We start from the raw sequence: 107208 nt of genomic DNA, 5'->3' as shown, positions 1-107208 counted from the left end.
AGCTTATGTTCAAGTTAGTATGTTGATACATATCTGTCCGACATACCATGTTTCGTAAAATATGTAAAAAAAGGTTTGAGGATGTACTTAGGTGAGGTTTAGGAAATTTGTGTCAGATTTTCGTACTACTTTTTTTTTACGATGCAGGGTAAAATATTTTTTTCCATAACACCAATTTTTCTTTTCGTAAATGTCATTTTCCAAAATTTGAGCAGATTCTTATTTTTTTTATTCGATTTAAGACCAAAGTAATACCAATGCAAATTTAAGGTAAAAGTCAGAGTCAGCCTTTTCCCACCATTTTTTAAAACTGAAAAATATAAAAAAAAGAGCTCCATAATATCCATATTTTAGCTTAATTTGTTCCTTTAAAACTGATGGAAGCTCTTTCGACTTCTGGTATCAATTTTAATTTCTTGATTTTTAAAATTTCATCTAAGCACATCCTCAAAGATATCTTAATCAATGACTTTTAATAGTGTATAAAATGTAATGGACCTTATCTATCCTTAAAAGATCGAAAACAATGTGCATCAAAAAAAGTAAAATCACAAAAATACTGAATTATGAGGAAATTTCAAAAAAATGAAAAGTCCCTACTCCATATCAAAAGATCAAATAAAGGCAACAGTAGTATACCGCTGTTCAAAACTCATAAATCCATGGACAAAAAACAAAATCGGGATAACAAACTAAAACCGAGGGAAACGCATTAAATATAAGAGGAGAACAACGACATAACACTAAAATGTAACACACATAGACAAAATCCCACGAGAATAATATATATAACATCAAAACCAAATACATGAATTTGGGATAGACAAATACCGTGACACGTCACACACACCAAACTAATGGATAACAACTGTCATATTCCTGAGTTGCTACAGGCATTTTTTTTTATGGAAAACGATGGCTTAAACCTGATTTTTAAGCTAGTTAAACTTCTCACTTGTATGACAGTCGCATCAAATTCCATAATATTGACAAAAAGAGATTAAATATCGTTCATAGGATTCCAAAACCTTATGGAGTCTTAATGTCGATTCAAAATACAACCAAAACAATAGTAGTTAAGTAAATAAAATATGTCAATTTAATACGCCAGATGCGCGTTTCGTATAATATTTTATTGCATAGCAATTATATCTTTTCATCAATGCACTGGTTTTCTTTGATGTAATGAAAAAATGTGAAAATACAGGTACCTATAAATATTAGATACATTAGAAATAATATGTTCACATGTCTGCACCAGTATCAAAATGTATCATTGATTGTACTCGTAATAAAATGATAAAAAGGGTGTCAGATCAACATTTTCCAAATTGTACAATAATAAAGTTTTAACAATTATTCCTGTACCTGTAGTTTTAAACAATTCGACACTTTCAAATAATATTTTTCAACGTGCACAGTTGCATCGCTTATCAGATATGACATCTGCATTTGCAAACAAACATCTGCTGTGAACGTATGTTGCCGCAATGATAGCCGATAATAGGACCGTAACCTTCGAAAGTATGTATGCATCATTTGTCAAATTTTAAAGCTGAGATTATATGTGTTTTGACAGTTCTGATGCTATTGTACGCAGCAATGAAAATAATACTCCAAACAACACTTAGTGTGAACATAACAATTATTTACTTTTAAATAAAGTAAACATTGTTTGTCTTGTTCCTTAGATAAACACATTCATGAAATTGAAATAAGAATTTATATAAAAGATAGATGTAATTTATTGATTTGTTTTCTTTAAATGGTTTCCGCTCTCATATGATTGAGGTATAAAGTAACCAATACATTTTGTAAACGGATTTTAAGATTACATGCAATTTGTATTCTATTACATATTAAAGACTGATTTTCATCGAGGCTGCATCAAAGCTATATGAGAACCCGTAAAAAATACAATTTCTCACGAAGTTTTGATTTAAAGTTTACTTCCAAATTTAAAAAAAAGTTGTATCATGCATCTTTTATTACACAAATGCGTAAATATAAGAATTGAAAACAGCACTTTGTGAAAAGTGTACGAAATAAATGCAACTGCCAGCCAGTCACATGGCTTTCATTTCAATTTAACAATACATTTACATATTATAGGTTGCATTTCTGGAAATGTAGACAATGCAATTTTCCATAGAAACTCCCTTTCAAGGTAAAATTGTGAATTGTGACAATTTTACTACGAAATTTTGTGAAAGATCATATCCTAGAATAAAAAGTTGATATGCACCACTATTTTATTCAAAGGTGAAAACATAGGGCTGTGCGGCATATTTCCAACATTAATATGCCCTGAAGAGACATTATTTGTCAAAATCCGGATATGGTGTACTAAATTTTGCACCTTTTTTGCGGAATACCTACGTTTCAGACAGTTTTATGTTTTCTATTTACTATTAAATTAATAATTAAGATCCATTTTTTTTACATCTGGTGGTCTGTTAAATTGGTAATCCCCAATGGCAGTCAGCAGGGTTTACAAACATCAGTTATATGCTAAATAAACTCATCATAGATACCAGGATTGAAATTTTGTATAATTGTTTATTAACTCGAATTGAATTTAAAGAAATTACAAAATAGACAGTTCATCACTTAAAGATGTATTATAGATTACAAATACGAATAAAAAAAAACCCATATTGAAAGAAAAAAATCTATTAAAATAACCTTTTATAGACCAACTTTAAGTTGGCAATATCCTTTAACTCTATTTCCGCTATGTATGATGTTCTTTCACTAACTAATTCAAAATTTGGTGACTATGTTGAACGCATCTATCCCATCGAAGTAGAGATAAAGGATACTACAGATACAGTTAAGTCGGCCTTATATCTAGCCTGTAATTCAGTGGTTGTTGTTTGTTTATATGTTACATATTTGTTTTTCGTTCATTTTTGTACAAAAATAAGGCCGTTAGTTTTCTCGTTTGAATTGTTTTACACTGTCTTATCGGGGCCTTTTATAGCTGACTATGCGGTATGGGCTTTGCTCATTGTTAAAGGCCGTACGGTGACCTATAGTTGTTAATGTCTGTGTCATTTTGGTCTTTTGTGGATAGTTGTCTCATTGGCAATCATACCACATCTTCTTTTTTATATTACATCTTTAAATTGACAATGAGGGTCGTTTGAAAACAAAACGTTACGACAAAAGAGATGATTTCAGCTTTCCAATTGTGAACTTTCCATTTCTAAACATTTCAGCAGCACCTGCATACGGGGTATATATCTCCCAAATGATACGATATTCCCGTGCTTGCATTTCCTATCATGATTTTCTTGATAGAGGGTTGCTGCTCACATGGAAGCTATTAAACCAAGAGTTCCAAATGGTGAAGTTGAAATCATCCCTTCGTAAATTTTACGGACGCCATCACGAGTTGGTTGACCTTTATGGAATAACCGTTTCACAAATGATATCGGATATGTTCCTTACGTCGTAACTATAATCCCCTTCCCTTTCATGAATGTGACCTACCGAATTAGACTATTTACCGGATTTGTTTTCACATAAACATCACGACGGGTGCCACATGTAAAGCAGGATCTGCTTACCCTGCCGGAGCACCTGAGATCACGCCTAGTTTTTGGCGGGGTTCGTGTTGCTTATTCTTTAGTTTTCTATGTTGTGTCATGTGTACTATTGTTTGTCTGTTTGTCTTTTTCATTTTTAGCCATGGTGTTGTCAGTTTATTTTCGATTTATATGTTTGACTGTCCCTCTGGAATTTTTCGTCCCTCTTTTATGAGAGTATAATAGAAAAATTAAACACCGACAAGTACAAGGAAAAACAAATATAAAAAGGCGCTGCTCAATCCATTATTATTTTCAATAATTTAAACAAACTTCACTTGTAGGCCGAACGGTTACATATAGTTATTAATTTTTGTGTCATTTGGTGTCTTATGGAGAGTTGTCGCATTGGCAATCATACCACATCTTCTTTTTATATTCACTGTGGTCATTTATAGAAAATATTTCAGTCCAAAAGCCTTTTCTCTAAATGCCCTTGCTGTTTAGTCTTACCGTATCAACTTTTAAATAAGTTGTTCTTCCAATAAAGTACATTGTAGGTCAGGCGAAAAGCTCATATGACGATTTGTGTGAATTTCTTTTTTATATTCATCACAGACAGATGAAAATTGTAACATAACTCTTCAATTAGCATAATGTGTTTATAAAATGAAGATGTGGTATGTTTTAAATGAGGCAACCCTCCACAAGAGACCACATGATACAGAAATAGGTCACTGTACGGCCCCACATATTAGTTGTTTGACAAACAGAGTTATAATATTTGCTGTTTACAGCAATATTTCTACAATCTAGTTATCATAACCTTCAAAATCACTTGCTGTATATGTAAGCTTGGTTAATCAAATTATGTCGGAGTGACAGAAACGTGAAAATACACATGTTTGCGACGTAACAGCACATCATAGGGGCAAAGAACAAACATCAGTGGAAAAGGCTTGACTTAAACTATTTCAAAGACGAAACGCGCGTACAAAATTATAATCCTCGTACCTTTGATAACTATTTACACCACTGGGTCGATGCCACTGCTGGTGGACGTTTCGTCCCCGAGGGTATCACCAGCCCAGTAGTCAACATTTCGGTGTTGACATGAATATCAATAATGTGGTCATTTTTTTTTATAAATTTCCTGTTTACAAAACTTTGAATTTTACGAAAACTAAGGATTTTCTTATCCCAGGCATAATTTCCTTAGCTGTATTTGGCACAACTTTTTGGAATTTTGGATCCTCAATGCTCTTCAACTTTGTACTTGTTTGGCCTTATAAATATTTGGATATGAGCGTCACTGATGAGTCTTATGTAGACGAAACGCGCGTCTGGCGTACAAAATTATAATCCTCGTACCTTTGATAACTATCAAAGCATATATACTAATATATATAAAAAAAATATTCATTTGCGACCAGAAAATCGTGAATGTTTGCTTCAAAATCATCAGTTATTACAGTGTATAAGTATTAAGATGAAATCATAATAAAAACTGTATCTTCGACACGGCATCATTTGCTATAATATATTTAAATGATGATAGTGATGATGGATTACCCAAAGAAAAATAAAACGATTCTATTATCAAAACAGCATAAAACAGTATATGTTTATAAAACACCATCTTTGTTTACACCAGATCAGATAAAAAGCAAATGCAACCTGCAGAAAATGAACGGAAACGAACTTTTATGAATAAACACATCGAAATAAGGAGTAAAGCAGACCCTGTTTATTTCACTTTACTGTAATAAAACATACAATCAAACACATATCAACGTTATTCAGATGAACACTTTATATTTATTTTTATATCATGTCTGGTAATGATGTGATAGAAATACTAGGAGTTTCAACAGGGTATGATTTTTTTGTGTTTTCATTTCCACTCAATACACTGATTTTTTTTAATTTATACAGGGTGAATTGATTATGTAAACCTTTTTTTTTATCTAAATATGCAGCGATGAAGAAAAGATTTTTTTTTCAACTCCTACTTTTCCGATCAATAAATTTGACAAAATCTTAATCTTAATTTGCTAAAAATCAATAGATTAAGGCAAATTGAAATAACCAGTTGTTGAATTACAGTTAGTACTTGAATTGATTTTCAAATTAGTGCTTCTTAGATACTACCGTCTGTATTTTACACTAGATATAATTTAAAAGCCATCTTTAAGACTTCAAATATGTATTTTTATTGCTTCTAAGATTTTTCATGTTCAATGATTGTCAAACCTTTCACAATTTGCTGTTGATGGTGTTAATTATCATTCCATCAACATATTTCAGGAATCCTTCCGATGTGTATTCATTGTAAATATATTCCGCTTTCACTTTTCAACTATTGAATAAGATACATGGTTGCCTTTTTTATTCTGTTGCCAAATCAATTACAAGTAACAAATCTATCGTGTTCAATACTTTTCCTTATTCGGTTATATTTATTTATAATAAGACCGATAGTTGAAGTATGTATGTTGTGTTAATATTGTTCATTGTGGCTTCTTTAGTCAAACTTTTACTAACGTAATGATCAGAATAGTTATCAAAGGTTCCAGGCTTATAATTTAATACGCCAGACGCGCGTTTCGTCTTCATAGACTCATCAGTGACGCTCAGATCAAAATAATTAGAAAGCCAAAACAAGTACATAGTTGTAGAGCATTGAGGACCCAACATTCCAAAATCATAAAGTATCAAAAGCTCGTTAAATAGTATGCATATCTAATGAGACAATTATCATTTATTCATTTCAACTGCATTTAAATGTTGGTCAGATACGTCAAATGACATTGCATTGGAAAAAAATATTTTCAATCCCTACACACTTTATGGGTTCTAATAGGCATCTGAATCGCGCAAATGACAAACATGACCCATTCGTATATCAACATTTATTATAAAATACTGATGTTTTATTGTAAATATTCATCTTATAGAGCGCTTAAATCAAATTGTAAATTAATATTTTACTATCGACGACTGAATCACATTTTTCATTTTTAGAATATTCAAGGTGGTTTGGTTTAATTTCAGTCATTGTAAGCATTATAAGCAATATGACAAAATTAAAAAGCTAGTTGCAATGCAAACTTATTTCCACTAATAGTTTCGTACATCACTGTTAGTAATGAAAATATCTAAAATGTAAGGATTCTCTGCAAACATCAACAAACTGAGTAATTAAAGTGATGAAAGTTCCTTTACCAAGTCAGGAATATGACAGTTGATATCCGTACGGTTGATTTGTGATGAATTGTTGGTTATGTCATTGTTTATGGACTTTCCAGGTTTTTTTTGTGAATTTTCTTTGCAGACGAAACGCACATCTGGCGAACACAATCTTTATACTTGTTTCTATGATGAGTTTATTCAGTATCGAACTGAACACCATAGTCATGGAAATGGATAGCAGGAAAGGAAATGACGCAATGAACATTAACATGAAAAACTCTTTTAGTGCTGCAAAAGTTTAACACATCAATGTACCATCTCCCTAAACAGTCAGTTTAGTACTGTTTGCTTAACGTCAAATAATATATGGACCAGAAATACTACCATGCGCCCATTACATGTATACTATTTATATGGTATGTACTATTACAAAACCTTCTCATCTACGTCCTTGTCAAACTATATACCTATTTAGGTGGCGACTGTGTAAGTTTTGTTTGTTTTAATTTTAGAGGCAATAGGGTCGTACAATGTGATTAAATAAATTCATCAGAGATACCAGGATAAAAAAAAATATACTTATACGCCAGACGCGCGTTTCGTCTACAAAAGACTCATCAGTGACGCTCGAAAAAAAGGTTTAAAAGGCCAAATAAAATACGAAGTTAAAGAGCATTGAGGACCAAAATTTTCATTACGTTTTGCCAAATAAAGCTAAGGTAATCTATATTTAATGTTCTACTTGTTTTGGCTGCTGAATCCCAATTATTGCCACATTAACCTTTGATGTCTTTTTGTGGTGCTAATCCACAAAACAAATGTCTAAAAGTGAGATGTTTAACTAGCTAAACAACTAGGTTTAGTCCACCATTTTCGTCGGAAAATGCTAATGCCAAGTCTGTAATATGATAGTTGCTTTCCACTTATTCCATAGTTTAAGCCTCGGTCACACCTTAGCAGATAGCTCGAACGGATGCCTAACAAATAACTTTTTTCAATCCGTTCATGTCCGTTCGACGTCCGTTCTTATCCGTTAGACGTCCATCCATATCCGTTACATGTCCGTTAAGCGTACGTACGTTTTATCCGTGGACGTCCTTTCTGTCCGATGGAAATTTTTGAGTATGTTCAAAACTTTGAACATACGTCCAACGGATGAAATATCCGTTGAACGTCCGGTAGTCGTCCGTTTTGTACGGTACTCGTCCGTTTCGTACGGTACTCGTCCGTTTTGTTTCCGTTTTGTATCCGTTTCGTGTCCGTTATACATCCGTTGGAGGCCTGGAAGATAAATTCACCAACGGACTTCTATCGAACGTTTAACGGATAAAACGGATGTTGAACGAATGGGAAACAGTCTTCTACCGGACGTATAACAGACAAAACGGATGATGAACGGATTTGTAACAGATAAATGCCAAATGAAAATTTCGCGTCAAAAATGCCAATTATTGGTATGTCAGATTTCTTAAGGTTCATGAATTCTTATTATTCATGATCGATCTTAGAGTAAGGGCACGTCTTTACAATCAAGCAGCTCTTATTCAGGCCAGACACTGACCTTTGGTGGCATTTTGAAGAACAAATCAAAACCAGTTACACAGAAACATTTTGAATATTTATGCAATTTACATGTATTATTACTGCCGCCTTTAATTTTTCCGTATATCTTGTTCCTCCGTTTTATCCGGTACGCTTCCGTTAGTTATTCGTTTTATGCGGTACTCGTCCGTTGGATGTACGTTCGACATCCGTTCTGTCTGGTACGTTTCGGTTTCTCGTACGTTGCATATCCGATGTGTGTCCGTTATGCATTCGTTACACGTCCGTTTCATTCCGTCAGTACATCAACGGATAACAATTTTGTCAACGGACAACTTTTATTTTCATCCGTTAGGCGCCCGTTCGTGCTATCCGATAAGGTATGACCGAGGCTTTAGTTTAAATAAAGGCAACAGTAGTATACCGCTGTTCAAAACTCATAAATCCATGGACAAAAAACAAAATCGGGGTAACAAACCAAAACCGAGCGAAACGCATTAAATATAAGAGGAGAACAACGACACAACATCGAAACGCAACACACACAGAAACAGACCAATCATCAGACAAAACACCACGAGAATAACAAATGTAACATGAAAACCAAATACATGAATTTGGGATAGACAAGTACCGTGCCACGTCTTATCTCAATATCTCAAAAATAAGAGAAAACACAAACGACTCAACGTTAAAATGCAACACAAAGAGAAACGAACAATATATAACAATGACCATCTTCCTGACTTGGTACAGGACACTTTTAAAGGGGAATAAAAGTGGTGGGTTGAACCTGGTTTTAAGGCATGCCAAACCTCGCACTTTAATGGCAAAGTTAAATATAACATTGAAATGACAACATAATATTACAGGACTACAATACAAATAAATAGGAGAACATATTAGACACAGAAAAACATGATTAATAGATAACAAAAAGCATCAGGTTTAAAATTCAATACGTCAAAAACGCGCCTTGCCCACACACAACATATTTATTTATAGTGGATTGGGAAACAAGTTATTGCAACTTTTATTAATCCATTTCCACTTCGTGGGTGCGAGTGCTGCCTTGTAGCGGCATTAGCCTGCTCTTTTTCGAAATCTACAATGATGTCTTTTACTAGCAAGAGATATGGATCTCTCTTTAACACGGGTCAGTCATTTATCGTCCCCTTCCGACGGACTATCATCGTTTCCTCAAGACTATACTCGCAAATGGTGTCAAGAGAGAGCCGAAAATTCAGTCCCTGCAATTTTCATCCCGAAAGGGAATCGAACCAGGAACCTTAACGTTAGTAGTCCGATGCACTAACCACTAAACCTTGACTCCCTTATTCCAAAAGTTGATAACGTTTGACTTTTTCAGTTTTGATTGACTTCTCAGTATTGAATTCATCTCTCAGCGCTGTGTTAAAAAATCCCCTTATTAATTAAAACACTCCAACAAATGAAAACACATAGAATATAAACATTAAAACGTAAACAAGGTCGGTCATGTTTTATTTGAATGATTTCAACCATACGTTCAGAAAAATAAATATTGGAAACTTGGAATAGACGATTGTCAAATATCATCAACGTTGAAACATTCTAAATTTTAAAAAAGATTACAAATGTATTCAAAAGGCCCCGATGTTTATGCCTCTCGATGCTGGAGTATCGTAGGTCAACCACATAAGAAAATAAAGATTGTTTAACAATTTCACCAAAAATAGGGATTAACAAAGTAGCTGGAGACAGGCCACACTTTGTTCGAAGTATCCCAACCATTATAGTACATGTAATTATATATAGCAATCGGATAATGAAAATAATGGGAAATGGGAATATGCACGTACATGTATTTAAGTGCAGATCACACGACGCTTAATGTTCGCTAGGTCGTTAGTTCGGAGGTCACCAACGAGCGGGTAATGCCTTCGCTTATAACGATTCATCAATAGTAGTTGTTACACATGATTAGAACTGCAAAAAAACATGATGTATACTACTTTAGCAAGCCCTTCCTTTGATTAATTATTAATCATACATTGTAACAAGACACATCCCTATTGTTGAAGGCCATACGTTGATCTGTAAATGTCATAATGTAATTAGTATTTGTCTCATTATTAATGTTACACTGACGCCACTTTGATACATACTCATTGCAGCTTTTACCCTTTTTTTATGATTTGGTTTGTAGTAACAATTACGCAAAATGATAACACATATGCGATAACATTGTAGTTATTAAATGGCTGTTTATACATTAGCCCTCTTATGGATCCTATGTAAGCTATATTCAGCCAAATTCAACGAGTCGAAAGCCCGTTCCTCTTATCGATATATTGAAACAATGTTAATACATAAAGAGCCGATTCATAACACTTTCATTGAATAATGCGTATTTTCGATTCAACTTAGAACATATTGTGAAGAAGTAACGTGATTTTATATTTAAAATTGCCTGTTCACAGTCACAATAAACATGATAACTTTTTGGAAATATTGATTATATTTCTGATTTCTTGTCCAAGTACTTAATCCATGATATCTATCAACCTATATTTACCATTCTTACTCTGTAATCGTCTGTGTTATGAAAATTAATAGAGTGATTGATTAGTGTTCAATGCCACTTTCAACACAACATTATGCTATTTTGTGGCGGTCTGTTTTTATAGGTGGCGAAAGCTGGAGGGCTAGCAGAGAGCCACCGACTTTTGGAAGATAAACCATAAAATCTGGACAATTCAGATTTTGAATGACCACACCTGCCACGTACACAACCTGAGTGTTGAGAGGCTAGTTGTACAGTAATTTGATTACTTCCCCTACTCGGCGGTCAACGTCCGTGTTATGATGATTGATTAATGAGAATGAAACATTATTTGTCAGAACAATATATAAATCGTTACTTACCATGAATCATCACTTCCGTTTAGGACTGTTTAAAATCACAGAGAACCATTAATTCCTAATTTTATTGCATTCAATGTTTTGGGTACCTGATCTACAAGAATTGGCATCAAACATCCCTTCTGTCCCTGGAAGCGATACAAATACGATTTCGTAGGTCCCATGGAACCGGTATGTAACCATGTTTTATTTTGCTCAATGCTGAAGGCCGTACTGAGACCTATAGTTATTAATTTCTGTGTCATTTTGATCTCTTGTGGACTGTTGTCTCATTGGCAATCATACCACATCCTGTTTTTTATATTTTTTAAGTAACAACTCATGCAAGCCATAGATTTTATGAAGTTTTTTCTCTAAAAAAAAGTTACGTAAAAATAAATGAATGAATTTTGTTGGGCTTTTATACAAGTATATTTCATAACTTCGTTTTAATTTAAAAATACATTCGACAAAAAATACTGTAGTGGTGTTCTCGAAAGTAGCCCAAAATTTGTTCTAAGACACATCCCAAAAACATTTTCACTGTAGGACACTCTTCAGTTGTGTCTCGAAGCTATCTCAGACGCATTTTATGTTAGGACGTCATACATATATCCTAATTGCGAAATTTAAATCGTTAAAAGTAATTCCTTGATAAAACATTTATTTATGACGATACCAATTAACAAAATGATTCTTTACGAACTTTATAATAACATGTATAGAATTTAATGCATGATGTCAAACTTCAAACTTTCTTAAGTTAGGTTGAACATGTTGAAGATAGGATAAGCGTACGACACTTAATAACTTGTCCTAAAGTTGTGATATATCCTATATTTGTTTGTTTTTATAGATATTAAGATAAAAACAAAATTCCAATTTTTGTCATTTTTACCTTTTATGTCTGTTTGTTTTGTTCACACATTGTTGTCAATATAATAGAATTTGATGCGGATGTCAATCCAAGGGGAGGTTTGGTTAGCTATAAAACCAAGTTTAATCTACCATTTTTTTTACATAAGGAAATATCTGTATCAAGTCAGGAATATGACAGTTGTTATTCATTTGTTTGATGTGTTTCAGCTTTTGATTTTACCATTTGATTAGAGACTTTTTTGGGGTTTTTCCCTAGGCGTTCTGTTTTATGTTATTTTACTTTTTGTCAATGATAATTTTACGCATTTATATCGGAAATTACAGTGATTGTACAATAACATTAAAACTATGCCAGATGATCATACCAGTGCCAGAACTAATTCGTGAAACAGTTTTTAAACATAATTATATTCCTTGCATTTGTGAATTTGCAAATAAGAATCCCTGTAATTAGTTTTACAGTGATACATGTACACAAATATGTACTTTCAACAGCCTTGGGAACTTTATTACATGCGGGCATAATTTTTCAATTTCAAATCTGTGAACATGTGTGTTTTGACAGTTTGTTTAAATATTAATGAAGAAAGCACTGCAAATAACACTTAAAACCTCTTAAAACTTTAGTCCTTTGTATGCTATTTGAAATTACCTCTCATTGTGTTATGTAAACATCGTTTATTTTTAAATCTCAAAATTAAATGATAAATGACTTTCGACTTATTTTGAAATAAGTATACCTGTGGTATATCCTCTGAGGATATTTCTGACTCTCTCTTTATTTGATGTTAAAATGGACACAATTTTTCACTGTGTCTAATTGTTAACTAGGCAATTAAGATATACGATATTGACGAAGAAATAGTGACTTATGTTATTACATCGGTTGAAATGAAATAAAGTGATAAAGCAATCCAATTGAACCGAAAAAAAATAGAACAGCACATTTATAATCCCATGCGCCCGAAGCGCTTTTCTGGATTGATTTTCAGTAGAACACTCATTGCGAAAATTAAATATTTAGATGAATGCATAAGATCCGAAATAATGAAAGAACTTTATGACAAAAACAAGTACGAAACAGTAATAGCCAAGTCCTTTTACACCTAAGATCACCAAAGTTTTTGGTGGGGATCGTGTTGCTTAGTCTTTAATTTTCTATGTTGTGTCCTGTGTACTATTGAATTTCTGTTTGTCTTTTTCTTTTTCAGTCATTGCGTTGTAAGTTAATTTTCGATCTATGAGTTTGACTGTCCTTCTGGTATCTTTCGCCCCTCTTTTACAGACAACTTTTCCTAGGGGAATTGAAACTTTATAGCTGTCAAATGACATAGTATTACATCAACTTCCTATAAATTTTGGTAGATAGTTGACCCATTCGCAATATTATTATATATATGACTGTGACAAAAAGTAACAAAAATCATTTATTCTTCAATTATGCAGCGATATGTATCGCCAAGACGTAATCAACGACGCGTCATCAAACCGAAACGAAAACGTGTATACAGAAATGAAGGTTCTGTGGGTTTTGTAACTAGATATATTTCGTAAAAATAATTTATTAACACATAAAGTATCGAAAATGATTGAACGAAAAAACCGAGAATTCACTCATGTGACATGCACATTTGTAAATCAATGAGTATGTTGATTATTATCAACCTATGAGTTCTTGAATTAGCTTTAATTATGTGCATAATAATTGATTCCGTGTCCTACAGTCGATCATAAAAAAAAAATATAATAGGCTTACCAAGGTTAAATTATGTGTGCTTTAGTTTCATTTTGTTATAATTAACTTGTATGACGTAACATATTTTACATTTCTTTGTATAATCAATTTACTGCATACAACGTTTATTTTCTATTTGAAACATATGAGATCAATTTGAATGTATTTTAAGTTACCAATTGCATAATTGGTTTAAACAGCTGTGTTTTATCTTATTTTTCTTTGAAAGTGTTCATTATATTAAGAGCGATATCGAAATCATAATCTTAGTTAGGTTTATTCATTAAACATAACTATTGCGATATCACACATTGTTAAAGTGATATACTTTTCACTTTGGTTTTATATATGGCAATATGAATGCTAAAGATACAGTTCAATGTAATTAGCAATTGTTTCATCGTTCGTAAAACTCCAGTTACCAAAGACATATGTATAACCTTAAAGCCGTTGTGAACGGATAATTTTGTTCATAAGATTATTTCTCTTCCGAACATAATAATGTATCGTATTTTTCTATTTTCATCATAACATGTTAAAGATTGACAAACTCCTCTTAGTGAATTAGTTATATTAAGTAAACTCGTCTCATTTTTATCGATTTTAATGCGACATTTTGACTGAATGTAACTTCGCATGGTAGGTGATACCATCAGTTGAAATGCCATTCCTGTCAATGTACACCTGGCTCGCTTTGGAGTTCTAACGTTTTTGGTTTTTCTTTGTATTTTAATTTTTCTCTCGCATATTGTAGCATATATTTTTACTTCGCTTCAATTTCAAATATTTATAAAAGTTCATTCATACAAAATGAAAGGGCGTCGTGTTGAAAGAAATTAAACGACAACTTAAGATCAACATAATTAATACCAACAAGAAAAAGAGGGACGAAAGATACCAAAGGGACAGTCAAATTCACAAATCGAGAATAAACTGACATTGTCATGGCTAAAAATTAAAAAGACAAACAGACAAACAATAGTACATATGACACAACATAGAAAACTAAAGAATAAACAACACGAACTCCACCAAAAACTAGGGGTGATCTCAGGTGCTCCGGAAGGGTAAGCAGATCCTGCTCCACATGTGGCATCCGTCGTGTTGCTTATGTGTACACATACCAAAATCATTACAGATTTTTCTTAGGTAAATATCTTATTAATTTTTCTGTGTCTAGTTCTAGAGTTTTACTTTTTTCATATTTCTGAAAAAAAAAAACACCTTTTACTTAAAATAAACAAACTAGGTAATTGAACGGAGAAAGGTAAGTATTGACAAAATCCATTTGTGGTCACAAATATGCCTACCTGTAACAGTAGAAATATGATTAACATGACTGATCATCATCGTTGGCTGCAGCAAATCCAATATAATTGTTAATTTGAAGAAATGGGATATGAGCACTAAGTTTCAGTACAATTATTATACCCCCGCTTTAAAAAAGGGGGGGTATACTGTTTTACCTCTGTCTGTCCGTCAGTCCGTCCGTCAGTCCGTCCATCAGTCCGTCAGTCCGTCCGTCAGTCAGTCCGTCCCATGAAACTTTCGTCACATTTTTCTCAGGAACTACACATCCACCCTTTCTGTAATTTGGTATCAACATTTATATATGTCAGCCATACCGTGTGATGCGTTTTCAGATTCATCACTTGACAACTTCCTGTTTACCGAACACTTGTCTGATTTTACACATTATAGCCAAGTTGAAAATTTTCGTCACATTTTTCTCAGGAACTACAATACAAGGATTTCTGAAATTTGGTTTCAGGATTTATATAAGTCAGCTATACCGTGTGATGCGTTTTCAGATTCATCACTCGACAACTTCCTGTTTACCGAACACTTGTATGATTTTACACATGATAGCCAAGTTGAAAATTTTCGTCACATTTTTCTCAGGAACTACAATACAAGGATTTCTGAAATTTGGTTTCAGGATTTATATAAGTCAGCTATGCCGTGTGATGCGTTTTCAGATTCATCACTCGACAACTTCCTGTTTACCGAACACTTGCATATTTTTACACTATTAATATTATCCACTTGCGGCGGGGGTATCATCAGTGAGCAGTAGCTCGCAGTTTCACTTGTTTTGGACGTTTGACAAACGCCATCACGAGTTTTGGTCAAAATATACATTTGGTTTGTGCAAATCTGATATTGCACTTTGAATAGTCTTATCATTTCAACTTGAAATTTCTTATGACAATGTGGAAATATGACACATTTAATGTACGTTTGAATTTACAAATCAAGTGTTCTTATGTTTGTTTTTGGTCTAACTGAAAATTATTTCAATTTCAATCATACCACATCTTCTATTTTACATTTATATAAAACATAATTTATATCAATTAATTATACTGTATGTTAACAGGACATACATTTTAAAGCTGTATCATTCACTTCCTGTGTTTTTGTTTTTTCGTTTTTTCCTCTTGTTGTTGATGTGTGTCCTTTGATTTTAGTTGTAATCAGGATTTGTTTTCTCTCAATCCAAACATGACTTTTGAACAGCGGTATACTTCTGTTGCCTTTATTTACAGATAGATTATATTTGTTTAGTTTGATATTTATTATTATTATATTCTTTGTTCACTTGAATCGGGATTTACTTTTTATTGCTTCTTATTTGAAGTTCAAATGCCAGATTGTTAACATTTCACATAAAAACCCTTCGCCCTTCAAAGTTAGAATTTTTCACATATTTACATAACGTGTTAACAACACAGGATATACAATGCTGACAACACAGCTAATAACTTATTCGTCTTTGCAGGAGAACATTATCATATCTTAAAGTCGTAAACAAAGATGAGAGAATGCATGACATTACTTAGTAGCATTTCAATTTTTCATATTGTACGTGTTAATGTATCTCCTTTAAACTTGGCATTGTACGATACTTTAGAATATTTTTATGTTTATTTGCTGAAAGGTTTATCAGTGCCACGTATTTCGCCTACAAATATGATTTTAAGAGTCATAGACTGCAGCATTGTTAAAGATATGCTGTCGTTTCAAGTATGTCATGGCAAAATTAGGAAATATCCTGTTTCTTGTGTTTGCGTTTGTGATTTCGATTCATGTTTATGTTAGTAAAAGTTTTGGACGTGTAGAAAGATGAACAATGAATTTTTAACCAATGTATTATGATATTTTAGCGTTAATGTATTTATAAGACATTTAAAGCCTTTTGCAAGTATCTTGTACCATTTTTACTACAATCATATAATGTTGTTTGTAAATACTATGATGTGCCTTTTTGATGACGCAGGTGTCAGTACCCCGCTGGCGCTTGCCCCCGTTGTAAAGGGATATATATATATATATATTTATATTTAAAAGCTGTCTTTACTAATATCTATTGATTTTTTTGAATTTTTTTTGACATTTGATTAAAAAGAAAAAAGCACCAACACTAATAAGAATGCAGTTAAAACGGTTTGCGTCATTAAACAACGTTGGAAGATGACCAGATTTAAAGCAAATGTTTACAATTTGGTAAAGGGCCAGCTGAAGTCCAACTCCAGGTGCGGAAATTTTTCTATTTGTTGAAGACCCATTAATTGCTCGGGCTGTTTTCTCCTCTTTGGTCGAGCTGTTATTTCTTTGAAACACTGATAACGGAAGTAAGCACTATTATCTTTATATTATTTTCATGAAGTTCATAAGTCACAGCTAGGAATAATGTGCTACTTTTGCATTAGCGAGACAATTTTTGTGTCATAAATGTTTTACACCTTTATTTTAAGTTTAAATATAAAATACAAATTAAGTAATATACACCAGATCTACATTGTGGAAGTCCGACTCCGCCATTTCATCTCAGCCAAATTCTTCAAAGATTGTCTTATTTGTAACTTAGCTAAAACGCTAGGATTATGCATTAGTTTATTGAGTTTTTCTCTCTTTTTATTGTTTAACTTAATCTCCCGAATTATTGTATTGAACGCATTTGATACGTCCGTATAACTGTCACTTGCAGATGTGTCAAAAGACAAACAATTGTATTCGGCACAAAATTGGGTCGCTTCTGTATCAGATACTTGTTTCCGGTGAATAAGATCGCTTTTATTTCCAATGACGGCAATAACCTTTTCTTCTCCTTTTTTGGCAAATATCCACTCCACTATTTCACGTAATTTATCAAAACTTGATTTGTCAACCATTGAATACACTAAAATTACACCATCTGCCCACAGAAGATATTCGTCCTTCATGCAAGCTCCGGCCTGTAAAAGAAAATGAATATGAATGTTATTTAAGTTTTCTATGATGACAAATTCATTGTAAATTATTGTTAACGTTAACCACAATTGACACGACCAATTTCCTATAAATCGTTAATCACTATTTGATTTTTAATGTAGGTTGATTTAAAAAAAAATAATTGTTGTTACTGAAATGAGTGAGTATATGTACATATGATTTGTATCGTGGAATCATATTATATTTTGCAATTTTTATTTAGTGTTTACATCTGACCAAAAAAGCTATACAGACCTCTTTAGTTTGTAATTGGACCCACAGTTGTAAATGGAGGTTCAGAAACAAGAGTAACACCCTAAGAATCTTTATGTATTTGTCCTGAGTAGAAAGCCTTATCTTCAGTGGCTGGTGTTGGTGTTTTCTGTCTATTATAGTTTCGTTTATTAATTTTAGCACAAATCAGTACATTGAATTTGTCTTATGAATTCTTTAAAAGTTGTGTTCGTATCAGGGCCGCTAATGGCTTCTATTTTTTTTCGAAGGCGGTGTATTGTTTTATTTTTGTCAACATGCTCGTTGTTGGGTCTGAAATGGAAAATTGTTTCATTGAAAAGGATCTCTTAATTTTTATACGAAGGTCTTAATTGAGCTTCTTTGTTTGTTTTGCATATAAGATAATTAGACTACAGTCCTTTACCTTCCATGCCGTGTCAAGTATGTGAATACTCAGTGGTTTACCATCAATCATTATAACATGTGAACAAAGAGATTCTGAAAAAGAGAAAGATTTTAAAAAGTTATATAAAGATTTTAAATCATTATCACATGCGAACAAAGTGATTCGGAAAAAGAGAAAGATTAAATGTTATGTAAGTTCATATACATTATGCCGAATTGACCCAAGAAAAACATGAAAAAGTGTACCATTTTATAAAGCTGACAGTAAAATTCATATAAGTAGTAGGTTACCTAATTTCTTAAAGGGGTTTATTTTCTGATGATGGAGATTAAGTTAGTATTTATATATTGAGATGAAAGAATTAGTGTCGGTGACTTGGGAACTGCTATTTTGCATGTTGCGTGTTGCATGTTGCGTGTTGCATGTTGCGTGTTGCATGTTGCGTGTTGCATGTTGCATGTTGTATAAAAAATAAAGTTAAATGACATTTTTTGTACACTTAGGAAGTCTTTTCTTTCTTTTTAGTTTGTTGTTGTGCGATTGCTGTTTCAATGAAGTCATTCAAAATTATACTACGATACCTTCGATAGATGAATGGTGGTTTAATTTTTAAGGGTGGTTAATTAATCATCACGAGAACAAACTTATGTATGTTATGTTTTTACCAGTGTCTGTAAATTTAACTTTTTTTATGTTGAAGTGACAGAATCTGAAAAATAAAGGCTATAAATTTTCAATATTCATTTTTTTAGTTTACTTGAGGTTCAATATTGAGATTTATGTCATAACTGAATGAATGAGTCAAATTTATTCTGCAGTATATTAATATGCTTGTAGATATTCTTCAATTCATTTTAAATTTATAATTAACCTTTCAACACAAGTCATTTCAGATTGGATTCTGGAGACTGATAGTATTAATTAGATGATATGGGTAATTTGAAAGAACTGTATGACCTGTTAATTATTTTCAATGACAGAGATTTCCTCTCAACATACAGATTTTTTATATTCGGCTAAAATAAATAAACAATTTATCAAGCTAAAGGTGAAGTGATCTCTAATAGTGACCCCATACAACAATTAACAAGAGGCTGTCACAACGACAGCAAACCGGATTTATTAATATTTATTTGTGTCCTGGCAATATCACAAGAACCATTACTGATGAATGGTGAAAGTGAAAATCGTCAATATCAAATTTGACTTCCATTTTGTCATCAGTATCAACATCTTAAAATTTGAAAAGCTTAGATTGAATGGTTCATGAGTAAATGCAACAACGTGAATGGAAACGCCATTTCACAATCTTTCAAGAACCATAACTCCTGAACGGTAAAAGTCAAAATCGCCATTATTGAACTTGACCTTCATTTAGTTGTTAGTAACAACATATTAAAATTTTAAAAGCTTTGGTTGAACGGTTCATGAGTTAATGAACGGACAACATTTGATTGCCGCCCACCCGCCAGCCTGCCGTACATCCCCAAATCAATAACCGACATTTTGTCACAAAAATCCGGTTAAAAACAGTTAAAATTAAGGAACGCCCATGTGAAACGGTTTATTTATCCAACCCCCACCCCCTTTTCGGAAAGTCATCACTAAACATACTCAACTTTTTCACATTTCAACATTTATTACTTTTTACTGTTTTGCAAAAAAGTGTTTTCTAAATAATCAGATAAAATGAATTGTGACTTTCTGTCCTTCATTCTTAATTTTGACCAGGACTTGGATACTTTCTAATATGAGGCATTTAGTTCCAGTTCACACATCTTTAGGAACAAACAGGATATAAAAAAAAATATATATAGAGGTAGTAATGAGAGATGATTAGAGTTGAAACAAAGTCATACATTAAATTTAACAGTCAATGATCAGTCTGCTTAAGTACAGAAAAACAATTAATTAGTAATCTCAACACTCCTGAAAATAGCAAATTATTGTCAACAATTAAAAACTGCTTAAAGATAAGATATAGTTTACAAACTTAAGCTCAATGACAATATTTTAAACTTTAATTAAAAGACAGATATTGAAAAAAGTGCAAACTACATGATGTATGTCAAAGAAATATGGTTAAAATTCATTGAATGATAATAAATTTCACAAAAAGTATATGTATATCATAGGTTGTGTCGTTTGTTTTCTCCTATTTTTGAGTGTGAATTCACATTACTATAAGACGTGTCATGGTAATTTTCTATCCCAAATTCATGTATTTGGTTTTGATGTTATATTTGTTATTCTCATCGGATTTTGTCTAATGCTTAGTCCGTTGCTGTGTGTGTTACATTTTAATGTTGTGTCGTTGTTCTCCTCTAATATTTAATGCGTTTCCCTCAGTTTTAGTTTGTTACCCCGATTTTGTTTTTTGTCCATAGATTTATGAGTTTTGAACAGCGGTATACTACTGTTGCCTTTATATATAACCTCCTTGGTATATCATAATTAAAAATTCTTCCAATTTTACAAAAACTGTAAAAGAAATAATGCAACATGCAACACGCAATATGCAACATGCAACATGCAACACGCAACATGCAACATGCAACATGCAACACGCAACATGCAACACGCAACACGCAACACGCAACACGCAACATGCATAATAGTCGATTTCCGGTGACTTATTAATCCAGCAACATCATTTTTTTTGAGTGGTTTTATAGCTTCACATGTTAAGATATCGTAAAGTGAAGTTAATTTATAATGATAGCTTCTTTTTTTCCTTCATAAGAGTATTCAGTATTCAGTGTAACCCAATATGAAGAAAGGTACAGTAAATGATAAGTAGAGTACACAGTTGTACAATTGTTTTTATATGTACCATGTTTTTTTTGGTAGGCTTAACATTTTTGAAGAGGAGTGGAGATGTAAATGTGATTCTTCTTGATCTATCTAAAGGACAGAACTTCTTTGTAACGATTTCTACAAATATACTTAATCCATTACTTGACACTTGCGGGATTTTTTTCCATCATTGAATACCCTTTGTTGGCCTTCGGCTATTATCCTCTCCTTATTCGGGTTGTTGTCTCCTTGACACATTCACCATTTCCATTCTCAATTTTACTTGTTTTGAAATAACCACTCCCTTTCATTATAGACTGATCATTATCATAGAAGATACCAGAGTACGTGTGGTGAATGGAATCTCTTTTATTTATAATTTTTCTTTATATCAAATATGTTATGAGAAAAGTTAATCATTTCATCACAACACAGAATGGCTTTCTAATTGCAATTTCAATTAGCATAATATTCTGTCTGACACACAGGAATAGAATATCTCTTGTCTACAGCAATGTTTGAACCACCTAGTTATCATAACAATCACAAGAACCGACTGTTTGTGTCAGCTCGACTCAACAAAACAAAGTAAACATGACAGAAGACACAAGAGCGAATATTTTGTGCGTCATTACTTGCAATTACTTTGCAAAGAGTGCATATATAAAACGTCGCTAGAAAATCACTGCAGTTAATAGCGATAATCAAATATTTAATTGCTGTCCGAAAATCTCTGCATAAAATACAGTTATTCTATCTGAATCTCATTTTCGACAATGCATCATATGTTTTACATTTTTAGGGCAAATACAGTTTCCTACGAAACCATTCGTTTATCACAAGTACATAAAAACAGAATATGTTTATAAAATCAACATCTGTATAGATCAAATCAGATGAAAAAACAAAAGCAAGCTGCAGAACAATAAATGGAAACAGCATTTTATAAATAAATACACTTAAGTAACGGTAAATCAGAAATGGTAAATTACATCATTATGTAATAAAACGCCCATGCATATGAACGTCATATATTTTTTCTTCCTTTATCTTGTCGTGTATGATGTTGCATAGATAGTAGGTTTTCGAAGGGCAGTTTGCTTCATATTTTGATTTCCACATCTGCTAACGACGGTTGCTTGTACAGCTTGTTCTGAATATTTTGACGATGGACCGGTCATTATTCAATGTAAAGGACAAATAAATTTAATCTATATAAGTGCCTCGTAGACGAACAATCGATCCGCGGTTTCTTTGCGACTCAAGTATGTTTAAACTTTGCAAGAGTCAGACAGATTGAAGGCTTTTCTTCAGGTGAAGGAAATCAATCTAAATGATTTTAATACTATAAAACTTAGATCAACTGAAAACATTACAATCACGATAACAGAAGACCTGCAATCCTTACAATTTTAAAAAATGATCTCAAATTTCTAATCCTTAGTATCCAAAATATTAGAAATTGTGATATTAGAATTTGAAATGATGCAAATTTACATAAACTGTTTTTTTTTATATATATATATATATATACATATATATTAGTTTCAATCGAATTTGAACTTATTTTCAGTACATTCAAATATTCCTCAATCGGAATCTGGTTTATTTGTGTCGATCTGACAAGTCCACCCTTTCAATCTGACTTAAACATGTTTTTTATTGATGGTTGGCTGATACATTATTGTCCAATTAGGGTGCGAGTTGGGCGTTCATAAACATATTTAAACATACAACATTATGTATGTGCCTGTTAATGTTCAAAGGCATGTACTTGTTATTCAGTTGTTTTCTTTTATTTTATTAAAGTTTTTTGTTTTGAAAATAAATCAGGAACATGGTTTATTCATTATATATATATATTTTTAAATGTTGTTATATGCGGTTCATACATATATTGCTACGTGGTTTGGGGGTATTGTTCATTATTGTAGGCTGTACAGTGACCTATTATGATGGCTCACAGGTATGGTATTTGGTCTCTGTTGGATGTCTGTCTCATTAGCCTTTATACCACATCGCCATTGTTATAAAAAGAGATGGAAACAATTATGTTTAACCGGCAAACCTTGCTAGTGATTTGACATACTATGGATGCTGAGAATATCACCACGAGCTTTGTGCAATTTCTAAAGATTTCGTCAGATAAATGGACAAGGGTACGGCACATTTCACCATATAGTGTTATATATATGTTGGAAATTGTCGATTACAAAAGTCATCATAAACTTGTCATATTGTTCACAGGTATGAAGGATGGCAATGTGTCCGAGATACTAGACTTAATTTATTCGTGAATGATACCTGCAGTTAATATGGTGATACGTGTTATCGTATAGACATGATCTAAGAAATTCATAATATAGCAAAGTTGTGGTTCCTGCAGATGAACCACTGAGACTACTCGGACATCGAGGTCCTTTGTTTATTTGGTATCTACCGTATATATTTGTCATTACTTTTATCTCCCTCCTAATATAAGACCTACAGTGCATTTTTTGCTACACTGTTAAATGGCGTTTTCCAAATTAACAACGCAATAAACATAACGTAATTTTACAACATTTCTAAGTAAATGGTAACTACGTCTAACGTAAAAAATATCTATTAACTCATTACAAATGCATTATATGTCAATAAGATTAGTCAAATAACATTAGGTTTTGTTTCAGAAATCTCTATTTAATCACTACAAATTAAACAAGTGTGTATGTATATGATATGATAGTCTTCTGTGGTTTGTGAACATCTCAGTGTAACAGAGTCAATAAAATATGTCTTGATGAAAGCCTGAATGGCTTACTAGGCAAACATTATGCAAACATTATGTTATTTTGAAATTTGTTACTCTTATGGCCAAAATGGTGTATATTCTTCGAAACACCATGTAGATTGTTCCGTATGTATTTGCTTTCTTTTTAATTTAGTGATTTAATCTGAATATTGAATGATATATTGAAATACCAATGTAGCCACACTTCTGTTAATTTACAGTAGTGCCATATATTTCAATTGATAACTGATTGATTGATTGCCGTTTCATTTTAACCAAGTTGAAATGCCTTGCATATTCAAAAACCAGAATAAATTAAACAATGAAAAGTAAAATAGAAAACTCCGAGGAAAACTCTAAACTGACTGTCCATAAACAAATGCAAACTCATTAGCTCAAACACAACAAACGAATGAATAATAACTGTTAAATTCCGGACATAGTACAGGCTATTTTGTACGTAGAAATAATGGATTAAACCTGGTTTAATAGGTAACTTAACCTCTCATTTGTATGAGAATAAAACAACAAAGTGTAAGTTGGATCCGCAAAGCGAGTCAATCGAGATAACGGATGAAAACAAAGGTCAGCAACAAGAAAAATGCACATGCAGTCTCTGAAATAAATTTCAATGCTTTATTATGTGTGTTTAGAATCACCATTGACACTGAACGTGGTTCGTATTTGTAAACATATAGATCCAAACGACTAACGATAATGCCGTGAAAAAGATTAAGTGACCATACTATTAAACTTAAGATTCTATGGTATTGACATCAGTTCAAATTTAGAATAAATGTATGCATTGTTTGTCTTTTAATGTCATGTTTGCTCTTCACAATTATGATTTACAATAAAATTTATACATATATTAATTCAACCCTTAAAAAAACCTTTCGCATATTTTAGTTAGGCATATCATTTTAAAAAGAGTATTTATACAAATAAGTAAGACAAAAATTACAGTGGTACCCTGAAACTGTCCTTTATGTCTGTGAAAATTTAAAAAGAAATTGTGACGGTTTTCTTCCAAAACGATTTTGATTTTTCAATTGATACATTGTAAATTTAGTTTAGTAGAGAACTCGTATGCAGGCTTGTACCATAATATAATAATGAGCTGGTTTATGAATTATATCCTTTACTTACCGTGTTCAGTTTCATAATCACCAATAAATCTTTTCGTTAAGTATCGAACGGTTAGAGCTGCAAAATAAACAAAGAATACGATGTTAATGGAGCGTAAAGTGAATCACGTAACGACAGACTATTTTTATTAATTTTTATTTTTACAACTGTTTTCACTTTTTACCAGCCAGGATATTTACTATAAGTCAAATACGAAAGATTCCACAAAAGAACATGAGATCACCTCCAGTATAACACCTTAGTTTTGAATGCCCCCTTGATATAATTAGTAGCTTTCAGACTGACTGGAGAACGGAGAAAAAATAATTTATCGATTAACAAATAAATTCATATATATTCTGAGAAAAATTAACAAGATCTTTCAGTATGGTACAGGGATTTTATTTTCATTGATTTGAATTCATTGCTAAACTGCTATCTCTTTTGAATATCATCATTATAATAACACTCGCAGAACTTTAAATGAGACGACCACACTCAAACATAAAATACCCCGGAAATAAGAAGTTAAAGAATAAGAAATTACTAAAACAACAAATCGTTTTGTACTTTGATCATACTGATGATGTACACTGTATCAGTATGCTAACTCGCATGCAAATCTCTCGGCGATTACAGCTGGAAGTAATGATGATGACCATACCAAAAACATTTTGGTCGGCGGTCACGACACTGCGAACAATGCCCTCGATTACAACGATGCATCAACAGTAGGATTATCTCATTATTATTTTTGTTATCATATACAATGTGCTTTTATTGATTGATTGTTAAACTAAAATTATTAAAGACCCAATGTTGACACATATACGTCTTTTACAAGTATATAGTTTTTTATGTGTCTTCTTGAATTTGACATATATTCCACGTTCACCACGTCCTCATAAATTAGATAAAAAGATGATTTTATGGAGACTGTCAAAATGTTTGTAAGTAAAAATATTTTTGTTATAACAATTTTCATCAGTTTATTTGCCAAAAAAATGGTCAAAAAGTACAATTTTTATAAATATTCAAAAATAACCAGAATTAATAACCGGGAAGATGTTCGGATAAAGAAAACAGAAAGAGTTAACTTGATGCCGTGATTGTATGTTGCAGATATCCTCATAAATGTACTCGTTAACAAATATAGTTACTATAGAAAAGTAGAGGAATGTATGGCTTTGCAACATCTGGGATCTCAGTAGTGAAGTTTCCTGCTTTGTTGTAAAAGTTGAAGTAGCTATACTATATGTAGACCTCCAACAGCGATATTGTTGTATGCTGAAATAACTGGCGTTAAAGAGAATACTTATATGCATTCACCGGTAATCTGTTCAACAGAGATTCGGAAATGTAATTTGTATAATAGCGAGTTAGACAAAATAAAACAGAGGTCAATCAAGCCTAAGGTCTAAATAGCTGAGCTTTTGGATTGCTAACTTTAATTTTGTCATTGGTGATAACACTACATGTAGCCTTTTCAGGATACAGATTTTAAAAAGATGATTTTAAAAACTAAACTTAGTAGAAATCAAGTACAATAACTAAGACAGTATTTTTCAGTCCAAAATACACAAAAACCAAAAGAACAGCAACACATAGTAATTATTAATTTACAGTTGTCAAAACAAGTTTCTAGCATGTATATCCCTTCGGAAACCAAGAGCATGACACTTGACGTGTGTGGAACACTGTTTTTTTATGTTACTTTTTCTTTAATTAGTTCATATTAAAAAAAGTTTTGTAATAGTTTCTAAACCAAAAATAGTGGTTCTAGTAATTACTTGGATAGCTGTTTGTCTGACCTTGTACAGGTAATACATCTGGTTTAAACAATAAGGTTGCAAATTATAAAGATGTGCAATGTTTATTTTGAATAAAAATTGGAATTGTATATGTCTAATAGCATTCACTACAGGTAATATTTTTTTTCTTCTAGACCACAGCATATATCTACATTTTCGTCTTATCTTGAGATCATGGGTCTTCCGTAAATCAAAAGCAAATTAATTCTTAAATTCTATAACTTAATGTATGTGGAAGATTCGTTACGTAACATTGTCTGTTTATTAGTTAAATTAGTTTTAGATGCCGCAGCTGTCCTTTGTCAAAAATAAAAGAAGGATAAACAAAGGTATACAGAAAAGCTTTTGATCAAACACATTTCTCTATGATTTTGCTAATAATTTCCACATTTATTTGATAATGATATGATTTTATGCTAATTAGGGTAAAATAACCAGTAATAATGTTATTCATGTGACGTTGATAAGATAAGTTAGTTCAATAAATAAATGACTCAAAGACCTTGATAAATAAATATTAAGAGTGTGCTACATCATTAAACTAACACTTTTTGCCATGTTAATGTTTCTGCTTAATGCACAATTGTATGAAAGAATCCAACAAACTGAACATTTCTATGAACTATAATTAAAAGCTTCTAAATACAAAATACATGTAAATTAGTTATCAAGAAAGTGAAAATTGTTGTCTTGTTAGATGTTAGGTTTTAATTTAAAGGTAAACGTGCTAAAAGTGTTCTCACAAAAGATATGCAAATATAATGTACAAAACGTTTTAACTTGAAAAAAACAACAAATCCCAGTCTATAAGCGAATTTCTTTTTTGCAGTTTTAGTGGTGACAAGCTGAAAATGAACGCGTTATCGATCGCTTTGTAAAATCCCCGTTAGAATATTGCTTGCTGTCTGATAGGTCAATGAAGCTTTAGTTTATTACATATACCTTTATCAAACATATTACTTGGTTATTAACCATTTTTTATATTTAATTTACCAGTGTAGTAAGTAATTTATGTACAATTATTTATTAATCTGTATTTTATTGAAAATTACCGGTACAGCATATATGAATTAGTTGATTGTTTTTAAATTAGTTTATCTTCAAATGTGGTTGGAACGCCAAATCTACTTGTCAACAACCAGTTTGAACCAGGTTTAACTGTGGTCCGTTATATGTTATATCATGGTTCAAATCTTAGATTACTATTTTAAATTGTATTGATACTTATTACGTTATTAGAAAGTGGCGAGAGAAATGGTTTGAATTAAAACAAACATGTTAAAAGTGTAACATTTTTTTTAAATAGATTTTATGGCATCATGCTCACAAATTAGTTCGGTTACATAATTTCATGAAGCCTGTCAAAATTTAAGCAAGTAAAAATCCATGTTTAAAAAAGCAGGTGCACTTAATTCAAAACATGCATGTGTCTGAAAATGATTCATATTTCGTAAGAACCTAGCTATACAATTTATCAATTTTGCCATTTTTTGAATGGCTCCGTGTATGTATTGGTATTACCAACAGCTAGCCTTCAGTCAACAAAATGCTCTGAATCCCCTTACATTATTATTTCGTTTTAGTTCAATTTTATTATTGATATACTGCTGTTTAATAAGTTTTAATCTAAATTTGAATCCTGTTTGATAACAGTCAATCACGTTAGTCTCTCTGTGCTCTGATAAGAGCTTGCATTAAGTCATTTGTAATTGAAATCAAAACACTGGTATTATGCAAAACTTTATCAAGATTATATAATTCTATATTTAAAAGTTTAAGATATTGTTTAGTAGAATGGTTGTAAGTTTGTATAAAGGGCTAACGTCTGTAGTTTGACCAAGAAAATTTCACAATGGACCACATTTAATTACTAAAACGTGTAAAATTGTGTCCCTTTTATTATTGGCACACTCGCTTCTGTAAACATTAAGATAATGGGTTGTAAAGAGTCCAGCCAAATGAGTTTCAAATTTTGTTCTAACAATATTAATGTTATGTAACTATCCACGATTAAGCGACCACAAACATGTTCATTCTTGTTTCATCCTTTGTGTGCCTATTCGACGTTAATATAATGTAAACCAGTGTTAGGCGTAAGTAGGTTTTGTTTTTGAATATAGTTTTAAGCCTCAATTAGTTTTTCTGTGTTGTATCAACTCAAATAGTGCTGTCCGGTTCTGAAACAAAATCTTTGTTTCTATATTTTAATTGATATCGTTTTTATTGGTTCATTTGTTTTCATTTCCCTGCAACTTCAATAAAGAATAATGTTTTAAAATATCCTTGCATTTTCTGAAAATTTGCAACTTGATGTTAAGCCTCAAAGGGCCAACCGATTAATGTCAAAACAAATCTAATCTGTTTCTTTATTGGAATTAAATGTCCTGGCACCAACAGGAAAATTAAACCGGTTGCTTTAGGATTTTGTACCTCCGGCAGTAGTCTGTTTGTCTTATGGATGACTAGTTTCATATTACTTTAGATGGAATCTGCAATTTTAATGAAAAACAAAAAACCCTATACGATATCAGAATATACAATGAAAGGGCGGCTGAAATATGGTTAATTTTATACTGTTCAATGTAAAGTTTGACCGTTGATTCTAAGTTTGATTCCACTCGAAAATATTTTGAGATATATTATGGTATATTACCTCATATCAGAGTTGATAGTGCATAGTATCTACTTTTGCCCTTTATATGCATGAATATGACCTTTGTGAAGGCAAAGACTCGACATCATAGATATGACGCATAAGAAATTGACAAATATATCATTATATCGCTATTTTACGAAATTTTTCTTTGAACTTGCTGACTGATACTTTACTTTCTCAATAGAGTCGAGTGATATAAAAATTATCGATAGAAACAAGGGAACAGGCGCCCGTTAATAAGTTTGACTCTCCCTCCGGTATCTTCGTCCCTTTTTTGTCAATGAAATAAACAACGTTGTCATAGGTTACATAGCGATAAACAGATTATCAGTGGTCATCTAATCTGGATCAAGAAAACCGCAATCACTCCAGATCGTCTTATTTCCATAACACTACACGATCAAAACAAATAAAAAGGTCCAGAGCCAGGTGATCACACAAACAAGTACAATGATAACATCAATAAGTAATAAAATGGAGTATAAAATCAGATTTAAAAAAACAACACAATTTTGAAAAGAGGGAAAACTCTTAGAATACCGCTTTTAGCGAAATGCATTTTCATAAAATACACAAGAAATAACTCATTCTGAGAGAAAAAAAAACATACGACCTCCGCTTTGATTTTCTATGGCCAAATGCTCATTCCAATCAACATATAAAGCACTTGGTATCCTTTTCAATATTACATTGATTTTGCATAACTTAATTAAAAGTATAAAACTATGAAAATGTGGTGTCATTACCATTGAGACAACTCTCAATACAACCAAAATGACATAGAAGTATTTATTCTATTATTCAACTATCAACTATTAGTCAACATTTTGCCTTCTACGATGCGCAAAACCCATACTGCATAGTCAGCTTTAAAAGACCTCAAAGTGACAAATATTAAACAATTCAAACAGGAAAAACTAACGGCCTGATTTATGTAAAAAAAAAAAATGAACGAAAAACGAATATAGTATACTGCAACATAAGACAACCATTGAATCAGGTATTGAATTTTCGTCTCTCCCTTGACACAATTTACGAGTGTGGTCTTTAGAAACGATGATAGTCCATCGGAAGGGGACGATAAATGGCTGACCCATATTAAGAGAGAGAGAGAGAGCAATATATCTTGCTAGTACATTGTAAAAGACACCCTTGTAGATTTAAAAAAAGAGCAGGCTTATGCCGCTACAAGGAGCAATCGATCTAGGAAAGTGGATAGTGATTAATGTAAGTTACGTGTTTCTCAATCCACGATAAACCAAAAATATTTAAACGAAGACAACTATTGAATAACGTAAGATTAGTTTATTTGTATTATTATGGGTGCTGCCTAGATTGCCTGTGTTTTGTGTCTAAAATCGACTTAAGAAAGAGTATACCAAACTAATAAGCACACTTTCCCCCAAACAATGTCAGGCAAACATTTATATTTGAGATCAAGATCTATCACTTAAGGTGGTACCCAACACTTTCACTAAAATTAATTTGGCTCGTTTTTCAAAAAATTTTGTCAAAGTAATTACTTTGACCCTTAACAAAAATATAAAAATTTCAAAAATTTTGAACCAACCGTTTTGTCAGAAAAAATACACTGGTTATATATCAGTTTGACAACCACCAATTTTGATCATTGAGAAGCTTAATATTCCTTTTACAACACAACGTAATTAAAACGTTTAGCTGACTTTACAGAGTTATCTCCCTGTAGTGTTAGGTACCACCTTAAAGTTTTAATAATTGAAATTTCCTACCTGACTTTCCGACACCTTGTATTCCAAGAATAAGAATATTTACTTCCTTATGACTGTGTTTTTGAATTTTTTCCTCAGTTGCAGGTTTTGAATCTTTATGAAACGGCATATCAGAAATTATTTTTTTAATTATTCCTTTGTTTTATGAATATAAACACAATAATTATTCATAACTGAACTACCACAATAAATTTATAAACAAGATAATCAGATTGCGTCATGCAATAAATCGAGTTCTGCTTATTTGATGGAATAAATGACTTGTTCAATCAATTTGGTGGCTATACAAACAGAACGGCTGATGTATCTGATTATAACAGTACCGATATTATATTAGAAGATCACAAAGGCTGTATGTTATGCACATGCTAACATTACACAGAAGCATTACTTATATACTAAACGTTTTGCTGAACCTCAAGATGTCTAATTAGAAAACTGTTTTCTCGAGGAAGGAAAGATATGCTTGTTTTATATATATCATCTTCTCTGGTATAATATTGTGATACCGATACATTTCCAACATTACGAAAAAATATATTTATGTAAAAGTAAACAAAATATTTACTAAAGTGTTTCCTTCCTGAAATTTTTCTAATTGCAATTAATAATAACTAATAAAAGTATTAATGAATGTTATTATACTCCATTTGAAAAATGTTCAAATTAATCACAACTACAGTTGCTTCACGTTTATGAGTAGTTTGGTTCAAGTGTACATCGATAAAGCATATGAAGTTTCTTTACATCAATGACTTTTTCAAATGCGCAATTTAAACTGCTACATCTAACCAATTGCGCTAATTAAACAGAGAAACGCTCTGTGAGCTTTTTCCATTAATGCTTCCTATAAAGATTAAAGCATATGATACATCAATTAAAAGTATATAAAGGTAAAATATCACAAGAGCAACGTAAATAAATGTACTGATAGATAGTAAATTTATTAAACTCTGCGTGAACCTTAGTTTTCTCTCGTCTTTATACCTATTATAAGTTGTTTACTACTTTTATTGCTAATGTTTAATACGAACACCCTTTAAACGATCACAATTTCCTGCGGTTTCGTTGTCGCGTTACTGATATTCATACAAAACAATTTATACTTATTGAATCCAATTTTATAAATGTTAAACGATGAAACATACGTTTAGCTCTTCTACTGTGTCGGTTCTTTTACATCCTTTGGTTTTTGAAGTTCAGCTTGGAGCATATCCGATGAAAGAAAATTGTAGATCTTGGACAGCACTCCGGACGTATAACATTTATATATACTGTTATTTTCAATTTTTTAAGTACATGCATTACATTTTTTCTTATTATTTGTACCTATTAATTACTTTCATATATGTTTCATCTATTTTCTCAAACTGTGCAAGCTATATCTGTATAGATTTCGTGTTGTCTTATGAGGTTAAGATATAGGGTACAACAATTGAAAGATGCAAAAACTAATTTAATAGACAATAAACAACTTTTGAACATACATATTTTAAGAATAACAGCAATGTATTTAGAGACGTGACTGCTTCAAATATGGACCTGACTGTTTCAAATGAAGATCAGTGAACAAAAGAGTCAGTAAAATACTACAAATAGCATTGACGTCGGCAATGTTGAAATATGATAATGTCCTATTCTACAACAATATTCGCAAAATACTCAGGATAACACATTTGAAATAGAACAGAAAAGTCAACTTTAATAGCACAACGTTGAACCGTTCATCCTTAACACGAAGACGTAATCGAATGAAAAGTGGATTTTATGTCCATAATGTATTATTATCTTTTTTAATTATTGCAATAGGGAGATTTCTTGTATCAATGGTTATTTTTCGTTTAAGGGGTATGAGTCACAAAAAATATCAACCATTTTTTTCTTTGTCAAACGTATATAAAAGGATTTGAATTTTCAGCAATGCATACCGTTTTACAAATCATTTCATATACAATTTATATATTTATTGTAAGACAGCGATATTAATACACTCGAATTAATCATAATAACAATGGATTGATTTAAACACCCGAAAACAGTATTTGAATCTTTTTTTTTTACTTCAAAACCACTTGTTTGGATATATCTTTTATATGCACAAATCGTTGCTATACAATGTATGTTAATATGTATTACTACATCTTTTGATTGAGTTTAGCCATTCAAATTGATATTTTTACTATGTCTTTCTATGTTTGATGTTACACTATTGTTTTAGATCAGGGTGAAGGTTTGGTACCATATAAACGTTTAAACCCGCTACAATTGTTTGTACCTGTCCTAAGTCAGGAACTTTATGTTTCATAGTTGTCGTTTGTTGATGTGGTTCATGATTGTTTCTCGTTTCTCGTTTTTTATATAGATTAGACTGTAGATTTTCTTTGAATGGTTTTACACTAGTATGTTTTGGGGACCATTGCTGTTCGGCTTGAGCCAAGGTTCCGTGTTGAAGACCGTACCATGACCTATAATGATTTACTTTTATAAATTGTGACTTGGATGGAGAGTTGTTTTATTGGCACTCATACCACATCTTCCTATATCTATATAAAATGAAGGATTGGCAAAGATTTGTATATTTGAATTTCAGAACTAATTTCTGTTTTCAATCTTTTGAGGTACCGTCACTCAACTTGTGATTTTTTTCTCTCGCTAACATTTAAATATACATGTCAATATACGTTTTACTCTTCGACTTTACTATTCATTCTGCTTTGCAACAGGTTAGTTTTATGTATGAATTTATGTTACAATATTTCGGCAAATTGAAACAAACGTACTTGTTAATAAAACATATGAATGGCAGGTAAAGGGCTAATCAATGTACGATTAATTTGCTTGCTAGACAAATAGAAGGACTGGTGTATTTAATTATATCAGCAACAGTATTATATAAGATAATAGAAGTAAACAAAGGTTAAATGTTGTATATAATTGACGCAATTACGTCACAAAAACGCCTGTATTACTAGTACGTTTATTAAATGTCAGTAGAATAAAAAAAAATGATACGCTTTATTCAATTTTTCCACCTGTCAAGTATTGTAAACCTAAACGGAATAACGTTTAATTAGATTTTATACTAACATCATCAGAGAAAAAACTGTATATCTAATAATTTGAATAATAATGGCAATGAGTGAGAAAAAAGTAATGAAATAATATTTGAAGATTTAATTATTTGAAATTATTGCATATGTATTTAAGTTGGATCACAATTGTTCTGAAAACATAATTAATTGCTATAAGTAGAATGACTATACTTTATTTATATTTATAAGTAGGATATGACTAAGTAACCTGCTATAAGTCACATACGAAAGATCCATCAAAAGAACTTGAGATAACCTCCAGTATAACCTCTTAGTTTTGAATGTACCCTTGATATTGCTTCTAGCTTTCGTACTGTCTAGACAATGAAGAATAAATTGAAATTGAATTAATCAATTAACAAATTATTCATAAAGATGTAGAAAATAATGAACAAGATCTTTCAATAAGGTACAGGGATTTTCTTTTCATTCATTTGAAATCATAAGTAAACAGATATCTTATTCTAGAATTATCTCCACACTCACAGAACTTTATATTAGACTACAATGAAACATAAAATAACGAAAGGTAGAAGTTAAAGAATAAAAAAAGAAAAATGACTAAAACAAACAAATCGTTTTGGATATTAATCATACTGATGATGTGCACTATGCCAGTGCGCTAACACACATGCTAATCTCTCGGCGATCACAGCTTCAAGTAATGATGATGACCTTACCAAAAATATTTTGTTCGGCGGTCACGACACTGCGGACAATATCCTCGATTACAACGTTGCATCAACAATAGAGTTAACTCATGATAAAAGAACATCATATATAATGTGCTTTTATTGATTGATCGTTAATCACCAATTATTGCACGATATCTGACTGTCGTTAAAGACCGCATGTTGACCCCTAGATGTCTTTAACTAATGTATGTGTTTTATTGAATTTGACGTAGAATTCATGTCCATTTTTTGTTACCATGCCTGCTTCGTCGGTCATAAATATCCAGTTGTCATAATAGAACCTCATTCTAGAATCGAATCTCTATTGCATGACGAGGTCGCAAAAAGAAATGATACATTTATTTTAAATATAAAATGTGTACCCTTTCAAAGTTGTGGATATTTATGTAATTATGGTATTATTCTGTATAAAGTATCACTATAGGAAAGTTAATACTTAGTCTAGTACATTTTGTTTTTTTGCTAGCTAAAGGCCGTCGTCGAGCACCTGATTTTTCTATAATTTTTAGAACCAATTGGGGGCATTGGGCTGTTTAATGATCTTTGGTCGGGTTGCAGTCTCTATGACACATTACCCGTTACAATCTTAATTTTAAATATAAAATTCCAAAAAAGATTTTAAAAAAATGAATGCAACTAGAATAAGATAGTGCTCATTGTCTGTTTTGCCTATCTGGAATGCTGGTTTTCGGCTCCCAACTACTGTGAACCACTACGCTCTTATATGCAAGCAAAAGTACTCAGTCTTTTGTTTTTAAACTCAAGTAGATATAAGATATTGTTTTGACATGATGTGACTCACGTTATTTGAATTCAAAACATGTACGTGAGAGCTCTAATAAATGCTTCAGCGGAAGAATTAAACATAGAACAGCAAGGTTTCGTAAAATACGCCCTTCTCTGTCAGGGACTTTTCATTCGTCGATGAAAAGAAAATCGAGTAACAGACACGACAAAAGACACATAAACATTCATTTACGTTTGTCATAAGTTGTGACTGCTATGAAAATATGACGAGAGCCCATACAAGAAAAAAAAAAAGATGGACTGACATATTATGTAATTATGTTAAAGAATGATGAGAATATTTCAAAGTAATGATATTTTCGTTATATCAAATTTAGTCAGTCTATTTACAAAAATAATGTTCTGAAAGTACTGTTTTTATAAATGGAAAAACAGATGTGCTTACACCAATATTTAAAAATAATCAGAAATAATAGCCGGGAAGATGTTCGGATAAAGAAAACAGAAACTGTTAACTGACTGCTGTGAGTATACAATAATCAAAAAAATATTTTTATTTTAATATTTTAATGGTTTTGGGTCAGGGATGTTACAGATATCCTAATTAACTTACACATTTACTAATATAACTACTCAAGAAAAGAAGAGGATTGTATTGTTTTTGCAACATCTGGGATTTCAGTAGTGAAGTTTCCTGTTTTGTTGTAAAAGTTGAAGTAGCTACACTATATGTAGACCTCCAACAGCGATACTGTTGTATGCTGAAATAACTGGCGTTAAAGAGAATACTTATATGCATTCACCGTAAAACGGTTCAACAGAAATTCGGAAATGTAATTTGTATAATAGCTAGTTAGAAAGTTAGTCAAAATAACACAGAGCTCAATCAAGACTAGGATCTAAATGGCTTTTTTTAGCTTTTGGATTGCTAACTACAATTTCTCATTGGCGACAACACGGCATATCAGAAATTATTTTTTTTAATTATTCCTTTGTTTTATAAATATAAATACAATAAGTATTCGTAACTGAACTACCACAATAAAATTATAAACAAGATAATTACATTCATCATGTAATAACTCGAGTTCTGCAAATTTGATGGAATAAATAACTAGATTTATGTTGTTCAATCAATTTGATGGCTATACAAACAGAACAACGGCTGATGTATCTGATTATAACAGTACCAATATTATATTAGCAGATCACAAAGGCTGTATGTTATCCACATGGTAACATTACACAGAAGCATTACTTATATACTAAACGTTTTGCTGAACCTCAAGATGTCTAATTAGACAACTGTTTTCTCGAGGAAGGAAAGATCTGCTTGTTTTATATATATCATCTTCTCTTGTATAATATTGTGATACCGATAACTTTCAATCATGCTCATTACAAAAAAATATATCTATTCAAAAATAAACAAAATATTTACTAAAGTGTTTCCTTCCTGAAATTTTTCTAATTGCAATTAATAATAACCAATAAAAGTATTAATAAATGTTATTATACTCCATTTGAAAAATGTTCAAACTAATTACAACAGTTACTACAGTTGCTTCACGTTTATGAGTAGTTTGGGTCAAGTGTTTATCCATAAAGCATATGAAGTTTCATTACATCAATGACTTTTTCAAATGCGTAATTTAAACTGCTTCATCTAACCAATTGCGCTAATTAAACAGAGAAACGCTCTGTGAGCTTTTTCCATTGATGCTTCCTATAAAGATTAAAGCATATGATACATCAACTAAAAAGTATATAAAGGTAAAATATCACAAGAACAACGTATATAAATGTACTGATAGATAAGAAATTTATTAAACTCTGCATGAACCTTAGTTTTCTCTCGTCTTTATACCTATTATAAGTTGTTTACTACTTTTTTTGCGAATGTTTAATATGAAAACCCTTTAAACGATCACAACTTTCTGTGGTATTGATCGTTACTGATATTCATACAAAACAACGATGAAACATACTTTTAGCTCTTCGACTATGTCGGTTCTTTTACATCCTTTGGCTTTTGAAATTGAGCTTGGAGCATATTCGATGATAGAAAATTGTAGATCTTGAACAGCACTCCAGACGCATAACATTTATAAACTGTTATTTTCATTTTTTTAAGTACATGCATTACAATTTTTCTTATTCTTTGTACTTATTAATTACTTTCATATATCTTTCATCTATTTTCTCAATCTGTGCAAGCTATATCTGTATAGTTTTCGTGTTGTCTTATGAAGGTAAGATATAGGGTACAACAATTGAAAGATACAAAAACTAATTTAATAGACAATTAGCAACTTTTGGACATACGTATTTTAAATTTTGAATAATAGTAATATATTTAGAGACTTGACTGCTTCAAATATGGACCTGATTGTTTCAAATGAAGATCAGTGAACAAAAGAGTCAGTAAAATACTACAAATAGCATTGACGTTGGCAATGTTGAATTTATAAGTTATGTACATTCATATCCGTTGATATGGATATTTTAACACCCTGAAGTACCCCACTACACCATGAGGCATAGCCGAAGGTTGTACAGGGTAGTGAAGGGTGTTAAAATATCCATATCTACGGATATGAACGTAGATAACGAATTTATCCCCGGTCTTAGTCCGAATCGGGCGAGTTTTATGAAAATTTGTGTACAAAGTGTAACGTGAAAACAACGTTTTTTTCATTTTCTAAAAAAGTGTTATTGAAATTTGAAATTTTACATATTTTTATGGGGTGTAGGGTTCTACCTTTTGTACTTTTTGGTAGAACCTTACAGATAGTCAAATATACTTACGTTTTTAATACGGAGACAGAGAAACTAGATTGAGTCAAATTTGGCGCTCAATGTTGTGAGAGTCACGTCATAGATGGTATGACGTCAACGTGGGTCATTTGCATAGCTAGGTCAGTAGTCCCATAGTTTGTTTTCCGGTAGTTATTGAAATTCTCGTTAATATTTGTATATTCCGAAGGCATACTGAATGTTTTACGGAGGGGACCAACCTAGTACATGTAGTTCCATTCCTTGAAACTGTGGCAGTCAAGTGATGCATTTAATGAAATTAGTTTAAATGATCGGCGTAATAGGACAAAATCGTTAATGAATTAAATATTTAATTACAAACATCATGGATAATCTACAGAATTCAATATTTCACAAGGAGCAATCATGGAACACTTGCGTGAAGTTCCCCGATATAATGGTTAGCAACGTCCGGGGATATGGGTTAGCAACAGCCAGGGGCTATAGGTTTTGTAACGACGTGCGTTAACCAATCAAAATCCTAGATATATACTAAGCTGGGGATAAATGATAATGTCCTATTCCACAACAATATTCGCAAAATACTCAGGATAACACATTTGAAATAGAACAGAAAAGTCAACTTTAATAGCACAACGTTGAACCGTGCATCCTTAACATAAAGACGTAATCGAATGAAAAGTGGATTTTTTTGTCCATAATGTATTAGAATTGTTTTAATTATTGCAATAGGGGGATTTCTAGTATCAATGGTTATTTTTCGTTTAAAGGGTATGAGCCACAAAAAATATCAACCATTTTGTTTCTGTGTCAAACGTATATGTAAGGATTGGAATTTTCAGCAATGCATACCGTTTTACAAATCATTTCATATACAATTTATATATGCATTGTAAAACAGCGATATTAATACACTCGAATTAATCATAATTACAATGGATTGATTTAAACACCCGAAAACAGTATTTGATTTCTTTTTACTTCAAAAGCACTTGTTTGGGTATATCTGTTATATACACAAATCGTTGCTATACAATGTATGTTAATTTGTATTTCTACTCTTTTGATTGAGTTAAGCCATTCAAATTGATATTTTTAGTATGTCTTTCCATGTTTGATGTTACACTATTGTTTTAGATCAGGATGAAGGTTTGGTACCATATAAACGTTTAAACCCACTACAATTGTTTGTAGCTATCCTAAGTCAGGAATTTTATGTTTCATAGTTGTCGTTTGTTGATGGCTTTTTTGTGGTTCATGATTGTTTCTCGTTTTTTATATAGATTAGATTGTTGGTTTTCTCCTTTGAATGGTTTTACACTAGTATGTTTTGGGGACCCTTTATAGCTTCCCAAAATATCTTCCGTGTAGAAGACCGTACCATGACCTATAATGATTTACTTTTATAAATTGTGACTTGGATGGAGAGTTGTTTTATTGACACTCATACCAGATCTTCCTATATCTATATAAAATGAAGAATTGGTAAAGATTTGTTTATTTGAATTTCATAACTAATTTCTGTTTTTAATCTTTTGAGGTACCGTCACTCAACTTGTGATTTTTTCTCTCTCGCTAACATTTAAATATACAGGTCAATATACGTTTTACTTCTCGACTTTACTATTCATTCTGCTAAGCAACTGGTTAGTTTTATGTATGAATCTATTACAATATTTCGGTAAATTGAAACACACGTACTTGTTAAATAAATATATGAATGGCAGGTGGAGAGCTTATCAATGTACGATCAATTTGCCTCCTAGAAAAATAGAAGGGCTGGTTGATCTAATTATAACAGTATTATATAAGATAAAAGTAGTAAACAAAGGTTAAATGTTGTATATTATTCACGCAATTACGTAAGAAAACACCTGTATAACTAGTACGATAAACGTTTATTAAATGTCAGTAGAATAAAAGATAAGATGCGTTTTATATTTTTTCCCACTTGTTAAATATTATAACACAAAACGGAATAACGTTTAATTAGATTTTATTCTAACATCATCAGAGAAAAAAATTGTATATCTAATAATTTGAATAATAATGGTAATGAATAACAAAAAAGTAATGAAATAATACTTGAAGATTTAATTATTTGAAATTTTGGCATATGTATTTAAGTTGGATCACAATTGTTCTGAAAACATAATTAATTGCTGTAAGTAGAATGGCTATACTTTATTTATATTTATAAGTTTTGAATGTCCCCTTGATATCGCTTGTAGCTTTCGTACTGTATAGAAAATGGAGAATAAATTGAAAATGAATTAATCAATTAACAAACTATTCATAAATATGTAGAAAATAATGAACAAGATCTTTTAATAAGGTACAAGGATTTTCTTTTCATGTATTTGAACTCATAAGTAAACGGATATCTCATTTTAGAATTATCTCCACACTCACAGAACTTTATATGAGACTACAATGAAACATAAAAAAAACAAAAGCTAGAAGTTAAAGAATAAACAAAGAAAAATGACTAAAACAAAAAAATCGTTTTGTATATTAATCATACTGATGATGTGCACTATGTCAGTGCGCTAACACACATGCTAATCTCTCGGTGATCACAGCTTCAAGTAATGATGATGACCTTACCAAAAATATTTTCTTCGGCGGTCACGACACTGCGGACAATATCCTCGATTACAACGTTGCATAAACAATAGAATTAACTCATGATAAAAGAATATCATATATATAATGTACTTTTATTGATTGATTGTTAATCACCAATTGTTGCACGATATCTGACTGTCGTTAAAGATTGCATGTTGACCCCCAGATGTCTTAAACTTGTATATGTGTTTTATTGAATTTGACGTAAAATTCATGTCCATTTTTTGTTACCATGTCTGCTTCGTCGGTCAAAACTATCCAGTTGTCATAATAGAACCTCAGTCTAGAATCGAATCATTATTGCATGAAGAGGTCGCAAAAAGAAATGATACATTTATTTTAAATATAAAATGTGTACCCTTTCAAAGTTGTGGATATTAATGTAATTATGTTATTATTCTGAATAAGGTATCACTATAGGAAAGTTTATACTAAGTGAAGTACATTTTTTTTGCTAGCTAAAGGTCGTCGTCGAGCACTTGATTTTCTCTAATTTTTAGAACCAATTGGGGGCATTGGGCTGTTTAATGCTCTTTGGTCGGGTTGCCGTCTCTATTACACATTACCCGTTACAATCTCAATTTTAAATATAAAATTACAAAAAAGATTTATAAAAAATGAATGCAACTAGAATAAGATAGTGCTTATTGCCTGTTTTTCCAATCTGGAATGCTGGTTTTCGGCTCCCAACTCATGCAAATCACTACGCTCTTATATGCAAGCAAAAGTATTCAGTCCTTTTGTTTTTAAACTCAAATAGATATAAGATATTATTTTGACATGATGTGACTCACGTTATTTGAATTTAAAATATGTTCGTGAGAGCTCTCATAAATGCTTGAGCGGAAGAATTAAACATAAAACAGCAAGGGTTCGTAAAATACGCCCTTCTCTGACAGGGATTTTTCATTCGTGGATGAAATGAAGATAGAGTAACAGACACGAAAAGCGACTCATGAACATTCATTTACGGTCGTCATAAGTTGTGACTGCTATGAAAATATGACGACAGCCCATACAAGAAAAAAAAAGATGGACTGACATATTATGTAATTATGTTAAAGAATGATGAGAATATTTCAAAGTAACGATATTTTCGTTATATCAAATTTAGTCGGTCTATTTACAAAAATAATGTAATACTGTTTTTATAAATGGAAAAACAGATGTGCTTACACCAATATTTAAAAATAATTAATTAATAGCCGAGAAGATGTTCGGATAAAGAAAACAGAAACAGTTAACTGACTGCTGTGAGTGTACAATAATCTAAAAACTATTGTTATCTTAATATTTTAATGGTTTTGAGTCAGGGATGTTACAGATATTCTAATTAACTTACACATTTACTAATATAATTACTCAAGAAAAGTAGAGGATTGTATTGTTTTTGCAACATTTGGGATTTCAGTATTGAAGTTTCCTGTTTTGTTGTAAAAGTTGAAGTAGCTACACTATATGTAGACCTCCAACAGCGATATGGTTGTATGCTGAAATAACTTGCGTTAAAGAGAATACTATTATGCATTCACCGTTAAACTGTTGAACAGAAATTCTGAAATGTAATTTATATAATAGCTAGTTAGAAAGTTATTCAAATTAACACAGAGCTCAATCAAGACTAGGATCTAAATAGCTTTTTTTAGCTTTTGGATTGCTAACTATAATTTCACGTTGGCGACAACACTACATGTAGCCTTTTCAAAATACAGACTTTAGAAACTTTTAAGATGATTTTAAAAACAAAACCTTAGTAGAAATCAAATACAATTATTAAGACAAAATTTTCCAGTCTAAAATACACAAAAACTAAAAGAACAGCAACACATAGTTTTATTAATATGCAGTTGTCAAAACATATTTCTACCATTTATATCCATACGAAAATCAAGAGCATGACACTTGACGTGTGTGGAACACTGTTTTTAAGGTAACCCTTTTTTAACTAGCTTATATTAAAACAAGTCGCATCAATTTCTAAACCAAAACAAGAATGTGTCCCCAGTACACAGATTTTTCATTTGCACTATCATTTTTTATGTTCAGTGGACCGTGAAAATGGGGTAAGAACTCTATTTTGGCATATAAATTAAAAAGACCATATCATAAGGAACATGTGTTTTAAGTTTCAAGTTAATTGGACTTCAACTTCATTAAAAACAACCAACAATCAATCAATCAATCATTAAAAACTAACTCGACAAAAAATCGTTAACCTGAAGCGGGACAGACAGACGAATGGACGAACGAACGAACGAATGGACGGACGGACGGACGCACAGATCAGAAAACATAATGTCCATTAATGAGACATAAATAGGTTACGTTTTATTGTAATTACTTTTAAAAAAAGCTGTTTGGCTGTCTTTGTACAGATAATTCATCTTGTTTAAACAATAAAATTGCAAATTATAAAGATGGACAATGTTTATTTTGAATAAGAATTGGAGTTTATATGTCTAATAGCTGCGTTTGAGGTAATCATTTTTTTTTCTAAACAACATCATGTATCGCTTGTAAAATGCTGTACATTTTGTTTTCATCTATCATTGAGATCATGGGTCTTCCTTAAATTAGAAGCAAATTAGTTCAGAAATTCTATTAATTAATGCACGTGAAAGATTTGTTACGTAATAATGTCTGTTTATTAGTTAAATTAGCTTTAAATGCCGCAGCTGTTCTTTGTCAAAAATAAAAGTAGGATAAATAAAGTATACAGGAGAGCTTTTAATCAATCATATTTCTCAATGTTTCCACATTCAATTGTGGAAATGAAGATAACCAGTTATAATGTAATTCATGTGACGTTGATAAGCAGGTTCAATAAATAAATGCCTCAAAGACCTTGATGAATAAATATTACGAGTGCTACACAATTAAACTAACACTTTTGCCATGTGAATATTTCTGCTAAATGCACAATTATATGAAACAAGGCAACACACTGAACATTTCTATGAGCCATAATTAAAAGTTTCTAAATCCAATGAATTAGTTATCAAGGAAGTCACTCTGTCAAAAGTATTGCCTTGTTAGACTTTTATGTAGAACAGAGTATTCAATTTAAAGTAAAAGTGCATAAAACAAGTTTACACAAAAGATATGCGAATATACTGTACAAAACGTGTTTACTTTAATAAAAACCAGCCCAAGTTCTCAATCACGTTAACATATTGCTTGATGTCTGATGGGTCACCGAAGGTTTTTTTTTTTTTTTTTTTTTTTTTATTAAATATGCATTTTTATTATATGACTATGAATTTTCTGTTTTCTCGTTGGCTAAAAGCATAGGAAATCCTCTTTGATAAAACATTATATTCACCGCGTCAAAAATCACGAGAGGTTAATATAAGATTTGGAACAGCGTCCGTGTACCTAAATATAGAAACGGGGAATTCTTGTTAGCTATTTAAGGGATGTATAAATAAAATGGTTTTTAATTGGACGACCGAATAAATATCAACCAATCAGCGCTCTCGACATAAAATCGTTTCGATCTAACAGACGACAGTTACATGTTTCCGGCAGCAAAGTATGGCTGGAGCAGCAGAAGTAGCTACTGAAAAACGCTTTCCATCGTTAAATAATGAGGAAATTAAGAAGATTTTGATAGAAAAGGATTCTAAAAATACTCGCCGATCAACAGATTAAAATTTTAAGTGAAAATTTACTATATACATGTACATGTATCTAGTTTTTTATTCTGTTGTATTCAATATTGTTCATGTTTTGTTCTTTAAAAATTGAAATGATACAATATTCTTCTAGTTTTAATTATGCAGAATTAAATATGCCTAAAAATCAAACCCAAGCATAAAATAAAAACAGTCTAGGCAAAATACCATCTAACTAAGGATATATTTCACAATCTAAAAATATGAAAATGACACTGAGAACTAAAGAGTCATATAATAAAGCAATTGTTGACTTTTGATATCAGTTGATACAATGATTTATCAAAACCAGATGTGATATTCACCTCGGCCGTTGGCCTTGGTGAATATCACATCTCTGGGGTTGATAAATCATTGTATCAACCTCATCAAAAGTCAATAATTGTATAATAAAGCATGCTACTTTGTTATTTACCTTTTATATATATATATATTATTTACCAGTGTAGTAAGTTATTATTTTATGTACAATTATTTATTAAACTGTATTTTCCTTGACAATAACCGGTGCAGCATATATGTTTAAGTTGGTTGTGTTTAAATTACTTTATCTTCAAATGCGGTTGAAAGGCTAGACTTGCTTCTCAACAAGCAGTTTGAACCAGGTTTAAGGGCATATACGATACAGTTACAGAGGAGGTAATGACACTGCTGACGAGCATTGTTATTTTCGCGACGTCAAACAGAGACTTATCGGGAAAAGATGCAGTTTTCGACTGATCTTTATCATTCAAACTAATCTAACTTGAAAACGAGTTAAGTGCTAGTAGTCTGTTGTTATTTATGTATTATTGTTATTTTGTTTATTTTCTTTGGTTACATCTTCTGATATCAGACTCGGACATCTCTTGGACTGAATTTTAATGTGCGTATTGTTATGCGTTTACTTTTCTACATTGGCTAGAGGTATAGGGGGAGGGTTGAGATCTCACAAACATGTTTAACCCCGCTGCATTTTTGCGCCTGTCCCAAGTCAGGAGCCTCTGGCCTTTGTTAGTCTTGTATTATTTTAATTTCAGTTTCTTGTGTACAATTTGGAAATTAGTATGGCGTTCATTATCACTGAACTAGTATATATTTGTTTAGGGGCCAGCTGAAGGACGCCTCCGGGTGCGGGAATTTCTCATTACATTGAAGACCTGTTGGTAACCTTCTGCTGTTGTTTTTTTCTATGGTCGGGTTGTTGTCTCTTTGGCACATTCCCCATTTCCATTCTCAATTTTACATGAGCACCTGTTTTAAATGACATGTGGTTTGATAATGTATAGAGACTATGTGTACCAATTTTCTTGAAAAAATCAAAAGTGCCTTTTTTTAAATTTGATAAATATTCAGCAAAAAGTGACGGTTTTTTTTCTACATTCATGAACAATTGATAAATATGAGTATTTTGTAGACATAGAATAAACAAACTTATAGATCATTTATATAAAACAGATTTTACAAATGATTTAACAAAAACAGCTTGTGTTTATCTTTTAAAACAAAAAAAAAAGGTTATGCATTTCGGTCAAAAGAAAGTTTTGAGGAAATATCTGAAAATTTCAACCTCAATTTACTCAAAAAGTTGCACATGATGGTTGATTTTTAATTACATATTTGGTTAAACCATGTAAAAAATAGCCTAAATACAAATTCCATCACATTTTCAATACGAGATCTAAACTGTATCGTATGCCCTTAAATGTGACCAGTTATATCATGGTTAAAATCTTAGATTAATGTTTTATATTGTATTCATATATAATCAGGTGTCGAGAGAAATGATTTGAATTAAGTTAAACTTTATTTAAACAGTTGAACAATTTTTTAATAGATGTAATGGCAATATGCTCACAAATTAGCTTGGTTACATAATTTCATGAATGCTGTCAAAACTTATGCAAATAAACATTCATTAATAAAAAAGCTGGTGTATTTAATTCAAAACATGCATGTGCATCTGAAAATGATTCATATTTCGCCTGAATCTGGTTATTGGTTAAGATTATTTTTTGTGATCTTACTGATGGAGTACCTCATAAGCCATACGAAAACCAAAATGAAACAACAAAACCATTTTACTAAATTTACCTTTTTGATTTAATATTCTTTCTTATAAACAAATTATTATATGAATTAAAAAAAAGTAATGGATAACTTAAATGCTATACAGTTTCGCATGCAAACTCATCTTCCTGTGATCTCTTTAAAAAGGAAGTTAATTTTTTGTATGTGTAAAATGTAGAAGGATTTTCAAGAACCAAATACTTACTAAACTGGGGTTATAATTTGTTAAAAATAGGAGACATATTATATATATATTCGAATCACAATTGTGTTGCTATTGCTCCTAATGCCGATTATTTTGTAGTTTTCCTGCTCGACTAGTAGCACCTGTCAAACTATTATATGTATTGGTATTGACGAAGAAAATATTCTCAAAAGAAAGAATAATTTAATTTCTGCGTAAGTGACCATCGGGAGAAATACAAAGTTTCTGAAAATAAGCATGTATCAATACGAATAAAAGAGCGGCGAAAGATACCAGAGTAATAGTCAAACGCATAGATCGAAAATTAAACTGACAATGCCATGGCGAAAAAATAAAAAGATAAATAGACAAATAAAAGTAAACAAGACACAACATAGATAACTAAAGACTAAGAAACACGAAAACCACAAAAAACTGGGGGTAATCTCAGATGCTCCAAAGTGGAGATTTAGGTTACAATTCAACGATCAGCTACCAAACAACGTACGTCCTTTAAAATCGGAAATAAACCATAGGGCATAGCAAACTATAGAAGTATCCCAACATAGCAAAGCATGAACTAATCCAAATGAGAAGACACTACCTCGATTTTCTGTTCAAACTAATAAACAAAAAACAATAATTAGAATATTCAATAAAGAAAAGCTACCACTGAACTACACGTGTTTGGCTATACTTCTCAAGTGCAGCGACAAATATAGCAAATGCTATTTCAAATGATGACAGAATTGGAAATGCTAAACTCATGCAATGCCTTGTTTTTATTATAAACTAGTAAAGTATATAGCTTCTTTACATTCATTATGATATAATTTACCGATTGAATTGATATTTTTAATTAACGGAATAATAATTTCGAAGGAAATGTGTGTATAATTTCGTTGTCGTAACAAACCCGTTAACGGCACTAGGCTAAAGGTGTGGTACCTCAGTCTCACTTTACGTCGTCATGTATATAATATTCATCAATGGACTAAAAGAGTGCCTTGCAAACTAAAACAATTTGTTTAAAACCCGGGGAAAATGGGTTTACCTACTTTGTATTATTCAATTTATTAGTTTACCAATTTTTATTGGGTCGACTCCGTAGATGTATTAGTATAAACAATAGCTTCAGTCAACAAGATACACTAAATGTTTTTAACATGTAAGAATTTTGTTTTAGTTCAAATTTTATTGTTGATATACTGCTGTTGAATAAGTTGTAATTTAAGTTTGAATCCGGTTTGATAACAGTCAATTACGTAGGTCTATCTGTTTTCTGATAAGATTTTTTTTTGTAATTGAAATCAAAACACTTGCATTATGTAAAATGTTATCAAGATTATATAAATTCTATATTTTATAGTTTAATTTATTTTTTGGTAGACTTGATTGCATGTCTCTAGAAAGAGTTAAAATCTAGGTAGATGCATATGCCAAGACTGTCTGTGTCTTGTTCATTTTTTTAGTGTCCAAAATCGACTTATTAAAGAGAACACCAAATTGATAAACACACTTTTCCCAAAACGATCTAACGTATACATTTATATATGAGATTGAGTAAAAGTTTGAATTATTGAAATTTCCTACCTGACTTTCCGACACCTTGTATTCCAAGAATAAGAATATTAACATCCTTATGACTGTGCTTTTGAATTTTTTCCTCAGTTGCAGGTTTTGGATCTTTATGAAACGGCAAAGGCATATCAGAAAATATTTTTAAAACTTTTTCCTTTGGTTTATGACTATAAACACAATAGGTATTCGTAACTGAACTACCACAAATTAAAAACAAGCAAATTACATTGCGTCATGTTATGAATCGAGTTCTGGTAGTTTTGGTGGCTGTACAAACAGAACAGCCAATGTATCTTAATATAATATTATAGTAACAATATATTATATAAGAAGATCGCAAAGGTTGTATGTTATGCACATGCTTACAGATACTTATATACTTAACGTTTTGCTGAACCGCAAGATCTCTAATTAGAAAACTGTTTTCTTAAGGAAGGAAAGATATGCTGTTTTATATATATAAATATCATCTCCTCTTGTTTATTATTATGATACTGATAACTTTCAAGCATGACCATTACAAAAATAACTATAAATGTGTTTAGATAAACAAATATTCACTAAAGTATTTCTCTCTCAGTTCTTTCTAAGTGTATTCAATATTCAATAAAAGTATTGATAAAATGTAATATGAAAATATGTTCAAATTTATTACAACGACGGTTGAAGCAAACAGTTGCTTCGCGTTCATGAGTAGTTTGGGATCAATTGTACAACCATAAAGTATATGAAGTTTCTCTTCATCAATGTCTTTTTCGAATGCGTAATTTGAACTACTTCTTCAAACAAATTGCGCTACTTAAAAGAGAATCGCTCTGTGGGCATATTTTATTGATGTTTCCTATAAAGATTAAAGCATAAGATATATCAATTAAAAAGTATATAAAAGTAAAATATCACAAGAACCACGTTCATAAATATACTGATAAAAAATAAATTTATCAAACTCTGCATGAACCTTAGTTTTCTCTCGTCTTTATACTTATTAGAAGTTGTTTACTACTTTTTGCGAAATGTATATACGAAAACCGTTGAAATAATAACGACTTCCTGTTGTATCATAGGTGCGTCAATAATTTTCATACAAACCAATATGTATAGTATCGAATTTTATAGATTTTCATCGAGGAAACATTAAGTTCTTCAACTTTGTCTGTTCTTATAATCCCTGCCTTTAAAAAACTGACTTTGAGCTCTCCCGATGAAGGTTCATTGTAGATTCTGAAAAGCGCACCTGACTCATAATATTTACAAAGTTTTATGATTTTTATTTTCTTAAGAAGTTCAATCTATAATTTGCGTGCTGTATTATGATGTTTAATATCTAGTCTTACAATTTGTCAATTATAAGATACAAAAACTATTTTAATGAACAGTATATGAGCGCTCATAATTTTAGATATATGTTTATATACGTTTTATACTTCAGCTTTGCCATTAATTGTGTTGATACGCCTGCCACTGATCAGTAGTATGCAGTAGTATACTAATCATGGCAGCTACTAAAGAAAGATTCCCATTTTTTCCTAATGTGTCCATGTGAATACATCAAATACATAATGAATTTAGTGTATTCAAATGCGGTAAATTGAAAGAAAACCACCTGTTAATAAAATTTTGGAATGACAGGTGATTACCCTAATCGTGAACGATCAATTTGATTGCTAGACAAATAGAAGAGCTGGCGTATCTAATTATATCGGCAACAGTATTATATAAGATAAAAGAAGTAAACAAAGGTTAAATGTTGTATATAATTCACGCAATTACGTCACAAAAATGTATTACTTTTACTATAAATTACGTTTGTTTCATGTAAGAATTACTATAATTTCAAATCAAATAATCGTTTTCTTATGCAATAAAAGAAACGATGCGCTTTATGGTATTTTCCCACCTGACAAATTTTGTAAAACAAAACGGATTATCGTTTGATGAGATCTATTCTCACACCATCAGAGCCAAAAATATATATACATTAATTTGAGTAATCATGGTAAACCACAATAGTAAGTATCTAAGGTTTAATGTCATTATTGCATATATAATTGTGTGGGATCACAATTTTTTACCAGAACCTTCATGTCTTTGAATTGAAAAATACATTGAAAAAACGCTGAAAAAAAGTGATACAAATCTTTTATCATATCCTCATTTCCCCCCATAATACTACTTAATTATCATACTCAAGTGATACTTGTACAGTTAAACACCGTGTTGTCATCTATTGGCAAATGATGCCACTCATATTGATAAAACTTGTGAAAAATCACTTACAGGCGTCACTTATAATTCATAAATATGTATCAGTAGAATATGATTATGATCAGGATATGACAGGAAAACGTCAACATTTTAGTAATTTCCGCGGTAACCAGGTACGTGACTTTCAGTTCGTCAGTCCTTCTTTTACAACCAGACTAACCCAATCGTTATATTTTGATCCCCTGTTGACCGCTACATTGAGGTAATGATGACACTGACCGTTCAGGGGCGCAAAATCAATTCATTGATCCCTTTGCTGAACATTTATTAACAGTTATTTCAAATATACCCCCCCCCCCCCCCACCACCACCACCACCACACACATGTTTTTTTAAATCGTTAAATACTGATTTCGAAATGTTTTGTTATACATTTAACTTAATGCAAGCCATTGATATTTTTATTTCAGAAAATTTGTTTTTTTTTAACTTTTCTGTGATGTGCATCTGGTATTCCGTGATAAGTAGAATGACAAAGCAAAATATGACAATCGAGATACAAATAAAACTAGAAGTTGGATACTGAAATTGCAATAGTAGTAAACATAATCCAGCCTTTCAAAGTAATGGAAATACTTATGATATTTAACTAGTTGCTTTAATGTCAAAAGTTGAGTGCAGACCTTTTACTTGTAAGGTCATTATACTTTATGGTCTTTAACATGACGAAATGTACATATTCGACATTACACGGAATTATCAAGCGAAAAATGTTGTGGGTTCTTTCAGTAATTTGAAAAAATAGCGAATACTATGACTGATTCGGTTGTTGCTGGTGTACTGCTGGTTTTATATACTAAGCAGGCATTTTGATTATGTCAATTCAACTACTACTTATTCAATTAGAACTCCAGAATATGCCATTTTTAGGAGCATGACACTAGATAATGATGATGGTAGATTTTTCAGTTGGTTAATAGACTTTGTATCAATCTGTCTCTATATTTAACTGCGTCATGTTTTTATATATATAATGGTTCTTCCATATAAAAGAGGGACGAAAGATACCAGAGGGACAGTTAAACTCATAAATCGAAAATATACTGACAACGTCATGGCTAAAAATGAAAAAGACAAACAGACAAACTATAGTACACATGAAACAACATAGAAAACTAAAGAATAAGCAACAGGAACCCCACCAAAAACTAGGGGTGATCTCAGGCGCTCCTGAAGGGTAAGCAGATCCTGCTCCACATGTGCTACCCGTCTTGTTGATTATGAGATAACAAAAAACCGGTAAATAGTCCAATTCGGTAGGTCACATTTATGAAGGGGATTGTAGTTACAAGGTAAAGAATTTATCCGATATCATTTGTGAAACGGTTATTCCATAATGGTCAACCAACTCGTGATGTCGTCCGTAAAATTTACGAAGGGATGATTTCAACTTCACCATTTGGAACTCTTGGTTTAATAGCTTACTTGTGAGCAGCAACCCTCTATCAAGAAAATCATGATAGGAAATGCAAGCACGGGAATATCCTAGCAATTGGGAGATATATACCCCGTATCCAGGTGTTGCTGGAATGTTGCTACGTAGAAATGAAAAGTTCACAATGGAAAGCTGAAATCATCTCTTTTGTCGTAAAGTTTTGTTTTCAACCGACCCTCATTGTCAATTTCTAGATGTAAGTCAAGATATGAGGCCGAATTAACAGTATTTGTAGTATCCTTTATCTCTAGTTCGATGGGATAGAGGTGTTCAACATGGTTTATCTGTATCTACAAGGAATAATACTTGAAAGAAAGTGTTAGCTGTTCGAAGTTGTTTCTTTTCTTGGATAATGTACACAGCAACCTTCAGCTCTCATAAACTATCTTTAAAATAAAAAGTGTTTTTCCAAGGAATATCTTTTTTCTTACTCTTTTATTTATTTCTGTGAACAGTATAAGGCTTATGAACAAGGAATGCCGAAATAATATGAAATTGTGCCACTTATCGTTAAATTAGTGAACAAAAATACAATATAGCAACCAGTTCGAACCAGGTTGGACAGTATTAATTCTGTAAGGGTTAAAACCTTCAATTAGTATATATGTATTGCATTTATATATAAAACGTTATCCGAAGGTGGCGAGACAATTGGTTCAATTACATCAAACATGTAAACAGTTTAACAATTATTTCGTTGACGTAATGGTAACATACTCATAAATTAGTTTGGTTAGATAATTTCATGAAGGCTGTCAAATTGTATGCAAATAAACATCCATGTATAAAAAATCAATTGTATTTAATTATAACAATTTAAATCAAAACTTGCATTTGAATTTATAAAGTAATCATATTTTGCGAGAATCTGGTTACGGATTAAGATTATTTATTTTAATTGTATGTATGGTGTGATAGGCTAATGATCGATTCAAAACCAAAACGAACAAAACAACGAGTTTACTAAATTTACCATCTTGTTTTTATTTATAAACAAAGTGTTATATGAAATAAAACAAGTAATAGATGACTTAGATGCTGTACATTATCGGATACCATGTCATCTCCTGTTGTGTCAGATTTTTCTAAATGGATTTTTTTTTAAAAGGAAGTCTATGTCTTTAATGTGGAATAATTATTCAAGAACCAAAGACTTCCAAAGCTGGCTTTTTAATTAAGTTCTGCAAGAAATATTCTATATTCGAGTCACTTTATTGTTTTATTTTACTCCTAATGCCAGTTATTTGCCGATATTCCTGCTCAACTAGTACTACTTGTAAAACGTGTTATCTTTCAGTATTGATGAACAAAAGTATTCCCGAAACTTTTACTAATAGTCATTTTCTGTTATCATTAAGAATTCTCAAAATAATGTTAAAACAGATACTGCATATGGCTTCGATAGACGTTGTATTCGAGTTTGAACAGGCATATGAATGTGTGCAGTGGATAATAATTATGTTAAGATCTCATGTCTTAGTCATATTGTTTGTTGTATTGATTTTAATGGATGTTTGTTTATCCTCCGTTTAATTCAAACAATTACGATAAAGTGCTTAAATATATATAGACTGTACATAAAGTGATACACTAAATACACTTTTGCTTAAAGAAGTTTTTGACCTGTTTCAAGCTAAAAAAAAAGTCTGGTAATGATACACATTTTATGATAAACTAAAAAGTTTCTTTACATCCATTGGTGTTTTCATTATAATTTTTACCAAGAATGAATTGGTCTTTATTACAAAAATACCCATTTTGAAGCATATAAAAAGTGCATGTCTTTTTGTGGTTGTGATAAAACTCATTAACAATACAAGGGCTATGATTTGGTACACCAGACTACTGTTTTATATATACCACACTCATCAGCGATGGTCTTTTGAAAAGATCTGAAAGAGCGCATTGGAGATTAACAGAGCCGGATAAGAGTGTTTTTTTTTTAAAGTTAATATATTATCAATTTTGCAATTTAGTATTGAATCAACTCCGTTTGTGCAATGGTTTATCCCAAACTAGTCTTCATGTCAGCAATGCACTGAATAGTACTTTTCATGTAGGTACTTCGTTATAGTTCTTATTCTATTCTACTTTTATCAGATAAGTTTAATTTAAAAGTTTAAATCCTTTTTGATAACAGTCAATTACGAAGGTCTTTCTGTATTCTATTTAAATCATTCGTAATTGAATTCGAAACACTGGTATGATGTAATTTTGTTTTATCAAGATTATATAATTCTATATTTAATATTTGAAGTTTAGTATTTGTAGAAAATATTGTACGCCTGTAGTATGGCCACAACTGTTTCATATAGAAACACTTCATGTATTTATACCCCAAACTATGTCACTTTTAATGATAAGCACAATTACCTTTGCCCAGATAAAACTGTTTGGCTGTAATAAGTCCGATTTTATTTTTACTAATTGTTATAATAGGGTGCTATTGCAGCTACCCTTAATTCTGATCTGTGGTTGACGTGCCAGATTTGTTTTTGTTTGTTATTGTTCTAAATGGGTTCGCTCTATTTTATTGATTGATATACTGTTATCCGGGACGATACGGAGTGGGCTTTAGTGATTGTTAAACGCCTTGCGATGACTGTTACTTATCGCCTTTTGTGTTTTGGTGGATATGATTGTTTTGTACGAATGCGGCAACAGGAAAATAATACAAACTGTATGATTATTTTGTACCTACTAAATATTTAAGAATATTTATTCCGCTTATTTGCTTTTGAAAGTACTACCATTAATTTGAATAGAATATGCAATTTTGAAGAAGAAAACATATGATATTCGAAAAAAATACATCTGATTTGAATTTTCCTGTTTATGATTGATTTATTTGGTCACGTTTTTTCCAATATCCATTTAAATTGTGTTTTATGTTATTTTGACATGTTGACGATATGTAACTTTTTTTTCGAAATAATTGATACTAAAGACAGCTACATGCATTTAATATTAATTACAAACATAGAAACCGAGTAAATATCATTTTCATACCTACACAATAAACATATGTAGCTGATAAATTAAGGACTTTCAACTAGATGATACGTTATATATGGACCTGTTAGATAATATTTAACCTCGAACTTCGTCCTCGGTAAATATATTCTGAGCAGGTCCATATATGACGCATTGACTTCGTAAAAATTCCATAATTGATAAATACTAGTATTGGAAAATTATGATTAGTACTGGCCATGGGTAATTTCATGCAAACTAATGTTTAACGACTTGGATTTGACTCGGAAATATTATAGTACCATGTCTCTAACTGTGCACCGAAATCTGCGTCAATGAGACCTTTGTCAAGGACAGATATGTACATCCAAGATATAATACGTAAGAGATTGACAAACTATATCATTTTATCACCTGATATACAAGCGTTTTACTGTCTCTGCATAGCCATCAATTTAGAGAACACACGTGCGTGATTTCTCTCACCTCCAAATGCAATGAGTTAAAACAGTTTGTTTTATCAACAGAGCAAAATTATGCAGAGTGTTTCATGACAAATGTTTGTCCCTATATTGATCCAAATGTCAAAAGCTTCCAATTGTCCAAGTGTAAATTTCCTAAAAAATGTTTTTTATATTCTCATTTCACATTTGATTAAAGTCTTTTTTTTTCGTTTTTTTTTAAGTTTTCTATTTTATGACAAAGAGATATAGTTACTATAAAAACTGTTCAGCTATCACGCATATAATTCGCACTCAACAAATGTAGATAAAACCACATAAAAAATTCAAATTTGGAAAACAAATTAAAAATTCAGAAAATTCAGAAAACCTCGTGTGAGTATATGTCCTATCATACCGTATCTTCTTATTTTTTTACTACAATACACGACCTAAAGTTTTAAAAAGAAGAGAACCCGGAGTTCACACAAACCACGAAATCAATAAGGAACAAAAGTGATAATGAATTGACCAATAAAATAGGAATAAATAAAATAACAATAAAGTAAAAAGGATAAAACTTTTAAGAATAACGCTTTGGCGAGACACATTCCTATGACATCAACGAGTTATAACATATTCTGATAGAACGATAGAACTTAGCAACACGAAATTATTTTATTTTGGTCAAATATTAATTTGGATCAATACATTGCATATGATGAATTTAGAATCCCTTCCAGAATTACATAAATTTTGCAATACTCAAATTGAAGATTTTCTTGTATTTTTTAGATATTACCTAAATTATCAGTGTACTTTCGGTTTGTTTCGATCTAAAATCGACATATTAAAGATAAAACAAAAATTGTATAATAAACACATGTCATCCCAAAACAATGTTAACCATAAATTTGTATCAGGACAAAGATCAATCATCAAACAGTTTAAACAATTGGAATTCCCTACCTGACTTTCCGACACCTTGGATTCCTAGAATGAGAATATTAACATCCTTATGACTGTGCTTTTGAATTTTTTCCTCAATTGCTGATTTTGGATCTTTATGGAACGGCATTTCAGAACTTATTATTTAAACTTATCCTTTGATTTGTCAATATAAACACAATAAGTTTACGTCACTGAACCACCAAAATTAAAAAGCAACCTGAATGTAAACATTACGTTGCGTCATGAATCGAGTTTTGCTAACTTGTTTGACTAAGGAATTAGCTTTATCTTGTTCAATCAATTTGCTAGCTGTACAAACAGAACGGCTGATGTCTTATTATAACAGTTACAATATCATATGATGCTATAAGAACGCAAATACTGAATACTGTATGTTACTCACCTGCTTACATTACACAGACGTATTAGTTATACTTTAGGCGTTTAGCTGAACGTAAAGATGTCTAATTAGACAACTGTTTTTTTGAGGACGGAAATATACGATAATGTGTTAAAGTTTTATATATGTAATAGTTATTCCATGAGGACGCGGTGTGTCAGTGGAAGATCACCCCAATGGCCGGAGGCCAGAGGGTGATCTAACACTGACAAGCCAAGTCCGAATGGGATAACTATTTTACATTCCAGCTGTTTAAGATTTAACATTTACAATTCATAAAATCTAGTTTAGAATGCCACACAACCATTATAATATATTTTATATATCATTATATAATGTATACCCGTTATGACCCCCGAACATGATGATTAAATATGAAACCGTGTCAACTCGCCCAACTGGCCAATCGGCCCACACTAAATCGCCACGCTCTAAAATATCGCCCTACCCTGATTTACGAATTCGCCCAACTTTTGAAAAGGGGTAAAATCCCATTGAACAATCAGTCTGACTTATTTACGAAACGGGTTAAAAGCCCACTGAATAAAGGTCTGCCAACTCGCCCCACTTATATATAAATATATAAATATCTTGCTTCCTTTAAGTATGCATTACTGATAGTTGGTAATCAGTCGTCCTGGTGTAGTGGTATGTGTCGAGGGTTGATATGCTAAAGGTCTTGAGTTCGAATCCCAGCATGGATGATGGGTTTTTCTACATAAATTTTGATAGTCTTTTCCGTATGAATAATTCTTAGTTTTATAGTAGATTTGCCATTCCCGTCAAAATGTTACAGAACAAAGGAAAGCATGCAAAACAAAGTAACTCAAGCTGGGGTGATCTGGTCGGGGTGATCCGGCTCAGATCACCCCTGGTAGAACAAAGAAACTGGGATGTAACATCTCTTCTTGTTGATTATTGTGATAATGATAACATTCATATTACGAATTATCATTAGTCTATTACAAAACTTATATTTCGATATATAAACAAATACATTATTCACTAAAGTGTGTCTTCCCTCAATCCTGTCAAATTGTATTCAATTACTATCAATAAAAGCATAAATGAAATCTAATTATATTCCGTTTGAACTGTGTTCAAACTAATTACAACTTCGTTTGAAGCAAACTTTTTCACCACCTTTAGAAGAACTCAAGAGAAGTGGTTCAAGTATACAACCATAAAGTATATGAAATTTCTTTATATCTTTCTCTTTTTCAAATGTGTTATACTTCATTACACCAAGTGCTACTTAAGCAGAGAAGCATTATGTAGCATTTCGCACATTTAAACTTCCTTACAGATGATAGATCAATCCAAAAAAAAAATAAAAAAAATTTAAAAAAAATACGCAAGTCAAATATCACAAAAAAAAAAAATATATAAAATACTGATAAGTAATAAATTTAGTAGACTGCATGAACCTTAATTCTCCCTCGTTATAAACTTATTGGAAGTTCTTTACTACATTTTGCAGAATGTTTATACGAACCGTTAAAATAATCCCGACTTCCTGTTTTTTCTTTGTTGCGTTAACGTTTTTATTTAGAAGAATATGATTGCACAGCATCCAATTTTATAAATTTGAAACTAAAAAACATAATCTAAATGTACCTTTTTTTAAAAAATATTCTTTTTGAACTTTCCCAATGAAGGTGCTTTGAAGATCAAGATAAGCGCTAAGGATTTGTTTTCATCAACTAAACTATTAATTTTGTATTCGATTACCAATGCTTAGTATTATGTAGAGTAATTGTGGAATGTCCTAAAAAATTGTTGTCTAATGTGTACATACAGAACAAATTTATGATACATTATTTCGGCAAATTGAAACAAAAACACTTGTTAATCAAATCAATGAGTGGCAAGTAATTAGCTTAATCGTGAACGACCAATTTGATTGCTATACAAACAGGAGGACTGGCGTATCTAATTATATCAGTAACAGTATTACATAAGATATAAGTAGTAAACAAAGGTTAAATGATCTATATAATTCACGTAATTACGTCATAAAAAACGTAATACTTGTACTATAAACGTTTGTTAGATGTCAGAATTACTATAATTTCAAATCAAATGATCGTTTTCTTATGCAATAAAAGTAATCACACGCTTTATGTTATTTTTCCACCTGTTAAATATTGTAACACAAAACGGATTATCCTTTGAATATTTTTATTCTCACATCATCAGCGAAAAAATGTTTATCCATTTACTTTAGTAATAATGACAATGAATAACAAAAAAGTTATTATATAATATTTGAAGAATCAATTATTTGAAATTATTGCATATGTATTTCAATGGGATCACAATTGTTTGAAAAAATGCTTAATTGTTGTAAATAGAATTAAGAAAAAGGAAGTTGAATTAAGAAAAAGTAATAAGAAATAAGAAAGAAGTCATAAAAAAGGAGATAAGTGATGCACAACAAAACAGGGGAGACTTTTATATTCTCATTCCTTTTTTCCCACAATGTTTCATTCGAAGTAATGATCAATCAAGTAATACTTGTACATGTAAACACCTTGTAGTCACCTTTTGGCAAATGATGGCACCTGTACCTGCACCTGCACCATGATAAAACATGTGAAAAATCACTTACAGCAATCAACTATTATTTATTTATATGTATCAGTAGAATATGATGATGATCAGCATATGAAAGGAAAACGTCAACATTTTAGTATTTCACGCGGTAAGCAGATACGTGACTTTCTTTTACAACCCGACTAATCCAGTTGTTATATTTCAAATCGTTATCGAACGCTACATTGAAGTAATGATGACACTGACCGTTCAGGGGCGCAGAATCAATCCATTTATCCGTTTGCAGAACATTTATAAACAGTTATTTCAAATATACACAAGAAAACAAAAGAAGAAAAAAATCGTTAAATACTGACTTTGAAATGTTTTGTTATACATTTAACTAAATGCAATGCATTGGTATTTTTATTTCAGATTTTTAAAAATTTTTCTGTGATGTGCATCTGGTATTCCGTGATAAGTAGAATGACTAAACAAAAAATGACAATCGAGATACAAATAGAACTAGACGTTGGATACTGAAATTGCAATAGTAGTAAACATAATCCAGCCTTTCAAACTAATGGGAATACTTATGATATTTAACTAATTGCTTTAATGTCAAAAGTTGCGTGCAGACCTTTTACTTGCAATGTCATTATACTTTATCGTCTTTAACATGACGAAATGTACATATTCGACATTACACGGACATATCAAGCGAAAAATGGTGTGGGTTCTTTCAGTCATTTGAAAAAATGACGTATTCTATGGCTGATTCGGTTGTTGCTGGTGTACTGTAGGTTTTACATACTAAGCAGGCATTTTGATTATGTCATTTCAACTATTACTTATTCAATGATAACTACGGAATATGTCTTTTTTAGGAGTATGACACTAGATAATGATGATGGCAGATTTTTCAGTTGGTTAATAGACTTTGTATCAATCTGTCTCTATGACAATAATATTTAAATCTATATTTAACCGCTACATTGTGTTTTATATAGAATGATTCTTCTATATAAATTGTATCTAGAAAGAATAATACTTGAAAGAGAGTGTACTAAGCTTGTTCGAAGTTGTTCTTTTCTTGGCTAATGTACACAGCAACATTCAGTAATAAACTATCTTTTTTAGTAATAAAAAGTGTTTTTCCAAGGATAATCTTTTTTTTCTTACTCTTTGATTTATTTCTGTTTACAGTATAAAGTTGATGAACAAGGAGTACCGATATGATACGAAATTTTGCCACTGTTCGTTTAAGTTTATGAATTGAAAAACAATTCACCAACCAGTTCGAACCAGGTTTAACTGTGATCAATTATATATGGGTTGCATTTATATATAAAACGTTATCGGAAGGTGGCGAGAGAAATGGTTTCAATTACATCGAACATGTAAACAGTTTAACAATTATTTCGTTGACGTAATTGTAACATACTCATCAATTAGTTTGGTTAGATAATTTCATGAAGGCTGTCAAATTGTATGCAAATAAACCTCCATGTATAAAAAATCAGGTGTATTCAATGATAACAGTTTAATTCAAAACTTGCATATGCAACTGCAAATGAATCATATTTTGCACAAATCTGGTTATAGCTTAAGATTATTTTTTTGCAATTGTATGTATGGTGTTGATATGCTAATGATCTATTCAAAACCAAAACGAACAAAATATTTTTCAAATACCAAAAACTTATAAGCTTCCTAAGATGGCTTTTTCGTTTGCTAATTTCGAGTCACTATATTGTTTTATTTTGCTCCTAATGCCGGTTATTTGGCGGTATTCCTGCTCAACTAGCACTATAAGTAAAAACGTGTTATGCTTTTAGTATTGACAAATAAAATATTTCAGAAATAGTTACTAATAGTCATTTTCTGTTATCATAAGAATTCTCAAAATAACTTTAAAGCATTACGCGTGTAAGATACTGCATACGACAACCATAGACGAAGTATTCGAGTTTGAACAGGCATAGGTATGCATGTAGTGGGTAATAATTTTGTTAAGACTGTTTGTTGTATTGATTTTTATGGATGTTTGTTTGTCCTCCGTTGAATTCTAACCAACACGACAAAGTGCCTAAAATATAAATACGCTGTGCATATAGTGATACACTATAAAATAAATACACTTTTTTTCTTTTTTTCAAAAAGATGTTTTAACCTGATTCAAGCTAAAAAAAAAGAAGACTTGCAAAGGTTCAATTAGCGCATTGGAAACAAACAGAGCCGGAAAAAGAGTGACTTTGAATAAAAGTTTGTATGATCAAAAATGCAATTTAACGTATTGAATCAACTCCGTTTGTGTATTGGTTTTCCTAAACTAGTCTTCATGTCAACACCATGAACTGAATAGTACTTTACATGTGGGTACTTCGTTTTAGTTCATATTTTAATGTTGATATACTTTTATAAAATAAACTAAATTTAAAGTTTGAATCCCTTTTTATAACAGTCAATTACGTAGGTCCTTCTGCATTCTATGTTGTGATAAGAATTTGTATTAAATCATTTGTAATAGAATTCGAAACACTTGTGTGATGTAAAAATTTTATCACGATTTTATCAGGATTATATATATGAAAACTGCATGTATTTCTACCCAAAACTGCGTAAATTGTTGTTATTAGACAATTGCCTTTAGCACAGATTATTTTTTTGGCTGTAGTAAGTCTGATTTTAACATATTGTTAGTATACTGTGCTGTTGCAGCTATCCTTAGTGGTTGTCCTACCTGATTTGTTTTAATTGCTATTATTCTAAACTAGTTCTCTCTGTTTGATTGATTTCTATACTGTTATTCGAGTCCTTATGTACGATACGGCGTGGGCTTTGTTAGTGGTAAAACTCCTTGCGATAACTGGTACTTCAACCTCATTGTCCGTTTGTCTTTCTTTTGGTATTATTATTTTGAACCAATGCACCAACAGGAAAATAAAGCATGCATATTTTGTACATTAAAAAAACTTAGGAATATTTTGTCCCGCGTATAAAGTTTTTGAGCATTATATCATGATATTGATTTGATGGGAGTATGCAATTTGGAAGAAGAAAACATACGATATTCGAATATATCTGATATAGTTAGATTTTTCGTAGTTGCATTTTTTTTACTACTTTTACATATTGACGTTACTATTTTTAGAAATAGTATTGACTCTATGTTACTAAAGACAGTAACACCGATTTAATAACTTAATAACACCAAGTGAATTTCATTTCTAACTTTCAGTATCAACATAATAATATGTATCAACTAGTCAATAGATGATATATGGACCTGTTAGATTATAATGAACTGCGGACTTCGTCCTCGGTAAATATATTCTGAGCAGGTTCATATATCACGTATTGACTTCGTCAAAAATCCATAATTGATTAATTCTAGTATTGGAAAACAGTGATAAGTACTTGGTAAATTTTATACTGATCATCAATGCAAAGTTGGCTCATATTTCAAGGTTGGATTTGACTCGAAAATACTCTAGTACCATATCTCATAATTGTGCATCAAGATCTGCGTAAATGTGACCTTTGTCAAGGATAGAAATGTACATCCTAAACATAATATGTAAGAGATTGACAATACTTAATCATTTTACCTGATATACAGTTGGTTTAATGTCTCTGCATAGCCATCAACCTGGAGAACACACATGCCTAATTTTTCTCACTCAACTATAAAATACAAATTGGCAATGCTTTGACTCCAAGCAGTTTCTGTTATCAACAGAACATAAATATGCAAACAGTTTCTGGACAAATATCTGTTCCAATATTGTACCAAATGTTCAAAACTTCCAATTGTTTAAGGGTCAATTTAAATTTACTTTTCAGGTTACTATAAAGTTAACCCATTTCTTCCAAAAAGATGTTATCATATTCTCTTTTCTTATTTTTATTATAGTTGTAGTTTGTTTTAGTATTCTATTATATGACAAAGAGATATTGACACGACAAATACTTTTTACACATGTAGATAAAATCACATCAAATATGCAAATTTGGAAAACGAATTTAAAAAAAATTCAGAAAACGTCTTGAGGTTAGTTGTCCTATCAAACCGTAACTTCTTATTTTTATAACAATACAACTCATGAAAAAGAAAACAGAACCCAAGGTTCACTCAAACTATAAAATCCATAAGGAACAATAGTGATAAAGAATTGACCACTGAAATAAGATGAAAAAAAGATAAAAATAAAGCTTTGTCGAGACGTATTTCAATGAAATTAACGAGTTATAACATATACTGAGGTAGAACACCCTGCTTTACAAGCAACACGATTTATCTTATTATAGTTAAATATTTTTTATCATGCATATGTTGAATTCAGAATACCTTCCAAAATTCCATAAATTTTGCATTATTCAAATAAAAGGTTTGTTTGTTATAGGTGTTACCTACATTGTCGGTATCTGTTTCGGTTTGTTTCGATCTAAAATCGACATATTAAAGATCAAAGAAAATTAAGCACGTCACGTTTTATTGGAAAATAAACACACGTCATCCCGAAAACGATGTTAACCATTAATTCATATTGGGGCAAAGATCTATCACAAAACAGTGTGAACAATTTGAACTCCTTACTTGACTTACCGACACCTTGGATTCCAGGAATGATAATATTAACATCCTTATGACTGTGCTTTCGAATTTTTACCTCAGTTGCTGGTTTGCGATCTTTATGGAACGGCATTTCAGAACTTATCATTCAAACTTGTCCTTTGATTTGTCAAGATAATCACAATAGGTGTACGTCAATTAACCACCAAAAATTAAAAAAAACAACCTGAATGTAAAAATTACGTTGCGTCATGAATCGAGCTCTGCTAACTTTTTTGACTTAAAATATAGCTTTATCTTGTTCAATCAATTTACTTACTGTACAAACAGAATGGCTGATGTGTCTTATTGTAACAGTTACAATATGGTATGATGTTTATTATTATATTGATGTTTCGGGAGGCGACTTTCCTGATAAGGACGGTATGTCAGAAGAACGCAAAGGCTAAATACTGTATATTATTCACATGCTTACATTACACAGACGTATTACTTATACTTTAGACGTTTAGGGAAAACGGTACTATTGCATTTTCCCAGCATTAGGTTGGCCTTTTGTGTACCCAAGACAGGTGAAGGAAGTCAACTTAGGAGCGCCGTGATTGGATGTAAGGGTACAATATTTTTTTATTATATCTATGAATAACTGCAGTGTTTATATATATTTACAATATAAGTTTTAGAAAACCTATTGAAACATTTTCTAGAGAATTATTCGAAAAGGCTTTCAAAATTTTATAAATTTGCTTCAAAATGACGGTGGGCATGGATAACATAAACAAGCTCCGTTGGAAATTGGTCATGATACTATTTGGCTTCAATTTTTAAAAAGGAGTAATAAAGTACTAACACCACACATAACTGTTTTATCCAGGTTTTTATTATAAAAAGTGGTAAAATTAGAAAATGTTAGTATTGTCGCCTATGGCAGAATAAATAGTACCGTTTCCCTTTAGCTGAACGTCAAGATGCAATGCTGTGTTAAAGGTTTATATGTCATCTCTTCTTGTTGATTATTGTGATACTGATAATTTTCAATTACGAATTATTATATCGATATTTCAAAAAAAGTATGTTTCAACCCTGTCTAATTGTATTCAATAATTATCAATAAAAAATAAATGACATCTAATCATATTCCGTTTGAAATGTGTGCAAACTAATCACAACTACGTTTTGAAGCAAACAGTTTCACCACCTTTAGAAATATTCATAGGTTCAAGTGTACAACCATGAAGTATATGAAGTTTCTTTATATCATTATTTTTTTCAAATACGTTCAAATACGTTATACGTCACTTAACCAAGTGCCCCTTAAGCAGAGAAACACTATGTGAGCATTTCGCACATTTAAGCTTCCTTACATATGATAGATCTATCCAAAAACAAATATATCAGTCAAATATCACAAAAATAATAAATACAAAAATACTGATAAGTAATACATTTAGTTAACTGCTTGAACCTTAATTCTCTCTCGTTTGAAACTTATTGGAAGTTGTTTACTACATTTTGCAGAATGTTTATACGAAAACCGTTTAAATATTCCCCACTTTCCGTTTTTGCTTTGATGCGTTAACGTTTTTATACAGAACAATATGATTGTATAGAATCCAATTATATCAATTTAAAACTAAAAAATATAAGTTTGGCCTTCTAAATGTATTTTGGCTTTACAAATATTCTTTTTGAGTTTTCCCAATGAAGTTGCATTGTAGATCAAGAAAGCGCTAAGGATGTTTTTTCATCAACTGTACTATTTATTTTGTGTTCGAACTGTGTCGATTCGATAACCAATGCTTAGTATCATGTAGACTAATCGTGGAATGTCCTAAACAATTTTAAAAGTTTGTTGTCTAATGTATACATACAAATACTTAATGAATTGATGTTACATTATTTCAGCAAATTGAAACAAAAACACTTGTTTAGCAAATTCAGGAATAGCAGGTGATTAGCTTAATCGTGAACGATCAATTTGATTGCTATACAAATAGGAGGACTGGTGTATCTAATTATATCAGCAACAGTATTATATAAGATAAAAGTAGTAAACAAAGGTTAAATGTTATATAATTACGCAATTACGTTACAAAAACGTATTATTGTACTATAAACGCTTGTTTCATGTCCGAATTACTTTAATTTCCAAACAAATGATCGTTTTGTTACGCAATAAAACTAACAATACTCTTAAATGTTATTTTTCCATCTGTTAAATAGTGTACCACAAAACGGAAAAAAATATTTAATAATGTGTCATTATTGCATATATAATTATGTGGGATCACAATTGTTTACTAGAAAAAAAAAACCTTCATGTCTTTAAATTGAAAAATACATTGAAAAAACGCTGAAGATAAGTGGTACAAATGTTTTATCATACCCTCAGTGTCCCCTATAATGCTCAATTGGAAGTAATTATCATACTCAAGTGATACTTGTACAGTTAAACACCCTGTTGTCATCTATTGGCAAATGATGCCAGTCACATTGATAAAACATGTAAAAAATCACTTATGAATCATTTATATGTATAAGTAGTATATGATTATAATCAACAAACGAAAGGAACACGTCAACATTTTAGTAATTTCCGCGCTAACCAGGTACGTCACTTTCAGTTCAGTCCTTCTTTTACAACCAGACTAACCCAATCGTTATATTTTTATTTTGAACGCTACATTGAGGTAATGATGACACTGACCGTTCAGGGGCGCAAAATCAATTCATTGATCCGTTTGCCGAACATTTATTAACAGTAATTTCAAAAATACCCCCCTCATTTTTAGGAGCATGACACTAGATAATGATGATGGTAGATTTTTCAGTTGATTAATAGACTTTGTATCAATCTGTTTCTATGACAATAATATTTAAATCTATATTAAATTGCTACATTTTTTTTATATAGAATGGTTCTTCTATATAAACTGTATCTAGAAAGAATAATACTTAAAAAAAGAGTGTACTAGGCTTGTTCGAAGTTGTTCTTTTCTTGGCTAATGTATACAGCAACATTTAGTTATAAACTATCTTTTTAGAAATAAAAAGTGTTTTTCCAAGGAATATTTTTTTTTCTTACTCTTTGATTTTTTTCTGTGTACAGTATAAAGTTAATGAACAAGGAGTACCGAAATGATACGAAATTTTGCCACTGTTCGTTTAAGTTTATGAATTGTAAACAATTTACCAACCAGTTCGAACCAGGTTTAACTGTGATCAATTATATATGGGTTGAATTCTAAAGTTAGTATTTATATTGCATTTAGATATAAAACGTTATCCGAAGGTGGCGAGAGAAATGGTTTCAATTGCATCGAACATGTAAACAGTTTAACAATTATTTCGGTGATGTAATGGTAAAATGCACATACATTAGTTTGGTTAGATAATTTTATGAAGGCTGTCAAATTGTATGCAAATAAACATCCATGTATAAAAAATCAGGTGTATTCAATGATAACAGTTTAATTCAAAACTTGCATACGCAATTGGAAATTAATCTTATTTTGCACAAATCTGGTTATACTAAACAGCTTTAGATTTTTTTTTGTAATTGTATGTATGGTGTTGATATGCTAATGATCTATTCAAAGCCAAAACGAACAAAATAACGATTTTACGAAATTGACCTCTTGTTGTTATTCATAAACAAAGTGGTATATGAAATAAAACAAGTAATGGATGACTTAAATGCTATACAGTATCGCATGCAATGTCATCTCCTCTTGTGTCAGATTTTTCTTAATGGATTTTTTTGGGGGGGGGGGGGGGGAAGTCTTATGTTTAGTACGTCTTTAACGTGGAATGGTTTTTCAAATACCAAAAACTTCTAAGCTTTCTAAGATGGCTTTTTCGTTTGCTATTTTCGAGTCACTATATTGTTTTATTTTGCTCCTAATACCGCTAATTTGGCGGTACTCCTGCTCAACTAGCACTACAAGTAAAAATGTGATGTTCTTTCACTTTCAGTATTGACAAATAAAATATCCCAGAAACATTTACTAGTAGTCATTTTCTGAAGAATTCTCAAAATAACTTTAAAGCATTACACGTGTAAGATACTGCATACGGCAACCATAGACGAAGTATTCGAGTTTGAACAGGTATATGTATGCGTGTAGTGGGTAATAATTTTGTTAAGATTGTTTGCTGTATTGATTTTTATGGATGTTTGTTTGTCCTCTGTTAAATTCTAACCAACACGACAAAGTGCCTAAAATATAAATACACTGTGCATATAGTGATACACTATAAAATAAATACATTTTTTTCTTTTTTACAAATAGATGCTTTAACCTGTTTCAAGCTAAAAAATCAAAAGACTTGCAAAGGTTCGAAACAGCGCATTGGAAACAAACAGGGCCGGAAAAAGAGTTTGTTTATTGGTTTTCCCAAACTAGTCTTCATGTCAACACAATGAACTGAATAGTATTTTACACGTGGGTATTTCGTTTTAGTTCATATTTTAATGTTGATATACTTTTATACGATAAACTAAATTTAAAGTTTGAATCCTTTTTGATAAAAGTCAATTACGTAAGTCCTTCTGCATTCTATTTTGTGATAAGAATTTGTATTAAATCATTTGTTATAGAATTCGTGTGATGTAAAAATTTTATAAGGATTTTATCAGGATTATATCATTCTATATTTAATAGTTGAAGTTGAATATTTAGTAGAATAGATTGTACGTCTTTAGAAAGGGCTAACGTCTAAAGTGTGGCCAATACTATTTTAAGAAAACTGCATGTATTTCTACCAAAAACTGCGTACATTCTAATTATTAGCATAATTGCCTTTGCAAAAAGTTCGATTTTAACTAGTGTTATTTTTGTGTGCTATTGCAGCTATTCTTATTGGTTGTCGTACCTGATTTGTTTTAATTGCTATTATTCTGAATTAGTTCTGTCTTTTGAATTGATTTATATACTGTTATTTGAGTTATATACGATACGGCGTGGGTTTGTTCTTTGTAAAACGCCTTGCGATAACTAGTACTTCAAACTCATTGTCCGTTTGTCTTTCCTTTGGTATTAGTATTTTGAACCAATGCACCAACAGGAAAATAAAGTATACGGCATGAATATTTTGGTCCTCAATGCTCTTCAACTTCGTACTTTATTTGGCCTTTTTAACTTTTTTGGATTCGAGCGTCACTGATGAGTTTGTTGTAGACGAAACGCGCGTCTGGCGTATATACAAAATTTAGTCCTGGTATCTATGATGAGTTTAATGTATCGCCAAAAAAACTTAGGAAATATTGTCCCGCATATATGTTTTTTTAGCATTACACCATGATATTGATTTGAAGGGAGTATGCAATTTTGAAGAAGAAAACATACGATATACGACTATATCTGATATAGTTTGACTTTTCTTAGTTCCATTTAAATTATTTTCACTACTTTTACATATTGACGTTACTATTTTTAGAAATAGTATTGACTCAATGGTACTTAAGACGGTAACACCGATTTAATACCATTTCCAAACATAAAAAACACCAAGTGAATTTCGTTTCACTATTAAAATACATAACATAAGTTACATACTTTCAACGAATCAATATGTGATATATGGACCTGTTAAATTATAATGAACTGCGGACCTCGTTCTCGGTAAATTTATTCAAAGCAGGTCCTTATATCACGTATTGACTTCGTCAAAAGTCCATTATTGATTAATACTAGTATTGGAAAATAGTGATAAGTACTTTGTAGATCTTATACTGATCATTAATGCAGAGTTGACTTATATTTTACGTCTTGATTTGACTCTAACATACTCTAGTACCATGTCTCATAATTGTGCATCAAGATCTGCGTAAATGTGACCTTTGCCAAGGACAGAAATGTGCATCCTAGATATAATATGTAACAGATTGACACCCAGGATTGACAAAATATATAATTCTTTCACCTGATATAATTGGTTTAATATCTCTGCATAGCCATCAATTTAGAGAACACACATGCCTGATCTGTCCTACTTAACTATAAACTACAAATTGCCAATGCAATGACTCAAAGCAGTTTCTCTTGTCAATAGATCATATATGCAGAGTATTTCAAGAATAATGTGTCCCACTATTGAACATAATATATGAAGCTTCCAATTGTTCAAAAATAAATTTACTTGCTGGGTGAACCCATTTCTTCCAAATAATTGTTTTCAATTCTCATTTCATACCCTATAAAAGCTCTAGTTTGTTTTTAAGCATTCTTGTTTTGACAAACAAATATTGAAACGATTAAATCTGTTGAGCTAAAATTTATATAATCAAGAATCAACGAATTTGTTTTATCATATGTTTAGTAGTAAATACAGTAGTTTTGCATATTTGATAAATAGCCTGCAAATTGTAGGTAACCTAGGTGCTTTTGATAAGTAATTGAGCAGTTCTTTTAAGGCCTTTGAAACAAGACAAAAGTAAAACTGAAGGTAACCCAGTGCTATGGATCAGAAAACAGTTCATATAATATAATAGTCTTCTGTTGAAATATATGATAAAGCGTATAAAACATGGCGAAATCCGTATCACATGCCGTATCACCCAATATTGGTGTCTCGGGATGATACGACATATGATACGGATTTTGCCATGTATTTTTCTCTATTTATCACAGCTTCTTGCTTTTATATCGAAACCTGAATGCAACAAATAAAATGCACTTATCCAGGTGTTCATACAAACAAGCAAGTGAATAACAATCATGATAATGAAATGAAAAAAAATGAAATGAGAATAATAAAATAACAATAATGTTAAAGCGGTGAAAAGCTTTCGGCGAAACGCATTCTCCTGAAATCAATCGAAAGAGATTGAATATCCTACTTTACTAGCAACAAAAGCTTTAATTCACTATGGTAAAATGTTAATTTGCATCAATATAATGCATATGTTGAAATCCTGAATCTCTTCCACAATTCCATAAATTTCAAATTAATCAAATACAAGTTTTACAAGTATCAGCATAGATGAATACCTAAGTTTTGGATGTCTGTTACGGTTTGTTTGATTCTACAATCGACAAGTTGAAGATATAAAAAAAATAGGTAAACCACGTTTTTATTGTTAAATAAACAAACGATATTCCAAAACGATGGTAACCATACATATATATTGAAGAGATCAATCACGAAACAGTTTGAAAAATTGAAATTTCTTACCTGACTTTCCGACACCTTGAATTCCAAGAATAAGAAAATTAACATCCTTATGACTGTGTTTTTGATTTTTTTCCTCAGTTGCAGGTTTTGGATCTTTATGGAACGGCATTTCATAAATAAATTCAAAACTTCCTGTCCTTTATTAATGTAAACACAAACAGTTTTTCTAACTGAAACACCACAATTTAAAAAAAGAAACCTGTATGTGAAGATTATATTACTTCATGAATCGAATTCTGCTTGGTTGACTAAGTAACTAGCTTTATCTTGTTCGATCAATTTGGTTAGTGTATCATATAATATATAACAGTAACACTATTATATGATATGAAAATAACACAAAGGCTAAGTACTGATGATGTTCATATGCTAACATTACACAGACATATAAGTTATACTTTAAACGTTTAGCGGAACGTAACGATGTCTAATTAGATAACTGTTTTCTTGAAGAAGGAAAGATACAACTATGTCTGAAAAGATTTATATATCATCTCTTCGGATGCAAGAAATTATCTAACGTGTTGTTTTCATCTTTTTACATCACTGGGTCGATACCTCTGATGGTGGACTATCAGTCCCCGAGGGTATCATCAGTTCAGTAGTCAGTACTTCGGTACTGACATGATTTAACAAACTTTGATAAAATTGTCCGTTTATAAATTTTGAAATGATTAAGAAACTAAGGTTTCAACTCCCTCAGGCAAAGTTGGCTTGAGATGAATTTGGCTATTTATTTTAGGTAATTTTGACATATATAGCTCTTCAACGGTTTCGGTAGTTATACATCTTCGCATTTCAAATGTTTGGCTTTGAGCGTTCCTGATGAAGATAATCTCGAAAAGCGCTTCGGACGCAAAAAATTATTATACGTGTGGTTTTCAATTTTTTCTTGTTAATTATTATGAAGCTGAGAACATTCATTTTACGAATTATAAAACGTAAGATTGTTTGACGTTGTTCCTTTTCTTTGCTAATGTAAACAGAGAACTCATAAACTATATTTCTTAAAAAAAGTCCAAGGATGTTTTTCTTACTCTATGATTTATTTCTTTTTATGTGTACAGTATGAGTTTAATGAACCAGGAATGACGAAATGATACAACAAATTTTGCAACTGATCGTAAAGTTTGCGAATATAAAAGATTCAGCAGCCAGTTGGAATCAGGTTTAACTGTGATCAATTGTAAAAGGGTTGAGTTCTTAAATTAGTATTTATATTGTAAAATTGAGAATGGAAATGGAGAATGTGCCAAAGAGACAGCAACTCGACCATAGAAAAAAAAAACAACAGCAGAAGGTCACCAACAGGTCTTCAATGTAGCGAGAAATTCCCGCACCCGGAGGCGTCCTTCAGCTGGCCCCTAAACAAATATATACTAGTTCAGTGATAATGAACGCCATACTAATTTCCAAATTGTACACAAGAAACTAAAATTAAAATAATACAAGACTAACAAAGGCCAGAGGCTCCTGACTTGGGACAGGCGCAAAAATGCGGCGGGGTTAAACATGTTTGTGAGATCTCAACCCTCCCCCTATACCTAAAGCCAATGTAGAAAAGTAAACGCATAACAATACGCACATTAAAATTCAGTTCAAGAGAAGTTCGAGTCTGATGTCAAAAGATGTAACCAAAGAAAATAAACAAAATGACAATAATACATAAATAACAACAGACTACTAGCAGTTAACTGACATGCCAGCTCCAGACTTCAATCAAATTGACTAAAAGATTATGATTTCATCATATGAACATCAGGCACAATCCTTCCCGTTAGGGGTTGAGTATCATACCATCATAACAGTGTTCATATATAATACATTATCAGGAGGTGGCGAGAGAAATAAGTTTATTAAAATTAAACATGTAAACAGTTTAACAATTGTTTCAGTGACGTAATGGTTACATGCTCATAAATTAGTTTGGTTAGATAATTTCATGAAGGCTGTCAACATTTATGCAAAAACGCATCCATGTATTAAAAAATCAGGTGCATTCAATGATAACAATTTAATTCATAACTTGCATGTGCATCTGGAAATGAATCACACGTTGCACGAATCTGGTTATTGAAGATATGTTTTTATGATTGTATGTATGTTGTGCATCATAGGCCAATGATCGATACGAAAAACATGCAAATAACGAGTCTAGTAACTTTACCATCTTGTTGCTATCTGTTTCCCCTTATTAACAAAGATATAGATATCCTGATTGCCCTTGTAGGTATAAAATGTGATTAACTGGAAAATTAAGTTAAAAACGATTTATACTAGTATCATTGTACAATATTATATGTTGCTTGGTATATATACATAGCATGTTCAGTTTCTAAACCTTTGCTTCAAATCTCTTATTGGCTTAGTTAATTCGTGAGAAACGAAGCAGTCAAACTGTTTCATGTTTCAATTAGAAACTTAATGGTATCGCATCCGAACTCATCTCATCAATGCGAATACATGTGTTAGATGCCAATAATACAAACATTGACGACATATTCGACTTGAACATATACAGAAATGCATGTAGTGGAAAAATAATTTTGTTTAGATCTCATGCTTTTTTAAGCTACCAAAACACCACAATCAAACAAGCAAGATATACCTGACAATTTACAGAGTTTTCACCTCATTAATTGTCACCATAGCTACGTAGCCAGATGACACATTTATTTTTGACGGTTTTCAATACAGTTGTACATATCTTGTTGTTTTTCAAAAACAGATATATATATATCTTGATAGAAAATATGCGGCAGTAGGTATAGAATAAGAAGATGTGGTAAGAATGACAATGCGACAATTGCATGTATCCACCAGAGACTAATTGACCAAGATTTTAGCAATTTCACCGAACGTGACTTATTTCCGATCGTGACTTTTGCTGAGTGTGAATTTGCATTACTATAAGACGTGTCACGGTACTTTTCCATTCCAAATTCATGTATTTAGTTTTGATGTTATATTTCTTATTCTCATCGAATTTTGTCAAATGTCTTAACGTTTGTAGTTGTAAATCTTTTTTTTCTGTTGTATTCGTGTGTTATGGTAAAGATAATTAATCATCCAGTTCATTTATTAGATTTCAGTTTGGATCAACGAAATTTATACGATATATTTGGTTAACAGTTTGATTCAGAAGAAACACCGACATAGCTAGATAATGTGAATAATTATCTAATTACTACCACAATTTGATATTGAAAGTATTGCTATTTTCATAGTTATTAATAAATGTTTTATCAGTGTCTCAAACCTTATCTTGTATTCTATCCTAATTCTATCATATTTTGGAAAATCGTTTTAGAAATTAAAATGTGACGTCAAGTTGTTTTATGTAATGTATCCGTTTTTATTCTGTAGTTAGTCACCACTTTAGTTTTATTATGTATATCTATTATATAGTCATTTTATAAAATATACTGTTTGCAAGAGTATACATTATTCTAAATAATGAGGATGTTCTTATCCCAGGCAGAACACCTTAGCCGTATTGGTCACAACTTTTTGGAACTTTTGGTCTTCAGTGCTTTTCAACTTTGTACTTGTTTTGGCTTTCGTACTTTTTTCACCTGAGCGTCACTGGTTAGTCTTATGTGGACGAAACTCACGTCTGGCGTAATAAATTTTAAACCTGATACCTTTTGTTAGCTCTGATGCGTGTGTTTCTCTGTTCTATATTTTCTCACATTTATTTATAGTGTAGTCCTGTCGTGTAATGTTGTCATTTTAACGTTATATTTAACATTGCCATTAAAGCGGGATGTTTAACAATTACAAACGACCACACCTGAATTAGACATGTGAGGCTATACATTCTTAAGGTAAATATAACAAATAATATTTCAACAGATGACACAATTGGAAATGATTAAATTATGTAATGCCTAGTTTTTAATCATGCCTTATTTTTATGATAAACTATGTAAATTCTCGACATGCATACTGATTTACATTGAATGACTTCGTCTTTATCAAAAGAATAACAACTTCGAAGGACATGTAAATTTGTTGCGATAAAACTCATTAACTCGAGCTCATTAACGATACCTGGCTTATAATTTGATACAGCAGACTTGAACTACGTCTTTATCTAACTCAGTGGCGCTCGAATGAAAATTCTTGAAAGAACGAATCATAGGAATCTAGCAGAAGCACAACTCATCAAAGAGTATCATCAATCTCAACTTTGTATTATTAGTTTAGCCAATTATTGTTCAGTAGACTACATCATCCCGACGTATTTGTTTACCCTGAGATGGTCTTTCTGTCGGCAAATTGCACTGAATAGTTCTTTACATGTAGGTATTTCATTAAAGTTAATATTCTATTGTTGATGTATAGCTATCATTTAGTTGTAATTTGAAGTATGAATCCTTGATAACCGTCAATTACGCTGGTGTGTCTGTTTTCTCTTATTGATAAGAATATGTATTAAGTCATTTGTAATTGAGTTGAAAACATTACTATTATGTAAACGTTTTTCAAGATTATATAATTCTATATTTAATAGTTAAAGTTTAGTTTTTTTTAAGAATTGATTATACGTTTGTACAAACGCTTAACGTCCAAAGTATGGCCTATTTTTTTCCATGCATGAACACTATTTATAATCAAAATTTTGTCATTTTATTAACACGAGCGCCTTTGAAAAAAATAAAATATTTGGTTGTAATTAGTCCGAGTTTTACATATTTTTATTAAAGTGTACATCCTTTGCGTGCCGACGTCAGAAACACGTAGACCAGTGGTTGTAGTACATTACACATGTTTTTGAAAAGCTTTTTACGATACAGAATTGGCTTTATTCATTGTAAAACGCCTTGTGATGACTGGTACTCATAAAATTTTGTCTTTCGGTGGATATGAGTACATGTACCTATGCCTCAACTTCATGAATATTTTATACCTTTCAAATATTTAAAAAAATATTTGATTTCGATTTTTGCTTTTGAAAATTAATACCATTGATTTGAATAGAATAATCTATTTTTAAGAAGAAAACGTTCGATATTCAAATATATATCCCATGTTGATGAATGTTCTTGTTTTGAAATTTATTAATTTGGTCATGCGTTTTCCAATATTCATTTCAATTTTTTTTTTTTAACTATTTTCAATTGTTGACTCGACGTTAATATCTTTACAAATGATATTGCCTTCATGCTACTAAAGACAACCACATCAATTGAATACCATTTACAAACACAGTAACCTCGAGTAAATATCATTTTCAATCTTTTACTATTAACATATAAATTAAGGACTTTAAACTAGTCAATATCTGATGTATGGACCTGTTAGATTATAATGAACCTCGGACTTCGTCCTCAGTAAATATATTCTAAGCAGGTTCATATATCAAAAGTCCGTAATTGATTAATACTAGTATTGGAAAATAGTGTACTTAGTTAATCTTGTACTGATCATTAATGCAAAGTATGGTATGAAAATACTCTAGTACCATGTCTTATATTGTATATCAAGATCTGCGTAAATGTGACCTTTGTGAAGGACAGAAATATGCATCCGAGATATAATACGTAAGAGATTGACAAAATATATCATTTTATCACCTGATATACAATTGGTTTAAAGCCTCTGCATAGCCATCAATTTAGAGAACACACATGCCTGATTTATATCACTTAACTATAAGCTACCAATTGCCGATGCAATGACTCAAAGCAGCTTCTGTTATCAACAGAACTTAAATATGCAGAGTGTTTCTGGAATTTTATGTTCGAATATTGAACCTAACGTCTAAAGCTTCCAATGGTTTAAAAAATACATTTACTTTTTGGGTAAATTTAAAATGAACCCATGTCATCCAAATAGTTGTTTTCAATTCTCATTTCATATTTCTTTAAAAGCTCTAATTTATTTCAAAGTATTTTATTTATGACAAACACAAATTGATACAATAAAATTTGTTAAGCTATTAATTATATAATCAGGTAACAACTAATGCGTGTACATACAACCGCAAAAAATAGACAAATTTGGAAAACGAATTGAAATCCAGAAAACCCTTTGTGGATATTTTTCTTATACCACAGCTTCTTATTTTTATAACAATACACGAACACAACAAAAAAGAAGAAGAACAAAACCAAGTGTTTACACAAACTAGCAAATCAATAAGGAACAATATTTATAATGAATTCACCAATGAAATAAGATTAAGAAATAACAATAATGTTAATGGGGTAAAACTCCTGAGGATAACGCTTTGGCGAGACGCGTTACAATGCAATCAACGAGTGATAAAAGAGGAACGAAAGATACCAGAGGGACAGTCAAACTCATAATTAAAAAATAAACTGACAACGCCATGGCTAAAAATGAAAAAAAGACAAACAGACAAACGATAGTACACATGACACAACATAGAAAACTAAAGAATAAGCAACACGAACCCCACCAAAAACTAGGAGTGATCTCAGGTGCTCCGGAAGGGTAAGCAGATCCTGCTCCACATGTGGCACTCGATAACATATTCTGATACTAGCAACACAATTTATTTTATTATGGTCAAATATTAATATGGATCAATAGAATGCATATGTTGAATTCGGAATCCTAAAATTCCATAAAGTTTGCATTACTCAAATAGAAAATATGCTTGTATTGCTAACGGTGTTACCTATATTGTCGGTGTCTGTTTCATTTTGTTTCGAGGTAAAATTGACATACTAAAGATAAAAGAAAATTTAGCACACCACGTTTTTATTGTATAATAAATACACATAATTCCAAATAATGTTTAACAGTAATTGATATTGGGGGAAAAGATATATCCAGACGCAGTTTGAACAATGGGGAATTTCTTACCTGACTTTCCGACACCTTGGACTCCTAGAATGACAATATTAACATCCTTATGACTGTGCTTTTGAATTTTTTCCTCAGTTGCAGGTTTTGGATCTTTATGAAACGACATTACAGAAATTTATATTTAACTTATTCCTTTGTTTTGTCAATATAAACACAAAAACTTTACGTAACTGAACCTCCACAAATTAAAAATAGCAAGCAGAATGTAAAGATTATGCTGCGTCATGAATCGAGTTCTGCTAACTTGATTGAATAAGGAATTAGCTTTATCTTGTTCAATCAATTTGGTTGCTGTACAAACAGAACGGTTAATGTGTCTTATTAGAACAGTAACAATATTACATGAAGTTAGAAGAACGCAAAGGCTAAATACTGTATGTTATTCAGATGCTTACATTACACAGACGTATTACTTATACTTAAAACGTTTAGCTGAATGTCAAGATATCTAATTAGACAACTGTGTTCTTGAAGAAGGAAAGGTACAATAATGTATGAAAGGTTTCTGTCAAATATTGTGATATTGATTATATTCAATTTGCGAATCACTATTAGTCCATTACGAAACTAATATATCGATACCTAGATTAATAAAATATTCACTAAATAGTTATCAAAGGTACCAGGATTATAACTTAGTACGCAAGACGCGCGTTTCGTCTTCATAAGACTCATCAGTGACGCGCATATCAAAATATTAATAAAGCCAAACAAGTACAAAGTTGAAGAGCATTGAGGATCCAAAATTCCAAAAAGTTGTGCCAAATACGGCTAAGGTAATCTATGCCTGGGATAAGAAAATGCTTAGTTTTTCGAAAAACTCAAAGTTTTGTAACAGGAAATTTATTGAAATGACCACAGTATTGATATTCATGTCAACACCGAAGTGTTGACGACTGGGTTGGTGATACCCTCGGGGACGAAACGTCCACCAGCAGTGGCATCGACCCAGTGGTGTAAATAGTTATAAAGTGTGTCTTCCCCCAATCATATCTAATTGTATTCAATGATTATCAATAAAACTACAAATGAAATCTAATTATATTCTGTTTGCAATTTGTGTAAAACTAATTACAACTACGTTTGCCGCAAACAGTTTCATCACCCTTAGAAGTACTAATAGGGTCAAGTGTACAACCATAAAGTATATGAAGTTTCTTTATATTATTCTCTTTTTCAAATGCGTTATACTTCACTAAACCAAGTGCTACTTAAGCAGAGAAACATTATGTGAGCATTTCGCACATTTAAACTTCCTTACAGATGATAGATCTATTCAAAAACAAATATGTAAGTCAAATATCACAAAAATAATAAATATAAAAATAAAAATAAAAAAGTAATAAATTTAGTAAACTGCATGAACCTTAATTCTCTCTCGTTTATAACTTATTGGAAGTTGTTGTCTACATTTTGCAGAATGTTTATACGAAAACCGTTGAAATAATTCCGACTTCCTGTTTTCTGTGGCGTTAACGTTTTTACACAGAACAATATGATTGTATAGCATCCAATTTATAAATTCAAAACTAAGAAACAAAATTTTAGCTCTTTAAATGTATCTTGGTTTTGAAAATATTCTTATTGAGCTTTTCCAATGAAGGGGCATTGCAGATCAAGAAAAGCGCTAAGGATTTGTTTTCACCAACTTTACTATTTATTTTGTATCCGAACTGTGTTGATTCGATAACAAATAGTAAGTTAAAAAATTGTTGTCTAATGTGTACATACAAATACATAATGAATTTATGTTACATTAATTCAGCAAATTGAAACAAAAACACTTGTTAATAAAATTTATGAATGTCAGGTGATTAGCTTAATCCTGAACGATCAATTTGATTACTATACAAATAGGAGGACTGATGTATCTAATTATATCAGCAACAGTATTATATAAGATAATAGAAGTAAACAAAGGTGAACTGGTTTATATAATTCACGCAATTACGTCACAAAATGTATTACTTGTACTATAAACGTTTTTTATATGTCAGAATTACTATAATTTCAAATCAAATGATCGTTTTCTTATGCAATAAAAGTAACCACACGCTTTATGTTATTTTTCCACCTGTTAAATATTGTAACACAAAACGGATAAGATCTAATCTCACATCATCAGAGAAAAAAATGTGTATACGTTTGTTCGAGTAATCATGGTAATGAAAACAATAATAGTATGTATATAATATTTAAAGATTTAATAATTTGACATTATCGCATCTATTATGATTGTGAGGGATCACAATTGGTTAAAAAACCCATTTCATATCTGTAAGTAGAATTAAACATAATAAAGGGTAAAGAAGATAAGTGGTACAAATATACTAGATAATCATATTCTTATTTTCTTTTTTTCCTATAATGCAACATTCGAAGTAATTATCATACTCAAACTTGATACTTGTACAGTCAAACACCCTGTAGACACCTATTGGCAAATGGTACCACTCATATTGATAAAACATGTGAAAAATCACTTACAGCCATCACTTATAATTTATTTATATGTATCAGTAGTATATGATTATGACAAGCATATGATAACAACACGTCAACATCTCTGTAATACATGCATTAACCATGCAGATACGTGACTATCGGTTCGTCAGTCATTCCTTGAAAACCCGGTTAATTCAGTCTTTATATTTCGATTTATTATCGATTGATTAACCAGCTCATGAAGACATTGATTAATTTTGAGTGCAAAATGATACGAGTTATTTTTATACCAAACAGTTATTAACAAAATTTGTAAATATACGTATACAATATAAAAAAGTTTAAATATTACCAATATCTATTCCCCTCACCATAGAACTTTGCATAGACCTTCTTTTCTGTTTGTTAATATATATATATTAGTATTGTTAAAACTTGTGACACTTGAAGAAGGCCATTTGTTGAGCCGAAATATTTGTCAACACGATTTAATAACAACATTTTCGTATTATAACATCTTATATCAGTACCGTTGTGCAAATCTTTAGACTGATATATATATATATATATATATATATATATATATATATATATATATATATATATATATATATATATAAATATATATATATATATATATTGCCTAACAATGTAATTTTAACACACTATTTAGTATTTAAATATAAGAATGTTTAAAATATTTACAAAATGATGAAAATAAACGCAATATCTCGCTAGACAAACTAGTTTTATCAAGCGTTCATCTATCCAGGTGAAATCGGATGTAGATGATATGAAACTTTTGCAGCTCAATGTATATATTGCACTTGAAATTAGCTGCATTGAAAAACCTTTGAAGCTCAATGTATATGTTGCACTTAAATTTAGCTGCCTTGAAAATAATACATAATTTGGATGAAGTTCAAGATTTTTACAACATTGGTTGTTGAAGTTAGCAACGTTAATTGGTCAATATTACAGGATAAAAAAGACGATGCAGTGTATTAAATTATTCTTTATCTTTCCTGTACCTTTTCTCGTCTTTTTCGTTAAGACAATCAGGTTCTTAAGTGTAGAATTGATGGATCCAAAAGTTTTCTCTTCTCCTTCTCGCCGTGGTGTCCCACTCGGTGTTGACTTCTATGATTTGGAAAGTAACATTCTCAAAAGGATGTTTCGTTGAACGAAGATGTCTTGTGAGAGGACAGTGTTTGTTGGTTTTGTACCATGAACGATGGTTATTGAGCCGAATATTAAATTTGCCATTGTTTCACCGACATACTGAATGCCACAAGTGTCACATGTTAATATATAAATTGAGTTCTCCGTTTTACAGTTGGAATTTGAGAAGATGGTATAATTTTGTTTACTAACGGATCTGATGAAAGAAGGGAATTACTATATATAATCAACACCTTTTCCATTGCAACACCGTTGCTTAATGTATATTGTAGAATACACATCTTTCTGGATTCAACTCTTGCTTATATCTAAAGATCTCAAAATGTCGGTAGTCTCTGCAGTTTTGCATGATCTTTATAAATACCTGAAAACTTGAGCAACCATAAATAATTAGTGAGAATGCATCTAGTTATCACCACAACGATCAAAAGAGGGCTTTGGTTTTCGAACGTATTGCACGTTCTTTCAGAAATTAAAAAACTCGGTCTCTTATGGCAAACTCGACTGTTAATTAAATTTGTCAATTACAATTAATTCATAGATGAGAAATTCATTTAGAACTACTAAAAAGAAAATAATTAGGAGAATGAAACTAAATAATGATAATGGCGGAAGTTTATATTGGTTTATACATTTTCTTTTATAGAAAATAAAAAAAAAAAAAACAACCCAAACGTAATAAATAACATGCCTCCGAAGCGCTTTTTTTAAATGACATTCTTTAGGAACGCACATTGCGGAATATTTGAAAGCTCAGGATATAAAAGAACCCAATAAGCGAAGAGCAATATGAAAAAAGGATATAAAAAACTTATACAGCTAAATCCATCTAAGGTCATCTTTTGCAGGAAGAGGTGAAGCCTTAACTTCTTCATTATTGCAAAATGTATAAACGAATAACAATTTAGAAAGGTTTGTAATAAATCATGTCAGTACCGAAAACTACTTGGCTGATGATACCCTCGGGGACTTATAGGCCACTAGCAGAGGACTCATACAGTATAAAATCGTTTCAAAATTAGTGTTTGACATTGAAATTTGCCCCAAAGTTGGTCATTAGTTGGAAAAAGTTCAATTTTGACGATTTTTCGTCCTTTTTCTTGCCCCGAATACCAAAAGGATGCTGGTATAGGTATCCAGTTGTATTCTGCTTGTAGAGTGGATTCCTGTTAACGAATTGATCCAAACAAGTATTAGGTGGGAGTGAACATGATTTTGGTTCAGCAGTCTACAGACCAAAACTACGGATTTTTTTACTTGAACTGGACCTGAAACCGGAAGAAGTCGTTTCCAATGCGTATATCATTACAATTACGATCAGAAGTTTTATGCCTGCGGGTTTGCACTATTTTTGAAAGTTTTCGGCCTCTGAACTCACTGTGTGAGGCTCCGAATGGAAGCACACCCATCTAGAAAACTAATCATGATTTCAAATGAGTTTAAAATCAACAATGATTTAAAACAAATACACAATTCAATTAGGATATTCATATGCTTTGTTTTTCTATAGAGTGGTTCTTCTATATGAACTGTAAATATAAAGAATAAACTTGAATGAAAACGTAATCTTGTTAGAATTTTTTTTTCTTGGATAATGTACGCAGAAATCTTATGGCATCAACTTTCTTTCTTAAAAAAAAGAAATGTCTTCCAAAGGAATATCAGTTTTTTACTAACTCTTTGATTTATTTCTGTGTACAGTATGAGGTAAATGAAAATAATAAGAAGTTTTGCCACTGGTCGGTTATTTTATGAGTTAAAAATCAATTTAGCAACCAGCTCGAACGAGGTGTAACTGTGGTTAATCCTGTAAGAGTTGAAATATTTAATTAGTTTATATATTGCATTGACATAAAAAAAAAATAAAGGCAACAGTAGTTAACCGCTGTTGGAAATTCATAAATCTATTTATGTATATATAAAACGGTATCCGAAGGTGGCGAGAAAAAATATGTCAATAACATTAAACATGTAAACAGTTTAACAATTATTTCATTGACGTAATGGTAACATGCTCATAAATTAGTTTGGTTAGATAATTTCATGAAGGCTGTCAAATTGTATTAAAATAAACATCCATGTATAAAAAAGCAGGTGTATTCAATGATAAACAATTTAATTCAAAACTTGTATATGCGACTGGAAATGAATCATATTTTGCAAGAATCTAGTTATTGAAGATTATGGTTTTATGATTGTATGTATGTTGTGCATCATAGACCAATGACCGATATGAAAACCAAAAACAGACAACATAACAAGTCTAGTAACTTAACCATCTTGGTGCTATCTTTTCCCCCAATTAACAAAGATTATATGAAATAAAAAAAAGTAACGAACAAATTAAATGATTTATAGTATCTCATATCATCAATGCGAATACATGTATTAGATGCCAATACTACAAACATTGACGAAGTATTCGACTTGAACATGCACAGGAATGCGTGTCGTAGAAAAATAATTTTGTTTAGATCTCATGCTTTTTAAGCTACCAAACACCACAGGCAAACAAGCAAGATATCCCTAACGATTACAGAGTTTTCACCACATTAATTGTCACCATAGCTACGTAGCTAGATAACTCTTTTCTCCGTGACGGTTTTCAATACAGTTGCAAATATCATGTTGGTTTTCAAAACTGCTATATATCTCTTGATAGAAATTATGCGACAATAAGTATAGAATAAGAAGTGTTATCAATGACAATGGGACAACTACATGTATCCACCAGAGACTGATTCACGTAGATTTTAGCAATTTAAGGTCAGTGTACAGCCTTCAACAAAGATCAATATAGTATATAGCGCATAGCAAAGGTGCTGACATTTTTAAATGTAAAAGAATCTAAATTAGAAACTAGTATCTCAATTGTTTGTAAAACAATTGAAAGGTCTTTCCTGTAAAAGTGATGTTTTCGTAATGTACTTTGTATGAGCTTTCGTTTGATATATGACAAGCATACCTTCTGAAACTTTTCGCTTTTTACACTTAATGACCTCATCCGCCTACATTTTTGAGATCGGAAGTATGATATATGTAACACAGGGTAGATGAGCTTTCATTTGATATGCGACAACGCCATGTTCTAGAAAGTTTGATTTTTGCACTTAATAACCCCATCCAACTAATTTTTGGAGGTCGGGAATTTGATATTTCAAATGTACACATCACAACCTTTCATTTGATATACAACAACCCTATCGTAAAAGAACATTTATTTTTTGCACTTAATGACCCCATCCAACTAATGTTTGGGGGAAGTCAATTTGAAATTTGAAATGTACACTTTATATTCTTTCATTTGATATGCGACAACCTTACCATCTGAGAAATTTGAATTTTTACACTAAATGACCCCACCCTTCCACCTGGGATGAAAAAGAGGTTTAAATTTTTCATTTTTTAAGTAGGGTTTATTGAGACCTTCAATTTGATATATCAGATGACCCCATTTGACAATAATCCAAAAATGATGCAATATCAACGATATAAATAGAAGTTATGAAACTTACAAAGTCAATGCAAAACATGAAAATTTCAAATTGATTTTTTGGTGTTTTTTTCCATGGAATGTTTTTGGTATTTGGTCAAACATATAACTATGTCAACCTCTTCAATTTCTAAAACATTTTGAGTGGTAAGCTCTTGATGATTCAAAAATACATGCTTCCGCTCGCAAAACTTCAAACTGCATTATCTCTAAAACGACAATAGATATCTCAATTAAATTCTATCTCTGATACTTTTTGAGAAAAATGCAAGTAAAAGAAATTCTATCGATGGTTCAATTTTGGTATTGATAACTCCAATAGAAGAGGTAGGAAGGCGTGCCAAAAAAATGCTGGAAGAAAAAAAAGAAAAAAAATCATTAGAAAAACAATAAGGTCTTTCCTCGCGGAGAGGAAAGACCTTAAAAAAAAACAGACCTGATTTAATGTTAATACAACAAAAGAAAAAACAATAATCATGATATACAATAACAAACGACCACCACTAAATCAGATGTGTGTGACTTTACTTCTTAAGTTTATCGGTAAAAATAGCAAATGCTATTTCAACGGATGACAAAATAAGAAATGTTTAAATTATATTATGCCTAGTTTTTAACATATGTTATGCCTTATTTTTATGATAAACTATATAGCTTTTCAATATGCATATTGATTAACATTAATTTTAAGGAATTCGTCTTAATCAAAAGAATAACAATTCTGAAGGACATCAACATTTGTATGCTAATTTGTTGTGATAAAACTCATTAACGATACCTGGCTTATAATTTGATACGCTAGAATTGCACTTCGTCTATATCAAAGTCATCAGTGGAACTCGAACCAAATGTGTGAAAGAGCGCATTGGAAACTAAAAGAAGCTAATATGGAAACTAATATACATAATCTCAACTTTGTATTATTAATTCAGCAAATTATTATGGAGTCGACTCCTTTGACGTGTTTGTTTACCCCAAGATGATCTTTCTGTCAACACATTGCACTGAATAGTACTATACATGTAGGTATTTCGATTTAGTTCAATATTTATTGTTAGTATATTGCTTTCAGATAAATTTAAATTTGAAGTTTGAATCTTTTTGAAAACAATCAATTACGTAGGTCTTTCTGTTTTCAGTTTTGTGATAAGAGTGTGCAATGAAACATTTGTAATTGAGTATGATGTAAAATTTTATGAATATAACATAATAATATATTAAATAGATAAATTTAAAACTTCTGAAGAATTGATTGCACATTCGTAGAAAAGTTAACGTCTACAGTATGGCAGTTTTGCATAGGAGTACTGTTTTACCAGGAACTGTTCCATTTTTAAGTATTTGCAAAAGTTAAAATATTTGGTTATGATGAACCGATTTCTTGTTTTAACAGTGTGCTTTTACGTAGCTATCTGTGTAATAAAGAGAGTGGTTAAGCGCTCACACACACACACACACACACACACACACACACACACACACACACACACACACACACACACACACACACACACACACACACACACACACACACACACACACACACACACATATATATTTCTGATACATCCTTCGCGTGCCTATCCAACGCCAGGAGAATGTAGATTAATGGTTGATAAAGTTATTTTATTTTCATTTATTGCCTTAATTATTTTTCTCTATCACTCAATCTCTCGGGTATTAATCAACATCAATATCCCTTGTCTTTTTGTGAAGATATAGTTTATCGGCAATCCAAAATGATTGTTTTCCTAAGATTCAGTGTCTCTATTAGAAAATTCATTGGAATCATTGGTCTTGGCAGCATCAGAAAAACATAACATTTTTTATTAGTATTTTGTTCTTCCAAAAAATTAAGGATATAAGTTCCTTTCACCTTTGGCTCTGTGAATTCTTAATTTCATCTTGATTTGGAATTGAATGTGTAATTTTATACAAAAAAAAAACAATAAATATTCGAATATTATGAGAAATTCTGCGTAAGTGTGAAGGCCAGAATGTGCATCCTAGATATGATACGTAGTAATTGACAAAATATATCAGTTCATACCTGATATACAATTTGGCTACTGTCGTTGCATAGCCAATAAATAATAGGACACTCGTGCTTGATATATCATATACAAGTAACACAAAAAGCTCTGATTCCCACGTCAAAATTTACTTTTGGGGGTAACTATAAACCAACTCCTATTTTCTTCTTGAAGTTTTCTACATGTATTTTTCTGGACAAAGAAATAATGCTATTTTAGAAAACTATTTAAATATTCATATTATCAGACAAAATCGGACACCTGTCAAGGGTCAGGAAAACTGATGTCCAGTGTTTGTCGTTTGTTAATGTGTTTAAAACGTATTTCTCTTTTCTCGTTTTTATATATATTAGACCGTTGGTTTACCCGCTTGAATGTTTTTTCCCAAGTTGTTTTTGGGGTCTTTATAGTTTGCTGTTCGGTGTGAGCCAAGCTTTGAACTATAATTGTTTACTTTTACAAATTGTGATTTCGACGGAGACCTGTCTCATTGACACTCATACCACCCATAACACACCCTCTTATATATACATGTAGATGAAACAAATAGGCAAGTTTTGAATAGGAATTTAAAAATCCAAAACCAATTGTTGGTAGTTGGCTCATTAGCAATCTTATTAAATCTTACAATGTTTATAATAATAATAATATACGTACAAAACAAATACAAAAAACCGACTCAGGGGAGTCTCAGGTGGTCACAGCAAAAGTACATTTTTGATATCAATTATGGTAATGAATTGTAGAATAATATTTGAATTAAAAAATAACAATAATTTATAGTAGTAAATATCTAAAAAATAAAGTTTTAAGCGAAATGCATTCTAATCAAATCCATGAGTGATAACATACTCTATAAATATATATATATATATATATATATATATATATATGAGTCTTCAACAATGAGCAAATCCCATACCGCATATATACTGTGGATTCATTAATATTCGATGGATATCAATTTTCGTGGATTTAGTTGGCACAGATGAACCACGAATCTAAATGTTCTACGAATTGTAAATTTCCCATTGGTTTTATGCAGACTTTGTCAAAATCACAAAATTAAATATCCACAAAAGTTGTAGTCAGCTATACAAAGCCCCGAAACTACAATATGTAAAACCATTTAAACAAAAAGAATAACGACATAATGCACATAAAAACAGCGAAATACTAATATGATATACGGCAACCACTGCATTACATAAAGTTAGTTTGTTGTTTTATAATGGGTGTTACATGTAGTCTGAATCTCTTTATTCATTTCGGTCTAAGATCAACTTCATTTTTATTGTATTATAAACACACTTTTACCCAAAACGATGCTAACCATAATACAAATATATTTGAAAAAAGATGAATCACTAAACAATAAAAAAAAATTGGAATCTTAACCTGACTTTCCGACACCTTGGATTCCTAGAATGAGAATATTAATATCCTTATGACTGTGTTTTTGAACTTTTTCCTCGGTTGCAGGTTTTTGATCTCTATGGAACGGCATTTCAGAATTAATATTTAAACTATTCCTTTGCTTTGTCAATATAAAATCAACAAGTTTAACTGAAACACCACAAACTTAAAAAGAAGCAGTTACGTTGCGTCATGAATCGATTTTTGCTAACTTTTTCAACTAAGTAAGTAGCTTGATCTTGTTCAATCAATTTGATGGCTGTACAAAAAGAACGGTTAATGTATCCTATTATAACAGTACCAATATTATATGATATGAAACGCAAAGGGTGTATGTTATGATAATGTTCGCATGCTAACATTACACAGACATATTACATATTACATAAGAAGGAAAATACAACTATGCATAAACGATTTATTTATCATCGCTTTTCGTTAATAATTGAATTGTGGTAGCGATAATATTAAGTTGACGAATTATTATTAGTCCTTTTCGGAACTAATATATTTTTATATCAATAAATAAAACATTCATTAAAGTGTTTTTTTCCTTAATCCTTTATAATTGTATTCAATAATTATCAATAAAAATATAAATGAAATCAAATTATATTCCGTTTGCAATGTGTTCAAACTAATTACAACTACGTTTGAAGCAAACAGTTTCAAACCTTTACGAGGGTCAAGTGTACAACCATGAATACTATGAAGTTTCTATATATAATTAGCTGTTTCAAATGCGTTATTCAAACTGCGTCTACCTAAACAGAGAAAAACTATGTGGAAATTTTTCATTAAAGCTTCTTTACAGATAATTGATCAACTAAAAATATATATAAAAACGTACATAAATATACTGACAAATAATAAATTTAGTAAACTCTGCATAAACATAAGTTTTCTTAATATTGAAAATTGTTTACTACGTTTTGCAGAATGTTTATACGAAAATCCCGACGTCCTGTTTTTCTTTGTTGTCTTAATAAGTTTCATACAAAAAACATGAATTTCAGTTTATAATCTTTTTTGTATCATAACTTTATATGTAAATTTCTTTTTATCATTAAATGTTGAATGTATGTCCACAAAATTGAGAGAGGAAACTATGAATGTGTCAAGAGAAAATAACCCGACCAAAGAGCATTGGAAACCAGCTTAAGGCCACCAAAGGGTCTTCAACTATATACTGTAACGATTTCGCCTTTTAAACCGAGTGGTACGTTAAATTGAATAAGGAGGCTCGATCGAACATAATTTGCATGGATCCTTTGAGTTGGTATATGGTTGAAATAATAACTAAGTCAGGTATAAAGTTCAGATGCATTTTATATAACATCTAAATAATCGAATATTTACAATTGATCATAAAAACATACATTTATATTTATATACACTTTGCCGTAGGTCGAAAGTTGTCTTCTTCTTCTTCAAAACAAACAATTGCTATGTGTAAGAAAGTTTTGTTTTTCTTAAAACAATTATAACCTGCACACCAAATAAAGACATCAAGACAGCTAAATTCCGACTGCTCTTGCAGGCGGTGAGAATAAAAATCTAAAGTTCGTTTCGTCAGCCTTCTATTTATAATTTTCCGGTCAATGGATCGACCAATCAAAACGTTTGTTATGTTCACAGGCAATCTCGTGTAGCAGACCGCCAATACACAAATAAATATGGCTTCCACTTGTAAATAAACTATGACACTGCTGGCATTTAGATGATTACGACTAAAACACAAGTTATTACATTAAGAAAATAAATAAGCTAATAAGGTAAACACATTACCACATCAGGTATAATAAAAAATACCTGCCAACCAACCATGAATATTCTGTACGCGGTGACATTACATCGTAAAAACAGCCATGCGAAAACGTAAACAATAAACAGCTGACTCGTAAAATTACTACTGTAAACTATGGATAACACGAGACCTATTAATCTAATGATACGATAACTAAATTGTAACAATACCCTTTACTCTGAAACCTTACTATTCATTCTAAATTCAAACTGTGTTGATACCGTTTACTGGTTATTATCATGTATACAAGTACCCTTTTTTCTAATGTTTTCAGTCGTATACACAGTGAACTTATGTTCTATTAATTCGGCAAATTGACACAAAACACTTGTTAATCAAATTTATGAATGGCAGGTGATTAGCTTATTCGTGAACGATCAATTTTATTGCGATACAAAAAGGAGGACTGGTGTATCCAATTATATCAGCAACAGAATTATATAAGATAAAAGAAGTAAACAAAGGTTAAATGTTGTATATAATTCACACAATTACGTCACAAAAACGTATTACTTGTACTATAAACGTTTGGTACATGTCAGAATTACTTTAATTTCAAATCAAATGATCGTTTTCCTGCGCAATAAAAGAAGTTATACGCTTTATGTTATGTTTCCACCTGTTAAATATTGTAACACAAAACGGAATATTGTTTGATCAGATCTATTCTCACATCATCAGAGAAAAAAATGTGTATACATCAATTTGAGTAATTATGGTAGTAAATAGCTCAATCATAAGTATATAATGTGTGATGATTTTTAAGATAATTTAACATTATTGTATCTATAATGGTTTGGGATTGCAACTGTTTATGAAAAAACAACCTCTAATTTCATATCTGTAAGTTGTCATAAACTTAAAATAAAAAAATAGTATAGAAGTTAGATTCCGTATCGATCGTTTAACATAATAAAGACACTGACCGATGCAGGGCGCAAAACAATTCGAGTTATATTTTTTATTAAACAGTTTATATACAATAGAGAAACTGTTTAATACCACTTCTGTTGGACGTTTCGTCCCCGAGGTTATCATAAGCCCAGTAGTCAGCACTTCTATGTTGAAATGAATATCAATTATATGGTCATTTAAATAAATTTACTGTTTGCAAAAGTATGAATTATTCGAAATACTAAGGATTGTCTTATCCCAGGCATAGATGACCTTAGTTGTATTTGGCATAACTTCTTGGAATTTTGGGTCATCTATGCTCTTCTACTTTGTACTTGTTTGGCTTTCAAACTATTTTGATCTGAACGTCACTTATGAGTCTTATGTAGACGAAACGCGTATATGGCGTAGCAATTATAAGTCTGGTAACTTTGATAACTATTTACACCACTGGGTCGATGCCACTGTTGGTGGAAGCTTGTCCCCGAGGTATCACCAGCCTGGTACCTTTGATAACTATTTTAAGATAACTTGCAAAGTGTGTCGATATATATCTTACTCAATGCAAGTCATTTGTATATACGGGTTGTGCATTTTCTGTTGGTAAATACATATATACTTATTCATTATTTTGGAAAGTCGTTTATCTTTTGTTATCGAATTGTCATTTTGAGTAGAATGCAAAATCAATAATGATTAGAGGAGTAAAATTGAATAATAAATAATAATAACATTAGTATAGCACACAAGGAAGCTCTACAACAAAGATTTTCAAGTTGTGTAGTTGAAATCATACCTTCGTAAATTTTACGGACACCAACACAGGTTGGTTCACCGCTTTGAAATAACCGTTCAACAGATGATAGCGGATATGATTCTAATGTAGTAACTATAATCCCGTCCCTTTTCACGAATGTGACCTACCGAATATATTTATTACTTGGTTTGTTCCTATATGAGCCACACGACAGGCTTCCAAATGTGGAGCATACTCTGCTTACCCTTCTGGTACACCTGAGTAAAACGCCAGTTTGTGATGGGGTTATTGTTGCTCAGTCTGCAGTTTTCTATGTTGTGTTTTGTGTACTATTGTTTGTCTCTTAGTCTTTTTCTTTGTTGTCCATATCTTACAGTTAATTTCCACCAACTTGTGTGTTTGATTGTCCCTCTGATATATTTCACCTCTTTTATATGAATCCTGAAATTGCGAAAACCTTAATAATACTTTCAAAATAATGTTTATCTTATTGATAAATGAACCAGTTTCATTTAATATGTAAAGTTAAGTCCCGTTTACTTGTAGTGTCATTAAACCTTGACGTCCGAAGTGTTTGCTATAGCATTTACATTTTCCAGGAAATGAGAGTTCACAAGCTTAGGACTCGTCGATAGTTTCTTAATTAGAGTTTTAACAATTAAATCTAATCAGTGATTCTGAAAACAAATTTCAAAGAATAAAAAAGGAAATAAAATTACTTAGGATATAAATTTATGTTGTCTTAAATACATATTCTATCGATCTTCATAGAACGTCGGAATAACCTGTCGTTTAAAAAGTTACATGCTTAAACCTTCTCAAATTGAATACTCTTACTCTAAAGCGACAATAATTAAAAAAAAGTACTACAATTTAATTAAGATAGTCACATGCTGTATTCCATGTTGCATTTGTTATTCTTTACAATGGTTATTATCCTATGCATAGATCTATACCATAACATGATAGGAAACGTTTGAAGTTGTTTCATTTCTTGGCAAATGTGCGCAACCAACTTTTGTCATTTAATATCTTTCTTAAAAAGAAACACAATATCAAAGAGTATTCATATTTTCTTACTCTTTGATTTGTTTATTTTATTGTTTACAATATGAGGTTTATGAACAAGGTATTGCGAAATAATTCATCAAATATTGGAACTGATCGTTGTGTTAATAAATCAAAATAATCTTCGACATAAAAACGGTATTAGTACCACCTCGAATAATATGATCACACTTGTTTGAAACATAACGTACATATGTTATTTACTTTAATAGATACACAAACCTTTTACATGACTCGGTGACAATTTAGTACAAAACTAGTGTTCTAATGGGGTGCTCACAAGGCACCAGCTATAGAAAGGATACATCTGGGCTATTGTAAAAATATTATGAAAGTAAAAAGCTCTACTAGTAATGTCATGGTGTACTTCGAGCTAGGTAGATTGCCATTATTGCACACCAGAAAATGTCGAATTTTTAAATACTGGTTTAAGCTGTTATGTACTACAAACTGTATTTTGAAAAACTGTTACTGTTTTTTATATGACGATTTACAAAAATGTCCAAATAATAAGACAAATTGGTTGTATTTTATTAAAAATGAGTTGCTCAGTATAGGTTTAGGTGATATTTGGTATAATCAAGGTTTATTTTTAGATAGTAAGCTCTCCAGTAGTTTTTACTTGATAATTAAACAACGCCTGTTTGATTGTCTGAAGCAAGATTTTGACAGCCAAATGAATAATTTAGTTAAATGTACAAGTTGTAGATATATGGTTCAAAATTTCTGATTACAAAATTATTTATGTAAACCAATACCAGTTATTTATAAGACATGTATTACCAAAATAAGACTTAGTAGTCATGATTTAGCTATAGAATGTGGTCGCTATTCTGCAATTCCAAGAAGTAATAGACTATGTAGTTTTTGTAAAACCTTCTATGTATAAATATATACAATTAATGAGTTCTAATAATCTTAGAGAATTATGTAATTTGGGGAAATTTATATTTCGTGCACAAAAATTAAGATCTAACATGATGTAATATGTTTAACACATTACCTTCTGCTATCTATGTATACTTTGTGTAGTTTATATGTTGTATGCCTATAGTTGTTATGACTTTGGTAAATAAAGATATATACCGATAATGTCAGGTTATAGAACCAACATATACCTGTACCAAATTTGCATTCCACTTCGAATTTTTACGATGCAATAGAAATAAATAAATAAAATACAAATGCATTAACTGGTTTACAAAATATGCATGACAAGCAGATAATTTTCACGAATATATTTGTTTGCAAAATTCATACAAATCTGTAACTTTCAGTATATAGTTTTTTTTGCTTTGATAGACCCATTTTGAATATGTCTATTCCTTTCCAAAAAAAACTTTGTTTACTAATCATCTGTTATCAATGCAATTTGAAAAACTAAAGAATCTTTTGCCAGGATGTTACATAATAATTCATTACCCTGTTCTTTTTTTGTGACATAGTGTAACACTTGTAATAGAAGCAATTAGTCACTATGCGATGTCTGCAATCCATGCATTGTTCACCAGGAAATTCAAAAAACATTCTTTCTCTTATTTGAGTTCTCAAAATGAAATACATGTGTGATGCGCTGATAGGCACATACTCACATATATATAGCTAATAAGTATTTACACTCAATTAAAATTTGTATACACGCCAGACGCGCGTTTCGTCTATCAAATACTCATCAGCGACGACCGAATCCCCCCAAAAAACGTAAAAAGGCCAAATAAAATACGAAGTTGAAGAGCATTGAGGACAAAAATTCCTAAAAGTTTTGCCAACTACAGCTATGGTAGTCTATTCCTGAGGTAGAAAAGCCTTAGTATTTCAAACATTCAAAATTTTGTAAACAGTTAATTTATAAATATAACTATATCAATGATAATTCATGACAGCTTACTTAAAATTATGATTCCCAAGCCTTACGAACATGTAATTTATTTATGTGTCTTGCCATTTTAACATTACATTACTTTTAAAGTCCCTATATTAATGCTTATATATAAATTCACGACTTGTTTTTCATAAACTGGTTATTATGGTGGAGATACTGTTCATTCATATTTTACAGATGATTTATTGTTTGTTTTAATGTACAGATACTGTTATAATTTATCAGTCTCATCTGAGTGCTCCTAAACAGGATGGAATTACGAAAGAAGAAGAAGACAGCACAGAGGAATCGGAGAATTATAATAAAATGATTAAAAACAGGTAACGTAAATTTAAAAAAGTTAAATAATGAAACAGTTTTTTTTACCGTTATTGTATCTTGTTAATTGATTTTTTAAAAGACAATTCAAGGTAAAAGCTAGTAACTGAGGGAACTTCTGACACTGTAAAAGGAGTGTGACAGGGTGCATCGATAGGGTTAGTGTATCCTTAATGTATGCATCACCCTCCATGCAATTTTGCACTCAATAAAAATGTCACAATTTTGAATAGGACACAATCGTATTGTATCGGTTAACCAACTACATGATGACAATAAAATGATATAACGCTTCTTTTGATTTTATTTTCGTATTGTGTTTTTCTTTTAGTCTATTTGAAAATTGATTCACTACATAACAATAATTCTTTAAAAAAAGGTTAAAACATTTTTTTTTCAAAAGACACTTAAATATGCATGGGACAATCCTATTCAATAGTTATCATTAATCATTCATGACTTCAGAGATGGTAACAAAGTCATGTAAATTCACGAAACACCGAATTTCCAAATACGATCCTTCGGTTTCGATTATGATTTAATTGTAAAAACTTGTAGAGGTTGCATTTTTTTAAACACTGAGCATATTAGTATTCTGGATAGATCTATGTATTTTCTGCTAGTTACTTCATATGTTATAGTTCAAGTTTTATATATATATATGAAAACCTATCCGTTATATAGCATATTTAAAGCAACACGTTCAAGGAATTGCTGCCATATTATCGCTTTTTATTAACCCCTCTTGCCATTTTTTGTTTTGAAAAGAACGTGATTAGAAGAACAAAGATGTCTAGTACAAAAAATGAAGATACACTTGCATCCGCTTCTAGTTTTTGATGGGGTCCGTGTTGTTTTTGTACCCCTATTTGTGACATTTTGTTCACATATCATTGTCAATATAATGGAAATTGCTGCGACTCTCGTACAAGTGAGACATTTAGCGTTATAAAACCAGGTGCAATCCACCATTTTCTATAGTTGAAAATGCCTGTACCAAATAAAGGCAACAGTAGTATACCGCTGTTCAAAACTCATAAATCTATGGACAAAACACAAAATCGGGGTAACAAACTAAAACGCATTAAATATTAGAGGAGAACAACGACACAACGTTAAAATGTAACACACACAGCAACGGACTAAGCATTAGACAAAACCCGATGAGAATAACCAAGTTAGGAATATGACAGCCGTTGTCCATTCGTTTGATATGTTTTATCATTTGCCATTTGATTGGGGACTTTTCGTTTTGAATTTTCCCCGGAATTCAGTATTTTTGTGATTTTATTTTTTCATCTGAATACTTAACTTCTGTTTGATTCAAAATTCGTCTAATCGTTCATTTTCCACGTGTACTCTTCTTTTATAATTTATGACCAAATCCGACCTTTTCAGAGGAGTAAAAAACGAAACAATGACGGTTGTTAAATATGATTCAAGCACACTTGTGTTTTCCCTATACGATAAGTTCGATTAAAATCCGATAGTTTGCCTGTTTTGGTACGTCTTTTGAACCTGCGTTTTATTCTTTAATTAATCTGTATCGGTTCGGTGCTTCCCTTGAGTTAGTTTTGTTAAATTACCACCTCCTTTACTTACGCATTTGATGTACTCGTTTATTTTAGTGGCTAGAGAGGTTAACTGTGGATGAAGTAATGGCTACTGAGTTGACAATACCGTAATAGACTGATCACCAGGAGATGACCCATAAAAAGTATGATTGTGTCTTTAATAGTGTTTGACGTTTAAATTTTTAAATTATTCAGAAATTTTATTCAAAGAATAAAGACCAACGATTCACAAAAAGTAAACGTTTGCACTAGTTCGTTTCAAATTTGCAATAATAATAATAATAAATAAGTACCACACAGTACAGGATATTCACAGTCATGTTATGTTATTATTGCATTTGTTTACTGCATAGTATGTTTCTCATATGAGAATTGTTAATACTAAGGGTATACATGAAAACAAACGTAAGGTTGTTTGATGTTGTATATGCTCTTTACGAATGTACGCAGCAAACTTCTGTCATAATATATCTTTCTTGTAGTGCCAAGGAATATCTATTTTTTCTTACTCTTTGAATTATCTTTTTATGGGTATAGTATGAGGTTAATTAGCATGGAATGACAAAATGATACATTTGATCGTCGTGTTAATAAATAAAAAACATTATTACATTGGTTGCAATGAATTACATTGATTTCCCAGTTAAATGAGTGGTTATTTCACTCTCTGACGTCATACAACAATAGGCGTTGTCAAGACGTCGATAACGTCGGATCAAAACAAATTGTCAATGCGTAGGAAAAAGATATAGTTCCTTACATTTTCTACATTAATTTCATAAAAAAAAAGACATTTGCCAATGTAATAAAAAGAATAACTAATCGCCGTATTTGAATATCAAAAATAAGACAACGTGTGACCGAACGCCGATATGGATTAAACTCGTGCTGCGCACTCGTTTAATCCATGCGTCGTTCGGTCACGCGTTTTCTTATTTTTTATATTCAAATACGGCGATTAGTTATACTATAATTATTGGTAAAACATCATTTTTTTACCCTCACTTGTTTGAAACATACATACATGTATACTTCATTTAATAAAAAACAAAACACAAACCGGTAACTTGATTCTCAAAAAATGTGGTGCCCATTTCATACAAAAATTGTCCGTTGAACTTTTTTCAAGCTGAAGTTTCGGTAATTGGTTGATATCCAAGATACTTAACCCTTTTGCATACAATGTCGCTATTTTAAGATGAAACAGAAAGAAAGAAATACAAATGTATCAACTTGTTTAAACAAAATATGACAATAATTTTGAAATGAAATATGTAAAAAAAAAAGAGCTAAAAATCTGACATCTTCAATTAATGATGTTTCGTGAATTTGATATAACTATTCTGTTTTTGTTTCATTCCGTTCGAAAACAAAATTACATTCGGTTTTTTAAGAGCAGTTAAATTTGAATACAATGATAGTACATACTCATTCATCAATCTCTTTTTGTTTGTGACATAGGTTAACACTTACTTTCTTGTAAAAGAAGCAATTAGTCACTGTGTGATGTCTGCAATCCATGCATTCTTGAACAAGGAATTCATAAACAGAATGTTTCTAATTTGAGTTCTGGCAATAAATAACACCTATGATGTTCTAATAGGTGTTTAACACTCAAGGATCGCCAATTAGCGTAACACATTAATATCACACAGGTCACGTTCAGGAATTAATGGTAAATTATTGCTACAGTTTTTTTTACCGATGTTTGTATCTCATAAATCAATGTAACGATGTAATCACAACAACTCCCAAATGAGCGTGATCAGGTACACATCACATAAACTCTCAAATGAGCGTGATCGGGTACATATCACATGAACTCTCAAATGAACGTGATCGGGTACATATCACATGAACTCTCAAATGAGCGTGATCGGGTACACATCACATAAACACTAAAATGAGCGTGATCGGGTAAACATCACATGAACTCTCAAATGAGCGTGATCAGGTACATATCACATGAACTCTCAAATGAGCGTGATCTGGAACATATCACATGAACTCTCAAATGAGCGTGATCGGGTACACATTACATGAACTCTTAAATGAGCGTGATCGGGTACACATTACATGAACTCTCAAATGAGCGTGATCGGGTACACACCACATGAAATCTCAAATGAGCGTGATTGGGTACACATTACATGAACTCTCAAATGAGCGTGATCGGGTACACATCACATAAACTCTCAAATGAGCGTGATCGGGTACACATTACATGAACTCTTAAATGAGCGTGATCGGGTACACATCACATAAACCCTTAAATAAACGTGATCGGGTACATATCACATGAACTCTCAAATGAGTGTGATCGGGTACACATTACATGAACTCTCAAATGAGCGTGATCGGGTACACACCACATGAAATCTCAAATGAGCGTGATTGGGTACACATTACATGAACTCTCAAATGAGCGTGATCGGGTACACATCACATAAACTCTCAAATGAGCGTGATCGGGTACACATTACATGAACTCTTAAATGAGCGTGATCGGGTACACATCACATAAACTCTTAAATAAACGTGATCGGGTACATATCACATGAACTGTCAAATGAGCGTGATCGGGTACACATCACATAAACTCTCAAATGAGCGTGATCGGGTACACATTACATGAACTCTTAAATGAGCGTGATCGGGTACACATCACATAAACTCTTAAATAAACGTGATCGGGTACATATCACATGAACTCTCAAATGAGCGTGATCGGGTACACATTACATGAACTCTCAAATGAGCGTGATCGGGTACACATTACATGAACTCTCAAATGAGCGTGATCGGGTACATATCACATAAACTCTTAAATGAACGTGATCGGGTACATATCACATGAACTCTCAAATGAGCGTGATCGGGTACACATTACATGAACTCTCAAATGAGCGTGATCAGGTACATATCACATGAACTCTCAAATGAGCGTGATCGGGTACATATCACATGAACTCTCAAATGAGCGTGATCGGGTACAAATTACATGAACTCTCAAATGAGCGTGATCGGGTACACATCACATGAACTCTCAAATGAGCGTGATCGGGTACACATTACATGAACTCTCAAATGAGCGTGATCGGGTACACATCACATAAACTCTTAAATAAACGTGATCGGGTACATATCACATGAACTGTCAAATGAGCGTGATCGGGTACACATCACATAAACTCTTAAATGAGCGTGATCGGGTACACATTACATGAACTCTTAAATGAGTGTGATCGGGTACACATCACATAAACTCTTAAATGAACGTGATCGTGTACATATCACATGAACTCTCAAATGATTGTGATCGGGTACACATTACATGGACTCTCAAATCAGCGTGATCGGGTACATCAACAAAATGAACACTTGGATGGAGAGTTGTCTCATTTGCACTCATACCACATCTTCCTTGATCTATTTTCCTCTTTGTATGCATCCCCCACCATGCGAATTTAAACTAATAAAAATGTAACAATTTGAAATTTGCCGTTATAAGTAAAGTTCGACGCAAACGAATATACCATATTTTGCAAAATACTATACTTAAGTTATTAAGAACGACGAATGAAAAAAAAAAGACTAACAAAAATACCAATCTCTTAGGAAAATTAAGAACGGAAAGTCCCTTCACAGATGACAAATTTGAAAACAACTGTTATTAAGCTGCATATAATTTAAATCAAACCAATTCATAAGTCAAAAACAAACCGACGATGCCGTGGCAAAAACAAGTACAAACAAAAACAACATAAGAAATTAAAGACTCTATAACAAAACCTGGTCGATTTCATGTGCTTTTGAAGAATAATCATATCATGCTCCACATGTGGCATTCGTCGCTGTGCTCATGTAAGTACAACTACAGTGAGAACAAGAGGACCGAATTGTGGTTCCAACAATTGGAACATATCTTTCGTCATCTGTAAAACAGAATTTCCATAACGGTCAACTAAATAAAACCATTTAGAACGGATTGAAGGTACAGGAGACAGTTAAACTGATGTATGTAGCAGCATTTATTTTATAGAATGGCCGCTCAAATGAGAATATACATGTATATCTAATTTGGGGATGAATCTCTTCTTCCCTCAAGCTTTTGTATTCACTTTCTATTGGTTTGATATTTCTACTGTTAGACTGCTTGTCCAGGGTGTTTAATCATTTAGGTAATGCGTGTATAGGTTCTGAAATGATTTTTATGTTTATAACAATACTTTCTTAAATGTTCTTTTGATAAACGGTATTGCCGATACGTACAATAGCTCAAAAGTTTACATATCTTTGGAAATTTAAAATAATGAGCAAGAACATTCCGGTAAAACATAGTCAAAGAAACATCTCCCTACCCGCCCCCCCCCCCCCCCAGCAGACAAAAACGAAATAAAAACCAAGAAAGCAATCTAATGCGAACCCCAAACGTTGCTTATTCCAATAAAATGACAGATAAAATCTATTATCTATCTAACGGTTAATTCATGAATCAAGCTGACTTGTAATCTTCTTTGATAACCGTTTGATTTTTTTCTGATTCATTTAAAAGGTGTGCAAGTTGAATGTACTTTTTAATCTAATGATTCCAATTAAAATACCTCATTAATGTGTAATAACTAATGAAGAAGGTTATCGCAGTTCATCTTAATTCATCAAGAATCGAATTATAGTGATCTGATTGCTTAATGGCTTCTATTAAAGTAGTATCTACAGCTGATAATGTCTGTTTCCACGTGACATAATATACAATCATGGACATACACGAAGATTAGACTCAAATCTATCTTTGGGTTTTCAAGGCTGCAATTTGTTTATATAATTATCTGCATGAACTGCATTAGTACAGCGATTTCACATGAAAACATGCTTACTTTCGGTGCGGTAGATCGTAAGGTCAATCACCCATAAGGTTAAAACAACGACTTAACAGTGCATGCAATGTATTTTTTATTAAGATCTAAAAATTCATGAACGGTTGTCAATATGCATCAGCTGAAATATCAAAAAAGTTTCGATGTAAAACATGACTGATGGTTGCCCTTGATGCAGGAATACGTTGCAAATAAGTTAACATTTCAGGCTCATTAATAAATTAGACTTAGAGACTACTCCCACATGTTTTAGACCACCAGATTTATATTGTTTGTGAACGCATTTTTATTTCGATGCAAAGCTGTTAAATGTTCATCTGCAATTGTATAATACAAAAGTAAATTTATTTATTTTGGTAAAAGATGTGGAATTTGTCAACGTTAGTATCTGAAAATCTAAAAGCTGTTGAAAAATTAGTTGGAAATGTCACGTTTACAAACAACCTCGTCGTTCAGGAATTGTAAACGTTTGAAAATTGTGATACAAAATGCAATTTAAACTTTTATCCATTTCTAAACTTAATCAAAATCTTACAAAATAGAAGTTTTCTTTTAACAATTTTGCTTCTTAGATTTGTTAATTTATGACTTTCAAACAGCGGTATACTACTGTTGCCTTTATATGCTACAATTATGTAAAAAAAAGATGCAGTTAAAAAAACTAAAGCGGTTGATGAACACCAAGGTGATTAGGTAAACTTACAGCTGAATAACGAACGTCTAAGTGATTCAAATATGGTGTATGTAGTCATGCACTTTCTCCGTGTTATCTTTTTTGTACTAGATTTGAGACGATAACATCTGATTTGAATAGATAAATATCATGTCTTGAAAAGTTTTCTTTTGTTCTAAAAGAGAAATAATTTTTGATAAAAGAGGAACAGTATCATTGTCTCAAAACTTTCCAGATGTAGTATCACCTTAGGGAGATGTTTTGAAATGACATATTTATTGCGTCTATTTTTTTCATCAAAATTATTTCTCGTCACTGATTCTGCATGGTACACATTGCTGTACCATCTTGTCTTGTCTGGTTTAAATTCCGAAATATTAATATTTTGCTGATGAAGGATAAAACTTCTATTACATTTTGATTGTTATCGAATCTTGTCTCGTAATGAAGTAAAAACGAGGAAAATTACGATTGCTAGTAACGAACCTCATATTTACCTGACGATATCGGAATACAGGTATTAAGTCGGATCTTAACATGTAATTGTGATTTGTTTACAAATCGGTATTGATAAAAAAAATATTACATTTTGATTGTTATCGAATCTTGTGTCGTAATGAAGTAAAAACGGGGAAAATTACGATTGCTAGTAATGTACCTCATATTTACCTGACGATATCGGAATACAGGTATTAAGTCGGATCTTAACATGTAATTGTGATTTGTTTACAAATCGGTATTGACAAAAAAAATATTACATTTTGATTGTTATTGAATATTGTCTCGTAATAAGTAAAAACGGGGAAAATTACAATTGCTAGTAATGTGCCTCATATTTTCCTGACGATATCGAAATACAGGTATTTAGTCGGATCTTAACATGTAATTGTAATTTGTTTACAAATCGATATTGATAAAAAAAATATTAAGCAATATCGAAATGTTCAGGACTTATTAAATCTGTATTTGGGTAAGTTGATGCAAGCCTACGATCTGTATTGCGTCTTTCACTTTAAGAAGCAAAATAATCTTGATCTACTGAATACTAATTTTGTGTAAAAAAGTTAATTATGAGCTATGAAAGTCAAGTAGCTAGAGCAGTTTTAAAAAATCAAAGAAATACTCTATACCGTGGGTTAGTTCATTAGTCGTAACTATTCTATAGATTGACAACTTTTGGTTATTTTTATGATTTAGAATCTTCATTTGAAGATGGAGCAGAAGCGTTCAATCTATTAATTATATTGATATGTGTAATCGTATGCAAGAGTGGCGTTCCTTTAATTATGTTCCGATTCGAAAAAGTCAATCCAAGCTATGCGAGTATTGTCTCCCTTGAACACGTTCATGATTTTAAATTTGAGTACAGTTATTTGAATTAATTTTGAATAATCATTTATGAATTCAATAGGTTTCAGTTTTTGTTATTGATGCATTAAAGTCATTGATGTATTGATATAATTTCATAAATTTGAAACATTTAAAACTATTGCATACCAAAGAGGGACGAAAGATACCAAAGGGACAGTCAAACTCATAAATCTAAAACAAACTGACAACGCCATGGCTAAAAATGAAAAAAGACAAACAAACAACAGCACACCACACGACACAACATAGAAAACTAAAGAATAAACAACACGAACCCCACCAAAAAACTAGGGGTGATCTCAGGTGCTCCGGAATGGTAAGCAGATCCTGCTACACATGCGGCACTCGTCGTGTCGCTTATGTGATAACAAATCTGGTAAATAGTCTAATTCGGTAGGTCACATTCAAGAAAGGGAAGGGGATTGTAGTTACGACGTAAGGAACATATCCGACATCATTTGTGAAACGGTTATTCCATAACGGTCAACCAACTCGTGATGGCGTCCGTAAAATTTACGGATGATTTCAACTTCACCAGTTGGAACTCTTGGTTTAATAGCTCCCTTGTGAGCAGCAACCCTCTATCAACAAAATCATGATAGGAAATGCAAGCACGGGAATATCGTATCAATTGGGAGATATATACCCCGTATGCAGGTGCTGCTGGAATGTTGCTACTTAGAAATGGAAAGTTCACAATTGGAAAGCTGAAATCATCTCTTTTGTCAATATAGAGAACCGTTCATCATTTTTATTTATTATTCAGTTACACACATGTATTTACGACACCGACAAATAAGACCTTCTTTAAATACAGTGTGTGCAGTGATACACTGTAATGAACTAGACATGGTTAGTGCATGCCTCAGACAGAACAGACAATTGTTCAAATATAATATGACGTAAAGCATTGGTGTGATCACAACGCGTGTAATAGACAGATGTAGTCATTCCTCTTTCATGGATACACTGTGTTCACATCATATAACCTGCAACAGCATTCATTTTGCTACTTGTTAAAGCATCTGTTGCTTTAGTATGGTGCATAAAATTTTGTCAAAAGTTCTGAAAACTTAATTTATCTGCATAACAGTCCTTGGATGGTGTAAACATCCCACTAACACCATACACTATTACACCATACACCATACCCCATTACACCATACACCTTGTACCATTACACCATGCACGTTTCACCTTTGCACCATACACCTTACACTTTACACCATACACCATTCCCTATTCTATCTACACGATCCGAGATTACCCATAATGCAATCAAATTTTAAATATTAAGATTTTTATTATGTTTTTGCTTACAATCCGAAAAAAATGAAATAAAAAAAACTTCGTTTGCAACCAATGAAAGGTCGTACACTATCATTCACACCATTCCCGATCTCAAGTTACACAATTACACCATTCCTCATACACCATTACACCATTCCCCTTACACCATACACCGTAGCACCATGCACCTTACACCATTGCACTATATGCCATACACCATTACATCATACACGTTGTTTTGGGAAGTTTACACCATCCAAGGGCTGTAATCGATCCCTAATGACAAATACATGAAAGAATTGTAACACCACCTAAAACAAACACACATACTCACAAATATTTTGTCGCAGTGACAACCTGTTTTTCTCACGTAAATAATCTGCCATCATGTTACATGATGGAGTTGTGGAGTACCCATTACATTATGGCAAACACATAACTTTTCAAACTTGGTACTTCAAAGTGTTGGAAACAATGAGGATAAAAACATGTGTTTTATTGTTTACGTGTACGGCACACGTATCGAGTCGACATTTATTGATTATAAAACGCAGGTGAGAATTAAGTAATATTTAACCAGTCCTTTTCCAATCAATTACATCTCAAAACAATTTGAGTGTTATTTTGGTTTAAAATTTGCATAAATTTGATGCTGCAAGACTTTCTTCTTTTTGTATATTGATGTTTGCTTGTTGTGTTGTTTTGTTATTTTGATTGTTACCTCGTTGCTGCTGTGAAAGATAATACTGGTTGAGAACAATAAACGTTCAAAACAAACGTTTAACTATAATGGCTGATAAACTTGTCGGACGAAAAACAAAATGATCAAAATAAGCAACGGCCAAGTACCAAAAGTGTCGGACAAAAAGAAAATTATTGAAACACCGGACAGAAAACACAAACGTTAAATCTCTTAAATAAATATCACGCTAGTTAAAAGGAATGTGTACTTGTTTACCAGAGTTAATGAAGAAATATCTCATTGCTTAAATGACTTGAAATTTTATCGCAGATTTTTATAACATCTCACCTGCAGTAGATAGCTTATCAAATCTTTAACTAACAAAATTAACTGCTCTTACATATAAACTGCACTAGTATTGTTCTGCTTCAAATTCTGCACTTAAGGTCCTTGCATTCTGACGAGTCGTTCTTCGTCGGCATGTCAATTTAGTGATTACTTATCTTGTTTATTTCAATTTTTTCCAAATGAAACAGTTACTGTGGATTATTAGTCTACAACGTGGATGCGGTAGTTTTTGGAATTTCGGGTCCTCAATGCTCTTCAACTTTGTACTTGTTTGGCTTTTATAACTATTTTGATCTGAGCGTCACTGATGGGTCTTATGTAGACGAAACGCACGTTTGGCGTATTACATTATAATCCTGGTACCTTTGATAACTTTTTACAGAGCCATGGAGATAACGGCAGTCTTCTTTAGAATTTTAACCACTTTACCAAATTTGAACCAGAACCTATAGCTTTGCATACATTTATCTGAAGTACTCTCATCATTATTTTCAGCAATACATGTCAAT

The 107208-nt window shown here is 31.5% G+C and overlaps 1 protein-coding gene across 6 annotated transcripts; it reads right to left on the bottom strand.

Moving 5' to 3' along the window:
* Positions 1–17495: 17495 nt before the first annotated feature.
* On the bottom strand, positions 17496–89369 carry LOC143047860 (ras-related and estrogen-regulated growth inhibitor-like protein). 6 transcript variants are annotated; one of them, XM_076221167.1, is made up of 4 exons: positions 89141–89369; positions 25374–25430; positions 18674–18747; positions 17496–17999 (listed from the first exon to the last, which is right to left on the bottom strand). In XM_076221167.1, exons 1-4 carry the CDS (start codon positions 89247–89249, stop codon positions 17559–17561), a joined length of 681 nt encoding a protein of 226 aa, XP_076077282.1. In that variant the 5' UTR covers positions 89250–89369; the 3' UTR covers positions 17496–17558. The 6 variants fall into 6 exon arrangements, with proteins under 6 accessions (XP_076077282.1, XP_076077281.1, XP_076077279.1 ...); XM_076221166.1 differs by lacking the exon at positions 89141–89369 and adding an exon at positions 78587–78889; XM_076221164.1 differs by lacking the exon at positions 89141–89369 and adding an exon at positions 71750–72126.
* Positions 89370–107208: the final 17839 nt, after the last annotated feature.

The sequence above is a fragment of the Mytilus galloprovincialis genome, chromosome 10 (genome assembly GCF_965363235.1).
Source record: "Mytilus galloprovincialis chromosome 10, xbMytGall1.hap1.1, whole genome shotgun sequence".
NCBI lineage: Eukaryota > Metazoa > Mollusca > Bivalvia > Mytilida > Mytilidae > Mytilus > Mytilus galloprovincialis.
This window is presented reverse-complemented; position numbering and strand designations above follow the sequence as displayed.

Coding starts and splice junctions, on each gene's coding strand:
- LOC143047860 (XM_076221161.1), bottom strand. CDS start 49,125: ATGCCTTTGCCGTTTCATAAAGATCCAAAACCTGCAACTGAGGAAAAA. Junction 18,748..25,373: donor TGATTATGAAACTGAACACG/GTAAGTAAAGGA, acceptor TCTCTTTTTCAG/AATCTCTTTGTTCACATGTT. Junction 18,000..18,673: donor TACTTGACACGGCATGGAAG/GTAAAGGACTGT, acceptor TTTCTTTTACAG/GCCGGAGCTTGCATGAAGGA.